The sequence below is a fragment of the Gorilla gorilla genome, chromosome 19 (genome assembly GCF_029281585.2).
Source record: "Gorilla gorilla gorilla isolate KB3781 chromosome 19, NHGRI_mGorGor1-v2.1_pri, whole genome shotgun sequence".
Taxonomy (NCBI): Eukaryota; Metazoa; Chordata; class Mammalia; order Primates; family Hominidae; genus Gorilla; species Gorilla gorilla.
This window is the reverse complement of record NC_073243.2, coordinates 23,944,770-24,066,957: the sequence shown is the minus strand read 5'-3', so window position 1 is coordinate 24,066,957 and position 122,188 is coordinate 23,944,770. Positions and strand designations below refer to the sequence as shown.

Sequence of the window (122,188 nt, the reverse complement as noted above, 5' to 3'; positions counted from 1 at the left end):
CTCCTCATCTGGTAGCTTCCTTCTACAATTGCTGACTGTCACTGAGACCAGAAGCCCTGCCACTTGGTGATGTTTGTGATGTGGAGCAAAGCAGAAGGCATGCTCAGCATCCAGTGGCTTTCCACAGCCGTGTTCATGAAACCTTTATCTTTTTGCTAGCCTGGCTGTGAAATGGCTTGGAGACATGAGGCTCCACTGGACTGAAGTTCTTTCCAATCCTGGGAGCCTGCGGTGCACGACAGAAACGTGACTGGTGAGGTGTTGCTGTGGTTTGAATATTTGTCCCCTCCAAAACTCATGTTGAAATTTAATCCTCTATGTGACAGTATTGAGACATGGGACCTTTAAGAGGTGATTGGTTCATGACGGTGCTGCCATCATGGATAAGTGAGTGGGTTAATGAGTTAATGGGTTATTATAGGAGTGGTGCAGGTGGCTTTATAGAGAGACCTGAGCTAGCATGCCTAGCCCCCTCGCCACGTGAGGCCCTGCAACACTTCGGGACTCTGCAGAGAGTCCTCAGCCTGAAGGCCCTCACCAGATGTGGCCCCTTCACCTTGGACTTCTCAGCCTCCATAACTTTAAGAACTAAATTCCTTTTCTTTCTAAATTACCCAGTTTCAGGTATTCCATTATAAGCAACAGAAAACGGACTAAGACAGTTGTCATCTGCTACAGAAGTAAAACTTAAAATATGACCCCTGGGCAAGTCACTTACCCCACTGGGTCTCAGCTCCCATGTCTGAAAAATGAGGGCCTTGGTCTCTGTGACCTTCTAAGTTTGTGCCTCTCGGCCTTGACGTGATTCCCTCCTTTGGGCCAAGGGCACACCAGCCCTTCTCACCCTGCAGAATAGCATAGCATTCTGGAACCCGAGAGATGCTGGGGCCTGGAATGAAGGTTCATCTCCTTCCCCAGAACCTGGCAGAAAGTTCCTGGTCTGTGTGCAGAAGGACCACATTGAGCCAAGACACCAGCCCTATAGGCCAATCGATCTGCCCTCAAAGCCAGGGTCTAGGGAGTGGGGGGATGAGCCAGAGGGGGCAATCTGTGGTGACTGGAACTTGGTGTCTGGTCGAGGCCTGCAGCATGGGGGGCTACTGCGGAAGGCAGAGGTCTGGGTAGGCACCTTCAGGGCAGGGGCACCTTCCTATTGGCACTCAACGTTCCCTTTAGCTTTGTTCATGTCGACCCCCATAGGCTGCAGTTTTGGACACTTGCATCCCCTCTGCCCTTTGCAAGGGGCGGGCCATGCTCTTGGGCCTGGAAAGCTATTTTCTGCCTCCACACGGGGGTGGAATGGCTGTAAGCGGGGACTGAAGAGGGCTGCTGAAAGCAAACCAGGACGGGAAGGGAGAGGATTCGACCAGGGGTTCCGAAGCTCTCCACCAGGGAGCGCCAAACACAAGGGAAAACTAGCGTCCCTCTTCATTGGGCAAACCCGGTCCCTATTCCCTTCCCAAAGCTGCAGCTCAGGATGAGGCCGGCAACCTGAAGGCCCTTTAGTTCTTGGAGCTTGGAATTACAGAAAACCCCGAGGATCAGGTGCCGCTGCTGAGCTGGCTTTGTGAGAGACAGGAGGCGAGGCCAGGGTCTGGGAAAAGGGAGCAGCTGCAAAGGCTTCCAGTGGAATTGGCAGATCAGCCTGGCCAGCCCAGACAGCTTCTGGCAGCCTTTCCTGAGGACATGGACGACCCTGATTCTACTTTTGTCTTGATCAGTGTAAATGTGAAGAAACACGATAAATAGTTGCATGTACTTTTTGAGTTTCCTAGGGCTGCCGAGGGACCACCTGAGGTCAGAGTCACAATAATAAAACCAATTTCACAGATCCTCACCTCCTGCTCCTCAGCCCCATCCCCTTCCAAGCCTGGCTGCCCAAATCTCATCAGTGTATATTCCAGTGCCTGCAGAGAGAGGCTCACAAGGATTTACAAATAAGTCCTATCTCACCAGGCACTCACTGGATCTCTGTCACCATGGAAGAGATGAGAAGATTCCAAGACCCTCCACTATCATATCAACATGTTACAATTTTCCTCTTTCAGGAAGCATGTGGCATCCAGAAACAGTGCTTCTTCCTATTGTTCTTGGGAAATTACATCAAAATCTGTGTGCTCTTAGCCCAGAAAAGAGATGACACTTCCAGGAAGGAGAGAATATAGCACCCGCTTTTGGCTAAAGCCCCTCTTCTCCAAGGTTGTACTGGCAGGTTTTCTAAATTTTGATTAGAGCGTAGTGAGAAGCTTGCCCTTGGAGAGGTGAGTTAGGTAAGAGAGCTATGATTGGATGTCACCACTGAACCTACCTGAAATGAGGTAAGAGAGTTGGGAATGGATCCCACCAGAGGCCCATCATTTTTATGGCAAGTCATAAGAGGGATCTGAATGTCTCCCCCCATGACAATAGCTGTCCCATCTTGCCTCGGAGCTTGGCTGTCAGCAGCAAATAAACCTCACTGTGTCTGTCCCTGGGACTAGCGAGTCAGACCAACTCAGGGGCTCAAGGTGTTTGGATATTTGAAGAAGTCTTGCCTTCCACAGAAGACCAGAGGTTGTGTGGTGATATCTGAATTTTGCTTAGCATTGTCTTGAACAGGGACTAAAGAAACATGTCAAGAAGAAAACAATTGCTTTTAAAAACTTAACTCTTCTTTGTCATTTGGTGCTCAGAAATCTTTGTCTCATTGCAAACAAAAGAAACTAAGTAAGGGCAGTCTTGGAAAGAAGACGCACCAGGTACCATTACTGCAGTCATACTGAGGCCCATCACCACCACGACTACCACCAATGGAAACGAGAGATGGGGTTCAGATGTGGATGACAAAGATGTGGATGACAAAGGTCTAGCATCAAAGGACAAAATCAACAGAAGTGAAGAGGCAACCTATGGAATGGGAGAAAATATTAGCAAATCGTACATCTGATAAGGTGTTAATATGCAGAATATATGAAGAACTCTTAAAACTCAACAACAAAAAAACAAACAACCTGATTTTTAAATGGGCAAAGTACTTAAATAGACATTTCTCTAAAGAAAATATACAAAAGACCAGCAAGCTCATGAAAAGATGCGCAACATCACTAATCATTAGGGACATGCAAACCAAAACCACAATGAGATACCATCTCTCACACTCATTAGGATGGCTGCTATGAAAAACAAACAAAAAACGAAAAACAACAACAAAAAAAACAGGCCAGGCACTGTGGCTGGCTTGTAATCCCAGCACTTTGGGAGGCCAAGTTGGGCTGATCCCTTGAGGTCAGGAGTTCACCTGGCCAACATGGTGAAACCCAGTCTTTACTAATAATACAAAAATTAGCTGGGCCTGATGGCACACACCTGTAATCCCAGCTACTCAGGAGGCTGAGGCAGGAGAATCACTTGAACCCAGGAGGCAGAGTTTGCAGTGAGCTGAGACTGGACCACTGCACTCCAGCCTGGGTGACGGAATGAAACTGTGTCTCAAAAAATAATAATAATAATAACAAGTGTTGACAAGGATGGAGAAATTAGAACACTATGAACTGTTGATGGGAAAGTAAAATAGTGCAACCACTACAGAAAACTGTAGGGTTCTTGCTAAAAAAAAATTAAAAATAGAATTACCATATGATCTAGCATTCCCATTCCTGAATATGTACCCAAAAGAATGGAAGGCAAGGTCTTGAAGAGATATTTGTACATGCGTGTTCATAGCAGGATTATTCACAGTAGCCAAAATGTGGAAGTAACCCAAGTGCCTGTCAACAGATGAATGGATAAAAAGTGTGGTATATACATACAAAGGAATATCATTCAGCCTTTAAAAGGTTTCAAATGTTTCCTCTGTTCTTTTCTTTTTTTCTTCTCCTCCTGTATTCTCATTACATGTATTTATATGAATAGCTTTTGTAGCTATCCCACAGTCCTAGGATGCTCTGTTTGGTTTTTCTTTTTTAGTCTCTTTGCACTTTGCTTTTTTTTTTTTTTTTTTTTGAGATGCAGTCTCACTCTTTCACCGAGGCTGGAGTGCAGTGGTGCAATCTTGGCTCACTGCAACCTCTGCTGCCCGGGTTCAAATGATTCTCCTGCCTCAAGCCTCCCAAGTAGCTGTGATTACAGGCACCTGCCACCACGCCCAGCTAATTTTTGTATTTTTAGTAGAGACAGGGTTTCACCATCTTGGCCAGGCTGGTCTGGAACTCCTGACCTCGTGATCCACGCACCTCAGCCTCCCAAAGTGCTGGGACTACAGGTGTGAGCCACTGCACCTGGCCTTGCACTTCGCTTTTTAGTTTTGGAAGTTTCTTTTGAGATAGCCTCAAGCTCAGAGTTTCTTTCCTCAGCTGTGTCCAGTATACTAATTATGGGCGGTCTTTATTTCTATTACAGTGTTTTTGTTCCCTAGTGTATGTTTTTGGTTCTGTCTTAGAATTTCTATCTCTTTGTTTAAATTGCCCATCTGTTCTTGCATGTTATCTGCTTTATCCATTAGAACCCTTAGCATATTAATTATATTTGGGTTAAATTCCTGATCTGATAATTCCAACATCCCTGTCACATGAGTCAGATTCTGATGCTTTCTCTGTCTCTATATTTTGTTTTTGCCTTTTAGTATGCCTTGTAATTTGTTTTCCCCAGACATAATGTACTGGGTAAAAGAAACTTCTGTTCATAAGCCTTTAGTAATGTGGTGGTAAGGTGTTGGGGAAGAAGAGCATTCTATAGTCCTATAAGTAGGCCTCAGTCTTTTAGTAAGCCTATGCCCCTAGACTGTGAACTTCACACGTGCTTCTCAGTTGTTCCCCTCTCCCCTTAGGTAAACTAGGATGGTTAGAGTGAACTGGAATTAGGGTTTTCCTTCTCCCACATGGAACGTTGGAGGAAATTAGAGTTGAGTATTTCCTTTCCTCCATGTGGAAGCTACAGCTGGCTGGAATTGGATATTTTCCTTCCCCTAAGTTAATTACGCTCTGATAAAAACCCAGCAGGTTAGACTGTTAAATAGTTTCTCCTAGAGGAAGGGTTTGTTGAAAAGAATGGAATGCATTGGTATTTCCAAATAGCTTCTTTTCCCATCCCCAGGATGGAAGCATGAGGGAAATTTTCTCAAATTATTCACTGTGAGAACCTGGTAGAGCTCCAGGAGGTAAAATTCACCAGAGTGTAGGGACCCCCTTATGCCTGGGTACCCCTGGAATATTTATCTCTCAGACTTGTCCATGCCAAGCCTCCAGCAGCTCATCAAGTACAATGCCGGTTTCTACTTGTGAGTTTCTGCTTCCGTTATGTTTTGATTCTCTGTATTCACCTCTCTGTCTCTCCAATCTTGGGAGCACTGGTTTATCCTGTGACATCACTTGTCTCACAGATCTAAGAAGAGTTGTGGATTTTCCAGTTTTTTCAGCTTTTTACTTGTTAGGACAGAGTGGTTACTTCCAAGTTTCTTAACATGCCAGACCACAAACTAAAAGTTCTGCATTTTCAAAAGTGTTAACCTCTGAGGGTTTTCTAGTTGTGATTGTGACCTTTGGTTCAAACTCAATTTTAACCAAAGTTAAATCAAAGTGTTTGAAGCTTAAAGCTCATATTTCCACGATATCCTTTGCCCAGTTTTTGTTCGGTTTCTTGTCTTTTTTTCATGTGGTTTTGCAGAAGTGTGTTGTATAATCTAGATATTAATCCTTTGCTGATTTTCATTTTGGAAATATCTTTGCCCAGTCTGTCACTCATTTGTTAACTTTGGTATATCTTTTTGAACAGAAAATCTTATTTTGATGTAATCAAAGTTTTTTATTTTCCCATTACAATTTATCTTGAGGATCTTAAGAATCTCTCTTGCTACAAGGATTCTAGGGAGAAAAATAAAATAAACTAAGAATCTCTCTTGCTACCCCCCCAGTTCCAAGTTAAAAAGATACTACATTTTCCATATTAGCTTTTAATTTTAAACTCTCATTTTAGGTCTTTAATTCATTTGGAATTTCTTTTGAATAGACTTAAGATAGGGACCCACCTTTATATTTCTCCACTTAGCCAGTTTTCAAAATGCTATAGACTAAATAATCCACTCTTCCTCTATGATTTCTGGCACTACATCTTTATACTTAAGTCTGCTTTTGAGTTCTCTAGTTAGTTTTATTAATCTATTTGTCCCCGCACTAATATCACACTAATATCACAGTTAGCACTTGGCTTTGTAATGTCTCAATATTTGGTAAGGTGAGTCTTTCCTCTTTACTCTTCTTTTTTAGGCTTTATTCTCCCTTATAAATTTTACAGTAAGTGTTTCACTTTCCCCCAAAAAAATTCTGGAAATTTTATTGGAACTGCATTGAATTCGTACATTAATTTGGAGGGATTTGGCATCTTTACATTGTTAAGCCATTTATCTATGAATATAGTATGTATTTCTATTTATTATTATTATTATTATTATTATTTTCTTTTTTGAGACGGAGTCTCGCTCTGTCACCCAGGCTGGAGTGCAGTGGCGCCATCTTGGCTCACTGCAAGCTCCACCTCCTGGGTTCACGCCATTCTCCTGCCTCAGCCTCTGGAGTAGCTGGAACTACAGGCACCTGCCACCACGCCCGGCTAATTTTTTGTATTTTTAGTAGAGACGGGGTTTCACCATGTTAGTCAGGATGGTCTCAATCTCCTGACCTTGTGATCCACCCGCCTTGGCCTCCCAAAGTGCTGGGATTACAGGCGTGAGCCACTGCGCCCGGCCTCAAAACTTCTTTATGTCCTTTAATAGTTTTAAATTTTGCTCCATAAAGATCTTATGTAGTTTCATTATATAAGGTCCTAAGTACTTGACAGTTTTTTATGCTATTGTAAAAGATCATTTTGTATATTTTTATATTTTCTAATTGGTCATTGACAGTGCAAACAAACCCTATCAGTTTCTGTATGCTGGGCATCATCTCCAGCCATCTTGCTGAACTCTGTTTTTAGTTCTGACTCTCTATCTCTTAATTCTGTTGTGCTTACTATGTAAATAAACATTTCATCTGCAAATAATCAATTTTGCCTTTACCCTGCTAGCACTTGACCCTCTTGTTGTTATTGGTGGTGGTGTTCATGGTCTTGGTGTGTTAGCGAGGAATTCCAATGCCATGTTGAATAGTAGTGGTAGAGTAACCATTTTTGTGTTCTCAACCTTAAAAAGAATCTGTCTAAAGTCTTTGTCTGTTTGTTTGTGTATTTGATTTTTAGAGACAGGGTCTCACTCTGTTGCCTAGGCAGGAGTGCAATGACATGATCATAGCTCATGGCGTCTTGAACTCCCAAGCTCAAGTGATCCTCCCACCTGAGTCTTCCAAGTAGCTGGAACTATAGGTGCCACCATGACCAGCTAATGTTTTTATTGTTTAATTTTTGTAGAAATTCCTGGCATCAAGCAATCCTCCTGCCTCAGCCTCCCAAAGTGCTCGGATTAAAAGCACCATGCCAGGCTACATCTAAAGCTTCAGTATGATGTTTGCTGAAGGCTTTATTAAATTAAAGAAGTTCCTTTTTATTCCTGGTTTTTCATAACACTCATCATAAACTTTATTAAGCATTTACTGGATCTGTTAAGATCATGTGGTTTTCTTCCTTCTCTAGTTTATTCCTGTGGTGATTGTATATTAATATACTTTCTGATTTTTTTTTTTTTTGAGACAGAGTTTTGCTCTTGTTGCCCAGGCTGGAGTACAATGGCACGATCTCGGCTCACTGCAACCTCTGCCTCCCAGGTTCAAGCAATTCTCCTGCCTCAGCCTCCCAAGTAGCTGGGATTACAGGCGCGCACCACCATGCCCGGCTAATTTTTTGCATTTTTAGTAGAAATGAGGATTCACCATGTTAGCCAGGCTGGTCTCAAACTCCTGACATCAGGTGATCCACCCGCCTCAGCCTCCCAAAGTGCTGGGATTACAGGCGTGAGCCACCATGCCCGGCCTACTTTCTGATTTTTAGGTAAACATGAATTATTAGATAACTCTAACTTGATCCTCATAAATTAGGTTTTAAAAAATACACCGTTGGATTGGGGTAGCCAATATTTTATTTAAAATTTTTTGCATTAATATTCACTCTGTTTTCTTTTCTTTCACTTTCCTTAACCTGTTTTCTCATTATGATTATACTAGCCTCATAAAATAAATCAAGCAGCTTTCCCTCCTTTTTCTATTTTCTATTTTATGGAACAACTTGTATAACATAAGGCTTCTCTGTTCAACATATGGTAAAACTTGGTGCCTGGAGTTCAGTAGAGCCACTTTTCTTGTATTCAAGAAAACTTTATATACAAATGTTTATGTAATTTTCTATTTCTTCATATGACATTTTACATTTTCTGGAAATTTATCCTTTTCTACCCAAGTTTTCAAATGTATTAGTGTATAGTTCTTGAGACTGTTGCTTGCCTACCTAATATCCATTTCCCCTCTTCTTTACCCAAATTATGTCCCTGGCAGCAATTGTGTTCAAGTAAAATGTTCACCTTACCAGACTCTGCACCTTAAAATGTTCACCTTACCAGAAATTCTGCGAAGGATGTCTGGTAAAGATTTCTGCTTTCCAGATGTAGCCTCTACCTCCTCCTCTTCCCTTTCCTTAGAGGAGAAACAGCCATCTTGCAACCATGAGGTGAAAAGCACGAGCGAGAAAGTGCTATACTCAGTTGAACACAGTCCTTTTTGCTTAGTTACTCTTATCAGAGGTTTGTGTTTAGTGTTCTCCCCCCAACCCCCCCCGAAAAAAGGCTAGTTTTGGTTTAGCTAATTTTATCCATTGTATTTGCTCTCTCTTTTCATTTCTTCCATGATCGTTATTAGTTCCTTCATTCTCATTTCTGTGGGTTCACTCCATTGCTCTTTTTTTTAACTTCTTGAGTTACACACTTACCTTTTTGTTCTGAGTATTTTTTATTTTCTAATAAGCATAGTCATAAATTTTAAATTCTTTTATGTACTGCTTTAGTATAAATGTTGACACTGTGATTCAGCACACACTTTGACATTATAATTTGGTTCTAAGTATTTCATAATTTCCCTTGTCATTTCCTCTTTAGCCCAAAGTTAATATTAATTCTTCCCAGAAATGTGATATTTTTAAGTGCCCTGTTTATAATGAATTCTAACTTTACTTCACTATAATTGGAGGATGTAATTTCCTCATAATTCATTTTTTGTAATTGATGGATATTTCCTTTGTTAAGTATAAAAGCATATGTTGTGTGTGTATGTTTTAGTTCAAAATTATTAAATATATTATTCAAATATTCTATCTTGCTTATCTTTGGCCTTCTTGATTCATATTCTGAAAGAGCTGTGCTAAAATCTCTGCATATAATTGTTCATATATCTATTTCCCCAGTATACATTTTGAGGCTACATTGTTGGATGCATATGTGTTTATGATTGTTATTTCTTCTTGATTTATTATCCCTTGTTAGTATATAACATCTCTATTTGTCCTGTATGTTATTTTTGCCCTAAATTAATTTTTCTTCTGATGTTAAAATTGCTACCTTGGAGTTCTTTCTTTTTTTAATGTGCCTAGATTTTTTTAATATTTTACTTTCTAACTTTGCATAAATTATCTTTTGCTAACAGTATTTTATTGAATTTTGTTTTTATATTCAATCAGAGTCTCTTTATTTTGATTTCTGGGTTGAATTAACCTATATTTATGTTAATTAATGTTATCTTGGAACTTATTTCTGCTATCTTGTTTTGTGTTTTCTATTTACTGTACTTTCTTTCTACTGCTTTCCATCCTCTTTGGGATAATTCAAAATTGTTTTCTTCCATTGAAATGTTTGGATTTTATACTTTCCATTGACTATGTCAAATTTATTTTTTAGAATATAATACATTCTATGTATACTTTTCTCATTGTTGACCCTAACTTATTATGACCCTTACTTATGTTTATTCTTTCCCTTGTCAACTTCTTAAGCTTAACAGTGTTTTAAGCTTAATAACTGTTCCTTAAACACAACAAGTGCGTTGGCATACTCCCATCACCCTCTAGACTTTCCTACTAGCAGTTTCCCACTCCTCTTCCCTACCATGCTTCTGGTTTCGGGTTATATTTCTGAATTATCTATGATATATAAATTTTTCAGGAGGAGGGATTGCTAATTTAGGTAACAATATACTTTTGTAAGATACGTTTCTCCCCTTTACCTTGCATATCTCATTACTTCATCTTGTATTCATTTCCCATCTTACTGGGGTACTTCTCTTTTTAAAATGCTATCAAGGGAGATTGCCTTCTAAAATGGTGAAATGAGGACCTTGGTGAGCCATTATCCCTTAGAAACAACAAAAATACTGGCAAAAACAACTCAAATCAACCATTTCAGAACTTTGGAAGTATACCAAAGCCACAGAAGGAACTGAAAATCATCCATCCAAGAGAAAAATACTGAACTTCAATAAGACAATGGTATCTGTGGCATTTTAACTTGAAGCTATTCCCATCCTCTCTCCCTCTCCAGCTTGGTGGCCCAGTAGCCATGAAAAGCCAGCAGACATGGAGCTAATGGAGATGACTGACCTCTTTTGGAGCTCCATTAAAAGCCCCATGCCTAGAGCACACTCAATATTTTGTCCAAATTAGCAGCTACCTGGAAAATCTCTGTTCCCAAGATGTTGTGGCTATTTCATTTGATTCACAACTCAGCTCATGGACAAAAACAACAACAACAACAAAAAAGCTGTCCCAGGGCATTGCCAAAAACAATAGCAATCTGATGGCAATATCTCAGCTGCCTAAGTCTGTGACTCTGGTTGCAGCAAACAAGAGCCTGGCCAACAACAATAAAAGTTTAAAAGGAAGCTCTTGGGAACTAGAAAACCACAGAGAACTTTAAAAAGCTCCAACATATTCCTGGGGATGTAGAAGGCTGTACTCATATGCATGCTTGGGAAAGACCTTGGAAAGAAGAAGGCCCCACTCATTCACCTCTGGCTGACCCTGAGTCCCTGTACAAGCAAAAAGTGAAAGCTAAGGCTGTCTTATAAACTGCCTGAAGTGTGAAGCTGTGCCTTCAGCTACAGATCCCCTTGGCAAATGGTGAAAGATATACAGACAAAGCATTTAGGGAAATCTTCAGACCAATCATTATTGGCTGACCACTAAATTATACTGACCTAGGACTGAACCCTAGGAAACCAGACTTAAAAATGAAAATAATAACTCTTCTTTAAAATGCTAACAGAGAACTCAGGACCTGCATATTGCAGGGAATATAGATTCTACAGAATTAGTTCAGGAAAGGCACTAAGCACATAAGAAGTAAACAGGAAAGCAATGACATAAAAAGCAGCAATAGCAACAAACCTGGGGGAGGGTATCTCATACCATGTTGTTACAATATACTATCTATCTTAGTCTGTCTTGTATTGCTATGACAGAATGCCTGAAACTGGGTGGGTAGCTTATTTTTAAAAAGATAGTGGGCCTAGTGGCTCACTCCTATAACCCCAGCACTTTGTGAGACTGAGGCAGGAGAAGTGCTTAAGCCCAGGAGTTCAAGACCAGTCTGGGAAACATAGTGAGACTCCATCTCTACAAAAAAAATAAAATACTAGCCAGGCATGGTGGTTCACATCTGTAGTCCCAGCTACTTAGAAGGCTGAGGTGGGAGGATTGCATGAGCCAAGGAGGTCAAGGCTACAATGAGTTGTGATTGCACCACTGCATTCCATCCTGGGTGACAGAGCAAGACCTTGTCTCAAAAAAGAGAAAGGAAAAAGAAAATAGGTTTATTTGGCTCATGATTTTGATGGCTAGAGAGTTCAAGATTGGGCATCTCTATTTGTTGAGACCTTGGGCTGCTTCAGCTCATGGCAGAAAGCCAGGGGGAAGTGAGCATGTGCAAAGAGATCACATGGCGAGAAGGGGAGCAAGAGAGAGGAATCGAGGAAATCAGACCATTTTAAACAACAGGCTTTCATGGGAACTAATTGATTCCCACAAGACGGAAAACTCACTAACCCCCATGGGAAAGCATGAATATATTCATGAGGAATCCACCCTCATGACCCAAACATCTCCCACTAGGCCCACTTCTCAACACTGCCACATTGGGGATCAAATTTCAGCAAGAGTTTGGACGAGGACAAAATATAACCAAGCCATAGCACTATCAAAAATGTTCAGTTTCGGCCGGGCGCAGTGGCTCACGCCTGTAATCCCAGCACTTTGGGAGGCCAAGGTGGGCAGATCACGAGGTCAGGAGATGGAAACCATCCTGGCTAACATGGTGAAACCCCATCTCTACTAAAACTACAAAAACTTAGCCGAGCGTGGTGGTGGGTGCCTCTAGTCCCACCTAGTCGGGAGGCTGAGGCAGGAGAATAGTGTGAACCCGGGAGGCAGAGGTTGCAGTGAGCCGAGATCATGCCACTGCACTCCAGCCTGGGTGACAGAACAAGACTCCATCTCAAAAAAAAAAAAAAAAGTTCATTTTCATCAGTAATTTATAAGACATGCAAAGAAACAGAAAAGTATACCACATACACAGTTAAATAAACAGCCGTCAGAAAATATCCCTTAGGGCACACAGATGTCAAGTTTAGTAGACAAAGACTTTAAATCAACTATTTAAAATATGTTCAAAGAATGAAAGAATACCATGCCTAAAGAATTCAAGAAAAAGATGACAACAATATCTCACCAAATAGAGAATATCAACAAAGAAATAGAAATTACCCCCAAAAAAGCCAAATAGAAATCCTAGAGTGGAGAAATACAGTAACTGAAATGAAAAATTCACTAAAGGGGATTGATAGCAAATTTGAGCTGTCAAAAGAAAGAATTGGCAAAGTCAAAGATAAGTCAGTAAAGATTATCTATCTGAGGAACAGAGTAAAAACAGAATGAAGAAAAATAAACACAGCCTCAGAGACCTGTGGGATATCATCAAGCATACCAACATATATTTAATGAGTGTTCCAGAAGAAGAAAAGATACATAAAGAGAAATAAAAAATATTTGGAGTAATGACTAAAAATTTCCCAAGTGTGGGGAAAACCGCTAGTGTACATACCTCAAGAAGCTTAACAAACCCCAACTAGAAAAACTCAAAGAGATCCACACTAGACACATCATAGTCAAGTGGGTGAAAGTCAAAGACAAAAAGAAAACCTTGAAAACAGCAAGAGGAAAACAACCTATTGTGTCCAAGAGATCTTCAGTGAGATTGACAGCTAACGTCTTATTAGAAATCATGAAGGCAGGAAGACTGGGAAGACAACTTCAATGTGTCAAAAGATTCTCAATCAAGAATTCTCTATACAACAAAACTCTACTTCAAAAATAAAGATGTTAAGATATTTCCAGATAAACAAAAACTGAGAGTACTCATCACTAGTAGAGCTTATCAGAAATACAAAAGGGAGCCCTTCAGGCTGAAATGAGAGGACATTAGACAGTAACTTGAATCCACATGAAAAAATAAAAAGCACCAGTAAAGGTTACTAAATGGATAAATATAAAAGGCAGTATAAACATATTTTTGTTTATAACTCTTCTCTCTTTCTGATTTAACTCTTTCTCTTTTTAAAATCAACTGCATAAAGCAATAATTATAAAACTGTACTGATAGCTGTATAAAGTATAAAGATGAAATTTGCATAACCATATTGGCACAAAGAAGCAGGGAGGGAACGGAGGTATATTGGAGCAAAGATTTTGTAGATTACTGAAATTAAGTTAGTATTAATTTGAAGTAGTTTTTTTGGAAATTAAAATGCTAATTGTAATCCCTAGAGCAGACACTAAGAAAGCAATTTGTTAAATGGTTTCAAAGAAGATCTTGATGTGGTAAATGTTTTGAGAATTTATGTGCCTGAAAATATTTTTAATTCATAATCACATTTTAATAGTAGTTAGAATGCATACAAAATACTAGGTTTTGAAAAGCTCTTGTCCTTCAGTCATTTGAAAATATTACTCAATTATTTTCAGTTTGATGTTGAGAAGTTTGATGTCAATGTGGTTATTGTTTCTTTTTCTCTGGGAGCTTTTAGAATTTTCTGTCTCAACAATGACTAAATAATAGCATATTTAGGAATGAACTTAACAGAAAACGTACAAGACCTATATAAAGAAAACTTTAAAATTCTATTGAAAGACAAAAAAAGAAGACTGAAACAAATGAAAAAGTTTAGTTGAAAAGAATGAATAAGACCTTGTATTTGATAGCACAATAGGATGACTATAGTCAATAATAATTTAATTATACTTTAAAAATGAGTATGATTGGATTATTTGTAACACAAAGGATAAATGCTTAATAGGCTAGACAGCCCATGTTACATGATGTGATTATTATACATCGCATGCCTATATCAAAGCATCTCGTGTACTTCATAAATATATACTCCTATTATGTACCCACAAAAATTAAAATTAAAAATTAAAACAGGCCTTGGCTAGGCACAGTGGCTCATGCTTGTAATCCCAGCACTTTGGGAGGCTGAGACGGGTGGATCACTTGAGGCCAGAAGTTCGAGACCAGCCTGGCCAACATGGCGAGACCCTGTCTCTACTAAAAATACAAAAAATTAGCTGGGCATGGTGACACATGCCTGTAATCCCAGCTACTCAGGAGGCCGAGGCATGAGACTCGCTTGAACCTGGGAAGTGGAGGTTGCAGTGAGCTGAGATTGTGCCACTGCACTCCAGCCTGGGTGATAGAGCAAGACTCTGTCTCAAAAAAAAAAAAAAAAAAAAAAAAATTAAGACAAAAGAAAAAGTTTACCATTTTCAATAGGCGATTCAGCATCACAAAGATGGTCTACATTCATTTGTACATTTAATGCAGTACTAATAAAAATATTAGCTGGCTTTTGTTGTTGCTGCTGTTTAGTTGATTGCTCTGTTTGGAACTAGAAAAACTGATTCTAAAGTTGATATGGAAAAATAAACAAGAATAGCTATGAAGACTAAAAGAGAAGTCCAGTGAGATTGGACCAGCCCTAAAAGATGTAAAACCACATGAATAGACATACTGACAGAACAGAAAATTTTCATGAAGAAAAGGACTAGTCAGTAAGTGATTTGGAGACAATTGGGCAACCATAGTATGGGAGGGAAAAAAATGGATTCCTATCTCACACCCTACATCAGGAAAAACTCCAACAGGCTCAAAAACAAAAAGTAAAAAGTGAAACTATAAAATGATATGAAACCAGGCCGGGTGCAGTGGCTCACGCCTGTAATCCCAACACTTTGCGAGGCCGAGGTGGGGAGGATCGCTTGAGCCCAGGAGTTCAAGACCAGCCTGGGCAACATAGTGAGACTCTGTCTCTACCAAAAATACAAAAATTAGCCAGGAGTAGTGGCATGCACCTGTAGTACCAGTTACTCAGGAGGCTGAGGTGGGAGGATCGCTTGAGCCCGGGAGGCAGAGGTTGCAGTGAGATGAGATCATGCCACTGCACTCCAGCCTGGGTGAGAAAGTGAGACCCTGTCAAAAAAAAAAAAAAAAAAGTATATGAAACCATGAAAGTATTTAAAGAAAACATGGAAGAATTCTTAATAGCTTTGCAATAGAGAAAGCTTCTCTGACTATGACTCAAAAATCCAGAAGCCATAAAAAATATTAATGCATTTGAATACATAAAAAGAAAAAATTATACTGGCCAGGTATAGTAGCTCATGCCTATAATCCCAGCACTTTGAGACGCTGAGGCAGGAGTATCACTTGAGCCCAGGAGTTTGAGACCACCAGCCTGGGCAACACAGTGACACCCCATACCTACAAAAAAATAGAAAAAAATAGGCAGGTGTGATGGCACATGCCTGTAGTTCTAGCTAGTTGGGAGACTGGGGTGGGAGAATCACTTGAGCCTGGGAGGTTGAGGCTGCAGTGAGCCATGATTATCAAACTGCACTCCAGCCTAGGTGACAGCAAGACCCTGTCCCCCCCCAAAAAAAAATTCTACCGGCCAGGCGCGGTGGCTCACGCCTGTAATCCCAGCACTTTGGGAGGCCGAGGCAGGCGGATCATGAGGTCAGGAGATCGAGACCATCCTGGCTAACACGGTGAAACCCCGTCTCTACTAAAAATACAAAAAATTGGCCGGGTGTGGCGGTGTGTGCCTGTAGTCCCAGCTGCTGGGGAGGTTGAGGCAGGAGAATGGCGTGAACCCAGAAGGCGGAGCTCGCAGTGAGCCAAGATCACGCCATTGCACTCCAGCCTGGACGACAGAGCAAGACTCCATCTCAAAAAAAAAAAAAAAAAAAAAAAAAAACACCTCAGCATAAGTCAAAACACAAACTGGGAAAAATATTTGCGACTCATTTCATGTCCAAGAGGCTATTCTTCCTGCAAATCTCCTACAAATCTATAAGGAAAAGGCATAGATTTGTAAATAAACTCAATAAACTCTTAGGCAAAGGATATCACAGGCAGTTCACAGAAACAGAAAAACAAGTGGGTAGACCCAGAAATCCTACTTTGTGAAATGTATCCTACAGATACACCTGCCGATTCATTAAATGGTATTTATACAAGGTTATCTATTACAAAAAAAACTGAAAATAGCCCAAATGTCCATCAGTAAGAGACCAATTACATAAATTAGGGTTTGGCCACACAATGAAAAAAAATTATGCAATTAAAAGCACCTTTTGTGTATTGATATGGAAAAATCCCTAATGTATATTAACAAAATAAAAAGTAATAAAAATATAGAACAGGATCTATATGCCACTTTTTGTATAGAAAGAAAGAAAACTAAGATTATATTCATGTCTGCTCATATTTGCATAAAGAAACTCTGCAAAATATGCCAAAAGTAATAAAAGTGGTTATCTATGGGGAAGGGGTGGGAAATGGATGGATAAAAGAAGAAATGAACGTTAGACTTTTCACTATATACTCCTTTTTTGAATCTTTTGAACCATGAGAATCAACTATCTGCCCAAAATTAAAAATTGAATTAAAAAGTAATTTTATATTTGTCTTTGCTATTCTTAAGTTTCACCGTAATATGTCTAGGTCTGGCTAGAATGTTTTGTTTTGTCTTCTTAGATATGAGCTTTTTTTGGTGAATCTGAAGTCTCTCTTGGAAATTCTTGGTCACTTTTTATTCAGATTATTTCATCCCTCTCCATTTTCTTTTTATGAGACTCATCTTACTACTTAAATCTTACATTTTTACCTCACTCCTGTTTCCTAGCTTTTATTCTTTATCTCTTCCTGATGTCTCTAGGAGAGTTGCTAACGTTGTCTTCCACTCTCTAATTGCTCTTTGTCTTTATCCATCCTGCCACTCAATGTATCCATTGAGTTCTTTAATTCATTCAGTCTTCACATTCAGGATGTCCATCTAATTTGTTCGACAATATTTGGGCTTGCTTCCGCTTCACATTTCTGATACCTTCCCTCATGTCTTCAAACACATTTGTTATGCTTATTTCAAATTTCGATTCTATTAATTGATTGGTTGTTTCCTTTGATACAGGTTGTTCCATTTATCTTTCTCATATAACCGTTGCCCTTCATATGACCGTTGCCCTCCTCAGACATCCCATTCTTTTTCCTTGTGAGTTCTTGTCCTTGGGACTACCAACTACATTGGCTGCCAGTGCATATGTGTCGACTGAGAGAGCCTCTGGTGTTGCAGTCTGAAACCAACCACTTCCCTTTTGTCTCCCCAAATCAGGTAATACTTTTCCTCAGCAAATCTTCCAGAGCCTCTTTCTCAGATATTATTCTTTTCCAAGGGCTGCCTCCCTCTGTTGCAACTGCCTGTTCCATTATATTCATCTGCTCAGGCTGCTATAACAAAATACCACAGACTGGGTGGCTTCCATAACAGACATTTATTTCTCACTGTTCTGGAGGCTGGGAAGTCCAAGATCAAGGTGCCGGCCGGAACGGTGTCTGGTGAGGGCTCTTCCTTGGGTTTCAGATGGCTGCCTTCTCACTGTGTGCTCACATGGCCTTTCCTCTGTGCGTGAACACGGAGAGAGGGAGCAAGCAAGCTCTCCAGTGTCTCATAAAGACACTGATCCTATGAGATCAGGGCCAACCCTTATGACCTCATATAGCCTTAATTACCTCCTAAAGACCCTGTCTCCAAATACAGTCATATTGGATTAGGATTTCAACATACAAATTTGGGAGCGGCGGTGGGGGATCACAATTCAGTCTATAGCACCTGTGGAAGAGGGCGTAGTCAGCCTTCTCCCCACTGGAGGGCCCTTGTACCTGCTGTAACACTGCTCCCTTCTCACCTCGCTGCTCCGAGTTGGCATTAAGTTGGCCCTGGACTAATGCTGTTTTTTTGCCATACAGTGGCAACAGGGTGTGCCGGGGTCTTGCCAGGGCAAAACGAAGGCGACAGATCAACAGTCTGACATCCCCTACTGTTAGGAATAATGCTCAAAATCCTAAGGAAATTGCACACATGAAAAAAGGATTCTTAGCAAAGCAATTTTACTTCTGTGCAGAGGGGTGCCTCCTTGGCCAGTTGCCGTGAGAGCACACCTGAACAAAGGGGCATGAGAGCCTTTATTCCTGACGCAAGTCCTGCCCTGTACCCTTTCCCCATTGGCCGGGGTCGGGTTGTACAATGTAAACTAATCCCAGTTGGCTAAACATTGTTTTTTTTTAGATAGGGTGGGCACGTAAAAGAAAGTGGAGGGAAAGGGGAAGAGGTGTCTGTAATGAGCCAGAAAGTTAGTCCTCTTCCCATATAAGGAAAGGAATGTGAGCTGGTACTGATAACACCTGGTACTGTGGCGTGCCTCGGCATCTAACAAAGGCAAGAAGGAAAAAAAACAGAAAAAGGGAGAAAAATGGGGGGGGGGGGTTACTATAAATTAAAGAATAAAAGATTGATCAGATTTTTTGAAGAGAAACCTCATCATATCCCACACTAGTCCCATCCATAATATCTGTTCCTCTTCTGGAGGAACCTCCAGAGATCAACCTCCCTCCCACTTCTGCAGCATCTCCAGGGACAGGACCCTTTCCTGGTTGCAATCTCATAGGAAGCCTGACGTTAGCCTCATTTCAGTTCCCAGCTTCGCCATTGCTGGAGATGAAGTTTAATCTCCAAGTCTCCACGGTTTTTCTTCTATTATCATGAAAAGCTTGGAGTCGATGATCTCAGATGTTTCTAGCTCCAAAATTCTGGGATTCTGTGTGGTAAGTGAAGAAGTGGCAGGTAAGGAACATTGAGATATTTTAAGACTACACAGTTTCCAAGGAGATAAAGAGACATAGTGGGGGAATACCCAACAAGAGAGAGTTATTAGCAAGAATGGATGTCACATTTAGAAGGTGGAATGTCAATCAAGTTTCAGGAAATAAGAAGGTGAAGGATGTTAGTCGAGGTTCACAAAAGAAAGGGAAAACGACTGATTGAAACGAGATTTGGAGGAGAATCTGCAAGACTGAAGAATGACAAAAATGATTAACCACCATATAAGCAATTGTAGTATTTTCTTTTTAATTTATTATTAAATATTGCAGATATAGCAAAAGGTACACATAATAATAATAAGCACCATGTCCCCAGAGCTCAATCTAAACTATTACTCATTACCAATATATAGTAAGCCTCCCCGGTGCCATGTCCTTCCCTCCACCATCACCGGGAGATGGTAACTATTATGCTAAATTTGTTATTCTGTACACTTCCACTACATAGAGATGTGTTCGGGGGCAACATTTTCTTTTTATAAATCAAATTAGGGCCGGGTGAGGTGGCTCACACCTGTAATCCTAGCATTTTGGGAGCCTGAGACAAGAGAATTCCTTGAGGCTGCAAATTCAAGACCAGTTTGGGCAATATGGCGAAACCCCACCTCTGCAAAAAACACAAAAAAAATTTGTAATTTTTTTGTGGTGGCGTATCCCAGTAGTTCCAGCTACTCGGGAGGCTGAGGTCGGAGGATCACCTGAACCCAGGGAGGTCGAGGCTGTAATGAGCCATGATTGCGTCACTGTACTTGTACTCCAGCCTGGGCAACAGTATGAGATGCTGTCTCAAAAAATAAATAAATAAATAAACAAATAAATAAAAGAGAATCAAATTTGAAGTCTGAAGACTGAGAAGTATGACTATTGAAATGCTTCAGATAAAAGAAAGTTGTCCTCGTTGAAGGGGTCTGGGCAAGGAGAAAAAGAAAATGGATGGAATAAGTTGGGGCAGAGCATAAGAAGCTTCCTTTTACCCACTTATATCTTTCTGGATGAAGAGGTCACTAGCAGTCACTTCCATATGTGGACCTAGAGCATCGGTCAGCTTCCTGGTGAAGGCAGAGAGCCACAGTCCCAGAACACTCAAGGTCAGAAGGAAAGGCGTTATTTCAGCTACTGCCTAGCAGAGCTGTTAGTTTGGACCAGTGGGAGTTCTCTTCTGAGTAATCCCAGCATTGGGAAATTGGTCATGAAAACAGAACAGGAGGCCATTTAACATATCAGGGACAAGCCACAGCACAGGCTGAGGTTTGAGGCTGGTCTCCAAGACCAGACTTAGGCATGACTGCCCAGTGAGATGAGTACAACCAGGTTCTGCCTCATCCTTTCCCTGAGAGTGGCCCTTGAAACTGCCTCTGAGGGGTACTGTCTTCCTCAGCCTCAGCAAACTGCCAAAATGGAATCATAGAATCATTCCATGAAAAGATGGTTGGGTTCAGGGAGGCCACCGGCCTTGCACCGTTGTATTATTGAAAACCCACTGGGGCCATCTTTAGACAGCCTAACCCTGCAGTAAACTTAACTAAGCCCTAAACGTTGCCATAACAAACAGATTAAAATTCACTTTCATCGACATTACAAATAATTTGGGAGGAAAAAAAGGCAAAAAGATTTTTCTAATTTTGCTTTTGAAATTATTTGTCTGAGTAACTCATTTAATTCACAATTTGCTTTGCTTTTTTCCCCAAAAAATCTGTGCATAATTGGGAATTCTCGGGAAGTGAGGAAATTAAATCCACAGATTACTTTCAAATGTGCGAAATGTTGTATGAATGCTAAAGTTAGCAATTCATGAAGCTGGTGTGTTAACATTTGTAAGCATCTAATTAAACATGTATTCTTTATTTTGTGGCTTCCTTTTTGCATTTTAGAGCCAGCGATTATTTTCAAGCTGGAAACACTGGTATAGGCTCCCAAGAAGCTCATAGGGCCTAGGCCCTGTGCCCACAGGCCTGGAGGATCAGCAACCCCGTGAGAAGGTTTTATGGGAGGTACTTGTGTCTGTGGGCACTGACTGGTTCCTTTATCTCAATTCCCCATACCTCCCCACCCATGGTCATTGTTCATTGATTGTTTCCTCCTCCCACTTCCATAACAGTGAAGAGCTTGTGTTGTTCACTGCTGCATCCCTAGCCCAGAAGAGCATCAGGCCCATCACAGATACTCGACATAAGTATTTGTTGAATGCACGGTCACCTCTGGGAACGGGATTCGGTGGTGGACAAATAGGGCTCCAGATGTATTTCTATTGTTCGAATGATGTATAATGAGAATGTAGTCACTTATTAGCTTTGTAATTAAAAAATAGCACAATTTTACAATGAGATGTCACCTTGCATCCATCAGGATGGCTACTATTTAAAAAAAAACAGAAATAACAAGTGTTGGTGAGAATGTGGAGAAACTGGAAGCCTTGTGCGTTGTTGGTGAAAATGTAAAATGGTGCAGCCACTGTGGAAAACAGTACGGTTTCTTCAAGAAATTAAAAATAGAATTACTATATGATCTAGCAATTCCACTTCTAAATATATACACTCCATAAAATGGAAGCCGAGTCTTAAAGAGATATTCGAACACCCACATTCATAGCAGCATTATTTGCAATAGCCAAAAAGTGGAATTAACCCAAATGTCCATCAATGGATGAATGGATAAACAAAATATAGTATTAATAGAAGGGGATATTATTCAAGCTTTAAAAGGAAGGGAATTCTGACATAGGCTACCCAATGATGAGCCCTGAAAACACTATGCTAAATGAAATAAGCCAGTCATAAAAAGACAAACACTGTATAATTTCATTTATATGAAGTACCTAGAGTAATCAAATTCATAGAGACAGAAAGTAGAAAGGTAGTTGTCAGAGGCCAGGGGAAGAGCAAAATGGAAAGTTATTCATTAGTGGGAATGGAATTTCAGTTTTACAAGATGAAAATGTTCCTTTATTTATTTATTTATTTTTTGAGACAGAGTCTTGCTCTGTTGCCCAGACTGGAGTGCAGTGGCACGATCTCTGCTCACTGCAACCTCCGCCTCCCGGGTTCACGCCATTCTCCTGCCTTAGCCTCCCAAGTAGCTGGGACTACAGGCACGCGCCACCACGCTCGGCTAATTTTTTTCTATTTTCAGTAGAGACAGGGTTTCACCGTGTTAGCCAAGATGGTCTTGATCTCCTGACCTCGTGATCCGCCCACCTCAGCCTCCCAAAGTGCTGGGATTACAGGCGTGAGCCACCGCACCCGGCTGAAAATGTTCTAAACATTGGTGGCACAATCATGTGAATAATACCTAACAATACTGAACAGTACAGTTAAAAATGCTTAAGAAGGCAAATTTGTTGTTATGTATATTTTACTACAATTAAAAATAAACAACATTTAAAAATACAATTCTAAACGTAAATATAATTTTAAGTGCAGGAGACTTTTTTAAAGAAAACACAAAACTCAGGAAGATAAAAAGAATGATCAACAGATTCAGCTAGATAAATATTTTACATTTCTGGCCAGGCGCGGTGGCTCATGCCTGTAATCCCAGCACTTTGGGAGGCCAAGGCGGGCAGATCACGAGGTCAGGAGATCGAGACTATCCTGGCTAACACAGTGAAACCCGGTCTCTACTAAAAAATACAAAAAAATTAGCTGGGCGTGGTGGCAGGCGACTGTAGTCCCAGCTACTTGGGAGGCTGAGGCAGGAGAAGGGCGTGAACTCGGGTGGCGGAGGTTGCAGTGAGCCGAGATTGTGCCACTGCACTCCGGCCTAGGTGACAGAGTGAGACTCTGTCTCAAAAACAAATATATATATATATATATATATATATATATATATATATATATATATATTTTACATTTCTATGATAAAAGATAACATAAAATTAAAAGACAAACAGCAGGCTGGCAGAAAATATCTGCATATATATGTTGCACATTGTTCATCATACAGGAAAATGTTTTTTTTTTCTTGAGACAGAGTCTCACTCTGTCGCCCAAGCTGGAGTGCAGTGGCACAATCTCGGCTCACTGCAACCTCCGCCTCCCAGATTCAAGTGATTCTTTGGCCCCAGCCTCCCAAGCAGTTGGGATTACAGGCACCTGCCACCATACCCAGCTAATTTTTTTGTATTTTTAGTAGAGATGGGATTTCACTATGTTGGCCAGGGTGGTCTCGAACTCCCTTCTGCAGGTGATCCACCAGCCTCGGCCTCCCAAAGTGCTGGGATTACAGGCATTAGCCACTGCATCTGGGCCATAGAGTAAAACTATTTATGGGAGGAGGTAAGTATATTTGGTTTAGTTAGTATAAATCAAATTACTGAAATCAGTGAACTCTGAGGACACACACTTGACAGACACACAAGATAAGGAGGAAGAGGTTGCAAAGTGTTGATGTTTGTGTAACCACAAGCATGGCTGAGTCTAGAACATGATTAGTATTCAAGCAAATGGAACCGTGCAGGTATTGTTACAGATTACCTTCATTCTAGGACCTTTCCTTCTGTCACTAATACCACAAACCACATACAAATGAGGCAAGTAAGATCTGGGAGGAATTTGAGAAGTGTTTGTGCAATGTCCAGGGGTAAACTTATAATGGGATGAACTTAGGGAGTTAACAAGAGTCTGCACTGACCCTGAACACTCCACACATTCTTGGAATGGCTGGGCACAGTGGCTCATGCCTGTCATCTCAGCACTTTGGGAGGCCCAGGTGGGCAGATGGTTTGAGCCCAGGAGTTCAAGACCAGCCTGGGCAACATGATGAAACCACACCTCTATAAAAATACAAAACTTAGCCAGTTGTGGGGGTGCACACCTGCAGTTCCAGCTGTTAAGGAGGCTGAGGTGGGAGGATTGCTTGGGCCTGGGAGGTCAAGGCTGCATGAGCTGTGATCATACCACTGCACTCCAGCCTGGGCAACAGAGCAAGACCCTGTCTCAAAAAAAAATGGGGAGGGGGGACTGAAGATATGTTGTATCTATCTCCCAATGATGTAGTCACAGGGTAAACAAACCAAATATTGCCCCACCTCTCCTGTTTAGTACCATCTCTGCTTTTAGAGAATCCCAAGCTTAGAAGGAGAGAAAGCTAATTCTTCTGTTGACTTGTTGAATCAGCCTGGGCACCTCGCTATTGGTCAGCCTTCCATGGATTGCTGCATTGATTGCCTTCCCTGTCACTTGCTGCATCCAATGATGGTCCAATCAATCCATTCAAAAGTATTAGGATGAATAGAAGGAGCATCAAAAATATAGGATTACATTCGAGAACACAGAAAGGTCTTCTATAAATCAATAAAAATGCAAAGCAACTTGATTTTTAAAATATGCATCAAACATGAACAAGATACAGAAGAAAAAACGGCTGTATACAGATGTATAAGTTCACCTAGCAGACTGGCAAAAGTTTAAGAGATTGATAACATACTATATTGGTGAGTGTCTTAGTCAGTCTGGGCTGCTCTAACAAATTACCATAGACTGGGAATCTTAAACATTTCTTTCTCACAGTTCTGGAGGCTGGGAAGTCCAAGATCAGGGTGCCTGGAGAGGCAGTGTCTGCTGAAGTTCAGCTTGCTGGTTTGCAGATGGCTGTCATCCTATTGCTCCCTCACATGGTAGACAGCAAAGAGAGAGAAAGCAAGCTCTTTCTTTTCTAAGAGAGAGGGCACTAAACCCATCATGAGGGCACCACCCTTAGGAGCTAATTACCTCCCAAAGGCTGAATATCCAAGTACCATTATATTGGAGATTACAGTTTGATATGGTTTTTCTGTGTTCCCATTCTAATCTCAACTTGAATTGTATCTCACAAAATTCCCACGTGTCATGGGAGGGACCCAGGGGGAGGTAACTGAGTCGTGGGGGCCGGTCTTTCCCATGCTATTCTCCTGATAGTGAATAAGTCTCAAGAGATCTGAAGGGTTTATCAGGGGTTTCCTCTTTTGCTTCCCTTTCATTTTCTCTTGCCGCCGCCATGTAAGAAGTGCCTGTCGCCTCCCGCCATGATTCTGAAACCTCCCCAGGCATGTGGAACTGTAGGTCCAATTTAAACCTCTTTCTCTTCCCAGTCTTGGGTATGTGTTTATCAGCAGCATGAAAACGGACTAATATAGGGTTTCAACATATGAATTTTGGGGGCACAGATTCAGTTCACAGCAGTGAGGAGCAGGGAAATGAAGACTCTACATTTTGGGTTGGAATTTAAACTTGTGAATTAGACTTGTAAAGTCTTCAGAGGCTCAGGTATGATGTGTGAGCCTTGTGACTTCTGAGGATGAAGGCTGTGTTCTGGCAGCTCTCTCACCAGTGGCAAAAAACAGAAAAGTATCCTTTCCATTGGATATCCTGCTACAGAATGAATTTTCACATTGAACATTTAATTTCCCATTTAAATAAATCCACCTGGAATTTGATTTGTATATGTCTGTTTTCCAAATAATGAGCTAGTTGTGATCGCATGATTTGTGGCTTAATCTCTACTTTCCCCACTGGGATATGCCATGACAGCGTTTAATGCATTCCTATAGAAACGTGGGTTTATTCTGAACTTTCTATTCTCTTGATTGTATCAAGGATCATAAACTGGGACCCTGTAACCCGTTTCAGGCCTCCAGATCCAGATTTGCGTTTGGTCTTGTTTTGGTTTTGGTCAGAAGTGTCTTTGAAAATTGTGGATTTTCATGCCTTTAGGCAGCTCACAAAGTCAGGGCTATCTTAGAGCAAGGTACTTGCCCAAGCTGTTAGAGCACTTGAAGATTTTGCCTGGAGTGGCACTAGCAACATGCTGTTTTAACACTTTCACCTTAGAACACATTTTGGTGTCTGGCAGTGGACATTCCCTCTCATTCTTCTTTTGTGATGGTTCCTTAAGTACTCAGTTCTCTAGATAAACTTTTACATTGTTCTGTCAACATCTTTGGGGGGAAAAACTCTCTGAGATTTTGATTGCAATCGCATTAAATTCCTAAATTCATTTGGATTGAATGTACAGTTTTACCATATTGAAACATCATTTAGACATTTTGTAAGTCTCTATTCAGTTCTTTTATATTCTCAGTGAAAATTTTTAGTGTTTCTTCTTTTAATTGAGATGTGGTCTCACTCTGTCACCCAGGCTTGAGTGCAGTGGCGTTAACTCGCCTCACTGCAGCCTTCGCCTCCCAGGCTCAAATGATCCTTCCACTTCAACCTCCCGAGTAGCTGGCAGTACAGGCAGGCGCCACCACACCCAGGCTAGTTTTTTATACTTTGGTGGAGACAGGGTTTCGCCAAGTTGCCCAGGCTGGTCTTGCACTCCCGCGCTCAAGCAATCCTCCTGCCTTGGCCTCCCAAAGTGCTGGAATTCCAGTTGTGAGCCAATGTTAGGGGGCTTGTCGACCAGCATACAGGGGCCTTGGAGGCTGCTTCAAAAGTTCCCACTAAGCCAAGGACACAAAGCCTGGTGACAGCCCTAACATGTGAGGCCCAGGTCTTACTTACCTCGCTCAAAAAATCTTTCCTGCTCATTTCATTTGAGAGTGATTTTGCTTTCTTTGGGATCTCTATTGCGCTGCCCCACCCAGAGAGTTCCAAATCTGAATGGACTCCAATGATGAAGTTAAATCAGCCCCCACCTCAGTCCTTTGGAATTCGAATCTGTGGGGCTGGGTCCTGGCATCTGTATCTTAATGTTCCTAGTTGAGATCCTTAGGCTGAAAGGCTGGTATTTGCAAAGCACTTCTTCTCCTCCAAACTCAGCCTCCGAACTAGCTGGGACTACAGGTGTGTGCCACCACACCAGGCTAATTTTAAATTGTTTTGGAGAGACGGAGTCTCACAACGTTACTCAGACTCGTCTCCAACTCCTGGGTTCAAGTGATTCTCCAGCCTTGGCCTCCCAAAGTGTAGGGATGACAGGCAGGAGCCACCATGCCAGCCAATAAAGCCCTTCTGTTTCACTCGAATGATATCTTTGGTGCATAGCTACAGCCATTGTTGTATTAACCTGCATCACTGAAGGAAAAGAGAAGGGGAGAAGTGATAGTTTTGCTTTTCCCTGAACATATCAGATGAAACCTGAACTGTTTAGCTCATTTTTGGACAATGTATTGACATAATTGAAGATGGCTGCCTTATTGTAGCCTGTCTACAGAAGGTGCCTAGAAGACAGAGGAATATGCAAAACTGGCTAGAAGAGTGATTAATCAGAACTTTACGTGGTACAGAAGAGAAATTTTAATGGTAACAGAATATTGATCTTCTAATGTTTGAAAGCCTATTAAATAGGAGAGAAAGATGATTTTCTGTTTTGTTGTCAAAGGATCCAACCAGTTCTGATGGTTGAAAGCATCGTGAATGCGAAGGTCCACTCAACGTAAGCAGAGTTTCCGAACAATTAGACTTCCACAGCGAGGGGATCTGCCTCCTCATTCAGTTGTGCCTTTCCCATCAGCGAGAGACTCCTAGGAGCCCATTAGGAAGCTGTGCCAGAACTCACATGTTCTTTGGATAGTATCTGAGATAGTATCCAGCTCTTACATTTTTATTTTTTCCGAAAAAAATATTTTTGAGACTGAGTCTCACTCTGTCCTCCAGGCTGGTGTGCAGTGGTGCAATCATAGCTCACTGCAGCCTCAAACACCTGGGCTGAAGCAATCCTCCTGCCTCAGCCTCCCAAGTACTGGGACCACAGGTGTGTGCCACGATTCCTGATTACTTTGTTTATATTTTGTAGAGATGATGTTTTGCTATGTTGCCCAGACTAATCTTGAACTCCTAACCTCAAGTGACGCTCCTGCTTTGGCCTCCCAAAGGAGGGGGATTATGAGCAGGAGCCCCTGGGCCTGGCTGAGATTTTTCCCCTTAGTCTTTTTATACACAGGATATTTTATTCATAAAATACATAAATAGTAGGAAAATTTTGGGGTCAAGTGAAATAGATATGTTGTAATAGTTGATATATAGACCAGAGTTCCTTAGCTGAACTGGAGGGGCAGGCTTTAGGTGATCCATGGATGCCCTGAACTTGTGGACACCATTGAAAATCTGCACGAATCCATGGACAGTCTCCTGTGATTTTCATTCCTCAAAATGTCTCTTGGACTCAAAGATGCCTGAGAGCAAAGGATGCGTGTTCCCCTACTATAGGATCCAGGATAGTGAATATCAGTAAACATTCAGCAAAAAAGCTTTGCCACATTGAGTACTTCCACGTAACGTCTCCATTCAACAAGTCAATTTACCCAGGATCTCCTGTATATGTTAATCTCACTCTTGGAAGGTCTCATCATTCTGCTTACCCTAAATTTCCTTCCACCTTCCTCCCTCTCTCACCAGACTAGACTCTGAAATGGGAAGGGGAAGCGGGGAGGAGAGCCCAACACCCCCTCAAGTTTAGAGTGGAGAGGACACAGCCTCTGCTGGGACAGGGAAAAGAGGAATGTGGAGACCCTGAGGATGCTTTTGGACAATGCTCAGAGGTTGGGACATTGCCAGGAGATACCGTTCACCCCGGATCTCCAAGAAAAGAGATCAGTCTGGCAGTTACATGTGTTTTTCTTCAAACTAGTTGCCAGCTTGGAACGACCGATGACATCAGAGATTCTGACTTTCCTGATTGGAGGGACCGGACTCTGGTTGCTTGGGAGTTCAGGTGGACAACAGCAACTTCTCAAAACTGCTCTTCACTCCTAACTTCTCCCGAGCCTCTAGAAGAGAAACGCACTCTTCTGGGTCCTAACGGAGTCTGGAAGAAGGCTTTGGACAGAACAGGGACTAGGTTTTGTGGACAGAAACAAAGTGTTTGGGAGAGATTATGGCCAGTGGTCAAGCGCGCCCCGCGTTTGAGGAGGAGAGCCCCCAGCCTAGCACAACGGTGCGGTCCCCCGAGGTGGTGGTGGATGATGAAGTGCCAGGACCATCAGGTGAGGTGACTGGAGGGAGCAGCGATGGGAGATGATTGACTGAGGAGAGGGAAGGGGGTCAGTTACTGGGAATCTGAAGCACCTGAGTAGGGTGTGTGGGAAAGAAACGACGGACTCAGGAAGCCAGGGATCGGGGAAGGAGGGTGCAGGGAATGGGGCCAAGCATGGCCACGTGGAAAGAAAGTCTGGGGAGCAATGAAGGGGGTCAGGACATGTGCTCAAAAGATGAGAGAGGAAGGCCGAGGCGGACGGATCACGAGGTCAGAAGATCGAGACCATCCTGGTTAACACGATGAAACCCTGTCTCTACCAAAAATACAAAAGTGAGTTGGGCATGGTGGTGCGTGCCTGTAGTCCCAGCTACTCAAGAGGCTGAGGCAGGAGAATCATTTGAACCCAGGAGGCGGAGGTTGCAGTGAACCAAGATTGTGCCACTGCACTCCAGTCTGGGCAACAAGAGGGAGACTCCATCTCAAAAAAAAAAAAAAAAAAAAGAGAGAGAGAGAGAGCAGACAGAGCTCAAGGGAAGGTTTCCATTTTTCTCCAATTGAAAGTTCTTATCTGTGATGAGGAAATGTTTTAAGGACAGAGAGCTGGAAGAATGGGGAGGTGAGGGAGAGGCAGATGGGGATCAGCAAAGGAGAAAGGTGGAAACATGGCTTGGAGAAGCTGACAGTCTGCGAGGCTTGGGAGGATGGAAGAGTAGTTTGAGGTTCCTGGGTCGGGGCCTTTAAGGTGATCAATGGCAGAAACATGACACCACGGCCTGGTTTCTTCACTCAGCCCCTTGGATAGATCCCAGCCCCCAGCCTCAATCCCTTGGCCTGAAAAGGAAGAGCGAATGGTCAGACGAATCCGAGGAGGAGCTGGAGGAGGAGCTGGAGTTGGAGCGCGCCCCTGAGCCCGAGGACACCTGGGTGGTGGAGACGCTGTGTGGGCTCAAGATGAAGCTGAAGCGAAAGCGAGCATCCTCCGTGCTCCCTGAGCACCACGAGGCCTTCAACAGGCTCCTTGGTAGGAGGATACCCCAAAAAGCACCTCCAACCCTGTTCTTTTAAAAAAGTGGAATCTTTCAATAATCACACTTTCCCAATAAGAAGAATATGCCCTCCTGGGGGGTGAGCGCTCCATGCAGGAGGAGGATGCTTAGGAGATAGAGGATTAGGCTAGTCTTAATAAAGGTCTGCACTGGAAATAAGAAAGCTTGGTTTCTGGCCAGGTGCAGTGGCTCATGCCTGAGATCTTGGTGCTTTGGGAGGCTGAGGCGGGAGGATCTCTTGAACTCAGGAGTTTGAAGTTGCAATGAGCTATGATTGCACCACTGCACTCCAGCCTGGTTGACAAGGAAAGACCCTGTCATAAAATAAATAAAATAAAACAAAATAAAAGATAAAAGAAAGCTTGGTTTCAGCTGTACCCTCTGAAACTCTATGTCTCTTGATGACTTTTCTAAACCTAAGTGTCTCCATCCGTGGAGGGGGATAACAAGGCCATGGGCACACCCAGCTGTGACTATCTCAGGAAGCAATGATGGGAATTCTATTATGACTTCTGCGGTGGTCCCTTCCTGTCTGATGGGAGGACATCATGGCTTATTCACAGCTCTTCATCCTGTAGACTCTGACACCAAAGGCCTCCTTCGGCCTCTCCTCAGGGGAATCTCAGAGCGGGAGCGTCCCTCCTTGCCCAGTGAAAGTCCTTCTCTCCTCTCCCATCCACCTAAGCCTTGGCCACAATCCTGAGACTTCCCCCAGAGGGACACAGTTCTCCTCTCTGCTCTGTTGCTCCCACGGCAACCCTGTTCCACTTCTCACCCTGACACAGGCTCTCTTTTCACAGGGGATCCTGTCGTTCAAAAATTCCTGGCCTGGGACAAAGACCTGAGGGTGTCAGACAAGGTAAGGTTGTTCTCCACTCAACTGTGTTCCTGCTTTAACACACGTCCTGGGGAAGGGTGCAGCGTCTAAACCCACAGTTTCTCTCCTCTCTCCGTCTACCATCTCCCACCTGCTGATTCCATACTCTTGGGCGCCCACGTTTTGATTTTTATTTTGTCAGAAACAGGGTCTCGTTCTGTTGCCCAGGCTGGAATGCAGTGTTGCCATCATAGCTCACTGCAGCCTCAGCCTCCTGGGCTCAAGTGATCCTCCCGCCTCGGCCTCTCCAATAGCTGGGACTCCAGGCGTGAGTCACCGCCCCCAGCTATTCTAGGTCTTCTCATAATTTGTCAGCATCTCCCTCGGGGCTCTGGTAGCCTGTTGCATAGTTGATGGGTGGCCCCTGCCTCTGCACAGGGTCCTTTGGAATCCAGGCCCTGGGCCAGTCTTGAAACTCCTGACCCCTATCCTCTCAGATCTTTGCGACAGTCCTTTGCCCCAGCTCACCAAGACCCTCCTGACATTAGCCGCCCTAGACACTCTCCCTCCAGTGATCCCATTGGAGCTCATCATCATGGGAGCATCACAGACCTCCCTCCCTCCGACTTCCCGGATTTGCAGCTGACTTTCAACACTCTCCACCCGCAAGCCCCCAGTGAGCATAGTCACCCAACACTGAGGTTCCTTCTGTGATAGACAACCGCGCCCCAGCCCCTGTTCCCTTCTCTCCACCATCTTCCTCTTCCAGGATGTGACCAACCTCTCTCTCTCTCTACTCCCTTCTCTCCATCAGCATCTCCTGGCTATGGTCATAGCGTATTTTAGCCGTGCCGGCCTCTTCTCATGGCAATACCAACGCATTCATTTCTTCCTGGCTCTGTGAGTAGTTTGCTTCTTCCCACCTGTCAATATCCAACACCCTGGGACAGTGGACAAAGTGGGATTCCAACCTTCCATCTATTTCTTTACCCTATTTCTCCTCTTTACTCTGTATATAAAAACGATAAGATTATACTATGGTGTTCTTAGTCTGTTCTTTCTAAAAACAAACACAAATGCAGTTGACAAATAGTAGAATCAAACAAAAGGAAACATAAACCCGTCCTAAGGGGAAAGGAAAGCCGTGGACACGACCCTGCTCCCCAAGCAAGCAGCCATTTCTGGTTCTCTCATCTCTCTCCTTCCCATATCAACACCAAATGCAATTTTCCATCCTCCTTCTCCAGGTTCCCATGACAGAGGCAGAAATTCAGGTCATCCTCACATAACACAGATCCATCATCAAATACTCCCTGCTGGGCCTTCCTGGGAGTCCTGCCCCAAGCCAGGGGGCTTCCTAGTGCTGCCTGAATAGCTTTCCAAAGCACAGCTCCCAGCCCCCCTTCCCTGCCCACCTGAACCACTTCCTTAGCTGATTTGTCTCTAAATGGAGGCCCGGGTCCACAGGGCGAATTCAACCCTCTCTGCAGTCCTTCTACCACCAAACCTGCCCACCATCTTCATGTTTCCTTGTTTGCTTTCGCCACTCCTTCCAAATGCGTTCCACTCCATTTTGATTTTGTGTTTTCTGTCTGGGTGTCCTGCACACATGTGGATCTGAAGGGAATGACCCATTCCTTAAAGTCAGTTCAACCCCACAGCCTTTGCGATGCCTCCCCTGATCTTCCAGCTTCTGCACGCCCACAGCACTTTAGCGACATCCTAGGATAATGTGACATTTTGGATTCGTTTATTTGCCCTCCTTTTCCCCAAACCCATCAGAGTAGACCCCTGTTGAAGGCAGGGTCTTGTCAAAATATCAAAGTTTTTGTTTTTATCTTTACCAGACAGAGACTTGCTCTGTCCCTCAGGCTGGACTGCAGTAGCCAGATCATAGCTCACCGCAGCCTCCATCTCCTAGGCTCTAGTGATGCTCCCACCTCAGCCTCCTGAGTAGCTGGGACTACAGGTGCATGCCACCACATCTAGCCAGTTTTTATGATTTTTAGTAGAGATGACGTTTTGCTATGGCACCCAGGCTGTTCTGGAACTCCTGGGTTCTCGCCTCAGCCTCTCAGAGTGCTGGTATTATAGACATGAGCCACCCAATCAGCCAAAATATCAAAGTATTCCTGAAACACTCAGCACAATTCTTTTCATTTTGCAAGTGCTCATGTTATATTGACTCTATGGAATAATTCATATGGCATTTGCCTATAAGATAAATCTTTCCTTCTTTCCTTCATTCATTCATGTATTCATTTATTCAACAAAACCTTATGAAGTTCATCATATGTGCCAGGGAATAGGAAGGATGGGAAGGGAGAGTTCACAGCAATGCTTGTTGAATTAATGCACCAAGATAAACAAAGCCCTCTAGTGGCCTTTTGGTAGGTGAGAGATGATTTACAGAAGCACACCAGTCAGTTCCTGTCCTTGGGGGCACTTATGATGCACGGGGGAACACAGGTGTGTGCATACATGACAAGGAAGGGGGGTGTGGGAGGAACAGGGGTGGGGACTAGGATGAGGTGACGCCATCTGTCTTGTATAAGGATGGCAGGACACATCCTTAGGATAAGACTTGGGTTGTTTTTAAATTCAGAGGGGGTCTTGCCATATTACCCAGACTGGTCCCTAACTCCTGGCCTCCAGTGATCCTCCTGCCTGGACTCCCAAAGTGCTGGGATTCCAAGCAAGAGCCACCACTCCCAGCCACCACTTGGATCATCTCCTTCCTGAAGGTGTGAGAGGCGCCCTTAGCAGGTCTCTGTCCAGCGGGGCCTCCTGAGGAAGGCAGGGCTCTCTGCAGGGCGGCTGTTGGTGCTGAGCTGAGGAAGGTCCCCTGCCCTCCTCTCTGAGAGGCTGCCCTCAGGCAGGGGTCCCTCCTGGTGGGGCCCCTGAGCAGCAACCTGATCTCTCTCCCCAGCTACCTGGCCAGTGACATGGAGGAGGACAACCAGGCCCCGAAACAAGACATCTTCTCCTTCCTCTACGGGAAGAACTACTCCCAGCGACCCTTGTTCCATAAGCTTCGATACCAGCTCCTCTGTTCCATGCGCTGGAGGACGTGGGTTTCCCCAGAGGAGATGGAGGAGGTAGGTGGGGCTATATGAGGAGGTGGGGGTGGGGAGGGATGGGGTGGATTGGAGGCTGGAGGAGGGCAGAGAGGGGTCTTCCTGGGGAATCCCTGGCTTCTCAAGTGGTGTGTGTTTTTCCAGATCCAGGCTTATGACCCAGAGCACTGGGTGTGGGCCCGAGATCGCACCCTCATTTCCTAGAGCTCCGGGGACATGGAGGCCTGAGGTCATCGGCCTGAGGGAAGGTACGTGTGTATCCTCCAGGGTAAAGGCAGAATATTCTCATCTATAAGAAAATCCAAGGAACTCAACTGCTTGATCCGGCTTCAAGCCTGGTCAACATGGCGACACCTCATCTCCACAAAAATACAAAACTGAGCCGGGCGTCCTGGTGGGCGCCTCTAGTCCCCACTACTCAGGAGCCTGAGGCGGAAGGAACAGCAGAGCCCCGGAGGTCGGGGCTGCAGTGAGCTGTGATTCTGCCACTGCACTCCAGCCGGGACGACAGAGTGACACTCTTTCTCAAAAATGAGAATACTACCTAGGTCCAGGGAGGTGCATTATGGTTGATACACTTGAGTTACTGATTTGGGGAAAGGATTCGGTGAAGATTTGGTTGACATCTTGTGCCGCTAACCACATTTAGGACCGAGCATTAGACTAAAACATGAGAGATTAAGGTTGGGGATTAGGAGTCTGGTCTGCTGGTTCCTGAGGTTGTCGCGTTAGACATGTTTGTAGCATGGTTAAAAGTTTAGATCTTAAGCAATATAAAGGGCCCCAAGTGTGATGAAGTCCAAAGCCACGTCCTCCAAGGGTGCTCTACTCCCTGGGTGGACCCACCCAAAGTCCTTGCTATGAAGCAGATCACTGGGGCTAACCTGGGGTATATTAAGTGATTTTTGGAGTCAAGCTCACCAAAGCGTGAGTACCAGAATCAAAAATGATGGTTCAGAATCAGGGTTGACAATAAACGGTTAGAGATAAAATCGGATTTATATATTGCTCTGAACTCTAGTTAGGATTGACGTGGGATGGGAATAACCTTCCTATCTAGAGATCTCCCTCCTTGAAGTGTGACATCCTCTCTCTCACTTCCAGAACACTGGGCCCAGGGGAGATGGGAATTTTCAGCAGGAAGTTTATCGCGACGCTAATGCCAGACACCAGGAAGGGAGAGAGGAGCCTCCTGTGCAGATCATCTACAAGAAGCTGGACTCTTCTAGAAGGGGCAAAATAGAGTGACCAGGTTTTCCTCCTAGGAGCCATGGAGGTATTTCTAGGAGGCAGTGGAGGGAAAGTGAGAAACCAGGGGTGTTTCTGGTTCCACCCCTTCCTGCGGCAAAACCTCCCTTTTCACGTTGCTGAATCCCAGCCTCCCCTGGGCTGGAAGCTGGAGTTCCTGTTTCCTATGGACTTGGTTGCCACAGTCCAGAGCATTTGAAGGCACAGCGCGGGCACTCAGATTGTCACGGAATTCTTTGTAAAATATGAAATTACTGCCATAGGATTTTAAGAGATAGTTTAATAGATACTGTACATTTTATTGGTTTATTTTTCAAATGTTGGCCATAGAATTATTACTAGGTTGATTTAAAATAGTTTGGGGTTTTTGTAGTTTTGAAAACATGCTGTTCCTATAGAGTTCTCTGACGGTTGTTATATACACATAAATATCATTTAGTTTTCATTTTTAAGAGAGGATTCTTTTTATCGTCAATGTTTTCTCTTTAAATCGTTTCATCTATTATTAAATGTGCTCCTGAAGCGAGCACTCTTGTTATCTATGATACTGACCTAATATATCCATTATATTTATAGCTAGGTGGTAGTTCCCCTACATTCTTGTAAATAGAAATGTTTATTTTCTGTTTACTGTTGGTTACTGAATTGTGAGAATTCAGTTGTGATTTTTAACATGCCTTCCATATATACTAACATGTCAAATATATACTATACAGTTTATTTGTTTATTTTGAAAATGATGGGCATGGCATTATTACTACATTTATTTAACTAGTTTAGAAATACAAGTATTTTTTAAAAGACACTGTTCTTATGAAGTTGTGTGATGGGTGTTACACCTGTTATATACACATAGATATAATTCTGTTTTCATTTGTAAGAGAGGATTCTTTTTATCCTAAATGTTTTATTTTTAAATCTTTTTATCTGTTATTACATGTGCTGCTGAAGGGAGCACTGTTATGACCTAGAGTAGTTACATAATATATCTATTATATTTATAGCTAGGTGGCATTTCCCCGAAAGTCTTGTAGAAATAAATTTTTATTTGATGTTGAGTGTTTGTTATTGAACTGTGAGAATTCAGACGTATTTTTTTAGCTTGTATTGAAAGGTTTCTATGTTACTTTAAAGAGGACATGTGTTTGAAAGGAGGACAGGAGCTGTGTGTTTCAAAGAGGACAGTGAGTGCACTGCGCTACCTGGGAAATTGCAATAAAGATGAAGTTTTCTCATCTTCACAACGACTGTGACCATATTGGTCTGGATTGCTTATTTGTTGTCCAATGACATTTTTATTTAATGCGGTTTTAGTTATTCGAACAAATCTATTAACCCTGGAAAATAATGCTGAATCTTTGTGTTTCTTTGTTTGTTTTTGAGATGGAGTCTTGCTCTGTCACCCAGGCTGGAGTGCAGTGGCGCAATCTCGGCTCACTGCAAGCTCCACCTCCTGTGTTCATGCCATTCTCCTGCCTCAGCCTCCCAAGTAGCTGGGACTACAGGCACAGGCCACCATGCTCGGCTAATTTTTTGTATTTTTAGCAGAAACGGGGTTTCACCATGTTAGTCAGGATGGTCTTGATCTCCCGACCTCGTGATCCATCCGCCTCGGCCTCCCAAAGTGCTGGGATTACAGGCGTGAGCCACCTCCCCTGGCCCTTTATTTTATTTTATTTTATTTTATTTGTTTATTTATTTGAGACAAGGATCTTGTCCCATTCCCCAGGCTGAAATGCAGTGGCTCAATCTCGGCTCACTGCAACCTCCACCTCCCAAGTTCAAGCAATTCTCTTGTCTCAGCCTCCGGAGAAGCTCGGATTAAAGGCGCCTGCCACCACGCCCAGCTAATTTCTGTATTTTTCGTAGAGGCACCATTTCACCATGTTGGCCGGGCTGGTCTCCAACTCTTGACCTCAGGTGGTCCGTCCCCCTCGGCCACCCAAAGTGCTAGGATTACAGGTGTGAGACACTGCACTGCATTCGGCCCATACAGTAAAACTATTTATGAGAGGAGGGAAGCATCTCGGGTTAGTTAGTAGACATCAAATCACTGAAGTCAATGAACTCTGAGGAGATGCTTGACAGACACACAAGATAAGGAGGAGGAGGTTGCAAAGTGTTGATGTTTGTGTAACCACAAGCATGGCTGAGCCTAGAATGCAATTACTATTCCAGCACATGGAACCGTGAAGCTATTGTTACAGATTACCTTCATTCTAGGACCCTGGTGTCGCCAATACCATAAACCACATGCAAATGAGGCAAGTAAGATCTGGGAGGAATTTGAGAAGCGTTTGTGCAATGTCCAGGGGTGAACTTATAATGGGATGAACTTAGGGAGTTAACAAGAGTCTGCACTGACCCTGAACACTCCAAACATTCTTGGGATGGCCAGGCACAGTGGCTCATGCCTGTCATTTCAGCACTTTGGGAGGCCCAGGTGGGCAGATGGTTTGAGCCCAGAAGTTCAAGAGCAGCCTGGGCAACATGGCGAAACACACCTCTATAAAAATACAAAACTGGGCCTGGCACGGTGGCTCAAGCCTGTAATCCCAGCACTTTGGGAGGCCGAGGTGGGCAGATCACGAGATCAGGAGATCGAAACCATCCTGGCTGACATGGTGAAACCCTGTCTCTACAAAAAAAAATACAAAAAATTAGCCGGGCGTAGTGGCATGCGCCTGTAGTCCCAGCTACTCAGGAGGCTGAGGCAGGAGAATCACTTGAACCTGGGAGGTAGAGGTGGCAGTGAGCCTAGATCATGCCACTGCACTCCAGCCTGGGTGTGACAGAGCGAGACTCCATCTCAAAAAGAAAAAATACGAAACTTAGCCAGGTGTGGTGGTGCACACCTGCAGTCCCAGCTACCCAGGAGGCTGAGGTGGGAGGATTGCTTGGGCCTGGGAGGTTGAGGCTGCATGAGCCGTGATCATACCACTGCACTCCAGCCTGGGCAACAGAGCAGGACCCTGTCTCAAAAAAAAAAAATTTCAAAACATTCTTGGGGACTGCAGGTCTGTTGTATCTATCTGCCAATGATGTAGTCACAGGGTAAACAGACCAAATATTGCCCACATCTCCTGTTTAGTGCCATCTCTGCTGTTGGAGAATCCCAAGCCTAGAAGGAGGGAAAGCTCATTCTTCTGCTGACTTGGTGAATCTGCCTGTGTGACTGGCTATTGGTCAGCCTGCCATGGATTGCTGCCTGAGTTGCCTTCCTGTCCCTTGCTGCATCCAATCAGGGTCCAACCAATCCACTCAAAAGTATCAGGATGAGTAGCAGTAAGCATGAAAAATACAGGATTACTTTCCAGAATACATAAAGACCTTCTATAAATCAATAAAAATGCAAAGCAACTTGATGTTTAAAATGCGCATGAAACATGAACAGGAGACTCACAGAAGAAGAAATGGCTGTACACAGATGAGTAACTTCACCTATCAGACTGGCAAAATTTAAGAGATTGGTAATATAGCATGTTAGTGAGTGTCTTAGTCAGTTTGTTCTGTTCTAACCAATTCTCATAGACTGGGAAACTTAAAACATTTCTTTCTCACATTTCTGGAGGCTGAGAAGTCCAAGATCAAGGTGCCAGGACAGGCAGTGTCTGGTGAGGGCCCATTTGCTGGTTTGCAGACTGGAAATCTTAAACATTTCTTTCTCATAGTTCTAGAGGCCAGGAAGTCCAAGATCAAGGTGCCAGGAGAAGCAGCATCTGCTGAAAGTCAGCTTGCTGGTTTGCAGATGGCTGTCTTCCTGTTGCTCCCTCACATGGCAGAGAGCAAAGAGAGAGAAAGCAAGCTGTCTCTTTTGTTAAAAGGGCACTAAAGCTATCATGAGGGTACCACCCTTAGGAGCTAATACATCCCAAAGGCTCTATATCCAAGTACAATTATATTGGAGATTAGGGTTTGATATGGTTTGTCTGTGTCCCCATTCAAATCTCAACTTGAATTGTATCTCCCAGAATTCCCACATGTCATGAGAGGGACCCAGGCAGAGGTAATTGAATTGTGGCGGCCGGTCTTTCCTGTGCTATTCTCCTGATAGTGAATAAGTCTCAGCAGATCTGATGGGTTTATCAGGAGTTTCCACTCTTGCTTCCCTTTCATTTTCTCCTGCCACCACCATGTAAGAAGTGCCTGTCGCCTCCCGCCATGACTCAGGCCTCCCAGCCATGTGGAACTGTAAGTCCAATTAAACCTCTTTTTCTTTTCAGACTTGGATATGTCTTTATCAGCAGCACGAAAACGGACTAAGACAGGGTTTCAACATATGAATTTTGAGGTGGGGCACAGATTCAGTTCACAGCAGTGAGGATGCAAGGAAATGAAGACTCTCTACACTTTGGGTTGGAATTTAAACTTGCAAATTAGACTTGTAAAGTCTTCAGAGACTCACATATGACTTGCGAGATCAAGGCTGTGTTCTGGCAGGTCTCTCACCGCTGGCAAAAAAAACAGAAAAGTATCATTCCCATTGAATATCCTGCTACATAATGAATTTTCACATTGAACATTTAATTTCCCATTTAAATAAACCCATCTGGAATTTGATTTCTATATGTGTTTCTTTTTTCCAAATAATTAGCTAGTTATCCCAGCACCATTTGTGGCATAATCTACACTTTCCCCACTAGGATATGCCATAATAGCATATAATGCATTCCTATAGAAACTTGAGACTCTTTCTGGATTTTCTATTCTGTTTATTGTATCAAGGATCATAAACTGGGTCCCTCTACCCCATTTCAGGGCTCCAGATGTGTTTTTGATCTTGTTTTGGTTTTTGTCAGAAGTGTGTTTGAATATTGTGAATTTTCATGCCTTTAGGCAGCTCACAAAGTCAGGCCTATCTTAGAGCAAGGTACTTGCCCAAGCCCTTAGAGCACTTGAGGATTTTGCCTGGAGTGGCACTAGCAACATGCTGTTTTAACACTTTCACCTTAGAACACATTTTGGTGTCTGGCAGTGGACATTCCCTCTCATTCTTCTTTTGTGATGGTTCCTTAAGTACTCAATTCTCTAGATAAACTTTTACATTGTTTTGTCAACATCTGCGGGGGGAAAAACTCTTTGAGATTTTGATTGCAATCGCATTAAATTCCTAAATTCATTTGGATTGAATGTACAGTTTTACCATATTGAAACATCATTTAGACATTTTGTAAGTCTCTATTCAGTTCTTTTATATTCTCAGTGAAAATTTTTAGTGTTTCTTCTTTTAATTGAGATGCGGTCTCACTCTGTCACCCAGGCTTGAGTGCAGTGGCGTTAACTCACCTCACTGCAGCCTTCGCCTCCCAGGCTCAAATGATCCTTCCACTTCAACCTCCCGAGTAGCTGGCAGTACAGGCAGGCGCCACCACACCCAGGCTAGCTTTTTATACTTTGGTGGAGACAGGGTTTTGCCAAGTTGCCCAGGCTGGTCTTGCACTCCCGCGCTCAAGCAATCCTCCTGCCTTGGCCTCCCAAAGTGCTGGAATTCCAGTTGTGAGCCAATGTTAGGGGGCTTGTCGACCAGCATACAGGGGCCTTGGAGGCTGCTTCAAAAGTTCCCACTAAGCCAAGGATACAAAGCCTGGTGACAGCCCTCCCATGTGAGGCCCAGGTCTTACTTACCTCGCTCAAAAAATCTTTCCTGCTCATTTCATTTGAGAGTGATTTTGCTTTCTTTGGGATCTCTATTGCGCTGCCCCACCCAGAGAGTTCCAAATCTGAATGGACTCCAATGATGAAGTTAAATCAGCCCCCACCTCAGTCCTTTGGAATTCGAATCTGTGGGGCTGGGTCCTGGCATCTGTATCATAATGTTCCTAGTTGAGATCCTTAGGCTGAAAGGCTGGTATTTGCAAAGCACTTCTTCTCCTCCAAACTCAGCCTCCGAACTAGCTGGGACTGCAGGTGTGTGCCACCACACCAGGCTAATTTTAAATTGTTTTGGAGAGACGGAGTCTCACAGCGTTACTCAGACTCGTCTCCAACTCCTGGGTTCAAGTGATTCTCCAGCCTTGGCCTCCCAAAGTGTAGGGATGACAGGCAGGAGCCACCATGCCAGCCAATAAAGCCCTTCTGTTTCACTCGAATGATATCTTTGGTGCATAGCTACAGCCATTGTTGTATTAACCTGCATCACTGAAGGTAAAGAGAAGGGGAGAAGTGATAGTTTTGCTTTTCCCTGAACATATCAGATGAAACCTGAACTGTTTAGCTCATTTTTGGACAATGTATTGACGTAATTGAAGATGGCTGCCTTATTGTAGCCTGTCTACAGAAGGTGCCTAGAAGACAGAGGAATATGCAAAACTGGCTTGAAGAGTGATTAATCAGAACTTTACGTGGTACAGAAGAGAAATTTTAAAGGCAACAGAATATTGATCTTCTAATGTTTGAAAGCCTATTAAATAGGAGAGAAAGATGATTTTCTCTTTTGTTGTCAAAGGATCCAACCAGTTCTGATGGTTGAAAGCATCGTGAATGCGAAGGTCCACTCAACATAAGCAGAGTTTCCTAACAATTGGACTTCCACAGCGACGGGATCTGCCTCCTCATTCAATTGTGCCTTTCCCATCAGCGAGAGACTCCTAGGAGCCCATTAGGAAGCTGCGCCAGAACTCATAGGTTCTTTGGATGGTATCTGAGATAGTATCCAGCTCTTACATTTTTATTTTTTCTGAAAAAAATATTTTTGAGACTGAGTCTCACTCTGTCCTCCAGGCTGGTGTGCAGTGGTGCAATCATAGCTCACTGCAGCCTCAAACACCTGGGCTGAAGCAATCCTCCTGCCTCAGCCTCCCAAGTACTGGGACCACAGGTGTGTGCCACGATTCCTGATTACTTTGTTTATATTTTGTAGAGATGATGTTTTGCTATGTTGCCCAGACTAATCTTGAACTCCTAACCTCAAGTGACGCTCCTGCCTTGGCCTCCCAAAGGAGGGAGATTATGAGCAGGAGCCCCTGGGCCTGGCTGAGATTTTTCCCCTTAGTCTTTTTATACACAGGATATTTTATTCATAAAATACATAAACAGTAGGAAAATTCTGGGGTCAAGTGAAATAGATATGTTGTAATAGTTGATATATAGACCAGAGTTCCTTAGCTGAACTGGAGGGGCAGGCTTTAGGTGATCCATGGATGCCCTGAACTTGTGGACACCATTGAAAATCTGTACGAACCCATGGACAGTCTCCTGTGATTTTCATTCCTCAAAATGTCTCTTGGACTCAAAGATGCCTGAGAGCAAAGGATGCGTGTTCCCCTACTATAGGATCCAGGATAGTGAATATCAGTAAACATTCAGCAAAAAAGCTTTGCCACATTGAGTACTTCCACGTAACGTCTCCATTCAACAAGTCAATTTACCCAGGATCTCCTGTATATGTTAATCTCACTCTTGGGAGGTCTCATCATTCTGCTTACCCTAAATTTCCTTCCACCTTCCTCCCTCTCTCACCAGACTAGACTCTGAAATGGGAAGGAGAAGCGGGGAGGAGAGCCCAACACCCCCTCAAGTTTAGAGTGGAGAGGACACAGCCTCTGCTGGGACAGGGAAAAGAGGAATGTGGAGACCCTGAGGATGCTTTTGGACAATGCTCAGAGGTTGGGACATTGCCAGGAGATACCGTTCACCCCGGATCTCCAAGAAAAGAGATCAGTCTGGCAGTTACATGTGTTTTTCTTCAAACTAGTTGCCAGCTTGGAACGACCGATGACATCAGAGATTCCGACTTTCCTGATTGGAGGGACCGGACTCTGGTTGCTTGGGAGTTCAGGTGGACAACAGCAACTTCTCAAAACTGCTCTTCACTCCTAACTTCTCCCGAGCCTCTAGAAGAGAAACGCACTCTTCTGGGTCCTGACGGAGTCTGGAAGAAGGCTTTGGACAGAACAGGGACTAGGTTTTGTGGACAGAAACAAAGTGTTTGGGAGAGATTATGGCCAGTGGTCAAGCGCGCCCCCCGTTTGAGGAGGAGAGCCCCCAGCCTAGCACAACGGTGCGGTCCCCCGAGGTGGTGGTGGATGATGAAGTGCCAGGACCATCAGGTGAGGTGACTGGAGGGAGCAGCGATGGGAGATGATTGACTGAGGAGAGGGAAGGGGGCCAGTTACTGGGAATCTGAAGCACCTGAGTAGGGTGTGTGGGAAAGAAACGACGGACTCAGGAAGCCAGGGATCGGGGAAGGAGGGTGCAGGGAATGGGGCCAAGCATGGCCACGTGGAAAGAAAGTCTGGGGAGCAATGAAGGGGGTCAGGAGATGTGCTCAAAAGATGAGAGAGGAAGGCCGAGGCGGACGGATCACGAGGTCAGAAGATCGAGACCATCCTGGTTAACACGATGAAACCCTGTCTCTACCAAAAATACAAAAGTGAGTTGGGCATGGTGGTGCGTGCCTGTAGTCCCAGCTACTCAAGAGGCTGAGGCAGGAGAATCATTTGAACCCAGGAGGCGGAGGTTGCAGTGAACCAAGATTGTGCCACTGCACTCCAGTCTGGGCAACAAGAGGGAGACTCCATCTCAAAAAAAAAAAAACAAGAGAGAGAGAGAGAGAGAGAGCAGACAGAGCTCAAGGGAAGGTTTCCATTTTTCTCCAATTGAAAGTTCTTATCTGTGATGAGGAAATGTTTTAAGGACAGAGAGCTGGAAGAATGGGGAGGTGAGGGAGAGGCAGATGGGGATCAGCAAAGGAGAAAGGTGGAAACATGGCTTGGAGAAGCTGACAGTCTGCGAGGCTTGGGAGGATGGAAGAGTAGTTTGAGGTTCCTGGGTCGGGGCCTCTAAGGTGATCAATGGCAGAAACATGACACCACGGCCTGGTTTCTTCACTCAGCCCCTTGGATAGATCCCAGCCCCCAGCCTCAATCCCTTGGCCTGAAAAGGAAGAGCGAATGGTCAGACGAATCCGAGGAGGAGCTGGAGGAGGAGCTGGAGTTGGAGCGCGCCCCTGAGCCCGAGGACACCTGGGTGGTGGAGACGCTGTGTGGGCTCAAGATGAAGCTGAAGCGAAAGCGAGCATCCTCCGTGCTCCCTGAGCACCACGAGGCCTTCAACAGGCTCCTTGGTAGGAGGATACCCCAAAAAGCACCTCCAACCCCGTTCTTTTAAAAAAGTGGAATCTTTCAATAATCACGCTTTCCCAATAAGAAGAATATGCCCTCCTGGGGGGTGAGCGCTCCATGCAGGAGGAGGATGCTTAGGAGATAGAGGATTAGGCTAGTCTTAATAAAGGTCTGCACTGGAAATAAGAAAGCTTGGTTTCTGGCCAGGTGCAGTGGCTCATGCCTGAGATCTTGGTGCTTTGGGAGGCTGAGGCGGGAGGATCTCTTGAACTCAGGAGTTTGAAGTTGCAATGAGCTATGATTGCACCACTGCACTCCAGCCTGGTTGACAAGGAAAGACCCTGTCATAAAATAAATAAAATAAAACAAAATAAGAGATAAAAGAAAGCTTGGTTTCAGCTGTACCCGCTGAAACTCTATGTCTCTTGATGACTTTTCTAAACCTAAGTGTCTCCATCCGTGGAGGGGGATAACAAGGCCATGGGCACACCCAGCTGTGACTATCTCAGGAAGCAATGATGGGAATTCTATTATGACTTCTGCGGTGGTCCCTTCCTGTCTGATGGGAGGACATCATGGCTTATTCACAGCTCTTCATCCTGTAGACTCTGACACCAAAGGCCTCCTTCGGCCTCTCCTCAGGGGAATCTCAGAGTGGGAGCGTCCCTCCGTGCCCAGTGAAAGTCCTTCTCTCCTCTCCCATCCACCTAAGCCTTGGCCACAATCCTGAGACTTCCCCCAGAGGGACACAGTTCTCCTCTCTGCTCTGTTGCTCCCACGGCAACCCTGTTCCACTTCTCACCCTGACACAGGCTCTCTTTTCACAGGGGATCCTGTCGTTCAAAAATTCCTGGCCTGGGACAAAGACCTGAGGGTGTCAGACAAGGTAAGGTTGTTCTCCACTCAACTGTGTTCCTGCTTTAACACACGTCCTGGGGAAGGGTGCAGCGTCTAAACCCACAGTTTCTCTCCTCTCTCCCTCTACCATCTCCCACCTGCTGATTCCATACTCTTGGGCGCCCACGTTTTGATTTTTATTTTTTCAGAAACAGGGTCTCGTTCTGTTGCCCAGGCTGGAATGCAGTGTTGCCATCATAGCTCACTGCAGCCTCAGCCTGCTGGGCTCAAGTGATCCTCCCGCCTCGGCCTCTCCAATAGCTGGGACTCCAGGCGTGAGTCACCGCCCCCAGCTATTCTAGGTCTTCTCATAATTTGTCAGCATCTCCCTCGGGGCTCTGGTAGCCTGTTGCATAGTTGATGGGTGGCCCCTGCCTCTGCACAGGGTCCTTTGGAATCCAGGCCCTGGGCCAGTCTTGAAACTCCTGACCCCTATCCTCTCAGATCTTTGGGACAGTCCTTTGCCCCAGCTCACCAAGACCCTCCTGACATTAGCAGCCCTAGACACTCTCCCTCCAGTGATCCCATTGGAGCTCATCATCATGGGAGCATCACAGACCTCCCTCCCTCCGACTTCCCGGATTTGCAGCTGACTTTCAACACTCTCCACCCGCAAGCCCCCAATGAGCATAGTCACCCAACACTGAGGTTCCTTCTGTGATAGACAACCGCGCCCCAGCCCCTGTTCCCTTCTCTCCACCATCTTCCTCTTCCAGGATGTGACCAACCTTTCTCTCTCTCTACTCCCTTCTCTCCATCAGTATCTCCTGGCTATGGTCATAGCGTATTTTAGCCGTGCCGGCCTCTTCTCATGGCAATACCAACGCATTCATTTCTTCCTGGCTCTGTGAGTAGTTGCTTCTTCCCACCTGTCAATATCCAACACCCTGGGACAGTGGACAAAGTGGGATTCCAACCTTCCATCTATTTCTTTACCCTATTTCTCCTCTTTACTCTGTATATAAAAACGATAAGATTATACTATGGTGTTCTTAGTCTGTTCTTTCTAAAAACAAACACAAATGCAGTTGACAAATAGTAGAATCAAACAAAAGGAAACATAAACCCGTCCTAAGGGGAAAGGAAAGCCGTGGACACGACCCTGCTCCCCAAGCAAGCAGCCATTTCTGGTTCTCTCGTCTCTCTCCTTCCCATATCAACACCAAATGCAATTTTCCATCCTCCTTCTCCAGGTTCCCATGACAGAGGCAGAAATTCAGGTTGTCCTCGCATAACACAGATCCATCATCAAATACTCCCTGCTGGGCCTTCCTGGGAGTCCTGCCCCAAGCCAGGGGGCTTCCTAGTGCTGCCTGAATAGCTTTCCAAAGCACAGCTCCCAGCCCCCCTTCACTGCCCACCTGAACAACTTCCTTAGCTGATTTGTCTCTAAATGGAGGCCCGGGTCCACAGGGCGAATTCAACCCTCTCTGCAGTCCTTCTACCACCAAACCTGCCCACCATCTTCATGTTTCCTTGTTTGCTTTCGCCACTCCTTCCAAATGCCCTCCACTCCATTTTGATTTTGTGTTTTCTGTCTGGGTGTCCTGCACACATGTGGATCTGAAGGGAATGACCCATTCCTTAAAGTCAGTTCAACCCCACAGCCTTTGCGATGCCTCCCCTGATCTTCCAGCTTCTGCACGCCCACAGCACTTTAGCGACATCCTAGGATAATGTGACATTTTGGATTCGTTTATCTGCCCTCCTTTTCCCCAAACCCATCAGAGTAGACCCCTGTTGAAGGCAGGGTCTTGTCAAAATATCAAAGTTTTTGTTTTTATCTTTACCGGACAGAGACTTGCTCTGTCCCTCAGGCTGGACTGCAGTAGCCAGATCATAGCTCACCGCAGCCTCCATCTCCTAGGCTCTAGTGATGCTCCCACCTCAGCCTCCTGAGTAGCTGGGACTACCGGTGCATGCCACCACATCTAGCCAGTTTTTATGATTTTTAGTAGAGATGACGTTTTGCTATGTCACCCAGGCTGTTCTGGAACTCCTGGGTTCTCACCTCAGCCTCTCAGAGTGCTGGTATTATAGACATGAGCCACCCAATCAGCCAAAATATCAAAGTATTCCTGAAACACTCAGCACAATTCTTTTCATTTTGCAAGTGCTCATGTTATATTGACTCTATGGAATAATTCATATGGCATTTGCCTATAAGATAAATCTTTCCTTCTTTCCTTCATTCATTCATGTATTCATTTATTCAACAAAACCTTATGAAGTTCATCATATGTGCCAGGGAATAGGAAGGATGGGAAGGGAGAGTTCACAGCAATGCTTGTTGAATTAATGCACCAAGATAAACAAAGCCCTCTAGTGGCCTTTTGGTAGGTGAGAGATGATTTACAGAAACACACCAGTCAGTTCCTGTCCTTGGGGGCACTTATGATGCACGGGGGAAGACAGGTGTGTGCACACATGACAAGCAAGGAGGGTGTGGGAGGAACAGGGGTGGGGACTAGGATGAGGTGACGCCATCTGTCTTGTATAAGGATGGCAGGACACGTCCTTAGGATAAGACTTGGGTTGTTTTTAAATTCAGAGGGGGTCTTGCCATATTACCCAGACTGGTCCCTAACTCCTGGCCTCCAGTGATCCTCCTGCCTGGACTCCCAAAGTGCTGGGATTCCAAGCAAGAGCCACCACTCCCAGCCACCACTTGGATCATCTCCTTCCTGAAGGTGTGAGAGGCGCCCTTAGCAGGTCTCTGTCCAGCGGGGCCTCCTGAGGAAGGCAGGGCTCTCTGCAGGGCGGCTGTTGGTGCTGAGCTGAGGAAGGTCCCCTGCCCTCCTCTCTGAGAGGCTGCCCTCAGGAGGGGGTCCCTCCTGGTGGGGCCCCTGAGCAGCAACCTGATCTCTCTCCCCAGCTACCTGGCCAGTGACATGGAGGAGGACAACCAGGCCCCGAAACAAGACATCTTCTCCTTCCTCTACGGGAAGAACTACTCCCAGCGACCCTTGTTCCATAAGCTTCGATACCAGCTCCTCTGTTCCATGCGCTGGAGGACGTGGGTTTCCCCAGAGGAGATGGAGGAGGTAGGTGGGGCCATATGAGGAGGTGGGGGTGGGGAGGGATGGGGTGGATTGGAGGCTGGAGGAGGGCAGAGAGGGGTCTTCCTGGGGAATCCCTGGCTTCTCAAGTGGTGTGTGTTTTTCCAGATCCAGGCTTATGACCCAGAGCACTGGGTGTGGGCCCGAGATCGCACCCTCATTTCCTAGAGCTCCGGGGACATGGAGGCCTGAGGTCATCGGCCTGAGGGAAGGTACGTGTGTATCCTCCAGGGTAAAGGCAGAATATTCTCATCTATAAGAAAATCCAAGGAACTCAACTGCTTGATCCGGCTTCAAGCCTGGTCAACATGGCGACACCCCATCTCCACAAAAATACAAAACTGAGCCGGGCGTCCTGGTGGGCGCCTCTAGTCCCCACTACTCAGGAGCCTGAGGCGGAAGGAACAGCAGAGCCCCGGAGGTCGGGGCTGCAGTGAGCTGTGATTCTGCCACTGCACTCCAGCCGGGATGACAGAGTGACACTCTTTCTCAAAAATGAGAATACTACCTAGGTCCAGGGAGGTGCATTATGGTTGATACACTTGAGTTACTGATTTGGGGAAAGGATTCGGTGAAGATTTGGTTGACATCTTGTGCCGCTAACCACATTTAGGACCGAGCATTAGACTAAAACATGAGAGATTAAGGTTGGGGATTAGGAGTCTGGTCTGCTGGTTCCTGAGGTTGTCGCGTTAGACATGTTTGTAGCATGGTTAAAAGTTTAGATCTTAAGCAATATAAAGGGCACCAAGTGTGATGAAGTCCAAAGCCATGTCCTCCAAGGGTGCTCTACTCCCTGGGTGGACCCACCCAAAGTCCTTGCTATGAAGCAGATCACTGGGGCTAACCTGGGGTAAATTAAGTGATTTTTGGAGTCAAGCTCACCAAAGTGTGAGTACCAGAATCAAAAATGATGGTTCAGAATCAGGGTTGACAATAAAGGGTTAGAGATAAAATCGGATTTATATATTGCTCTGAACTCTAGTTAGGATTGACGTGGGATGGGAATAACCTTCCTATCTAGAGATCTCCCTCCTTGAAGTGTGACATCCTCTCTCTCACTTCCAGAACACTGGGCCCAGGGGAGATGGGAATTTTCAGCAGGAAGTTTATCGCGACGCTAATGCCAGACACCAGGAAGGGAGAGAGGAGCCTCCTGTGCAGATCATCTACAAGAAGCTGGACTCTTCTAGAAGGGGCAAAATAGAGTGACCAGGTTTTCCTCCTAGGAGCCATGGAGGTATTTCTAGGAGGCAGTGGAGGGAAAGTGAGAAACCAGGGGTGTTTCTGGTTCCACCCCTTCCTGCGGCAAAACCTCCCTTTTCACGTTGCTGAATCCCAGCCTCCCCTGGGCTGGAAGCTGGAGTTCCTGTTTCCTATGGACTTGGTTGCCACAGTCCAGAGCATTTGAAGGCACAGCGCGGGCACTCAGATTGTCACGGAATTCTTTGTAAAATATGAAATTACTGCCATAGGATTTTAAGAGATAGTTTAATAGATACTGTACATTTTATTGGTTTATTTTTCAAATGTTGGCCATAGAATTATTACTAGGTTGATTTAAAACAGTTTGGGGTTTTTGTAGTTTTGAAAACATGCTGTTCCTATAGAGTTCTCTGACGGTTGTTATATACACATAAATATAATTTAGTTTTCATTTTTAAGAGAGGATTCTTTTTATCGTCAATGTTTTCTCTTTAAATCGTTTTATCTATTATTAAATGTGCTCCTGAAGCGAGCACTCTTGTTATCTATGATACTGACCTAATATATCCATTATATTTATAGCTAGGTGGTAGTTCCCCTACATTCTTGTAAATAGAAATGTTTATTTTCTGTTTACTGTTGGTTACTGAATTGTGAGAATTCAGTTGTGATTTTTAACACGCCTTCCATATATACTAACATGTCCAATATATACTATACAGTTTATTTGTTTATTTTGAAAATGATGGGCATGGCATTATTACTACATTTATTTAACTAGTTTAGAAATACAAGTATTTTTTAAAAGACACTGTTCTTATGAAGTTGTGTGATGGGTGTTACACCTATTATATACACATAGATATAATTCTGTTTTCATTTGTAAGAGAGGATTCTTTTTATCCTAAATGTTTTATTTTTAAATCTTTTTATCTGTTATTACATGTGCTGCTGAAGGGAGCACTGTTATGACCTAGAGTAGTTACATAATATATCTATTATATTTATAGCTAGGTGGCATTTCCCCGAAAGTCTTGTACAAATAAATTTTTATTTGATGTTGAGTGTTTGCTTGTTATTGAACTGTGAGAATTCAGACGTAATTTTTTAGCTTGTATTGAAAGGTTTGTATGTTACTTTAAAGAGGACATGTGTTTGAAAGGAGGACAGGAGCTGTGTGTTTCAAAGAGGACAGTGAGTGCACTGCGCTACCTGGGAAAATGCAATAAAGATGAAGTTTTCTCATCTTCACAACGACTGTGACCATATTGGTCTGGATTGCTTATTTGTTGTCCAATGACATTTTTGTTTAATGCGGTTTTAGTTATTTGAACAAATCTATTAACCCTGGAAAATAATGCTGAATCTTTGTGTTTGTTTGTTTGTTTGTTTTTGAGATGGAGTCTTGCTCTGTCACCCAGGCTGGAGTGCAGTGGCGCAATCTCGGCTCACTGCAAGCTCCACCTCCTGTGTTCACGCCATTCTCCTGCCTCAGCCTCCCAAGTAGCTGGGACTACAGGCACAGGCCACCATGCTCGGCTAATTTTTTGTATTTTTAGCAGAAACGGGGTTTCACCGTGTTAGTCAGGATGGTCTTGATCTCCCGACCTCGTGATCCATCCGCCTCGGCCTCCCAAAGTGCTGGGATTACAGGCGTGAGCCACCTCCCCTGGCACTTTATTTTATTTTATTTTATTTTATTTTATTTTATTTTATTTTATTTATTTATTTATTTGAGACAAGGATCTTGTCCCATTCCCCAGGCTGAAATGCAGTGGCTCAATCTCGGCTCACTGCAACCTCCACCTCCCAAGTTCAAGCAATTCTCTGGTCTCAGCCTCCTGAGAAGCTGGGATTAAAGGCGCCTGCCACCACGCCCAGCTAATTTCTGTATTTTTCGTAGAGGCACCATTTCACCATGTTGGCCGGGCTGGTCTCCAACTCTTGACCTCAGGTGGTCCGTCCCCCTCGGCCACCCAAAGTGCTAGGATTACAGGTGTGAGACACTGCATTGCATTCGGCCCATACAGTAAAACTCTTTATGAGAGGAGGGAAGTATCTCGGGTTAGTTAGTAGACATCAAATCACTGAAGTCAATGAACTCTGAGGAGATGCTTGACAGACACACAAGATAAGGAGGAGGAGGTTGCAAAGTGTTGATGTTTGTGTAACCACAAGCATGGCTGAGCCTAGAATGCAATTACTATTCCAGCACATGGAACCGTGAAGCTATTGTTACAGATTACCTTCATTCTAGGACCCTGGTGTCGCCAATACCATAAACCACATGCAAATGAGGCAAGTAAGATCTGGGAGGAATTTGAGAAGCGTTTGTGCAATGTCCAGGGGTGAACTTATAATGGGATGAACTTAGGGAGTTAACAAGAGTCTGCACTGACCCTGAACACTCCAAACATTCTTGGGATGGCCAGGCACAGTGGCTCATGCCTGTCATTTCAGCACTTTGGGAGGCCCAGGTGGGCAGATGGTTTGAGCCCAGAAGTTCAAGAGCAGCCTGGGCAACATGGCGAAACACACCTCTATAAAAATACAAAACTGGGCCTGGCACGGTGGCTCAAGCCTGTAATCCCAGCACTTTGGGAGGCCGAGGTGGGCAGCTCACGAGATCAGGAGATCGAAACCATCCTGGTTGACATGGTGAAACCCTGTCTCTACAAAAAAAAATACAAAAAATTAGCCGGGCGTAGTGGCATGCGCCTGTAGTCCCAGCTACTCAGGAGGCTGAGGCAGGAGAATCACTTGAACCTGGGAGGTAGAGGTGGCAGTGAGCCTAGATCACGCCACTGCACTCCAGCCTGGGTGTGACAGAGCGAGACTCCATCTCAAAAAGAAAAAATACGAAACTTAGCCAGGTGTGGTGGTGCACACCTGCAGTCGCAGCTACCCAGGAGGCTGAGGTGGGAGGATTGCTTGGGCCTGGGAGGTTGAGGCTGCATGAGCCGTGATCATACCGCTGCACTCCAGCCTGGGCAACAGAGCAGGACCCTGTCTCAAAAAAAAAAAAATTTCAAAACATTCTTGGGGACTGCAGGTCTGTTGTATCTATCTGCCAATGATGTAGTCACAGGGTAAACAGACCAAATATTGCCCACATCTCCTGTTTAGTGCCATCTCTGCTGTTAGAGAATCCCAAGCCTAGAAGGAGGGAAAGCTAATTCTTCTGCTGACTTGGTGAATCTGCCTGTGTGACTGGCTATTGGTCAGCCTGCCATGGATTGCTGCCTGAGTTGCCTTCCTGTCCCTTGCTGCATCCAATCAGGGTCCAACCAATCCACTCAAAAGTATTAGGATGAGTAGCAGTAAGCATGAAAAATACAGGATTACTTTCCAGAATACATAAAGACCTTCTATAAATCAATAAAAATGCAAAGCAACTTGATGTTTAAAATGTGCATGAAACATGAACAGGAGACTCACAGAAGAAGAAATGGCTGTATACAGATGAGTAACTTCACCTATCAGACTGGCAAAATTTAAGAGATTGGTAATATAGCATGTTAGTGAGTGTCTTAGTCAGTTTGTTCTGTTCTAACCAATTCTCATAGACTGGGAAACTTAAAACATTTCTTTCTCACATTTCTGGAGGCTGAGAAGTCCAAGATCAAGGTGCCAGGACAGGCAGTGTCTGGTGAGGGCCCATTTGCTGGTTTGCAGACTGGAAATCTTAAACATTTCTTTCTCATAGTTCTAGAGGCCAGGAAGTCCAAGATCAAGGTGCCAGGAGAAGCAGCATCTGCTGAAAGTCAGCTTGCTGGTTTGCCGATGGCTGTCTTCCTGTTGCTCCCTCACATGGCAGAGAGCAAAGAGAGAGAAAGCAAGCTGTCTCTTTTGTTAAAAGGGCACTAAAGCTATCATGAGGGTACCACCCTTAGGAGCTAATACATCCCAAAGGCTCTATATCCAAGTACAATTATATTGGAGATTAGGGTTTGATATGGTTTGTCTGTGTCCCCATTCAAATCTCAACTTGAATTGTATCTCCCAGAATTCCCACATGTCATGAGAGGGACCCAGGCAGAGGTAATTGAATTGTGGTGGCCGGTCTTTCCTGTGCTATTCTCCTGATAGTGAATAAGTCTCAGCAGATCTGATGGGTTTATCAGGAGTTTCCACTCTTGCTTCCCTTGCATTTTCTCCTGCCACCACCATGTAAGAAGTGCCTGTCGCCTCCCGCCATGACTCAGGCCTCCCAGCCATGTGGAACTGTAAGTCCAATTAAACCTCTTTTTCTTTTCAGACTTGGATATGTCTTTATCAGCAGCACGAAAACGGACTAAGACAGGGTTTCAACATATGAAGTTTGAGGTGGGGCACGGATTCAGTTCACAGCAGTGAGGATGCAGGGAAATGAAGACTCTCTACACTTTGGGTTGGAATTTAAACTTGCAAATTAGACTTGTAAAGTCTTCAGAGACTCACATATGACTTGCGAGATCAAGGCTGTGTTCTGGCAGGTCTCTCACCGCTGGCAAAAAAAACAGAAAAGTATCATTCCCATTGAATATCCTGCTACATAATGAATTTTCACATTGAACATTTAATTTCCCATTTAAATAAACCCATCTGGAATTTGATTTCTATATGTGTTTCTTTTTTCCAAATAATTAGCTAGTTATCCCAGCACCATTTGTGGCATAATCTACACTTTCCCCACTAGGATATGCCATAATAGCATATAATGCATTCCTATAGAAACTTGAGACTCTTTCTGGATTTTCTATTCTGTTTATTGTATCAAGGATCATAAACTGGGTCCCTCTACCCCATTTCAGGGCTCCAGATGTGTTTTTGATCTTGTTTTCATTTTTGTCAGAAGTGTGTTTGAATATTGTCAATTTTCATGCCTTTAGGCAGCTCACAAAGTCAGGCCTATCTTAGAGCAAGGTACTTGCCCAAGCCCTTAGAGCACTTGAGGATTTTGCCTGGAGTGGCACTAGCAACATGCTGTTTTAACACTTTCACCTTAGAGCACATTTTGGTGTCTGGCAGTGGACATTCCCTCTCATTCTTCTTTTGTGATGGTTCCTTAAGTACTCAATTCTCTAGATAAACTTTTACATTGTTTTGTCAACATCTGCGGGGGGAAAAACTCTCTGAGATTTTGATTGCAATCGCATTAAATTCCTAAATTCATTTGGATTGAATGTACAGTTTTACCATATTGAAACATCATTTAGACATTTTGTAAGTCTCTATTCAGTTCTTTTATATTCTCAGTGAAAATTTTTAGTGTTTCTTCTTTTAATTGAGATGTGGTCTCACTCTGTCACCCAGGCTTGAGTGCAGTGGCGTTAACTCGCCTCACTGCAGCCTTCGCCTCCCAGGCTCAAATGATCCTCCCACTTCAACCTCCCGAGTAGCTGGCAGTACAGGCAGGCGCCACCACACCCAGGCTAGTTTTTTATACTTTGGTGGAGACAGGGTTTCGCCAAGTTGCCCAGGCTGGTCTTGCACTCCTGCGCTCAAGCAATCCTCCTGCCTTGGCCTCCCAAAGTGCTGGAATTCCAGTTGTGAGCCAATGTTAGGGGGCTTGTCGACCAGCATACAGGGGCCTTGGAGGCTGCTTCAAACGTTCCCACTAAGCCAAGGATACAAAGCCTGGTGACAGCCCTCCCATGGGAGGCCCGGGTCTTACTTACCTCGCTCAAAAAATCTTTCCTGCTCATTTCATTTGAGAGTGATTTTGCTTTCTTTGGGATCTCTATTGCGCTGCCCCACCCAGAGAGTTCCAAATCTGAATGGACTCCAATGATGAAGTTAAATCAGCCCCCACCTCAGTCCTTTGGAATTCGAATCTGTGGGGCTGAGTCCTGGCATCTCTATCTTAATGTTCCTAGTTGAGATCCTTAGGCTGAAAGGCTGGTATTTGCAAAGCACTTCTTCTCCTCCAAACTCAGCCTCCGAACTAGCTGGGACTACAGGTGTGTGCCACCACACCAGGCTAATTTTAAATTGTTTTGGAGAGACGGAGTCTCACAACGTTACTCAGACTCGTCTCCAACTCCTGGGTTCAAGTGATTCTCCAGCCTTGGCCTCCCAAAGTGTAGGGATGACAGGCAGGAGCCACCATGCCAGCCAATAAAGCCCTTCTGTTTCACTCGAATGATATCTTTGGTGCATAGCTACAGCCATTGTTGTATTAACCTGCATCACTGAAGGAAAAGAGAAGGGGAGAAGTGATAGTTTTGCTTTTCCCTGAACATATCAGATGAAACCTGAACTGTTTAGCTCATTTTTGGACAATGTATTGACATAATTGAAGATGGCTGCCTTATTGTAGCCTGTCTACAGAAGGTGCCTAGAAGACAGAGGAATATGCAAAACTGGCTTGAAGAGTGATTAATCAGAACTTTACGTGGTACAGAAGAGAAATTTTAAAGGCAACAGAATATTGATCTTCTAATGTTTGAAAGCCTATTAAATAGGAGAGAAAGATGATTTTCTGCTTTGTTGTCAAAGGATCCAACCAGTTCTGATGGTTGAAAGCATCATGAATGCGAAGGTGCACTCAACGTAAGCAGAGTTTCCGAACAATTGGACTTCCACAGCGATGGGATCTGCCTCCTCATTCAGTTGTGCCTTTCCCATCAGCGAGAGACTCCTAGGAGCCCATTAGGAAGCTGTGCCAGAACTCACAGGTTCTTTGGATGGTATCTGAGATAGTATCCAGCTCTTACATTTTTATTTTTTCCGAAAAAAATATTTTTGAGACTGAGTCTCACTCTGTCCTCCAGGCTGGTGTGCAGTGGTGCAATCATAGCTCACTGCAGCCTCAAATACCTGGGCTGAAGCAATCCTCCTGCCTCAGCCTCCCAAGTACTGGGACCACAGGTGTGTGCCACGATTCCTGATTACTTTGTTTATATTTTGTAGAGATGACGTTTTGCTATGTTGCCCAGACTAATCTTGAACTCCTAACCTCAAGTGACGCTCCTGCCTTGGCCTCCCAAAGGAGGGGGATTATGAGCAGGAGCCCCTGGGCCTGGCTGAGATTTTTCCCCTTAGTCTTTTTATACACAGGATATTTTATTCATAAAATACATAAATAGTAGGAAAATTTTGGGGTCAAGTGAAATGGATATGTTGTAATAGTTGATATATAGACCAGAGTTCCTTAGCTGAACTGGAGGGGCAGGCTTTAGGTGATCCATGGATGCCCTGAACTTGTGGACACCATTGAAAATCTGTACGAACCCACGGACAGTCTCCTGTGATTTTCATTCCTCAAAATGTCTCTTGGACTCAAAGATGCCTGAGAGCAAAGGATGCGTGTTCCCCTACTATAGGATCCAGGATAGTGAATATCAGTAAACATTCAGCAAAAAAGCTTTGCCACATTGAGTACTTCCACTTAACATCTCCATTCAACAAGTCAATTTACCCAGGATCTCCTGTATATGTTAATCTCACTCTTGGAAGGTCTCATCATTCTGCTTACCCTAAATTTCCTTCCACCTTCCTCCCTCTCTCACCAGACTAGACTCTGAAATGGGAAGGAGAGGCGGGGAAGAGAGCCCAACACCCCCTCAAGTTTAGAGTGGAGAGGACACAGCCTCTGCTGGGACAGGGAAAAGAGGAATGTGGAGACCCTGAGGATGCTTTTGGACAATGCTCAGAGGTTGGGACATTGCCAGGAGATACCATTCACCCCGGATCTCCAAGAAAAGAGATCAGTCTGGCAGTTACATGTGTTTTTCTTCAAACTAGTTGCCAGCTTGGAACGACCGATGACATCAGAGATTCCGACTTTCCTGATTGGAGGGAGCGGACTCTGGTTGCTTGGGAGTTCAGGTGGACAACAGCAACTTCTCAAAACTGCTCTTCACTCCTAACTTCTCTCGAGCCTCTAGAAGAGAAACGGACTCTTCTGGGCCCTAACGGAGTCTGGAAGAAGGCTTTGGACAGAACAGGGACTAGGTTTTGTGGACAGAAACAAAGTGTTTGGGAGAGATTATGGCCAGTGGTCAAGCGCGCCCCCCGTTTGAGGAGGAGAGCCCCCAGCCTAGCACAACGGTGCGGTCCCCCGAGGTGGTGGTGGATGATGAAGTGCCAGGACCATCAGGTGAGGTGACTGGAGGGAGCAGCGATAGGAGATGATTGACTGAGGAGAGGGAAGGGGGCCAGTTACTGGGAATCTGAAGCACCTGAGTAGGGTGTGTGGGAAAGAAACGACGGACTCAGGAAGCCAGGGATCGGGGAAGGAGGGTGCAGGGAATGGGGCCAAGCATGGCCACGTGGAAAGAAAGTCTGGGGAGCAATGAAGGGGGTCAGGACATGTGCTCAAAAGATGAGAGAGGAAGGCCGAGGCGGACGGATCACGAGGTCAGAAGATCGAGACCATCCTGGTTAACACGATGAAACCCTGTCTCTACCAAAAATACAAAAGTGAGTTGGGCATGGTGGTGCGTGCCTGTAGTCCCAGCTACTCAAGAGGCTGAGGCAGGAGAATCATTTGAACCCAGAAGGCGGAGGTTGCAGTGAACCAAGATTGTGCCACTGCACTCCAGTCTGGGCAACAAGAGGGAGACTCCATCTCAAAAAAAAAAAAGAGAGAGAGAGACAGAGAGCAGACAGAGCTCAAGGGAAGGTTTCCATTTTTCTCCAATTGAAAGTTCTTATCTGTAATGAGGAAATGTTTTGAGGACAGAGAGCTGGAAGAATGGGGAGGTGAGGGAGAGGCAGATGGGGATCAGCAAAGGAGAAAGGTGGAAACATGGCTTGGAGAAGCTGACAGTCTGCGAGGCTTGGGAGGATGGAAGAGTAGTTTGAGGTTCCTGGGTCGGGGCCTCTAAGGTGATCAATGGCGGAAACATGACACCACGGCCTGGTTTCTTCACTCAGCCCCTTGGATAGATCCCAGCCCCCAGCCTCAATCCCTTGGCCTGAAAAGGAAGAGCGAATGGTCAGACGAATCCGAGGAGGAGCTGGAGGAGGAGCTGGAGTTGGAGCGCGCCCCTGAGCCCGAGGACACCTGGGTGGTGGAGACGCTGTGTGGGCTCAAGATGAAGCTGAAGCGAAAGCGAGCATCCTCCGTGCTCCCTGAGCACCACGAGGCCTTCAACAGGCTCCTTGGTAGGAGGATACCCCAAAAAGCACCTCCAACCCTGTTCTTTTAAAAAAGTGGAATCTTTCAATAATCACACTTTCCCAATAAGAAGAATATGCCCTCCTGGGGGGTGAGCGCTCCATGCAGGAGGAGGAGGCTCAGGACATAGAGGATTAGGCTAGTCTTAATAAAGGTCTGCACTGGAAATAAGAAAGCTTGGTTTCTGGCCAGGTGCAGTGGCTCATGCCTGAGACCTTGGTGCTTTGGGAGGCTGAGGCGGGAGGATCTCTTGAACTCAGGAGTTTGAAGTTGCAATGAGCTATGATTGCACCACTGCACTCCAGCCTGGTTGACAAGGAAAGACCCTGTCATAAAATAAATAAAATAAAATAAAATAAAATAAAAGATAAAAGAGAGCTTGGTTTCAGCTGTACCCTCTGAAACTCTATGTCTCTTGATGACTTTTCTAAACTTAAGTGTCTCCATCCGTGGAGGGGGATAACAAGGCCATGGGCACACCCAGCTGTGACTGTCTCAGGAAGCAATGATGGGAATTCTATTATGACTTCTGCGGTGGTCCCTTCCTGTCTGATGGGAGGACATCATGGCTTATTCACAGCTCTTCATCCTGTAGACTCTGACACCAAAGGCCTCCTTCGGCCTCTCCTCAGGGGAATCTCAGAGCGGGAGCGTCCCTCCTTGCCCAGTGAAAGTCCTTCTCTCCTCTCCCATCCACCTAAGCCTTGGCCACAATCCTGAGACTTCCCCCAGAGGGACACAGTTCTCCTCTCTGCTCTGTTGCTCCCACGGCAACCCTGTTCCACTTCTCACCCTGACACAGGCTCTCTTTTCACAGGGGATCCTGTCGTTCAAAAATTCCTGGCCTGGGACAAAGACCTGAGGGTGTCAGACAAGGTAAGGTTGTTCTCCACTCAACTGTGTTCCTGCTTTAACACACGTCCTGGGGAAGGGTGCAGCGTCTAAACCCACAGTTTCTCTCCTCTCTCCCTCTACCATCTCCCACCTGCTGATTCCATACTCTTGGGCGCCCATGTTTTGATTTTTATTTTGTCAGAAACAGGGTCTCGTTCTGTTGCCCAGGCTGGAATGCAGTGTTGCCATCATAGCTCACTGCAGCCTCAGCCTCCTGGGCTCAAGTGATCCTCCCGCCTCGGCCTCTCCAATAGCTGGGACTCCAGGCGTGAGTCACCGCCCCCAGCTATTCTAGGTCTTCTCATAATTTGTCAGCATCTCCCTCGGGGCTCTGGTAGCCTGTTGCATAGTTGATGGGTGGCCCCTGCCTCTGCACAGGGTCCTTTGGAATCCAGGCCCTGGGCCAGTCTTGAAACTCCTGACCCCTATCCTCTCAGATCTTTGGGACAGTCCTTTGCCCCAGCTCACCAAGACCCTCCTGACATTAGCAGCCCTAGACACTCTCCCTCCAGTGATCCCATTGGAGCTCATCATCATGGGAGCATCACAGACCTCCCTCCCTCCGACTTCCCGGATTTGCAGCTGACTTTCAACACTCTCCACCCGCAAGCCCCCAATGAGCATAGTCACCCAACACTGAGGTTCCTTCTGTGATAGACAACCGCGCCCCAGCCCCTGTTCCCTTCTCTCCACCATCTTCCTCTTCCAGGATGTGACCAACCTTTCTCTCTCTCTACTCCCTTCTCTCCATCAGCATCTCCTGGCTATGGTCATAGCGTATTTTAGCCGTGCCGGCCTCTTCTCATGGCAATACCAACGCATTCATTTCTTCCTGGCTCTGTGAGTAGTTTGCTTCTTCCCACCTGTCAATATCCAACACCCTGGGACAGTGGACAAAGTGGGATTCCAACCTTCCATCTATTTTTTTACCCTATTTCTCCTCTTTACTCTGTATATAAAAACGATAAGATTATACTATGGTGTTCTTAGTCTGTTCTTTCTAAAAACAAACACAAATGCAGTTGACAAATAGTAGAATCAAACAAAAGGAAACATAAACCCATCCTAAGGGGAAAGGAAAGCTGTGGACATGACCCTGCTCCCCAAGCAAGCAGCCATTTCTGGTTCTCTCGTCTCTCTCCTTCCCATATCAACACCAAATGCAATTTTCCATCCTCCTTCTCCAGGTTCCCATGACAGAGGCAGAAATTCAGGTCATCCTCACATAACACAGATCCATCATCAAATACTCCCTGCTGGGCCTTCCTGCGAGTCCTGCCCCAAGCCAGGGGGCTTCCTAGTGCTGCCTGAATAGCTTTCCAAAGCACAGCTCCCACCCCCCCCCTTTCACTGCCCACCTGAACAACCTCCTTAGCTGATTTGTCTCTAAATGGAGGCCCGGGTCCACCAGGCGAATTCAACCCTCTCTGCAGTCCTTCTACCACCAAACCTGCCCACCATCTTCATGTTTCCTTGTTTGCTTTCGCCACTCCTTCCAAATGCCCTCCACTCCATTTTGATTTTGTGTTTTCTGTCTGGGTGTCCTGCACACATGTGGATCTGAAGGGAATGACCCATTCCTTAAAGTCAGTTCAACCCCACAGCCTTTGCGATGCCTCCCCTGATCTTCCAGCTTCTGCACGCCCACAGCACTTTAGCGACATCCTAGGATAATGTGACATTTTGGATTCGTTTATCTGCCCTCCTTTTCCCCAAACCCATCAGAGTAGACCCCTGTTGAAGGCAGGGTCTTGTCAAAATATCAAAGTTTTTGTTTTTATCTTTACCGGACAGAGACTTGCTCTGTCCCTCAGGCTGGACTGCAGTAGCCAGATCATAGCTCACCGCAGCCTCCATCTCCTAGGCTCTAGTGATGCTCCCACCTCAGCCTCCTGAGTAGCTGGGACTACCGGTGCATGCCACCACATCTAGCCAGTTTTTATGATTTTTAGTAGAGATGACGTTTTGCTATGTCACCCAGGCTGTTCTGGAACTCCTGGGTTCTCACCTCAGCCTCTCAGAGTGCTGGTATTATAGACATGAGCCACCCAATCAGCCAAAATATCAAAGTATTCCTGAAACACTCAGCACAATTCTTTTCATTTTGCAAGTGCTCATGTTATATTGACTCTATGGAATAATTCATATGGCATTTGCCTATAAGATAAATCCTTCTTTCCTTCATTCATTCATGTATTCATTTATTCAACAAAACCTTATGAAGTTCATCATATGTGCCAGGGAATAGGAAGGATGGGAAGGGAGAGTTCACAGCAATGCTTGTTGAATTAATGCACCAAGATAAACAAAGCCCTCTAGTGGCCTTTTGGTAGGTGAGAGATGATTTACAGAAGCACACCAGTCAGTTCCTGTCCTTGGGGGCACTTATGATGCACGGGGGAAGACAGGTGTGTGCATACATGACAAGGAAGGAGGGTGTGGGAGGAACAGGGGTGGGGACCAGGATGAGGTGACGCCATCTGTCTTGTATAAGGATGGCAGGACACATCCTTAGGATAAGACTTGGGTTGTTTTTAAATTCAGAGGGGGTCTTGCCATATTACCCAGACTGGTCCCTAACTCCTGGCCTCCAGTGATTCTCCTGCCTGGACTCCCAAAGTGCTGGGATTCCAAGCAAGAGCCACCACTCCCAGCCACCACTTGGATCATCTCCTTCCTGAAGGTGTGAGAGGCGCCCTTAGCAGGTCTCTGTCCAGCGGGGCCTCCTGAGGAAGGCAGGGCTCTCTGCAGGGCGGCTGTTGGTGCTGAGCTGAGGAAGGTCCCCTGCCCTCCTCTCTGAGAGGCTGCCCTCAGGCAGGGGTCCCTCCTGGTGGGGCCCCTGAGCAGCAACCTGATCTCTCTCCCCAGCTACCTGGCCAGTGACATGGAGGAGGACAACCAGGCCCCGAAACAAGACATCTTCTCCTTCCTCTACGGGAAGAACTACTCCCAGCGACCCTTGTTCCATAAGCTTCGATACCAGCTCCTCTGTTCCATGCGCTGGAGGACGTGGGTTTCCCCAGAGGAGATGGAGGAGGTAGGTGGGGCCATATGAGGAGGTGGGGGTGGGGAGGGATGGGGTGGATTGGAGGCTGGAGGAGGGCAGAGAGGGGTCTTCCTGGGGAATCCCTGGCTTCTCAAGTGGTGTGTGTTTTTCCAGATCCAGGCTTATGACCCAGAGCACTGGGTGTGGGCCCGAGATCGCACCCTCATTTCCTAGAGCTCCGGGGACATGGAGGCCTGAGGTCATCGGCCTGAGGGAAGGTACGTGTGTATCCTCCAGGGTAAAGGCAGAATATTCTCATCTATAAGAAAATCCAAGGAACTCAACTGCTTGATCCGGCTTCAAGCCTGGTCAACATGGCGACACCCCATCTCCACAAAAATACAAAACTGAGCCGGGCGTCCTGGTGGGCGCCTCTAGTCCCCACTACTCAGGAGCCTGAGGCGGAAGGAACAGCAGAGCCCCGGAGGTCGGGGCTGCAGTGAGCTGTGATTCTGCCACTGCACTCCAGCCGGGACGACAGAGTGACACTCTTTCTCAAAAATGAGAATACTACCTAGGTCCAGGGAGGTGCATTATGGTTGATACACTTGAGTTACTGATTTGGGGAAAGGATTCGGTGAAGATTTGGTTGACATCTTGTGCCGCTAACCACATTTAGGACCGAGCATTAGACTAAAACATGAGAGATTAAGGTTGGGGATTAGGAGTCTGGTCTGCTGGTTCCTGAGGTTGTCGCGTTAGACATGTTTGTAGCATGGTTAAAAGTTTAGATCTTAAGCAATATAAAGGGCACCAAGTGTGATGAAGTCCAAAGCCATGTCCTCCAAGGGTGCTCTACTCCCTGGGTGGACCCACCCAAAGTCCTTGCTATGAAGCAGATCACTGGGGCTAACCTGGGGTATATTAAGTGATTTTTGGAGTCAAGCTCACCAAAGTGTGAGTACCAGAATCAAAACTGATGGTTCAGAATCAGGGTTGACAATAAAGGGTTAGAGATAAAATCGGATTTATATATTGCTCTGAACTCTAGTTAGGATTGACGTGGGATGGGAATAACCTTCCTATCTAGAGATCTCCCTCCTTGAAGTGTGACATCCTCTCTCTCACTTCCAGAACACTGGGCCCAGGGGAGATGGGAATTTTCAGCAGGAAGTTTATCGCGACGCTAATGCCAGACGCCAGGAAGGGAGAGAGGAGCCTCCTGTGCAGATCATCTACAAGAAGCTGGACTCTTCTAGAAGGGGCAAAATAGAGTGACCAGGTTTTCCTCCTAGGAGCCATGGAGGTATTTCTAGGAGGCAGTGGAGGGAAAGTGAGAAACCAGGGGTGTTTCTGGTTCCACCCCTTCCTGCGGCAAAACCTCCCTTTTCACGTTGCTGAATCCCAGCCTCCCCTGGGCTGGAAGCTGGAGTTCCTGTTTCCTATGGACTTGGTTGCCACAGTCCAGAGCATTTGAAGGCACAGCGTGGGCACTCAGATTGTCACGGAATTCTTTGTAAAATATGAAATTACTGCCATAGGATTTTAAGAGATAGTTTAATAGATACTGTACATTTTATTGGTTTATTTTTCAAATGTTGGCCATAGAATTATTACTAGGTTGATTTAAAATAGTTTGGGGTTTTTGTAGTTTTGAAAACATGCTGTTCCTATAGAGTTCTCTGACGGTTGTTATATACACATAAATATAATTTAGTTTTCATTTTTAAGAGAGGATTCTTTTTATCGTCAATGTTTTCTCTTTAAATCGTTTCATCTATTATTAAATGTGCTCCTGAAGCGAGCACTCTTGTTATCTATGATACTGACCTAATATATCCATTATATTTATAGCTAGGTGGTAGTTCCCCTACATTCTTGTAAATAGAAATGTTTATTTTCTGTTTACTGTTGGTTACTGAATTGTGAGAATTCAGTTGTGATTTTTAACACGCCTTCCATATATACTAACATGTCCAATATATACTATACAGTTTATTTGTTTATTTTGAAAATGATGGGCATGGCATTATTACTACATTTATTTAACTAGTTTAGAAATACAAGTATTTTTTAAAAGACACTGTTCTTATGAAGTTGTGTGATGGGTGTTACACCTATTATATACACATAGATATAATTCTGTTTTCATTTGTAAGAGAGGATTCTTTTTATCCTAAATGTTTTATTTTTAAATCTTTTTATCTGTTATTACATGTGCTGCTGAAGGGAGCACTGTTATGACCTAGAGTAGTTACATAATATATCTATTATATTTATAGCTAGGTGGCATTTCCCCGAAAGTCTTGTAGAAATAAATTTTTATTTGATGTTGAGTGTTTGCTTGTTATTGAACTGTGAGAATTCAGACGTAATTTTTTAGCTTGTATTGAAAGGTTTGTATGTTACTTTAAAGAGGACATGTGTTTGAAAGGAGGACAGGAGCTGTGTGTTTCAAAGAGGACAGTGAGTGCACTGCGCTACCTGGGAAAATGCAATAAAGATGAAGTTTTCTCATCTTCACAACGACTGTGACCATATTGGTCTGGATTGCTTATTTGTTGTCCAATGACATTTTTATTTAATGCGGTTTTAGTTATTTGAACAAATCTATTAACCCTGGAAAATAATGCTGAATCTTTGTGTTTCTTTGTTTGTTTTTGAGATGGAGTCTTGCTCTGTCACCCAGGCTGGAGTGCAGTGGCGCAATCTCGGCTCACTGCAAGCTCCACCTCCTGTGTTCATGCCATTCTCCTGCCTCAGCCTCCCAAGTAGCTGGGACTACAGGCACAGGCCACCATGCTCGGCTAATTTTTTGTATTTTTAGCAGAAACGGGGTTTCACCATGTTAGTCAGGATGGTCTTGATCTCCCGACCTCGTGATCCATCCGCCTCGGCCTCCCAAAGTGCTGGGATTACAGGCGTGAGCCACCTCCCCTGGCACTTTATTTTATTTTATTTTATTTTATTTTATTTTATTTTATTTTATTTTATTTTATTTATTTATTTATTTGAGACAAGGATCTTGTCCCATTCCCCAGGCTGAAATGCAGTGGCTCAATCTCGGCTCACTGCAACCTCCACCTCCCAAGTTCAAGCAATTCTCTTGTCTCAGCCTCCGGAGAAGCTCGGATTAAAGGCGCCTGCCACCACGCACAGCTAATTTCTGTATTTTTCGTAGAGGCACCATTTCACCATGTTGGCCGGGCTGGTCTCCAACTCTTGACCTCAGGTGGTCCGTCCCCCTCGGCCACCCAAAGTGCTAGGATTACAGGTGTGAGACACTGCACTGCATTCGGCCCATACAGTAAAACTATTTATGAGAGGAGGGAAGCATCTCGGGTTAGTTAGTAGACATCAAATCACTGAAGTCAATGAACTCTGAGGAGATGCTTGACAGACACACAAGATAAGGAGCAGGAGGTTGCAAAGTGTTGATGTTTGTGTAACCACAAGCATGGCTGAGCCTAGAATGCAATTACTATTCCAGCACATGGAACCGTGAAGCTATTGTTACAGATTACCTTCATTCTAGGACCCTGGTGTCGCCAATACCATAAACCACATGCAAATGAGGCAAGTAAGATCTGGGAGGAATTTGAGAAGCGTTTGTGCAATGTCCAGGGGTGAACTTATAATGGGATGAACTTAGGGAGTTAACAAGAGTCTGCACTGACCCTGAACACTCCAAACATTCTTGGGATGGCCAGGCACAGTGGCTCATGCCTGTCATTTCAGCACTTTGGGAGGCCCAGGTGGGCAGATGGTTTGAGCCCAGAAGTTCAAGAGCAGCCTGGGCAACATGGCGAAACACACCTCTATAAAAATACAAAACTGGGCCTGGCACGGTGGCTCAAGCCTGTAATCCCAGCACTTTGGGAGGCCGAGGTGGGCAGATCACGAGATCAGGAGATCGAAACCATCCTGGCTGACATGGTGAAACCCTGTCTCTACAAAAAAAAATACAAAAAATTAGCCGGGCGTAGTGGCATGCGCCTGTAGTCCCAGCTACTCAGGAGGCTGAGGCAGGAGAATCACTTGAACCTGGGAGGTAGAGGTGGCAGTGAGCCTAGATCATGCCACTGCACTCCAGCCTGGGTGTGACAGAGCGAGACTCCATCTCAAAAAGAAAAAATACGAAACTTAGCCAGGTGTGGTGGTGCACACCTGCAGTCCCAGCTACCCAGGAGGCTGAGGTGGGAGGATTGCTTGGGCCTGGGAGGTTGAGGCTGCATGAGCCGTGATCATACCACTGCACTCCAGCCTGGGCAACAGAGCAGGACCCTGTCTCAAAAAAAAAAAATTTCAAAACATTCTTGGGGACTGCAGGTCTGTTGTATCTATCTGCCAATGATGTAGTCACAGGGTAAACAGACCAAATATTGCCCACATCTCCTGTTTAGTGCCATCTCTGCTGTTGGAGAATCCCAAGCCTAGAAGGAGGGAAAGCTCATTCTTCTGCTGACTTGGTGAATCTGCCTGTGTGACTGGCTATTGGTCAGCCTGCCATGGATTGCTGCCTGAGTTGCCTTCCTGTCCCTTGCTGCATCCAATCAGGGTCCAACCAATCCACTCAAAAGTATCAGGATGAGTAGCAGTAAGCATGAAAAATACAGGATTACTTTCCAGAATACATAAAGACCTTCTATAAATCAATAAAAATGCAAAGCAACTTGATGTTTAAAATGTGCATGAAACATGAACAGGAGACTCACAGAAGAAGAAATGGCTGTATACAGATGAGTAACTTCACCTATCAGACTGGCAAAATTTAAGAGATTGGTAATATAGCATGTTAGTGAGTGTCTTAGTCAGTTTGTTCTGTTCTAACCAATTCTCATAGACTGGGAAACTTAAAACATTTCTTTCTCACATTTCTGGAGGCTGAGAAGTCCAAGATCAAGGTGCCAGGACAGGCAGTGTCTGGTGAGGGCCCATTTGCTGGTTTGCAGACTGGAAATCTTAAACATTTCTTTCTCATAGTTCTAGAGGCCAGGAAGTCCAAGATCAAGGTGCCAGGAGAAGCAGCATCTGCTGAAAGTCAGCTTGCTGGTTTGCAGATGGCTGTCTTCCTGTTGCTCCCTCACATGGCAGAGAGCAAAGAGAGAGAAAGCAAGCTGTCTCTTTTGTTAAAAGGGCACTAAAGCTATCATGAGGGTACCACCCTTAGGAGCTAATACATCCCAAAGGCTCTATATCCAAGTACAATTATATTGGAGATTAGGGTTTGATATGGTTTGTCTGTGTCCCCATTCAAATCTCAACTTGAATTGTATCTCCCAGAATTCCCACATGTCATGAGAGGGACCCAGGCAGAGGTAATTGAATTGTGGCGGCCGGTCTTTCCTGTGCTATTCTCCTGATAGTGAATAAGTCTCAGCAGATCTGATGGGTTTATCAGGAGTTTCCACTCTTGCTTCCCTTTCATTTTCTCCTGCCGCCACCATGTAAGAAGTGCCTGTCGCCTCCCGCCATGACTCAGGCCTCCCAGCCATGTGGAACTGTAAGTCCAATTAAACCTCTTTTTCTTTTCAGACTTGGATATGTCTTTATCAGCAGCACGAAAACGGACTAAGACAGGGTTTCAACATATGAATTTTGAGGTGGGGCACAGATTCAGTTCACAGCAGTGAGGATGCAAGGAAATGAAGACTCTCTACACTTTGGGTTGGAATTTAAACTTGCAAATTAGACTTGTAAAGTCTTCAGAGACTCACATATGACTTGCGAGATCAAGGCTGTGTTCTGGCAGGTCTCTCACCGCTGGCAAAAAAAACAGAAAAGTATCATTCCCATTGAATATCCTGCTACATAATGAATTTTCACATTGAACATTTAATTTCCCATTTAAATAAACCCATCTGGAATTTGATTTCTATATGTGTTTCTTTTTTCCAAATAATTAGCTAGTTATCCCAGCACCATTTGTGGCATAATCTACACTTTCCCCACTAGGATATGCCATAATAGCATATAATGCATTCCTATAGAAACTTGAGACTCTTTCTGGATTTTCTATTCTGTTTATTGTATCAAGGATCATAAACTGGGTCCCTCTACCCCATTTCAGGGCTCCAGATGTGTTTTTGATCTTGTTTTGGTTTTTGTCAGAAGTGTGTTTGAATATTGTGAATTTTCATGCCTTTAGGCAGCTCACAAAGTCAGGCCTATCTTAGAGCAAGGTACTTGCCCAAGCCCTTAGAGCACTTGAGGATTTTGCCTGGAGTGGCACTAGCAACATGCTGTTTTAACACTTTCACCTTAGAACACATTTTGGTGTCTGGCAGTGGACATTCCCTCTCATTCTTCTTTTGTGATGGTTCCTTAAGTACTCAATTCTCTAGATAAACTTTTACATTGTTTTGTCAACATCTGCGGGGGGAAAAACTCTTTGAGATTTTGATTGCAATCGCATTAAATTCCTAAATTCATTTGGATTGAATGTACAGTTTTACCATATTGAAACATCATTTAGACATTTTGTAAGTCTCTATTCAGTTCTTTTATATTCTCAGTGAAAATTTTTAGTGTTTCTTCTTTTAATTGAGATGCGGTCTCACTCTGTCACCCAGGCTTGAGTGCAGTGGCGTTAACTCACCTCACTGCAGCCTTCGCCTCCCAGGCTCAAATGATCCTTCCACTTCAACCTCCCGAGTAGCTGGCAGTACAGGCAGGCGCCACCACACCCAGGCTAGCTTTTTATACTTTGGTGGAGACAGGGTTTTGCCAAGTTGCCCAGGCTGGTCTTGCACTCCCGCGCTCAAGCAATCCTCCTGCCTTGGCCTCCCAAAGTGCTGGAATTCCAGTTGTGAGCCAATGTTAGGGGGCTTGTCGACCAGCATACAGGGGCCTTGGAGGCTGCTTCAAAAGTTCCCACTAAGCCAAGGATACAAAGCCTGGTGACAGCCCTCCCATGTGAGGCCCAGGTCTTACTTACCTCGCTCAAAAAATCTTTCCTGCTCATTTCATTTGAGAGTGATTTTGCTTTCTTTGGGATCTCTATTGCGCTGCCCCACCCAGAGAGTTCCAAATCTGAATGGACTCCAATGATGAAGTTAAATCAGCCCCCACCTCAGTCCTTTGGAATTCGAATCTGTGGGGCTGGGTCCTGGCATCTGTATCTTAATGTTCCTAGTTGAGATCCTTAGGCTGAAAGGCTGGTATTTGCAAAGCACTTCTTCTCCTCCAAACTCAGCCTCCGAACTAGCTGGGACTGCAGGTGTGTGCCACCACACCAGGCTAATTTTAAATTGTTTTGGAGAGACGGAGTCTCACAGCGTTACTCAGACTCATCTCCAACTCCTGGGTTCAAGTGATTCTCCAGCCTTGGCCTCCCAAAGTGTAGGGATGACAGGCAGGAGCCACCATGCCAGCCAATAAAGCCCTTCTGTTTCACTCGAATGATATCTTTGGTGCATAGCTACAGCCATTGTTGTATTAACCTGCATCACTGAAGGTAAAGAGAAGGGGAGAAGTGATAGTTTTGCTTTTCCCTGAACATATCAGATGAAACCTGAACTGTTTAGCTCATTTTTGGACAATGTATTGACGTAATTGAAGATGGCTGCCTTATTGTAGCCTGTCTACAGAAGGTGCCTAGAAGACAGAGGAATATGCAAAACTGGCTTGAAGAGTGATTAATCAGAACTTTACGTGGTACAGAAGAGAAATTTTAAAGGCAACAGAATATTGATCTTCTAATGTTTGAAAGCCTATTAAATAGGAGAGAAAGATGATTTTCTGTTTTGTTGTCAAAGGATCCAACCAGTTCTGATGGTTGAAAGCATCGTGAATGCGAAGGTCCACTCAACATAAGCAGAGTTTCCTAACAATTGGACTTCCACAGCGACGGGATCTGCCTCCTCATTCAATTGTGCCTTTCCCATCAGCGAGAGACTCCTAGGAGCCCATTAGGAAGCTGTGCCAGAACTCATAGGTTCTTTGGATGGTATCTGAGATAGTATCCAGCTCTTACATTTTTATTTTTTCTGAAAAAAATATTTTTGAGACTGAGTCTCACTCTGTCCTCCAGGCTGGTGTGCAGTGGTGCAATCATAGCTCACTGCAGCCTCAAACACCTGGGCTGAAGCAATCCTCCTGCCTCAGCCTCCCAAGTACTGGGACCACAGGTGTGTGCCACGATTCCTGATTACTTTGTTTATATTTTGTAGAGATGATGTTTTGCTATGTTGCCCAGACTAATCTTGAACTCCTAACCTCAAGTGACGCTCCTGCCTTGGCCTCCCAAAGGAGGGAGATTATGAGCAGGAGCCCCTGGGCCTGGCTGAGATTTTTCCCCTTAGTCTTTTTATACACAGGATATTTTATTCATAAAATACATAAACAGTAGGAAAATTCTGGGGTCAAGTGAAATAGATATGTTGTAATAGTTGATATATAGACCAGAGTTCCTTAGCTGAACTGGAGGGGCAGGCTTTAGGTGATCCATGGATGCCCTGAACTTGTGGACACCATTGAAAATCTGTACGAACCCATGGACAGTCTCCTGTGATTTTCATTCCTCAAAATGTCTCTTGGACTCAAAGATGCCTGAGAGCAAAGGATGCGTGTTCCCCTACTATAGGATCCAGGATAGTGAATATCAGTAAACATTCAGCAAAAAAGCTTTGCCACATTGAGTACTTCCACGTAACGTCTCCATTCAACAAGTCAATTTACCCAGGATCTCCTGTATATGTTAATCTCACTCTTGGGAGGTCTCATCATTCTGCTTACCCTAAATTTCCTTCCACCTTCCTCCCTCTCTCACCAGACTAGACTCTGAAATGGGAAGGAGAAGCGGGGAGGAGAGCCCAACACCCCCTCAAGTTTAGAGTGGAGAGGACACAGCCTCTGCAGGGACAGGGAAAAGAGGAATGTGGAGACCCTGAGGATGCTTTTGGACAATGCTCAGAGGTTGGGACATTGCCAGGAGATACCGTTCACCCCGGATCTCCAAGAAAAGAGATCAGTCTGGCAGTTACATGTGTTTTTCTTCAAACTAGTTGCCAGCTTGGAATGACCGATGACATCAGAGATTCCGACTTTCCTGATTGGAGGGACCGGACTCTGGTTGCTTGGGAGTTCAGGTGGACAACAGCAACTTCTCAAAACTGCTCTTCACTCCTAACTTCTCCCGAGCCTCTAGAAGAGAAACGCACTCTTCTGGGTCCTGACGGAGTCTGGAAGAAGGCTTTGGACAGAACAGGGACTAGGTTTTGTGGACAGAAACAAAGTGTTTGGGAGAGATTATGGCCAGTGGTCAAGCGCGCCCCCCGTTTGAGGAGGAGAGCCCCCAGCCTAGCACAACGGTGCGGTCCCCCGAGGTGGTGGTGGATGATGAAGTGCCAGGACCATCAGGTGAGGTGACTGGAGGGAGCAGCGATGGGAGATGATTGACTGAGGAGAGGGAAGGGGGCCAGTTACTGGGAATCTGAAGCACCTGAGTAGGGTGTGTGGGAAAGAAACGACGGACTCAGGAAGCCAGGGATCGGGGAAGGAGGGTGCAGGGAATGGGGCCAAGCATGGCCACGTGGAAAGAAAGTCTGGGGAGCAATGAAGGGGGTCAGGAGATGTGCTCAAAAGATGAGAGAGGAAGGCCGAGGCGGACGGATCACGAGGTCAGAAGATCGAGACCATCCTGGTTAACACGATGAAACCCTGTCTCTACCAAAAATACAAAAGTGAGTTGGGCATGGTGGTGCGTGCCTGTAGTCCCAGCTACTCAAGAGGCTGAGGCAGGAGAATCATTTGAACCCAGGAGGCGGAGGTTGCAGTGAACCAAGATTGTGCCACTGCACTCCAGTCTGGGCAACAAGAGGGAGACTCCATCTCAAAAAAAAAAAAACAAGAGAGAGAGAGAGAGAGAGAGCAGACAGAGCTCAAGGGAAGGTTTCCATTTTTCTCCAATTGAAAGTTCTTATCTGTGATGAGGAAATGTTTTAAGGACAGAGAGCTGGAAGAATGGGGAGGTGAGGGAGAGGCAGATGGGGATCAGCAAAGGAGAAAGGTGGAAACATGGCTTGGAGAAGCTGACAGTCTGCGAGGCTTGGGAGGATGGAAGAGTAGTTTGAGGTTCCTGGGTCGGGGCCTCTAAGGTGATCAATGGCAGAAACATGACACCACGGCCTGGTTTCTTCACTCAGCCCCTTGGATAGATCCCAGCCCCCAGCCTCAATCCCTTGGCCTGAAAAGGAAGAGCGAATGGTCAGACGAATCCGAGGAGGAGCTAGAGGAGGAGCTGGAGTTGGAGCGCGCCCCTGAGCCCGAGGACACCTGGGTGGTGGAGACGCTGTGTGGGCTCAAGATGAAGCTGAAGCGAAAGCGAGCATCCTCCGTGCTCCCTGAGCACCACGAGGCCTTCAACAGGCTCCTTGGTAGGAGGATACCCCAAAAAGCACCTCCAACCCTGTTCTTTTAAAAAAGTGGAATCTTTCAATAATCACGCTTTCCCAATAAGAAGAATATGCCCTCCTGGGGGGTGAGCGCTCCATGCAGGAGGAGGATGCTTAGGAGATAGAGGATTAGGCTAGTCTTAATAAAGGTCTGCACTGGAAATAAGAAAGCTTGGTTTCTGGCCAGGTGCAGTGGCTCATGCCTGAGACCTTGGTGCTTTGGGAGGCTGAGGCGGGAGGATCTCTTGAACTCAGGAGTTTGAAGTTGCAATGAGCTATGATTGCACCACTGCACTCCAGCCTGGTTGACAAGGAAAGACCCTGTCATAAAATAAATAAAATAAAACAAAATAAAAGATAAAAGAAAGCTTGGTTTCAGCTGTACCCTCTGAAACTCTATGTCTCTTGATGACTTTTCTAAACCTAAGTGTCTCCATCCGTGGAGGGGGATAACAAGGCCATGGGCACACCCAGCTGTGACTATCTCAGGAAGCAATGATGGGAATTCTATTATGACTTCTGCGGTGGTCCCTTCCTGTCTGATGGGAGGACATCATGGCTTATTCACAGCTCTTCATCCTGTAGACTCTGACACCAAAGGCCTCCTTCGGCCTCTCCTCAGGGGAATCTCAGAGCGGGAGCGTCCCTCCTTGCCCAGTGAAAGTCCTTCTCTCCTCTCCCATCCACCTAAGCCTTGGCCACAATCCTGAGACTTCCCCCAGAGGGACACAGTTCTCCTCTCTGCTCTGTTGCTCCCACGGCAACCCTGTTCCACTTCTCACCCTGACACAGGCTCTCTTTTCACAGGGGATCCTGTCGTTCAAAAATTCCTGGCCTGGGACAAAGACCTGAGGGTGTCAGACAAGGTAAGGTTGTTCTCCACTCAACTGTGTTCCTGCTTTAACACACGTCCTGGGGAAGGGTGCAGCGTCTAAACCCACAGTTTCTCTCCTCTCTCCCTCTACCATCTCCCACCTGCTGATTCCATACTCTTGGGCGCCCACGTTTTGATTTTTATTTTTTCAGAAACAGGGTCTCGTTCTGTTGCCCAGGCTGGAATGCAGTGTTGCCATCATAGCTCACTGCAGCCTCAGCCTCCTGGGCTCAAGTGATCCTCCCGCCTCGGCCTCTCCAATAGCTGGGACTCCAGGCGTGAGTCACCGCCCCCAGCTATTCTAGGTCTTCTCATAATTTGTCAGCATCTCCCTCGGGGCTCTGGTAGCCTGTTGCATAGTTGATGGGTGGCCCCTGCCTCTGCACAGGGTCCTTTGGAATCCAGGCCCTGGGCCAGTCTTGAAACTCCTGACCCCTATCCTCTCAGATCTTTGGGACAGTCCTTTGCCCCAGCTCACCAAGACCCTCCTGACATTAGCAGCCCTAGACACTCTCCCTCCAGTGATCCCATTGGAGCTCATCATCATGGGAGCATCACAGACCTCCCTCCCTCCGACTTCCCGGATTTGCAGCTGACTTTCAACACTCTCCACCCGCAAGCCCCCAATGAGCATAGTCACCCAACACTGAGGTTCCTTCTGTGATAGACAACCGCGCCCCAGCCCCTGTTCCCTTCTCTCCACCATCTTCCTCTTCCAGGATGTGACCAACCTTTCTCTCTCTCTACTCCCTTCTCTCCATCAGTATCTCCTGGCTATGGTCATAGCGTATTTTAGCCGTGCCGGCCTCTTCTCATGGCAATACCAACGCATTCATTTCTTCCTGGCTCTGTGAGTAGTTGCTTCTTCCCACCTGTCAATATCCAACACCCTGGGACAGTGGACAAAGTGGGATTCCAACCTTCCATCTATTTCTTTACCCTATTTCTCCTCTTTACTCTGTATATAAAAACGATAAGATCATACTATGGTGTTCTTAGTCTGTTCTTTCTAAAAACAAACACAAATGCAGTTGACAAATAGTAGAATCAAACAAAAGGAAACATAAACCCGTCCTAAGGGGAAAGGAAAGCCGTGGACACGACCCTGCTCCCCAAGCAAGCAGCCATTTCTGGTTCTCTCGTCTCTCTCCTTCCCATATCAACACCAAATGCAATTTTCCATCCTCCTTCTCCAGGTTCCCATGACAGAGGCAGAAATTCAGGTTGTCCTCGCATAACACAGATCCATCATCAAATACTCCCTGCTGGGCCTTCCTGGGAGTCCTGCCCCAAGCCAGGGGGCTTCCTAGTGCTGCCTGAATAGCTTTCCAAAGCACAGCTCCCAGCCCCCCTTCACTGCCCACCTGAACAACTTCCTTAGCTGATTTGTCTCTAAATGGAGGCCCGGGTCCACAGGGCGAATTCAACCCTCTCTGCAGTCCTTCTACCACCAAACCTGCCCACCATCTTCATGTTTCCTTGTTTGCTTTCGCCACTCCTTCCAAATGCCCTCCACTCCATTTTGATTTTGTGTTTTCTGTCTGGGTGTCCTGCACACATGTGGATCTGAAGGGAATGACCCATTCCTTAAAGTCAGTTCAACCCCACAGCCTTTGCGATGCCTCCCCTGATCTTCCAGCTTCTGCACGCCCACAGCACTTTAGCGACATCCTAGGATAATGTGACATTTTGGATTCGTTTATCTGCCCTCCTTTTCCCCAAACCCATCAGAGTAGACCCCTGTTGAAGGCAGGGTCTTGTCAAAATATCAAAGTTTTTGTTTTTATCTTTACCGGACAGAGACTTGCTCTGTCCCTCAGGCTGGACTGCAGTAGCCAGATCATAGCTCACCGCAGCCTCCATCTCCTAGGCTCTAGTGATGCTCCCACCTCAGCCTCCTGAGTAGCTGGGACTACCGGTGCATGCCACCACATCTAGCCAGTTTTTATGATTTTTAGTAGAGATGACGTTTTGCTATGTCACCCAGGCTGTTCTGGAACTCCTGGGTTCTCACCTCAGCCTCTCAGAGTGCTGGTATTATAGACATGAGCCACCCAATCAGCCAAAATATCAAAGTATTCCTGAAACACTCAGCACAATTCTTTTCATTTTGCAAGTGCTCATGTTATATTGACTCTATGGAATAATTCATATGGCATTTGCCTATAAGATAAATCTTTCCTTCTTTCCTTCATTCATTCATGTATTCATTTATTCAACAAAACCTTATGAAGTTCATCATATGTGCCAGGGAATAGGAAGGATGGGAAGGGAGAGTTCACAGCAATGCTTGTTGAATTAATGCACCAAGATAAACAAAGCCCTCTAGTGGCCTTTTGGTAGGTGAGAGATGATTTACAGAAACACACCAGTCAGTTCCTGTCCTTGGGGGCACTTATGATGCACGGGGGAAGACAGGTGTGTGCACACATGACAAGCAAGGAGGGTGTGGGAGGAACAGGGGTGGGGACTAGGATGAGGTGACGCCATCTGTCTTGTATAAGGATGGCAGGACACGTCCTTAGGATAAGACTTGGGTTGTTTTTAAATTCAGAGGGGGTCTTGCCATATTACCCAGACTGGTCCCTAACTCCTGGCCTCCAGTGATCCTCCTGCCTGGACTCCCAAAGTGCTGGGATTCCAAGCAAGAGCCACCACTCCCAGCCACCACTTGGATCATCTCCTTCCTGAAGGTGTGAGAGGCGCCCTTAGCAGGTCTCTGTCCAGCGGGGCCTCCTGAGGAAGGCAGGGCTCTCTGCAGGGCGGCTGTTGGTGCTGAGCTGAGGAAGGTCCCCTGCCCTCCTCTCTGAGAGGCTGCCCTCAGGAGGGGGTCCCTCCTGGTGGGGCCCCTGAGCAGCAACCTGATCTCTCTCCCCAGCTACCTGGCCAGTGACATGGAGGAGGACAACCAGGCCCCGAAACAAGACATCTTCTCCTTCCTCTACGGGAAGAACTACTCCCAGCGACCCTTGTTCCATAAGCTTCGATACCAGCTCCTCTGTTCCATGCGCTGGAGGACGTGGGTTTCCCCAGAGGAGATGGAGGAGGTAGGTGGGGCCATATGAGGAGGTGGGGGTGGGGAGGGATGGGGTGGATTGGAGGCTGGAGGAGGGCAGAGAGGGGTCTTCCTGGGGAATCCCTGGCTTCTCAAGTGGTGTGTGTTTTTCCAGATCCAGGCTTATGACCCAGAGCACTGGGTGTGGGCCCGAGATCGCACCCTCATTTCCTAGAGCTCCGGGGACATGGAGGCCTGAGGTCATCGGCCTGAGGGAAGGTACGTGTGTATCCTCCAGGGTAAAGGCAGAATATTCTCATCTATAAGAAAATCCAAGGAACTCAACTGCTTGATCCGGCTTCAAGCCTGGTCAACATGGCGACACCCCATCTCCACAAAAATACAAAACTGAGCCGGGCGTCCTGGTGGGCGCCTCTAGTCCCCACTACTCAGGAGCCTGAGGCGGAAGGAACAGCAGAGCCCCGGAGGTCGGGGCTGCAGTGAGCTGTGATTCTGCCACTGCACTCCAGCCGGGATGACAGAGTGACACTCTTTCTCAAAAATGAGAATACTACCTAGGTCCAGGGAGGTGCATTATGGTTGATACACTTGAGTTACTGATTTGGGGAAAGGATTCGGTGAAGATTTGGTTGACATCTTGTGCCGCTAACCACATTTAGGACCGAGCATTAGACTAAAACATGAGAGATTAAGGTTGGGGATTAGGAGTCTGGTCTGCTGGTTCCTGAGGTTGTCGCGTTAGACATGTTTGTAGCATGGTTAAAAGTTTAGATCTTAAGCAATATAAAGGGCACCAAGTGTGATGAAGTCCAAAGCCATGTCCTCCAAGGGTGCTCTACTCCCTGGGTGGACCCACCCAAAGTCCTTGCTATGAAGCAGATCACTGGGGCTAACCTGGGGTAAATTAAGTGATTTTTGGAGTCAAGCTCACCAAAGTGTGAGTACCAGAATCAAAAATGATGGTTCAGAATCAGGGTTGACAATAAAGGGTTAGAGATAAAATCGGATTTATATATTGCTCTGAACTCTAGTTAGGATTGACGTGGGATGGGAATAACCTTCCTATCTAGAGATCTCCCTCCTTGAAGTGTGACATCCTCTCTCTCACTTCCAGAACACTGGGCCCAGGGGAGATGGGAATTTTCAGCAGGAAGTTTATCGCGACGCTAATGCCAGACACCAGGAAGGGAGAGAGGAGCCTCCTGTGCAGATCATCTACAAGAAGCTGGACTCTTCTAGAAGGGGCAAAATAGAGTGACCAGGTTTTCCTCCTAGGAGCCATGGAGGTATTTCTAGGAGGCAGTGGAGGGAAAGTGAGAAACCAGGGGTGTTTCTGGTTCCACCCCTTCCTGCGGCAAAACCTCCCTTTTCACGTTGCTGAATCCCAGCCTCCCCTGGGCTGGAAGCTGGAGTTCCTGTTTCCTATGGACTTGGTTGCCACAGTCCAGAGCATTTGAAGGCACAGCGCGGGCACTCAGATTGTCACGGAATTCTTTGTAAAATATGAAATTACTGCCATAGGATTTTAAGAGATAGTTTAATAGATACTGTACATTTTATTGGTTTATTTTTCAAATGTTGGCCATAGAATTATTACTAGGTTGATTTAAAACAGTTTGGGGCTTTTGTAGTTTTGAAAACATGCTGTTCCTATAGAGTTCTCTGACGGTTGTTATATACACATAAATATAATTTAGTTTTCATTTTTAAGAGAGGATTCTTTTTATCGTCAATGTTTTCTCTTTAAATCGTTTTATCTATTATTAAATGTGCTCCTGAAGCGAGCACTCTTGTTATCTATGATACTGACCTAATATATCCATTATATTTATAGCTAGGTGGTAGTTCCCCTACATTCTTGTAAATAGAAATGTTTATTTTCTGTTTACTGTTGGTTACTGAATTGTGAGAATTCAGTTGTGATTTTTAACATGCCTTCCATATATACTAACATGTCCAAGATATACTATACAGTTTATTTGTTTATTTTGAAAATGATGGGCATGGCATTATTACTACATTTATTTAACTAGTTTAGAAATACAAGTATTTTTTAAAAGACACTGTTCTTATGAAGTTGTGTGATGGGTGTTACACCTATTATATACACATAGATATAATTCTGTTTTCATTTGTAAGAGAGGATTCTTTTTATCCTAAATGTTTTATTTTTAAATCTTTTTATCTGTTATTACATGTGCTGCTGAAGGGAGCACTGTTATGACCTAGAGTAGTTACATAATATATCTATTATATTTATAGCTAGGTGGCATTTCCCCGAAAGTCTTGTACAAATAAATTTTTATTTGATGTTGAGTGTTTGCTTGTTATTGAACTGTGAGAATTCAGACGTAATTTTTTAGCTTGTATTGAAAGGTTTGTATGTTACTTTAAAGAGGACATGTGTTTGAAAGGAGGACAGGAGCTGTGTGTTTCAAAGAGGACAGTGAGTGCACTGCGCTACCTGGGAAAATGCAATAAAGATGAAGTTTTCTCATCTTCACAACGACTGTGACCATATTGGTCTGGATTGCTTATTTGTTGTCCAATGACATTTTTGTTTAATGCGGTTTTAGTTATTTGAACAAATCTATTAACCCTGGAAAATAATGCTGAATCTTTGTGTTTGTTTGTTTGTTTGTTTTTGAGATGGAGTCTTGCTCTGTCACCCAGGCTGGAGTGCAGTGGCGCAATCTCGGCTCACTGCAAGCTCCACCTCCTGTGTTCACGCCATTCTCCTGCCTCAGCCTCCCAAGTAGCTGGGACTACAGGCACAGGCCACCATGCTCGGCTAATTTTTTGTATTTTTAGCAGAAACGGGGTTTCACCGTGTTAGTCAGGATGGTCTTGATCTCCCGACCTCGTGATCCATCCGCCTCGGCCTCCCAAAGTGCTGGGATTACAGGCGTGAGCCACCTCCCCTGGCACTTTATTTTATTTTATTTTATTTTATTTTATTTTATTTTATTTATTTATTTATTTATTTGAGACAAGGATCTTGTCCCATTCCCCAGGCTGAAATGCAGTGGCTCAATCTCGGCTCACTGCAACCTCCACCTCCCAAGTTCAAGCAATTCTCTGGTCTCAGCCTCCTGAGAAGCTGGGATTAAAGGCGCCTGCCACCACGCCCAGCTAATTTCTGTATTTTTCGTAGAGGCACCATTTCACCATGTTGGCCGGGCTGGTCTCCAACTCTTGACCTCAGGTGGTCCGTCCCCCTCGGCCACCCAAAGTGCTAGGATTACAGGTGTGAGACACTGCATTGCATTCGGCCCATACAGTAAAACTCTTTATGAGAGGAGGGAAGTATCTCGGGTTAGTTAGTAGACATCAAATCACTGAAGTCAATGAACTCTGAGGAGATGCTTGACAGACACACAAGATAAGGAGGAGGAGGTTGCAAAGTGTTGATGTTTGTGTAACCACAAGCATGGCTGAGCCTAGAATGCAATTACTATTCCAGCACATGGAACCGTGAAGCTATTGTTACAGATTACCTTCATTCTAGGACCCTGGTGTCGCCAATACCATAAACCACATGCAAATGAGGCAAGTAAGATCTGGGAGGAATTTGAGAAGCGTTTGTGCAATGTCCAGGGGTGAACTTATAATGGGATGAACTTAGGGAGTTAACAAGAGTCTGCACTGACCCTGAACACTCCAAACATTCTTGGGATGGCCAGGCACAGTGGCTCATGCCTGTCATTTCAGCACTTTGGGAGGCCCAGGTGGGCAGATGGTTTGAGCCCAGAAGTTCAAGAGCAGCCTGGGCAACATGGCGAAACACACCTCTATAAAAATACAAAACTGGGCCTGGCACGGTGGCTCAAGCCTGTAATCCCAGCACTTTGGGAGGCCGAGGTGGGCAGCTCACGAGATCAGGAGATCGAAACCATCCTGGTTGACATGGTGAAACCCTGTCTCTACAAAAAAAAATACAAAAAATTAGCCGGGCGTAGTGGCATGCGCCTGTAGTCCCAGCTACTCAGGAGGCTGAGGCAGGAGAATCACTTGAACCTGGGAGGTAGAGGTGGCAGTGAGCCTAGATCACGCCACTGCACTCCAGCCTGGGTGTGACAGAGCGAGACTCCATCTCAAAAAGAAAAAATACGAAACTTAGCCAGGTGTGGTGGTGCACACCTGCAGTCGCAGCTACCCAGGAGGCTGAGGTGGGAGGATTGCTTGGGCCTGGGAGGTTGAGGCTGCATGAGCCGTGATCATACCGCTGCACTCCAGCCTGGGCAACAGAGCAGGACCCTGTCTCAAAAAAAAAAAAATTTCAAAACATTCTTGGGGACTGCAGGTCTGTTGTATCTATCTGCCAATGATGTAGTCACAGGGTAAACAGACCAAATATTGCCCACATCTCCTGTTTAGTGCCATCTCTGCTGTTAGAGAATCCCAAGCCTAGAAGGAGGGAAAGCTAATTCTTCTGCTGACTTGGTGAATCTGCCTGTGTGACTGGCTATTGGTCAGCCTGCCATGGATTGCTGCCTGAGTTGCCTTCCTGTCCCTTGCTGCATCCAATCAGGGTCCAACCAATCCACTCAAAAGTATTAGGATGAGTAGCAGTAAGCATGAAAAATACAGGATTACTTTCCAGAATACATAAAGACCTTCTATAAATCAATAAAAATGCAAAGCAACTTGATGTTTAAAATGCGCATGAAACATGAACAGGAGACTCACAGAAGAAGAAATGGCTGTATACAGATGAGTAACTTCACCTATCAGACTGGCAAAATTTAAGAGATTGGTAATATAGCATGTTAGTGAGTGTCTTAGTCAGTTTGTTCTGTTCTAACCAATTCTCATAGACTGGGAAACTTAAAACATTTCTTTCTCACATTTCTGGAGGCTGAGAAGTCCAAGATCAAGGTGCCAGGACAGGCAGTGTCTGGTGAGGGCCCATTTGCTGGTTTGCAGACTGGAAATCTTAAACATTTCTTTCTCATAGTTCTAGAGGCCAGGAAGTCCAAGATCAAGGTGCCAGGAGAAGCAGCATCTGCTGAAAGTCAGCTTGCTGGTTTGCCGATGGCTGTCTTCCTGTTGCTCCCTCACATGGCAGAGAGCAAAGAGAGAGAAAGCAAGCTGTCTCTTTTGTTAAAAGGGCACTAAAGCTATCATGAGGGTACCACCCTTAGGAGCTAATACATCCCAAAGGCTCTATATCCAAGTACAATTATATTGGAGATTAGGGTTTGATATGGTTTGTCTGTGTCCCCATTCAAATCTCAACTTGAATTGTATCTCCCAGAATTCCCACATGTCATGAGAGGGACCCAGGCAGAGGTAATTGAATTGTGGTGGCCGGTCTTTCCTGTGCTATTCTCCTGATAGTGAATAAGTCTCAGCAGATCTGATGGGTTTATCAGGAGTTTCCACTCTTGCTTCCCTTGCATTTTCTCCTGCCACCACCATGTAAGAAGTGCCTGTCGCCTCCCGCCATGACTCAGGCCTCCCAGCCATGTGGAACTGTAAGTCCAATTAAACCTCTTTTTCTTTTCAGACTTGGATATGTCTTTATCAGCAGCACGAAAACGGACTAAGACAGGGTTTCAACATATGAAGTTTGAGGTGGGGCACGGATTCAGTTCACAGCAGTGAGGATGCAGGGAAATGAAGACTCTCTACACTTTGGGTTGGAATTTAAACTTGCAAATTAGACTTGTAAAGTCTTCAGAGACTCACATATGACTTGCGAGATCAAGGCTGTGTTCTGGCAGGTCTCTCACCGCTGGCAAAAAAAACAGAAAAGTATCATTCCCATTGAATATCCTGCTACATAATGAATTTTCACATTGAACATTTAATTTCCCATTTAAATAAACCCATCTGGAATTTGATTTCTATATGTGTTTCTTTTTTCCAAATAATTAGCTAGTTATCCCAGCACCATTTGTGGCATAATCTACACTTTCCCCACTAGGATATGCCATAATAGCATATAATGCATTCCTATAGAAACTTGAGACTCTTTCTGGATTTTCTATTCTGTTTATTGTATCAAGGATCATAAACTGGGTCCCTCTACCCCATTTCAGGGCTCCAGATGTGTTTTTGATCTTGTTTTCATTTTTGTCAGAAGTGTGTTTGAATATTGTCAATTTTCATGCCTTTAGGCAGCTCACAAAGTCAGGCCTATCTTAGAGCAAGGTACTTGCCCAAGCCCTTAGAGCACTTGAGGATTTTGCCTGGAGTGGCACTAGCAACATGCTGTTTTAACACTTTCACCTTAGAGCACATTTTGGTGTCTGGCAGTGGACATTCCCTCTCATTCTTCTTTTGTGATGGTTCCTTAAGTACTCAATTCTCTAGATAAACTTTTACATTGTTTTGTCAACATCTGCGGGGGGAAAAACTCTCTGAGATTTTGATTGCAATCGCATTAAATTCCTAAATTCATTTGGATTGAATGTACAGTTTTACCATATTGAAACATCATTTAGACATTTTGTAAGTCTCTATTCAGTTCTTTTATATTCTCAGTGAAAATTTTTAGTGTTTCTTCTTTTAATTGAGATGTGGTCTCACTCTGTCACCCAGGCTTGAGTGCAGTGGCGTTAACTCGCCTCACTGCAGCCTTCGCCTCCCAGGCTCAAATGATCCTCCCACTTCAACCTCCCGAGTAGCTGGCAGTACAGGCAGGCGCCACCACACCCAGGCTAGTTTTTTATACTTTGGTGGAGACAGGGTTTCGCCAAGTTGCCCAGGCTGGTCTTGCACTCCTGCGCTCAAGCAATCCTCCTGCCTTGGCCTCCCAAAGTGCTGGAATTCCAGTTGTGAGCCAATGTTAGGGGGCTTGTCGACCAGCATACAGGGGCCTTGGAGGCTGCTTCAAACGTTCCCACTAAGCCAAGGATACAAAGCCTGGTGACAGCCCTCCCATGGGAGGCCCGGGTCTTACTTACCTCGCTCAAAAAATCTTTCCTGCTCATTTCATTTGAGAGTGATTTTGCTTTCTTTGGGATCTCTATTGCGCTGCCCCACCCAGAGAGTTCCAAATCTGAATGGACTCCAATGATGAAGTTAAATCAGCCCCCACCTCAGTCCTTTGGAATTCGAATCTGTGGGGCTGAGTCCTGGCATCTCTATCTTAATGTTCCTAGTTGAGATCCTTAGGCTGAAAGGCTGGTATTTGCAAAGCACTTCTTCTCCTCCAAACTCAGCCTCCGAACTAGCTGGGACTACAGGTGTGTGCCACCACACCAGGCTAATTTTAAATTGTTTTGGAGAGACGGAGTCTCACAACGTTACTCAGACTCGTCTCCAACTCCTGGGTTCAAGTGATTCTCCAGCCTTGGCCTCCCAAAGTGTAGGGATGACAGGCAGGAGCCACCATGCCAGCCAATAAAGCCCTTCTGTTTCACTCGAATGATATCTTTGGTGCATAGCTACAGCCATTGTTGTATTAACCTGCATCACTGAAGGAAAAGAGAAGGGGAGAAGTGATAGTTTTGCTTTTCCCTGAACATATCAGATGAAACCTGAACTGTTTAGCTCATTTTTGGACAATGTATTGACATAATTGAAGATGGCTGCCTTATTGTAGCCTGTCTACAGAAGGTGCCTAGAAGACAGAGGAATATGCAAAACTGGCTTGAAGAGTGATTAATCAGAACTTTACGTGGTACAGAAGAGAAATTTTAAAGGCAACAGAATATTGATCTTCTAATGTTTGAAAGCCTATTAAATAGGAGAGAAAGATGATTTTCTGCTTTGTTGTCAAAGGATCCAACCAGTTCTGATGGTTGAAAGCATCATGAATGCGAAGGTGCACTCAACGTAAGCAGAGTTTCCGAACAATTGGACTTCCACAGCGATGGGATCTGCCTCCTCATTCAGTTGTGCCTTTCCCATCAGCGAGAGACTCCTAGGAGCCCATTAGGAAGCTGTGCCAGAACTCACAGGTTCTTTGGATGGTATCTGAGATAGTATCCAGCTCTTACATTTTTATTTTTTCCGAAAAAAATATTTTTGAGACTGAGTCTCACTCTGTCCTCCAGGCTGGTGTGCAGTGGTGCAATCATAGCTCACTGCAGCCTCAAATACCTGGGCTGAAGCAATCCTCCTGCCTCAGCCTCCCAAGTACTGGGACCACAGGTGTGTGCCACGATTCCTGATTACTTTGTTTATATTTTGTAGAGATGACGTTTTGCTATGTTGCCCAGACTAATCTTGAACTCCTAACCTCAAGTGACGCTCCTGCCTTGGCCTCCCAAAGGAGGGGGATTATGAGCAGGAGCCCCTGGGCCTGGCTGAGATTTTTCCCCTTAGTCTTTTTATACACAGGATATTTTATTCATAAAATACATAAATAGTAGGAAAATTTTGGGGTCAAGTGAAATGGATATGTTGTAATAGTTGATATATAGACCAGAGTTCCTTAGCTGAACTGGAGGGGCAGGCTTTAGGTGATCCATGGATGCCCTGAACTTGTGGACACCATTGAAAATCTGTACGAACCCACGGACAGTCTCCTGTGATTTTCATTCCTCAAAATGTCTCTTGGACTCAAAGATGCCTGAGAGCAAAGGATGCGTGTTCCCCTACTATAGGATCCAGGATAGTGAATATCAGTAAACATTCAGCAAAAAAGCTTTGCCACATTGAGTACTTCCACTTAACATCTCCATTCAACAAGTCAATTTACCCAGGATCTCCTGTATATGTTAATCTCACTCTTGGAAGGTCTCATCATTCTGCTTACCCTAAATTTCCTTCCACCTTCCTCCCTCTCTCACCAGACTAGACTCTGAAATGGGAAGGAGAGGCGGGGAAGAGAGCCCAACACCCCCTCAAGTTTAGAGTGGAGAGGACACAGCCTCTGCTGGGACAGGGAAAAGAGGAATGTGGAGACCCTGAGGATGCTTTTGGACAATGCTCAGAGGTTGGGACATTGCCAGGAGATACCATTCACCCCGGATCTCCAAGAAAAGAGATCAGTCTGGCAGTTACATGTGTTTTTCTTCAAACTAGTTGCCAGCTTGGAACGACCGATGACATCAGAGATTCCGACTTTCCTGATTGGAGGGAGCGGACTCTGGTTGCTTGGGAGTTCAGGTGGACAACAGCAACTTCTCAAAACTGCTCTTCACTCCTAACTTCTCTCGAGCCTCTAGAAGAGAAACGGACTCTTCTGGGCCCTAACGGAGTCTGGAAGAAGGCTTTGGACAGAACAGGGACTAGGTTTTGTGGACAGAAACAAAGTGTTTGGGAGAGATTATGGCCAGTGGTCAAGCGCGCCCCCCGTTTGAGGAGGAGAGCCCCCAGCCTAGCACAACGGTGCGGTCCCCCGAGGTGGTGGTGGATGATGAAGTGCCAGGACCATCAGGTGAGGTGACTGGAGGGAGCAGCGATAGGAGATGATTGACTGAGGAGAGGGAAGGGGGCCAGTTACTGGGAATCTGAAGCACCTGAGTAGGGTGTGTGGGAAAGAAACGACGGACTCAGGAAGCCAGGGATCGGGGAAGGAGGGTGCAGGGAATGGGGCCAAGCATGGCCACGTGGAAAGAAAGTCTGGGGAGCAATGAAGGGGGTCAGGACATGTGCTCAAAAGATGAGAGAGGAAGGCCGAGGCGGACGGATCACGAGGTCAGAAGATCGAGACCATCCTGGTTAACACGATGAAACCCTGTCTCTACCAAAAATACAAAAGTGAGTTGGGCATGGTGGTGCGTGCCTGTAGTCCCAGCTACTCAAGAGGCTGAGGCAGGAGAATCATTTGAACCCAGAAGGCGGAGGTTGCAGTGAACCAAGATTGTGCCACTGCACTCCAGTCTGGGCAACAAGAGGGAGACTCCATCTCAAAAAAAAAAAAGAGAGAGAGAGACAGAGAGCAGACAGAGCTCAAGGGAAGGTTTCCATTTTTCTCCAATTGAAAGTTCTTATCTGTAATGAGGAAATGTTTTGAGGACAGAGAGCTGGAAGAATGGGGAGGTGAGGGAGAGGCAGATGGGGATCAGCAAAGGAGAAAGGTGGAAACATGGCTTGGAGAAGCTGACAGTCTGCGAGGCTTGGGAGGATGGAAGAGTAGTTTGAGGTTCCTGGGTCGGGGCCTCTAAGGTGATCAATGGCGGAAACATGACACCACGGCCTGGTTTCTTCACTCAGCCCCTTGGATAGATCCCAGCCCCCAGCCTCAATCCCTTGGCCTGAAAAGGAAGAGCGAATGGTCAGACGAATCCGAGGAGGAGCTGGAGGAGGAGCTGGAGTTGGAGCGCGCCCCTGAGCCCGAGGACACCTGGGTGGTGGAGACGCTGTGTGGGCTCAAGATGAAGCTGAAGCGAAAGCGAGCATCCTCCGTGCTCCCTGAGCACCACGAGGCCTTCAACAGGCTCCTTGGTAGGAGGATACCCCAAAAAGCACCTCCAACCCTGTTCTTTTAAAAAAGTGGAATCTTTCAATAATCACACTTTCCCAATAAGAAGAATATGCCCTCCTGGGGGGTGAGCGCTCCATGCAGGAGGAGGAGGCTCAGGACATAGAGGATTAGGCTAGTCTTAATAAAGGTCTGCACTGGAAATAAGAAAGCTTGGTTTCTGGCCAGGTGCAGTGGCTCATGCCTGAGACCTTGGTGCTTTGGGAGGCTGAGGCGGGAGGATCTCTTGAACTCAGGAGTTTGAAGTTGCAATGAGCTATGATTGCACCACTGCACTCCAGCCTGGTTGACAAGGAAAGACCCTGTCATAAAATAAATAAAATAAAATAAAATAAAATAAAAGATAAAAGAGAGCTTGGTTTCAGCTGTACCCTCTGAAACTCTATGTCTCTTGATGACTTTTCTAAACTTAAGTGTCTCCATCCGTGGAGGGGGATAACAAGGCCATGGGCACACCCAGCTGTGACTGTCTCAGGAAGCAATGATGGGAATTCTATTATGACTTCTGCGGTGGTCCCTTCCTGTCTGATGGGAGGACATCATGGCTTATTCACAGCTCTTCATCCTGTAGACTCTGACACCAAAGGCCTCCTTCGGCCTCTCCTCAGGGGAATCTCAGAGCGGGAGCGTCCCTCCTTGCCCAGTGAAAGTCCTTCTCTCCTCTCCCATCCACCTAAGCCTTGGCCACAATCCTGAGACTTCCCCCAGAGGGACACAGTTCTCCTCTCTGCTCTGTTGCTCCCACGGCAACCCTGTTCCACTTCTCACCCTGACACAGGCTCTCTTTTCACAGGGGATCCTGTCGTTCAAAAATTCCTGGCCTGGGACAAAGACCTGAGGGTGTCAGACAAGGTAAGGTTGTTCTCCACTCAACTGTGTTCCTGCTTTAACACACGTCCTGGGGAAGGGTGCAGCGTCTAAACCCACAGTTTCTCTCCTCTCTCCCTCTACCATCTCCCACCTGCTGATTCCATACTCTTGGGCGCCCATGTTTTGATTTTTATTTTGTCAGAAACAGGGTCTCGTTCTGTTGCCCAGGCTGGAATGCAGTGTTGCCATCATAGCTCACTGCAGCCTCAGCCTCCTGGGCTCAAGTGATCCTCCCGCCTCGGCCTCTCCAATAGCTGGGACTCCAGGCGTGAGTCACCGCCCCCAGCTATTCTAGGTCTTCTCATAATTTGTCAGCATCTCCCTCGGGGCTCTGGTAGCCTGTTGCATAGTTGATGGGTGGCCCCTGCCTCTGCACAGGGTCCTTTGGAATCCAGGCCCTGGGCCAGTCTTGAAACTCCTGACCCCTATCCTCTCAGATCTTTGGGACAGTCCTTTGCCCCAGCTCACCAAGACCCTCCTGACATTAGCAGCCCTAGACACTCTCCCTCCAGTGATCCCATTGGAGCTCATCATCATGGGAGCATCACAGACCTCCCTCCCTCCGACTTCCCGGATTTGCAGCTGACTTTCAACACTCTCCACCCGCAAGCCCCCAATGAGCATAGTCACCCAACACTGAGGTTCCTTCTGTGATAGACAACCGCGCCCCAGCCCCTGTTCCCTTCTCTCCACCATCTTCCTCTTCCAGGATGTGACCAACCTTTCTCTCTCTCTACTCCCTTCTCTCCATCAGCATCTCCTGGCTATGGTCATAGCGTATTTTAGCCGTGCCGGCCTCTTCTCATGGCAATACCAACGCATTCATTTCTTCCTGGCTCTGTGAGTAGTTTGCTTCTTCCCACCTGTCAATATCCAACACCCTGGGACAGTGGACAAAGTGGGATTCCAACCTTCCATCTATTTTTTTACCCTATTTCTCCTCTTTACTCTGTATATAAAAACGATAAGATTATACTATGGTGTTCTTAGTCTGTTCTTTCTAAAAACAAACACAAATGCAGTTGACAAATAGTAGAATCAAACAAAAGGAAACATAAACCCGTCCTAAGGGGAAAGGAAAGCTGTGGACATGACCCTGCTCCCCAAGCAAGCAGCCATTTCTGGTTCTCTCGTCTCTCTCCTTCCCATATCAACACCAAATGCAATTTTCCATCCTCCTTCTCCAGGTTCCCATGACAGAGGCAGAAATTCAGGTCATCCTCACATAACACAGATCCATCATCAAATACTCCCTGCTGGGCCTTCCTGCGAGTCCTGCCCCAAGCCAGGGGGCTTCCTAGTGCTGCCTGAATAGCTTTCCAAAGCACAGCTCCCACCCCCCCCCTTTCACTGCCCACCTGAACAACCTCCTTAGCTGATTTGTCTCTAAATGGAGGCCCGGGTCCACCAGGCGAATTCAACCCTCTCTGCAGTCCTTCTACCACCAAACCTGCCCACCATCTTCATGTTTCCTTGTTTGCTTTCGCCACTCCTTCCAAATGCCCTCCACTCCATTTTGATTTTGTGTTTTCTGTCTGGGTGTCCTGCACACATGTGGATCTGAAGGGAATGACCCATTCCTTAAAGTCAGTTCAACCCCACAGCCTTTGCGATGCCTCCCCTGATCTTCCAGCTTCTGCACGCCCACAGCACTTTAGCGACATCCTAGGATAATGTGACATTTTGGATTCGTTTATCTGCCCTCCTTTTCCCCAAACCCATCAGAGTAGACCCCTGTTGAAGGCAGGGTCTTGTCAAAATATCAAAGTTTTTGTTTTTATCTTTACCGGACAGAGACTTGCTCTGTCCCTCAGGCTGGACTGCAGTAGCCAGATCATAGCTCACCGCAGCCTCCATCTCCTAGGCTCTAGTGATGCTCCCACCTCAGCCTCCTGAGTAGCTGGGACTACCGGTGCATGCCACCACATCTAGCCAGTTTTTATGATTTTTAGTAGAGATGACGTTTTGCTATGTCACCCAGGCTGTTCTGGAACTCCTGGGTTCTCACCTCAGCCTCTCAGAGTGCTGGTATTATAGACATGAGCCACCCAATCAGCCAAAATATCAAAGTATTCCTGAAACACTCAGCACAATTCTTTTCATTTTGCAAGTGCTCATGTTATATTGACTCTATGGAATAATTCATATGGCATTTGCCTATAAGATAAATCCTTCTTTCCTTCATTCATTCATGTATTCATTTATTCAACAAAACCTTATGAAGTTCATCATATGTGCCAGGGAATAGGAAGGATGGGAAGGGAGAGTTCACAGCAATGCTTGTTGAATTAATGCACCAAGATAAACAAAGCCCTCTAGTGGCCTTTTGGTAGGTGAGAGATGATTTACAGAAGCACACCAGTCAGTTCCTGTCCTTGGGGGCACTTATGATGCACGGGGGAAGACAGGTGTGTGCATACATGACAAGGAAGGAGGGTGTGGGAGGAACAGGGGTGGGGACCAGGATGAGGTGACGCCATCTGTCTTGTATAAGGATGGCAGGACACATCCTTAGGATAAGACTTGGGTTGTTTTTAAATTCAGAGGGGGTCTTGCCATATTACCCAGACTGGTCCCTAACTCCTGGCCTCCAGTGATTCTCCTGCCTGGACTCCCAAAGTGCTGGGATTCCAAGCAAGAGCCACCACTCCCAGCCACCACTTGGATCATCTCCTTCCTGAAGGTGTGAGAGGCGCCCTTAGCAGGTCTCTGTCCAGCGGGGCCTCCTGAGGAAGGCAGGGCTCTCTGCAGGGCGGCTGTTGGTGCTGAGCTGAGGAAGGTCCCCTGCCCTCCTCTCTGAGAGGCTGCCCTCAGGCAGGGGTCCCTCCTGGTGGGGCCCCTGAGCAGCAACCTGATCTCTCTCCCCAGCTACCTGGCCAGTGACATGGAGGAGGACAACCAGGCCCCGAAACAAGACATCTTCTCCTTCCTCTACGGGAAGAACTACTCCCAGCGACCCTTGTTCCATAAGCTTCGATACCAGCTCCTCTGTTCCATGCGCTGGAGGACGTGGGTTTCCCCAGAGGAGATGGAGGAGGTAGGTGGGGCCATATGAGGAGGTGGGGGTGGGGAGGGATGGGGTGGATTGGAGGCTGGAGGAGGGCAGAGAGGGGTCTTCCTGGGGAATCCCTGGCTTCTCAAGTGGTGTGTGTTTTTCCAGATCCAGGCTTATGACCCAGAGCACTGGGTGTGGGCCCGAGATCGCACCCTCATTTCCTAGAGCTCCGGGGACATGGAGGCCTGAGGTCATCGGCCTGAGGGAAGGTACGTGTGTATCCTCCAGGGTAAAGGCAGAATATTCTCATCTATAAGAAAATCCAAGGAACTCAACTGCTTGATCCGGCTTCAAGCCTGGTCAACATGGCGACACCCCATCTCCACAAAAATACAAAACTGAGCCGGGCGTCCTGGTGGGCGCCTCTAGTCCCCACTACTCAGGAGCCTGAGGCGGAAGGAACAGCAGAGCCCCGGAGGTCGGGGCTGCAGTGAGCTGTGATTCTGCCACTGCACTCCAGCCGGGACGACAGAGTGACACTCTTTCTCAAAAATGAGAATACTACCTAGGTCCAGGGAGGTGCATTATGGTTGATACACTTGAGTTACTGATTTGGGGAAAGGATTCGGTGAAGATTTGGTTGACATCTTGTGCCGCTAACCACATTTAGGACCGAGCATTAGACTAAAACATGAGAGATTAAGGTTGGGGATTAGGAGTCTGGTCTGCTGGTTCCTGAGGTTGTCGCGTTAGACATGTTTGTAGCATGGTTAAAAGTTTAGATCTTAAGCAATATAAAGGGCACCAAGTGTGATGAAGTCCAAAGCCATGTCCTCCAAGGGTGCTCTACTCCCTGGGTGGACCCACCCAAAGTCCTTGCTATGAAGCAGATCACTGGGGCTAACCTGGGGTATATTAAGTGATTTTTGGAGTCAAGCTCACCAAAGTGTGAGTACCAGAATCAAAACTGATGGTTCAGAATCAGGGTTGACAATAAAGGGTTAGAGATAAAATCGGATTTATATATTGCTCTGAACTCTAGTTAGGATTGACGTGGGATGGGAATAACCTTCCTATCTAGAGATCTCCCTCCTTGAAGTGTGACATCCTCTCTCTCACTTCCAGAACACTGGGCCCAGGGGAGATGGGAATTTTCAGCAGGAAGTTTATCGCGACGCTAATGCCAGACGCCAGGAAGGGAGAGAGGAGCCTCCTGTGCAGATCATCTACAAGAAGCTGGACTCTTCTAGAAGGGGCAAAATAGAGTGACCAGGTTTTCCTCCTAGGAGCCATGGAGGTATTTCTAGGAGGCAGTGGAGGGAAAGTGAGAAACCAGGGGTGTTTCTGGTTCCACCCCTTCCTGCGGCAAAACCTCCCTTTTCACGTTGCTGAATCCCAGCCTCCCCTGGGCTGGAAGCTGGAGTTCCTGTTTCCTATGGACTTGGTTGCCACAGTCCAGAGCATTTGAAGGCACAGCGTGGGCACTCAGATTGTCACGGAATTCTTTGTAAAATATGAAATTACTGCCATAGGATTTTAAGAGATAGTTTAATAGATACTGTACATTTTATTGGTTTATTTTTCAAATGTTGGCCATAGAATTATTACTAGGTTGATTTAAAATAGTTTGGGGTTTTTGTAGTTTTGAAAACATGCTGTTCCTATAGAGTTCTCTGACGGTTGTTATATACACATAAATATAATTTAGTTTTCATTTTTAAGAGAGGATTCTTTTTATCGTCAATGTTTTCTCTTTAAATCGTTTCATCTATTATTAAATGTGCTCCTGAAGCGAGCACTCTTGTTATCTATGATACTGACCTAATATATCCATTATATTTATAGCTAGGTGGTAGTTCCCCTACATTCTTGTAAATAGAAATGTTTATTTTCTGTTTACTGTTGGTTACTGAATTGTGAGAATTCAGTTGTGATTTTTAACACGCCTTCCATATATACTAACATGTCCAATATATACTATACAGTTTATTTGTTTATTTTGAAAATGATGGGCATGGCATTATTACTACATTTATTTAACTAGTTTAGAAATACAAGTATTTTTTAAAAGACACTGTTCTTATGAAGTTGTGTGATGGGTGTTACACCTATTATATACACATAGATATAATTCTGTTTTCATTTGTAAGAGAGGATTCTTTTTATCCTAAATGTTTTATTTTTAAATCTTTTTATCTGTTATTACATGTGCTGCTGAAGGGAGCACTGTTATGACCTAGAGTAGTTACATAATATATCTATTATATTTATAGCTAGGTGGCATTTCCCCGAAAGTCTTGTAGAAATAAATTTTTATTTGATGTTGAGTGTTTGCTTGTTATTGAACTGTGAGAATTCAGACGTAATTTTTTAGCTTGTATTGAAAGGTTTGTATGTTACTTTAAAGAGGACATGTGTTTGAAAGGAGGACAGGAGCTGTGTGTTTCAAAGAGGACAGTGAGTGCACTGCGCTACCTGGGAAAATGCAATAAAGATGAAGTTTTCTCATCTTCACAACGACTGTGACCATATTGGTCTGGATTGCTTATTTGTTGTCCAATGACATTTTTATTTAATGCGGTTTTAGTTATTTGAACAAATCTATTAACCCTGGAAAATAATGCTGAATCTTTGTGTTTCTTTGTTTGTTTTTGAGATGGAGTCTTGCTCTGTCACCCAGGCTGGAGTGCAGTGGCGCAATCTCGGCTCACTGCAAGCTCCACCTCCTGTGTTCATGCCATTCTCCTGCCTCAGCCTCCCAAGTAGCTGGGACTACAGGCACAGGCCACCATGCTCGGCTAATTTTTTGTATTTTTAGCAGAAACGGGGTTTCACCATGTTAGTCAGGATGGTCTTGATCTCCCGACCTCGTGATCCATCCGCCTCGGCCTCCCAAAGTGCTGGGATTACAGGCGTGAGCCACCTCCCCTGGCACTTTATTTTATTTTATTTTATTTTATTTTATTTTATTTTATTTTATTTTATTTTATTTATTTATTTATTTGAGACAAGGATCTTGTCCCATTCCCCAGGCTGAAATGCAGTGGCTCAATCTCGGCTCACTGCAACCTCCACCTCCCAAGTTCAAGCAATTCTCTTGTCTCAGCCTCCGGAGAAGCTCGGATTAAAGGCGCCTGCCACCACGCACAGCTAATTTCTGTATTTTTCGTAGAGGCACCATTTCACCATGTTGGCCGGGCTGGTCTCCAACTCTTGACCTCAGGTGGTCCGTCCCCCTCGGCCACCCAAAGTGCTAGGATTACAGGTGTGAGACACTGCACTGCATTCGGCCCATACAGTAAAACTATTTATGAGAGGAGGGAAGCATCTCGGGTTAGTTAGTAGACATCAAATCACTGAAGTCAATGAACTCTGAGGAGATGCTTGACAGACACACAAGATAAGGAGCAGGAGGTTGCAAAGTGTTGATGTTTGTGTAACCACAAGCATGGCTGAGCCTAGAATGCAATTACTATTCCAGCACATGGAACCGTGAAGCTATTGTTACAGATTACCTTCATTCTAGGACCCTGGTGTCGCCAATACCATAAACCACATGCAAATGAGGCAAGTAAGATCTGGGAGGAATTTGAGAAGCGTTTGTGCAATGTCCAGGGGTGAACTTATAATGGGATGAACTTAGGGAGTTAACAAGAGTCTGCACTGACCCTGAACACTCCAAACATTCTTGGGATGGCCAGGCACAGTGGCTCATGCCTGTCATTTCAGCACTTTGGGAGGCCCAGGTGGGCAGATGGTTTGAGCCCAGAAGTTCAAGAGCAGCCTGGGCAACATGGCGAAACACACCTCTATAAAAATACAAAACTGGGCCTGGCACGGTGGCTCAAGCCTGTAATCCCAGCACTTTGGGAGGCCGAGGTGGGCAGATCACGAGATCAGGAGATCGAAACCATCCTGGCTGACATGGTGAAACCCTGTCTCTACAAAAAAAAATACAAAAAATTAGCCGGGCGTAGTGGCATGCGCCTGTAGTCCCAGCTACTCAGGAGGCTGAGGCAGGAGAATCACTTGAACCTGGGAGGTAGAGGTGGCAGTGAGCCTAGATCATGCCACTGCACTCCAGCCTGGGTGTGACAGAGCGAGACTCCATCTCAAAAAGAAAAAATACGAAACTTAGCCAGGTGTGGTGGTGCACACCTGCAGTCCCAGCTACCCAGGAGGCTGAGGTGGGAGGATTGCTTGGGCCTGGGAGGTTGAGGCTGCATGAGCCGTGATCATACCACTGCACTCCAGCCTGGGCAACAGAGCAGGACCCTGTCTCAAAAAAAAAAAATTTCAAAACATTCTTGGGGACTGCAGGTCTGTTGTATCTATCTGCCAATGATGTAGTCACAGGGTAAACAGACCAAATATTGCCCACATCTCCTGTTTAGTGCCATCTCTGCTGTTGGAGAATCCCAAGCCTAGAAGGAGGGAAAGCTCATTCTTCTGCTGACTTGGTGAATCTGCCTGTGTGACTGGCTATTGGTCAGCCTGCCATGGATTGCTGCCTGAGTTGCCTTCCTGTCCCTTGCTGCATCCAATCAGGGTCCAACCAATCCACTCAAAAGTATCAGGATGAGTAGCAGTAAGCATGAAAAATACAGGATTACTTTCCAGAATACATAAAGACCTTCTATAAATCAATAAAAATGCAAAGCAACTTGATGTTTAAAATGTGCATGAAACATGAACAGGAGACTCACAGAAGAAGAAATGGCTGTATACAGATGAGTAACTTCACCTATCAGACTGGCAAAATTTAAGAGATTGGTAATATAGCATGTTAGTGAGTGTCTTAGTCAGTTTGTTCTGTTCTAACCAATTCTCATAGACTGGGAAACTTAAAACATTTCTTTCTCACATTTCTGGAGGCTGAGAAGTCCAAGATCAAGGTGCCAGGACAGGCAGTGTCTGGTGAGGGCCCATTTGCTGGTTTGCAGACTGGAAATCTTAAACATTTCTTTCTCATAGTTCTAGAGGCCAGGAAGTCCAAGATCAAGGTGCCAGGAGAAGCAGCATCTGCTGAAAGTCAGCTTGCTGGTTTGCAGATGGCTGTCTTCCTGTTGCTCCCTCACATGGCAGAGAGCAAAGAGAGAGAAAGCAAGCTGTCTCTTTTGTTAAAAGGGCACTAAAGCTATCATGAGGGTACCACCCTTAGGAGCTAATACATCCCAAAGGCTCTATATCCAAGTACAATTATATTGGAGATTAGGGTTTGATATGGTTTGTCTGTGTCCCCATTCAAATCTCAACTTGAATTGTATCTCCCAGAATTCCCACATGTCATGAGAGGGACCCAGGCAGAGGTAATTGAATTGTGGCGGCCGGTCTTTCCTGTGCTATTCTCCTGATAGTGAATAAGTCTCAGCAGATCTGATGGGTTTATCAGGAGTTTCCACTCTTGCTTCCCTTTCATTTTCTCCTGCCGCCACCATGTAAGAAGTGCCTGTCGCCTCCCGCCATGACTCAGGCCTCCCAGCCATGTGGAACTGTAAGTCCAATTAAACCTCTTTTTCTTTTCAGACTTGGATATGTCTTTATCAGCAGCACGAAAACGGACTAAGACAGGGTTTCAACATATGAATTTTGAGGTGGGGCACAGATTCAGTTCACAGCAGTGAGGATGCAAGGAAATGAAGACTCTCTACACTTTGGGTTGGAATTTAAACTTGCAAATTAGACTTGTAAAGTCTTCAGAGACTCACATATGACTTGCGAGATCAAGGCTGTGTTCTGGCAGGTCTCTCACCGCTGGCAAAAAAAACAGAAAAGTATCATTCCCATTGAATATCCTGCTACATAATGAATTTTCACATTGAACATTTAATTTCCCATTTAAATAAACCCATCTGGAATTTGATTTCTATATGTGTTTCTTTTTTCCAAATAATTAGCTAGTTATCCCAGCACCATTTGTGGCATAATCTACACTTTCCCCACTAGGATATGCCATAATAGCATATAATGCATTCCTATAGAAACTTGAGACTCTTTCTGGATTTTCTATTCTGTTTATTGTATCAAGGATCATAAACTGGGTCCCTCTACCCCATTTCAGGGCTCCAGATGTGTTTTTGATCTTGTTTTGGTTTTTGTCAGAAGTGTGTTTGAATATTGTGAATTTTCATGCCTTTAGGCAGCTCACAAAGTCAGGCCTATCTTAGAGCAAGGTACTTGCCCAAGCCCTTAGAGCACTTGAGGATTTTGCCTGGAGTGGCACTAGCAACATGCTGTTTTAACACTTTCACCTTAGAACACATTTTGGTGTCTGGCAGTGGACATTCCCTCTCATTCTTCTTTTGTGATGGTTCCTTAAGTACTCAATTCTCTAGATAAACTTTTACATTGTTTTGTCAACATCTGCGGGGGGAAAAACTCTTTGAGATTTTGATTGCAATCGCATTAAATTCCTAAATTCATTTGGATTGAATGTACAGTTTTACCATATTGAAACATCATTTAGACATTTTGTAAGTCTCTATTCAGTTCTTTTATATTCTCAGTGAAAATTTTTAGTGTTTCTTCTTTTAATTGAGATGCGGTCTCACTCTGTCACCCAGGCTTGAGTGCAGTGGCGTTAACTCACCTCACTGCAGCCTTCGCCTCCCAGGCTCAAATGATCCTTCCACTTCAACCTCCCGAGTAGCTGGCAGTACAGGCAGGCGCCACCACACCCAGGCTAGCTTTTTATACTTTGGTGGAGACAGGGTTTTGCCAAGTTGCCCAGGCTGGTCTTGCACTCCCGCGCTCAAGCAATCCTCCTGCCTTGGCCTCCCAAAGTGCTGGAATTCCAGTTGTGAGCCAATGTTAGGGGGCTTGTCGACCAGCATACAGGGGCCTTGGAGGCTGCTTCAAAAGTTCCCACTAAGCCAAGGATACAAAGCCTGGTGACAGCCCTCCCATGTGAGGCCCAGGTCTTACTTACCTCGCTCAAAAAATCTTTCCTGCTCATTTCATTTGAGAGTGATTTTGCTTTCTTTGGGATCTCTATTGCGCTGCCCCACCCAGAGAGTTCCAAATCTGAATGGACTCCAATGATGAAGTTAAATCAGCCCCCACCTCAGTCCTTTGGAATTCGAATCTGTGGGGCTGGGTCCTGGCATCTGTATCTTAATGTTCCTAGTTGAGATCCTTAGGCTGAAAGGCTGGTATTTGCAAAGCACTTCTTCTCCTCCAAACTCAGCCTCCGAACTAGCTGGGACTGCAGGTGTGTGCCACCACACCAGGCTAATTTTAAATTGTTTTGGAGAGACGGAGTCTCACAGCGTTACTCAGACTCATCTCCAACTCCTGGGTTCAAGTGATTCTCCAGCCTTGGCCTCCCAAAGTGTAGGGATGACAGGCAGGAGCCACCATGCCAGCCAATAAAGCCCTTCTGTTTCACTCGAATGATATCTTTGGTGCATAGCTACAGCCATTGTTGTATTAACCTGCATCACTGAAGGAAAAGAGAAGGGGAGAAGTGATAGTTTTGCTTTTCCCTGAACATATCAGATGAAACCTGAACTGTTTAGCTCATTTTTGGACAATGTATTGACGTAATTGAAGATGGCTGCCTTATTGTAGCCTGTCTACAGAAGGTGCCTAGAAGACAGAGGAATATGCAAAACTGGCTTGAAGAGTGATTAATCAGAACTTTACGTGGTACAGAAGAGAAATTTTAAAGGCAACAGAATATTGATCTTCTAATGTTTGAAAGCCTATTAAATAGGAGAGAAAGATGATTTTCTGTTTTGTTGTCAAAGGATCCAACCAGTTCTGATGGTTGAAAGCATCGTGAATGCGAAGGTCCACTCAACATAAGCAGAGTTTCCTAACAATTGGACTTCCACAGCGACGGGATCTGCCTCCTCATTCAATTGTGCCTTTCCCATCAGCGAGAGACTCCTAGGAGCCCATTAGGAAGCTGTGCCAGAACTCATAGGTTCTTTGGATGGTATCTGAGATAGTATCCAGCTCTTACATTTTTATTTTTTCTGAAAAAAATATTTTTGAGACTGAGTCTCACTCTGTCCTCCAGGCTGGTGTGCAGTGGTGCAATCATAGCTCACTGCAGCCTCAAACACCTGGGCTGAAGCAATCCTCCTGCCTCAGCCTCCCAAGTACTGGGACCACAGGTGTGTGCCACGATTCCTGATTACTTTGTTTATATTTTGTAGAGATGATGTTTTGCTATGTTGCCCAGACTAATCTTGAACTCCTAACCTCAAGTGACGCTCCTGCCTTGGCCTCCCAAAGGAGGGAGATTATGAGCAGGAGCCCCTGGGCCTGGCTGAGATTTTTCCCCTTAGTCTTTTTATACACAGGATATTTTATTCATAAAATACATAAACAGTAGGAAAATTCTGGGGTCAAGTGAAATAGATATGTTGTAATAGTTGATATATAGACCAGAGTTCCTTAGCTGAACTGGAGGGGCAGGCTTTAGGTGATCCATGGATGCCCTGAACTTGTGGACACCATTGAAAATCTGTACGAACCCATGGACAGTCTCCTGTGATTTTCATTCCTCAAAATGTCTCTTGGACTCAAAGATGCCTGAGAGCAAAGGATGCGTGTTCCCCTACTATAGGATCCAGGATAGTGAATATCAGTAAACATTCAGCAAAAAAGCTTTGCCACATTGAGTACTTCCACGTAACGTCTCCATTCAACAAGTCAATTTACCCAGGATCTCCTGTATATGTTAATCTCACTCTTGGGAGGTCTCATCATTCTGCTTACCCTAAATTTCCTTCCACCTTCCTCCCTCTCTCACCAGACTAGACTCTGAAATGGGAAGGAGAAGCGGGGAGGAGAGCCCAACACCCCCTCAAGTTTAGAGTGGAGAGGACACAGCCTCTGCAGGGACAGGGAAAAGAGGAATGTGGAGACCCTGAGGATGCTTTTGGACAATGCTCAGAGGTTGGGACATTGCCAGGAGATACCGTTCACCCCGGATCTCCAAGAAAAGAGATCAGTCTGGCAGTTACATGTGTTTTTCTTCAAACTAGTTGCCAGCTTGGAATGACCGATGACATCAGAGATTCCGACTTTCCTGATTGGAGGGACCGGACTCTGGTTGCTTGGGAGTTCAGGTGGACAACAGCAACTTCTCAAAACTGCTCTTCACTCCTAACTTCTCCCGAGCCTCTAGAAGAGAAACGCACTCTTCTGGGTCCTGACGGAGTCTGGAAGAAGGCTTTGGACAGAACAGGGACTAGGTTTTGTGGACAGAAACAAAGTGTTTGGGAGAGATTATGGCCAGTGGTCAAGCGCGCCCCCCGTTTGAGGAGGAGAGCCCCCAGCCTAGCACAACGGTGCGGTCCCCCGAGGTGGTGGTGGATGATGAAGTGCCAGGACCATCAGGTGAGGTGACTGGAGGGAGCAGCGATGGGAGATGATTGACTGAGGAGAGGGAAGGGGGCCAGTTACTGGGAATCTGAAGCACCTGAGTAGGGTGTGTGGGAAAGAAACGACGGACTCAGGAAGCCAGGGATCGGGGAAGGAGGGTGCAGGGAATGGGGCCAAGCATGGCCACGTGGAAAGAAAGTCTGGGGAGCAATGAAGGGGGTCAGGAGATGTGCTCAAAAGATGAGAGAGGAAGGCCGAGGCGGACGGATCACGAGGTCAGAAGATCGAGACCATCCTGGTTAACACGATGAAACCCTGTCTCTACCAAAAATACAAAAGTGAGTTGGGCATGGTGGTGCGTGCCTGTAGTCCCAGCTACTCAAGAGGCTGAGGCAGGAGAATCATTTGAACCCAGGAGGCGGAGGTTGCAGTGAACCAAGATTGTGCCACTGCACTCCAGTCTGGGCAACAAGAGGGAGACTCCATCTCAAAAAAAAAAAAACAAGAGAGAGAGAGAGAGAGAGAGCAGACAGAGCTCAAGGGAAGGTTTCCATTTTTCTCCAATTGAAAGTTCTTATCTGTGATGAGGAAATGTTTTAAGGACAGAGAGCTGGAAGAATGGGGAGGTGAGGGAGAGGCAGATGGGGATCAGCAAAGGAGAAAGGTGGAAACATGGCTTGGAGAAGCTGACAGTCTGCGAGGCTTGGGAGGATGGAAGAGTAGTTTGAGGTTCCTGGGTCGGGGCCTCTAAGGTGATCAATGGCAGAAACATGACACCACGGCCTGGTTTCTTCACTCAGCCCCTTGGATAGATCCCAGCCCCCAGCCTCAATCCCTTGGCCTGAAAAGGAAGAGCGAATGGTCAGACGAATCCGAGGAGGAGCTAGAGGAGGAGCTGGAGTTGGAGCGCGCCCCTGAGCCCGAGGACACCTGGGTGGTGGAGACGCTGTGTGGGCTCAAGATGAAGCTGAAGCGAAAGCGAGCATCCTCCGTGCTCCCTGAGCACCACGAGGCCTTCAACAGGCTCCTTGGTAGGAGGATACCCCAAAAAGCACCTCCAACCCTGTTCTTTTAAAAAAGTGGAATCTTTCAATAATCACGCTTTCCCAATAAGAAGAATATGCCCTCCTGGGGGGTGAGCGCTCCATGCAGGAGGAGGATGCTTAGGAGATAGAGGATTAGGCTAGTCTTAATAAAGGTCTGCACTGGAAATAAGAAAGCTTGGTTTCTGGCCAGGTGCAGTGGCTCATGCCTGAGACCTTGGTGCTTTGGGAGGCTGAGGCGGGAGGATCTCTTGAACTCAGGAGTTTGAAGTTGCAATGAGCTATGATTGCACCACTGCACTCCAGCCTGGTTGACAAGGAAAGACCCTGTCATAAAATAAATAAAATAAAACAAAATAAAAGATAAAAGAAAGCTTGGTTTCAGCTGTACCCTCTGAAACTCTATGTCTCTTGATGACTTTTCTAAACCTAAGTGTCTCCATCCGTGGAGGGGGATAACAAGGCCATGGGCACACCCAGCTGTGACTATCTCAGGAAGCAATGATGGGAATTCTATTATGACTTCTGCGGTGGTCCCTTCCTGTCTGATGGGAGGACATCATGGCTTATTCACAGCTCTTCATCCTGTAGACTCTGACACCAAAGGCCTCCTTCGGCCTCTCCTCAGGGGAATCTCAGAGCGGGAGCGTCCCTCCTTGCCCAGTGAAAGTCCTTCTCTCCTCTCCCATCCACCTAAGCCTTGGCCACAATCCTGAGACTTCCCCCAGAGGGACACAGTTCTCCTCTCTGCTCTGTTGCTCCCACGGCAACCCTGTTCCACTTCTCACCCTGACACAGGCTCTCTTTTCACAGGGGATCCTGTCGTTCAAAAATTCCTGGCCTGGGACAAAGACCTGAGGGTGTCAGACAAGGTAAGGTTGTTCTCCACTCAACTGTGTTCCTGCTTTAACACACGTCCTGGGGAAGGGTGCAGCGTCTAAACCCACAGTTTCTCTCCTCTCTCCCTCTACCATCTCCCACCTGCTGATTCCATACTCTTGGGCGCCCACGTTTTGATTTTTATTTTTTCAGAAACAGGGTCTCGTTCTGTTGCCCAGGCTGGAATGCAGTGTTGCCATCATAGCTCACTGCAGCCTCAGCCTCCTGGGCTCAAGTGATCCTCCCGCCTCGGCCTCTCCAATAGCTGGGACTCCAGGCGTGAGTCACCGCCCCCAGCTATTCTAGGTCTTCTCATAATTTGTCAGCATCTCCCTCGGGGCTCTGGTAGCCTGTTGCATAGTTGATGGGTGGCCCCTGCCTCTGCACAGGGTCCTTTGGAATCCAGGCCCTGGGCCAGTCTTGAAACTCCTGACCCCTATCCTCTCAGATCTTTGGGACAGTCCTTTGCCCCAGCTCACCAAGACCCTCCTGACATTAGCAGCCCTAGACACTCTCCCTCCAGTGATCCCATTGGAGCTCATCATCATGGGAGCATCACAGACCTCCCTCCCTCCGACTTCCCGGATTTGCAGCTGACTTTCAACACTCTCCACCCGCAAGCCCCCAATGAGCATAGTCACCCAACACTGAGGTTCCTTCTGTGATAGACAACCGCGCCCCAGCCCCTGTTCCCTTCTCTCCACCATCTTCCTCTTCCAGGATGTGACCAACCTTTCTCTCTCTCTACTCCCTTCTCTCCATCAGTATCTCCTGGCTATGGTCATAGCGTATTTTAGCCGTGCCGGCCTCTTCTCATGGCAATACCAACGCATTCATTTCTTCCTGGCTCTGTGAGTAGTTGCTTCTTCCCACCTGTCAATATCCAACACCCTGGGACAGTGGACAAAGTGGGATTCCAACCTTCCATCTATTTCTTTACCCTATTTCTCCTCTTTACTCTGTATATAAAAACGATAAGATCATACTATGGTGTTCTTAGTCTGTTCTTTCTAAAAACAAACACAAATGCAGTTGACAAATAGTAGAATCAAACAAAAGGAAACATAAACCCGTCCTAAGGGGAAAGGAAAGCCGTGGACACGACCCTGCTCCCCAAGCAAGCAGCCATTTCTGGTTCTCTCGTCTCTCTCCTTCCCATATCAACACCAAATGCAATTTTCCATCCTCCTTCTCCAGGTTCCCATGACAGAGGCAGAAATTCAGGTTGTCCTCGCATAACACAGATCCATCATCAAATACTCCCTGCTGGGCCTTCCTGGGAGTCCTGCCCCAAGCCAGGGGGCTTCCTAGTGCTGCCTGAATAGCTTTCCAAAGCACAGCTCCCAGCCCCCCTTCACTGCCCACCTGAACAACTTCCTTAGCTGATTTGTCTCTAAATGGAGGCCCGGGTCCACAGGGCGAATTCAACCCTCTCTGCAGTCCTTCTACCACCAAACCTGCCCACCATCTTCATGTTTCCTTGTTTGCTTTCGCCACTCCTTCCAAATGCCCTCCACTCCATTTTGATTTTGTGTTTTCTGTCTGGGTGTCCTGCACACATGTGGATCTGAAGGGAATGACCCATTCCTTAAAGTCAGTTCAACCCCACAGCCTTTGCGATGCCTCCCCTGATCTTCCAGCTTCTGCACGCCCACAGCACTTTAGCGACATCCTAGGATAATGTGACATTTTGGATTCGTTTATCTGCCCTCCTTTTCCCCAAACCCATCAGAGTAGACCCCTGTTGAAGGCAGGGTCTTGTCAAAATATCAAAGTTTTTGTTTTTATCTTTACCGGACAGAGACTTGCTCTGTCCCTCAGGCTGGACTGCAGTAGCCAGATCATAGCTCACCGCAGCCTCCATCTCCTAGGCTCTAGTGATGCTCCCACCTCAGCCTCCTGAGTAGCTGGGACTACCGGTGCATGCCACCACATCTAGCCAGTTTTTATGATTTTTAGTAGAGATGACGTTTTGCTATGTCACCCAGGCTGTTCTGGAACTCCTGGGTTCTCACCTCAGCCTCTCAGAGTGCTGGTATTATAGACATGAGCCACCCAATCAGCCAAAATATCAAAGTATTCCTGAAACACTCAGCACAATTCTTTTCATTTTGCAAGTGCTCATGTTATATTGACTCTATGGAATAATTCATATGGCATTTGCCTATAAGATAAATCTTTCCTTCTTTCCTTCATTCATTCATGTATTCATTTATTCAACAAAACCTTATGAAGTTCATCATATGTGCCAGGGAATAGGAAGGATGGGAAGGGAGAGTTCACAGCAATGCTTGTTGAATTAATGCACCAAGATAAACAAAGCCCTCTAGTGGCCTTTTGGTAGGTGAGAGATGATTTACAGAAACACACCAGTCAGTTCCTGTCCTTGGGGGCACTTATGATGCACGGGGGAAGACAGGTGTGTGCACACATGACAAGCAAGGAGGGTGTGGGAGGAACAGGGGTGGGGACTAGGATGAGGTGACGCCATCTGTCTTGTATAAGGATGGCAGGACACGTCCTTAGGATAAGACTTGGGTTGTTTTTAAATTCAGAGGGGGTCTTGCCATATTACCCAGACTGGTCCCTAACTCCTGGCCTCCAGTGATCCTCCTGCCTGGACTCCCAAAGTGCTGGGATTCCAAGCAAGAGCCACCACTCCCAGCCACCACTTGGATCATCTCCTTCCTGAAGGTGTGAGAGGCGCCCTTAGCAGGTCTCTGTCCAGCGGGGCCTCCTGAGGAAGGCAGGGCTCTCTGCAGGGCGGCTGTTGGTGCTGAGCTGAGGAAGGTCCCCTGCCCTCCTCTCTGAGAGGCTGCCCTCAGGAGGGGGTCCCTCCTGGTGGGGCCCCTGAGCAGCAACCTGATCTCTCTCCCCAGCTACCTGGCCAGTGACATGGAGGAGGACAACCAGGCCCCGAAACAAGACATCTTCTCCTTCCTCTACGGGAAGAACTACTCCCAGCGACCCTTGTTCCATAAGCTTCGATACCAGCTCCTCTGTTCCATGCGCTGGAGGACGTGGGTTTCCCCAGAGGAGATGGAGGAGGTAGGTGGGGCCATATGAGGAGGTGGGGGTGGGGAGGGATGGGGTGGATTGGAGGCTGGAGGAGGGCAGAGAGGGGTCTTCCTGGGGAATCCCTGGCTTCTCAAGTGGTGTGTGTTTTTCCAGATCCAGGCTTATGACCCAGAGCACTGGGTGTGGGCCCGAGATCGCACCCTCATTTCCTAGAGCTCCGGGGACATGGAGGCCTGAGGTCATCGGCCTGAGGGAAGGTACGTGTGTATCCTCCAGGGTAAAGGCAGAATATTCTCATCTATAAGAAAATCCAAGGAACTCAACTGCTTGATCCGGCTTCAAGCCTGGTCAACATGGCGACACCCCATCTCCACAAAAATACAAAACTGAGCCGGGCGTCCTGGTGGGCGCCTCTAGTCCCCACTACTCAGGAGCCTGAGGCGGAAGGAACAGCAGAGCCCCGGAGGTCGGGGCTGCAGTGAGCTGTGATTCTGCCACTGCACTCCAGCCGGGATGACAGAGTGACACTCTTTCTCAAAAATGAGAATACTACCTAGGTCCAGGGAGGTGCATTATGGTTGATACACTTGAGTTACTGATTTGGGGAAAGGATTCGGTGAAGATTTGGTTGACATCTTGTGCCGCTAACCACATTTAGGACCGAGCATTAGACTAAAACATGAGAGATTAAGGTTGGGGATTAGGAGTCTGGTCTGCTGGTTCCTGAGGTTGTCGCGTTAGACATGTTTGTAGCATGGTTAAAAGTTTAGATCTTAAGCAATATAAAGGGCACCAAGTGTGATGAAGTCCAAAGCCATGTCCTCCAAGGGTGCTCTACTCCCTGGGTGGACCCACCCAAAGTCCTTGCTATGAAGCAGATCACTGGGGCTAACCTGGGGTAAATTAAGTGATTTTTGGAGTCAAGCTCACCAAAGTGTGAGTACCAGAATCAAAAATGATGGTTCAGAATCAGGGTTGACAATAAAGGGTTAGAGATAAAATCGGATTTATATATTGCTCTGAACTCTAGTTAGGATTGACGTGGGATGGGAATAACCTTCCTATCTAGAGATCTCCCTCCTTGAAGTGTGACATCCTCTCTCTCACTTCCAGAACACTGGGCCCAGGGGAGATGGGAATTTTCAGCAGGAAGTTTATCGCGACGCTAATGCCAGACACCAGGAAGGGAGAGAGGAGCCTCCTGTGCAGATCATCTACAAGAAGCTGGACTCTTCTAGAAGGGGCAAAATAGAGTGACCAGGTTTTCCTCCTAGGAGCCATGGAGGTATTTCTAGGAGGCAGTGGAGGGAAAGTGAGAAACCAGGGGTGTTTCTGGTTCCACCCCTTCCTGCGGCAAAACCTCCCTTTTCACGTTGCTGAATCCCAGCCTCCCCTGGGCTGGAAGCTGGAGTTCCTGTTTCCTATGGACTTGGTTGCCACAGTCCAGAGCATTTGAAGGCACAGCGCGGGCACTCAGATTGTCACGGAATTCTTTGTAAAATATGAAATTACTGCCATAGGATTTTAAGAGATAGTTTAATAGATACTGTACATTTTATTGGTTTATTTTTCAAATGTTGGCCATAGAATTATTACTAGGTTGATTTAAAACAGTTTGGGGCTTTTGTAGTTTTGAAAACATGCTGTTCCTATAGAGTTCTCTGACGGTTGTTATATACACATAAATATAATTTAGTTTTCATTTTTAAGAGAGGATTCTTTTTATCGTCAATGTTTTCTCTTTAAATCGTTTTATCTATTATTAAATGTGCTCCTGAAGCGAGCACTCTTGTTATCTATGATACTGACCTAATATATCCATTATATTTATAGCTAGGTGGTAGTTCCCCTACATTCTTGTAAATAGAAATGTTTATTTTCTGTTTACTGTTGGTTACTGAATTGTGAGAATTCAGTTGTGATTTTTAACATGCCTTCCATATATACTAACATGTCCAAGATATACTATACAGTTTATTTGTTTATTTTGAAAATGATGGGCATGGCATTATTACTACATTTATTTAACTAGTTTAGAAATACAAGTATTTTTTAAAAGACACTGTTCTTATGAAGTTGTGTGATGGGTGTTACACCTATTATATACACATAGATATAATTCTGTTTTCATTTGTAAGAGAGGATTCTTTTTATCCTAAATGTTTTATTTTTAAATCTTTTTATCTGTTATTACATGTGCTGCTGAAGGGAGCACTGTTATGACCTAGAGTAGTTACATAATATATCTATTATATTTATAGCTAGGTGGCATTTCCCCGAAAGTCTTGTACAAATAAATTTTTATTTGATGTTGAGTGTTTGCTTGTTATTGAACTGTGAGAATTCAGACGTAATTTTTTAGCTTGTATTGAAAGGTTTGTATGTTACTTTAAAGAGGACATGTGTTTGAAAGGAGGACAGGAGCTGTGTGTTTCAAAGAGGACAGTGAGTGCACTGCGCTACCTGGGAAAATGCAATAAAGATGAAGTTTTCTCATCTTCACAACGACTGTGACCATATTGGTCTGGATTGCTTATTTGTTGTCCAATGACATTTTTGTTTAATGCGGTTTTAGTTATTTGAACAAATCTATTAACCCTGGAAAATAATGCTGAATCTTTGTGTTTGTTTGTTTGTTTGTTTTTGAGATGGAGTCTTGCTCTGTCACCCAGGCTGGAGTGCAGTGGCGCAATCTCGGCTCACTGCAAGCTCCACCTCCTGTGTTCACGCCATTCTCCTGCCTCAGCCTCCCAAGTAGCTGGGACTACAGGCACAGGCCACCATGCTCGGCTAATTTTTTGTATTTTTAGCAGAAACGGGGTTTCACCGTGTTAGTCAGGATGGTCTTGATCTCCCGACCTCGTGATCCATCCGCCTCGGCCTCCCAAAGTGCTGGGATTACAGGCGTGAGCCACCTCCCCTGGCACTTTATTTTATTTTATTTTATTTTATTTTATTTTATTTTATTTATTTATTTATTTATTTGAGACAAGGATCTTGTCCCATTCCCCAGGCTGAAATGCAGTGGCTCAATCTCGGCTCACTGCAACCTCCACCTCCCAAGTTCAAGCAATTCTCTGGTCTCAGCCTCCTGAGAAGCTGGGATTAAAGGCGCCTGCCACCACGCCCAGCTAATTTCTGTATTTTTCGTAGAGGCACCATTTCACCATGTTGGCCGGGCTGGTCTCCAACTCTTGACCTCAGGTGGTCCGTCCCCCTCGGCCACCCAAAGTGCTAGGATTACAGGTGTGAGACACTGCATTGCATTCGGCCCATACAGTAAAACTCTTTATGAGAGGAGGGAAGTATCTCGGGTTAGTTAGTAGACATCAAATCACTGAAGTCAATGAACTCTGAGGAGATGCTTGACAGACACACAAGATAAGGAGGAGGAGGTTGCAAAGTGTTGATGTTTGTGTAACCACAAGCATGGCTGAGCCTAGAATGCAATTACTATTCCAGCACATGGAACCGTGAAGCTATTGTTACAGATTACCTTCATTCTAGGACCCTGGTGTCGCCAATACCATAAACCACATGCAAATGAGGCAAGTAAGATCTGGGAGGAATTTGAGAAGCGTTTGTGCAATGTCCAGGGGTGAACTTATAATGGGATGAACTTAGGGAGTTAACAAGAGTCTGCACTGACCCTGAACACTCCAAACATTCTTGGGATGGCCAGGCACAGTGGCTCATGCCTGTCATTTCAGCACTTTGGGAGGCCCAGGTGGGCAGATGGTTTGAGCCCAGAAGTTCAAGAGCAGCCTGGGCAACATGGCGAAACACACCTCTATAAAAATACAAAACTGGGCCTGGCACGGTGGCTCAAGCCTGTAATCCCAGCACTTTGGGAGGCCGAGGTGGGCAGCTCACGAGATCAGGAGATCGAAACCATCCTGGTTGACATGGTGAAACCCTGTCTCTACAAAAAAAAATACAAAAAATTAGCCGGGCGTAGTGGCATGCGCCTGTAGTCCCAGCTACTCAGGAGGCTGAGGCAGGAGAATCACTTGAACCTGGGAGGTAGAGGTGGCAGTGAGCCTAGATCACGCCACTGCACTCCAGCCTGGGTGTGACAGAGCGAGACTCCATCTCAAAAAGAAAAAATACGAAACTTAGCCAGGTGTGGTGGTGCACACCTGCAGTCGCAGCTACCCAGGAGGCTGAGGTGGGAGGATTGCTTGGGCCTGGGAGGTTGAGGCTGCATGAGCCGTGATCATACCGCTGCACTCCAGCCTGGGCAACAGAGCAGGACCCTGTCTCAAAAAAAAAAAAATTTCAAAACATTCTTGGGGACTGCAGGTCTGTTGTATCTATCTGCCAATGATGTAGTCACAGGGTAAACAGACCAAATATTGCCCACATCTCCTGTTTAGTGCCATCTCTGCTGTTAGAGAATCCCAAGCCTAGAAGGAGGGAAAGCTAATTCTTCTGCTGACTTGGTGAATCTGCCTGTGTGACTGGCTATTGGTCAGCCTGCCATGGATTGCTGCCTGAGTTGCCTTCCTGTCCCTTGCTGCATCCAATCAGGGTCCAACCAATCCACTCAAAAGTATTAGGATGAGTAGCAGTAAGCATGAAAAATACAGGATTACTTTCCAGAATACATAAAGACCTTCTATAAATCAATAAAAATGCAAAGCAACTTGATGTTTAAAATGCGCATGAAACATGAACAGGAGACTCACAGAAGAAGAAATGGCTGTATACAGATGAGTAACTTCACCTATCAGACTGGCAAAATTTAAGAGATTGGTAATATAGCATGTTAGTGAGTGTCTTAGTCAGTTTGTTCTGTTCTAACCAATTCTCATAGACTGGGAAACTTAAAACATTTCTTTCTCACATTTCTGGAGGCTGAGAAGTCCAAGATCAAGGTGCCAGGACAGGCAGTGTCTGGTGAGGGCCCATTTGCTGGTTTGCAGACTGGAAATCTTAAACATTTCTTTCTCATAGTTCTAGAGGCCAGGAAGTCCAAGATCAAGGTGCCAGGAGAAGCAGCATCTGCTGAAAGTCAGCTTGCTGGTTTGCCGATGGCTGTCTTCCTGTTGCTCCCTCACATGGCAGAGAGCAAAGAGAGAGAAAGCAAGCTGTCTCTTTTGTTAAAAGGGCACTAAAGCTATCATGAGGGTACCACCCTTAGGAGCTAATACATCCCAAAGGCTCTATATCCAAGTACAATTATATTGGAGATTAGGGTTTGATATGGTTTGTCTGTGTCCCCATTCAAATCTCAACTTGAATTGTATCTCCCAGAATTCCCACATGTCATGAGAGGGACCCAGGCAGAGGTAATTGAATTGTGGTGGCCGGTCTTTCCTGTGCTATTCTCCTGATAGTGAATAAGTCTCAGCAGATCTGATGGGTTTATCAGGAGTTTCCACTCTTGCTTCCCTTGCATTTTCTCCTGCCACCACCATGTAAGAAGTGCCTGTCGCCTCCCGCCATGACTCAGGCCTCCCAGCCATGTGGAACTGTAAGTCCAATTAAACCTCTTTTTCTTTTCAGACTTGGATATGTCTTTATCAGCAGCACGAAAACGGACTAAGACAGGGTTTCAACATATGAAGTTTGAGGTGGGGCACGGATTCAGTTCACAGCAGTGAGGATGCAGGGAAATGAAGACTCTCTACACTTTGGGTTGGAATTTAAACTTGCAAATTAGACTTGTAAAGTCTTCAGAGACTCACATATGACTTGCGAGATCAAGGCTGTGTTCTGGCAGGTCTCTCACCGCTGGCAAAAAAAACAGAAAAGTATCATTCCCATTGAATATCCTGCTACATAATGAATTTTCACATTGAACATTTAATTTCCCATTTAAATAAACCCATCTGGAATTTGATTTCTATATGTGTTTCTTTTTTCCAAATAATTAGCTAGTTATCCCAGCACCATTTGTGGCATAATCTACACTTTCCCCACTAGGATATGCCATAATAGCATATAATGCATTCCTATAGAAACTTGAGACTCTTTCTGGATTTTCTATTCTGTTTATTGTATCAAGGATCATAAACTGGGTCCCTCTACCCCATTTCAGGGCTCCAGATGTGTTTTTGATCTTGTTTTCATTTTTGTCAGAAGTGTGTTTGAATATTGTCAATTTTCATGCCTTTAGGCAGCTCACAAAGTCAGGCCTATCTTAGAGCAAGGTACTTGCCCAAGCCCTTAGAGCACTTGAGGATTTTGCCTGGAGTGGCACTAGCAACATGCTGTTTTAACACTTTCACCTTAGAGCACATTTTGGTGTCTGGCAGTGGACATTCCCTCTCATTCTTCTTTTGTGATGGTTCCTTAAGTACTCAATTCTCTAGATAAACTTTTACATTGTTTTGTCAACATCTGCGGGGGGAAAAACTCTCTGAGATTTTGATTGCAATCGCATTAAATTCCTAAATTCATTTGGATTGAATGTACAGTTTTACCATATTGAAACATCATTTAGACATTTTGTAAGTCTCTATTCAGTTCTTTTATATTCTCAGTGAAAATTTTTAGTGTTTCTTCTTTTAATTGAGATGTGGTCTCACTCTGTCACCCAGGCTTGAGTGCAGTGGCGTTAACTCGCCTCACTGCAGCCTTTGCCTCCCAGGCTCAAATGATCCTCCCACTTCAACCTCCCGAGTAGCTGGCAGTACAGGCAGGCGCCACCACACCCAGGCTAGTTTTTTATACTTTGGTGGAGACAGGGTTTCGCCAAGTTGCCCAGGCTGGTCTTGCACTCCTGCGCTCAAGCAATCCTCCTGCCTTGGCCTCCCAAAGTGCTGGAATTCCAGTTGTGAGCCAATGTTAGGGGGCTTGTCGACCAGCATACAGGGGCCTTGGAGGCTGCTTCAAACGTTCCCACTAAGCCAAGGATACAAAGCCTGGTGACAGCCCTCCCATGGGAGGCCCGGGTCTTACTTACCTCGCTCAAAAAATCTTTCCTGCTCATTTCATTTGAGAGTGATTTTGCTTTCTTTGGGATCTCTATTGCGCTGCCCCACCCAGAGAGTTCCAAATCTGAATGGACTCCAATGATGAAGTTAAATCAGCCCCCACCTCAGTCCTTTGGAATTCGAATCTGTGGGGCTGAGTCCTGGCATCTCTATCTTAATGTTCCTAGTTGAGATCCTTAGGCTGAAAGGCTGGTATTTGCAAAGCACTTCTTCTCCTCCAAACTCAGCCTCCGAACTAGCTGGGACTACAGGTGTGTGCCACCACACCAGGCTAATTTTAAATTGTTTTGGAGAGACGGAGTCTCACAACGTTACTCAGACTCGTCTCCAACTCCTGGGTTCAAGTGATTCTCCAGCCTTGGCCTCCCAAAGTGTAGGGATGACAGGCAGGAGCCACCATGCCAGCCAATAAAGCCCTTCTGTTTCACTCGAATGATATCTTTGGTGCATAGCTACAGCCATTGTTGTATTAACCTGCATCACTGAAGGAAAAGAGAAGGGGAGAAGTGATAGTTTTGCTTTTCCCTGAACATATCAGATGAAACCTGAACTGTTTAGCTCATTTTTGGACAATGTATTGACATAATTGAAGATGGCTGCCTTATTGTAGCCTGTCTACAGAAGGTGCCTAGAAGACAGAGGAATATGCAAAACTGGCTTGAAGAGTGATTAATCAGAACTTTACGTGGTACAGAAGAGAAATTTTAAAGGCAACAGAATATTGATCTTCTAATGTTTGAAAGCCTATTAAATAGGAGAGAAAGATGATTTTCTGCTTTGTTGTCAAAGGATCCAACCAGTTCTGATGGTTGAAAGCATCATGAATGCGAAGGTGCACTCAACGTAAGCAGAGTTTCCGAACAATTGGACTTCCACAGCGATGGGATCTGCCTCCTCATTCAGTTGTGCCTTTCCCATCAGCGAGAGACTCCTAGGAGCCCATTAGGAAGCTGTGCCAGAACTCACAGGTTCTTTGGATGGTATCTGAGATAGTATCCAGCTCTTACATTTTTATTTTTTCCGAAAAAAATATTTTTGAGACTGAGTCTCACTCTGTCCTCCAGGCTGGTGTGCAGTGGTGCAATCATAGCTCACTGCAGCCTCAAATACCTGGGCTGAAGCAATCCTCCTGCCTCAGCCTCCCAAGTACTGGGACCACAGGTGTGTGCCACGATTCCTGATTACTTTGTTTATATTTTGTAGAGATGACGTTTTGCTATGTTGCCCAGACTAATCTTGAACTCCTAACCTCAAGTGACGCTCCTGCCTTGGCCTCCCAAAGGAGGGGGATTATGAGCAGGAGCCCCTGGGCCTGGCTGAGATTTTTCCCCTTAGTCTTTTTATACACAGGATATTTTATTCATAAAATACATAAATAGTAGGAAAATTTTGGGGTCAAGTGAAATGGATATGTTGTAATAGTTGATATATAGACCAGAGTTCCTTAGCTGAACTGGAGGGGCAGGCTTTAGGTGATCCATGGATGCCCTGAACTTGTGGACACCATTGAAAATCTGTACGAACCCACGGACAGTCTCCTGTGATTTTCATTCCTCAAAATGTCTCTTGGACTCAAAGATGCCTGAGAGCAAAGGATGCGTGTTCCCCTACTATAGGATCCAGGATAGTGAATATCAGTAAACATTCAGCAAAAAAGCTTTGCCACATTGAGTACTTCCACTTAACATCTCCATTCAACAAGTCAATTTACCCAGGATCTCCTGTATATGTTAATCTCACTCTTGGAAGGTCTCATCATTCTGCTTACCCTAAATTTCCTTCCACCTTCCTCCCTCTCTCACCAGACTAGACTCTGAAATGGGAAGGAGAGGCGGGGAAGAGAGCCCAACACCCCCTCAAGTTTAGAGTGGAGAGGACACAGCCTCTGCTGGGACAGGGAAAAGAGGAATGTGGAGACCCTGAGGATGCTTTTGGACAATGCTCAGAGGTTGGGACATTGCCAGGAGATACCATTCACCCCGGATCTCCAAGAAAAGAGATCAGTCTGGCAGTTACATGTGTTTTTCTTCAAACTAGTTGCCAGCTTGGAACGACCGATGACATCAGAGATTCCGACTTTCCTGATTGGAGGGAGCGGACTCTGGTTGCTTGGGAGTTCAGGTGGACAACAGCAACTTCTCAAAACTGCTCTTCACTCCTAACTTCTCTCGAGCCTCTAGAAGAGAAACGGACTCTTCTGGGCCCTAACGGAGTCTGGAAGAAGGCTTTGGACAGAACAGGGACTAGGTTTTGTGGACAGAAACAAAGTGTTTGGGAGAGATTATGGCCAGTGGTCAAGCGCGCCCCCCGTTTGAGGAGGAGAGCCCCCAGCCTAGCACAACGGTGCGGTCCCCCGAGGTGGTGGTGGATGATGAAGTGCCAGGACCATCAGGTGAGGTGACTGGAGGGAGCAGCGATAGGAGATGATTGACTGAGGAGAGGGAAGGGGGCCAGTTACTGGGAATCTGAAGCACCTGAGTAGGGTGTGTGGGAAAGAAACGACGGACTCAGGAAGCCAGGGATCGGGGAAGGAGGGTGCAGGGAATGGGGCCAAGCATGGCCACGTGGAAAGAAAGTCTGGGGAGCAATGAAGGGGGTCAGGAGATGTGCTCAAAAGATGAGAGAGGAAGGCCGAGGCGGACGGATCACGAGGTCAGAAGATCGAGACCATCCTGGTTAACACGATGAAACCCTGTCTCTACCAAAAATACAAAAGTGAGTTGGGCATGGTGGTGCGTGCCTGTAGTCCCAGCTACTCAAGAGGCTGAGGCAGGAGAATCATTTGAACCCAGAAGGCGGAGGTTGCAGTGAACCAAGATTGTGCCACTGCACTCCAGTCTGGGCAACAAGAGGGAGACTCCATCTCAAAAAAAAAAAAAGAGAGAGAGAGACAGAGAGCAGACAGAGCTCAAGGGAAGGTTTCCATTTTTCTCCAATTGAAAGTTCTTATCTGTAATGAGGAAATGTTTTGAGGACAGAGAGCTGGAAGAATGGGGAGGTGAGGGAGAGGCAGATGGGGATCAGCAAAGGAGAAAGGTGGAAACATGGCTTGGAGAAGCTGACAGTCTGCGAGGCTTGGGAGGATGGAAGAGTAGTTTGAGGTTCCTGGGTCGGGGCCTCTAAGGTGATCAATGGCAGAAACATGACACCACGGCCTGGTTTCTTCACTCAGCCCCTTGGATAGATCCCAGCCCCCAGCCTCAATCCCTTGGCCTGAAAAGGAAGAGCGAATGGTCAGACGAATCCGAGGAGGAGCTGGAGGAGGAGCTGGAGTTGGAGCGCGCCCCTGAGCCCGAGGACACCTGGGTGGTGGAGACGCTGTGTGGGCTCAAGATGAAGCTGAAGCGAAAGCGAGCATCCTCCGTGCTCCCTGAGCACCACGAGGCCTTCAACAGGCTCCTTGGTAGGAGGATACCCCAAAAAGCACCTCCAATCCTGTTCTTTTAAAAAAGTGGAATCTTTCAATAATCACACTTTCCCAATAAGAAGAATATGACCTCCTGGGGGGTGAGCGCTCCATGCAGGAGGAGGATGCTTAGGAGATAGAGGATTAGGCTAGTCTTAATAAAGGTCTGCACTGGAAATAAGAAAGCTTGGTTTCTGGCCAGGTGCAGTGGCTCATGCCTGAGATCTTGGTGCTTTGGGAGGCTGAGGCGGGAGGATCTCTTGAACTCAGGAGTTTGAAGTTGCAATGAGCTATGATTGCACCACTGCACTCCAGCCTGGTTGACAAGGAAAGACCCTGTCATAAAATAAATAAAATAAAACAAAATAAAAGATAAAAGAAAGCTTGGTTTCAGCTGTACCCTCTGAAACTCTATGTCTCTTGATGACTTTTCTAAACCTAAGTGTCTCCATCCGTGGAGGGGGATAACAAGGCCATGGGCACACCCAGCTGTGACTATCTCAGGAAGCAATGATGGGAATTCTATTATGACTTCTGCGGTGGTCCCTTCCTGTCTGATGGGAGGACATCATGGCTTATTCACAGCTCTTCATCCTGTAGACTCTGACACCAAAGGCCTCCTTCGGCCTCTCCTCAGGGGAATCTCAGAGCGGGAGCGTCCCTCCTTGCCCAGTGAAAGTCCTTCTCTCCTCTCCCATCCACCTAAGCCTTGGCCACAATCCTGAGACTTCCCCCAGAGGGACACAGTTCTCCTCTCTGCTCTGTTGCTCCCACGGCAACCCTGTTCCACTTCTCACCCTGACACAGGCTCTCTTTTCACAGGGGATCCTGTCGTTCAAAAATTCCTGGCCTGGGACAAAGACCTGAGGGTGTCAGACAAGGTAAGGTTGTTCTCCACTCAACTGTGTTCCTGCTTTAACACACGTCCTGGGGAAGGGTGCAGCGTCTAAACCCACAGTTTCTCTCCTCTCTCCCTCTACCATCTCCCACCTGCTGATTCCATACTCTTGGGCGCCCACGTTTTGATTTTTATTTTGTCAGAAACAGGGTCTCGTTCTGTTGCCCAGGCTGGAATGCAGTGTTGCCATCATAGCTCACTGCAGCCTCAGCCTCCTGGGCTCAAGTGATCCTCCCGCCTCGGCCTCTCCAATAGCTGGGACTCCAGGCGTGAGTCACCGCCCCCAGCTATTCTAGGTCTTCTCATAATTTGTCAGCATCTCCCTCGGGGCTCTGGTAGCCTGTTGCATAGTTGATGGGTGGCCCCTGCCTCTGCACAGGGTCCTTTGGAATCCAGGCCCTGGGCCAGTCTTGAAACTCCTGACCCCTATCCTCTCAGATCTTTGGGACAGTCCTTTGCCCCAGCTCACCAAGACCCTCCTGACATTAGCAGCCCTAGACACTCTCCCTCCAGTGATCCCATTGGAGCTCATCATCATGGGAGCATCACAGACCTCCCTCCCTCCGACTTCCCGGATTTGCAGCTGACTTTCAACACTCTCCACCCGCAAGCCCCCAATGAGCATAGTCACCCAACACTGAGGTTCCTTCTGTGATAGACAACCGCGCCCCAGCCCCTGTTCCCTTCTCTCCACCATCTTCCTCTTCCAGGATGTGACCAACCTTTCTCTCTCTCTACTCCCTTCTCTCCATCAGTATCTCCTGGCTATGGTCATAGCGTATTTTAGCCGTGCCGGCCTCTTCTCATGGCAATACCAACGCATTCATTTCTTCCTGGCTCTGTGAGTAGTTGCTTCTTCCCACCTGTCAATATCCAACACCCTGGGACAGTGGACAAAGTGGGATTCCAACCTTCCATCTATTTCTTTACCCTATTTCTCCTCTTTACTCTGTATATAAAAACGATAAGATCATACTATGGTGTTCTTAGTCTGTTCTTTCTAAAAACAAACACAAATGCAGTTGACAAATAGTAGAATCAAACAAAAGGAAACATAAACCCGTCCTAAGGGGAAAGGAAAGCCGTGGACACGACCCTGCTCCCCAAGCAAGCAGCCATTTCTGGTTCTCTCGTCTCTCTCCTTCCCATATCAACACCAAATGCAATTTTCCATCCTCCTTCTCCAGGTTCCCATGACAGAGGCAGAAATTCAGGTTGTCCTCGCATAACACAGATCCATCATCAAATACTCCCTGCTGGGCCTTCCTGCGAGTCCTGCCCCAAGCCAGGGGGCTTCCTAGTGCTGCCTGAATAGCTTTCCAAAGCACAGCTCCCACCCCCCGCCCCTTCACTGCCCACCTGAACAACCTCCTTAGCTGATTTGTCTCTAAATGGAGGCCCGGGTCCACAGGGCGAATTCAACCCTCTCTGCAGTCCTTCTACCACCAAACCTGCCCACCATCTTCATGTTTCCTTGTTTGCTTTCGCCACTCCTTCCAAATGCCCTCCACTCCATTTTGATTTTGTGTTTTCTGTCTGGGTGTCCTGCACACATGTGGATCTGAAGGGAATGACCCATTCCTTAAAGTCAGTTCAACCCCACAGCCTTTGCGATGCCTCCCCTGATCTTCCAGCTTCTGCACGCCCACAGCACTTTAGCGACATCCTAGGATAATGTGACATTTTGGATTCGTTTATCTGCCCTCCTTTTCCCCAAACCCATCAGAGTAGACCCCTGTTGAAGGCAGGGTCTTGTCAAAATATCAAAGTTTTTGTTTTTATCTTTACCGGACAGAGACTTGCTCTGTCCCTCAGGCTGGACTGCAGTAGCCAGATCATAGCTCACCGCAGCCTCCATCTCCTAGGCTCTAGTGATGCTCCCACCTCAGCCTCCTGAGTAGCTGGGACTACCGGTGCATGCCACCACATCTAGCCAGTTTTTATGATTTTTAGTAGAGATGACGTTTTGCTATGTCACCCAGGCTGTTCTGGAACTCCTGGGTTCTCACCTCAGCCTCTCAGAGTGCTGGTATTATAGACATGAGCCACCCAATCAGCCAAAATATCAAAGTATTCCTGAAACACTCAGCACAATTCTTTTCATTTTGCAAGTGCTCATGTTATATTGACTCTATGGAATAATTCATATGGCATTTGCCTATAAGATAAATCTTTCCTTCTTTCCTTCATTCATTCATGTATTCATTTATTCAACAAAACCTTATGAAGTTCATCATATGTGCCAGGGAATAGGAAGGATGGGAAGGGAGAGTTCACAGCAATGCTTGTTGAATTAATGCACCAAGATAAACAAAGCCCTCTAGTGGCCTTTTGGTAGGTGAGAGATGATTTACAGAAACACACCAGTCAGTTCCTGTCCTTGGGGGCACTTATGATGCACGGGGGAAGACAGGTGTGTGCACACATGACAAGCAAGGAGGGTGTGGGAGGAACAGGGGTGGGGACTAGGATGAGGTGACGCCATCTGTCTTGTATAAGGATGGCAGGACACGTCCTTAGGATAAGACTTGGGTTGTTTTTAAATTCAGAGGGGGTCTTGCCATATTACCCAGACTGGTCCCTAACTCCTGGCCTCCAGTGATCCTCCTGCCTGGACTCCCAAAGTGCTGGGATTCCAAGCAAGAGCCACCACTCCCAGCCACCACTTGGATCATCTCCTTCCTGAAGGTGTGAGAGGCGCCCTTAGCAGGTCTCTGTCCAGCGGGGCCTCCTGAGGAAGGCAGGGCTCTCTGCAGGGCGGCTGTTGGTGCTGAGCTGAGGAAGGTCCCCTGCCCTCCTCTCTGAGAGGCTGCCCTCAGGAGGGGGTCCCTCCTGGTGGGGCCCCTGAGCAGCAACCTGATCTCTCTCCCCAGCTACCTGGCCAGTGACATGGAGGAGGACAACCAGGCCCCGAAACAAGACATCTTCTCCTTCCTCTACGGGAAGAACTACTCCCAGCGACCCTTGTTCCATAAGCTTCGATACCAGCTCCTCTGTTCCATGCGCTGGAGGACGTGGGTTTCCCCAGAGGAGATGGAGGAGGTAGGTGGGGCCATATGAGGAGGTGGGGGTGGGGAGGGATGGGGTGGATTGGAGGCTGGAGGAGGGCAGAGAGGGGTCTTCCTGGGGAATCCCTGGCTTCTCAAGTGGTGTGTGTTTTTCCAGATCCAGGCTTATGACCCAGAGCACTGGGTGTGGGCCCGAGATCGCACCCTCATTTCCTAGAGCTCCGGGGACATGGAGGCCTGAGGTCATCGGCCTGAGGGAAGGTACGTGTGTATCCTCCAGGGTAAAGGCAGAATATTCTCATCTATAAGAAAATCCAAGGAACTCAACTGCTTGATCCGGCTTCAAGCCTGGTCAACATGGCGACACCCCATCTCCACAAAAATACAAAACTGAGCCGGGCGTCCTGGTGGGCGCCTCTAGTCCCCACTACTCAGGAGCCTGAGGCGGAAGGAACAGCAGAGCCCCGGAGGTCGGGGCTGCAGTGAGCTGTGATTCTGCCACTGCACTCCAGCCGGGATGACAGAGTGACACTCTTTCTCAAAAATGAGAATACTACCTAGGTCCAGGGAGGTGCATTATGGTTGATACACTTGAGTTACTGATTTGGGGAAAGGATTCGGTGAAGATTTGGTTGACATCTTGTGCCGCTAACCACATTTAGGACCGAGCATTAGACTAAAACATGAGAGATTAAGGTTGGGGATTAGGAGTCTGGTCTGCTGGTTCCTGAGGTTGTCGCGTTAGACATGTTTGTAGCATGGTTAAAAGTTTAGATCTTAAGCAATATAAAGGGCACCAAGTGTGATGAAGTCCAAAGCCATGTCCTCCAAGGGTGCTCTACTCCCTGGGTGGACCCACCCAAAGTCCTTGCTATGAAGCAGATCACTGGGGCTAACCTGGGGTAAATTAAGTGATTTTTGGAGTCAAGCTCACCAAAGTGTGAGTACCAGAATCAAAAATGATGGTTCAGAATCAGGGTTGACAATAAAGGGTTAGAGATAAAATCGGATTTATATATTGCTCTGAACTCTAGTTAGGATTGACGTGGGATGGGAATAACCTTCCTATCTAGAGATCTCCCTCCTTGAAGTGTGACATCCTCTCTCTCACTTCCAGAACACTGGGCCCAGGGGAGATGGGAATTTTCAGCAGGAAGTTTATCGCGACGCTAATGCCAGACACCAGGAAGGGAGAGAGGAGCCTCCTGTGCAGATCATCTACAAGAAGCTGGACTCTTCTAGAAGGGGCAAAATAGAGTGACCAGGTTTTCCTCCTAGGAGCCATGGAGGTATTTCTAGGAGGCAGTGGAGGGAAAGTGAGAAACCAGGGGTGTTTCTGGTTCCACCCCTTCCTGCGGCAAAACCTCCCTTTTCACGTTGCTGAATCCCAGCCTCCCCTGGGCTGGAAGCTGGAGTTCCTGTTTCCTATGGACTTGGTTGCCACAGTCCAGAGCATTTGAAGGCACAGCGCGGGCACTCAGATTGTCACGGAATTCTTTGTAAAATATGAAATTACTGCCATAGGATTTTAAGAGATAGTTTAATAGATACTGTACATTTTATTGGTTTATTTTTCAAATGTTGGCCATAGAATTATTACTAGGTTGATTTAAAACAGTTTGGGGTTTTTGTAGTTTTGAAAACATGCTGTTCCTATAGAGTTCTCTGACGGTTGTTATATACACATAAATATCATTTAGTTTTCATTTTTAAGAGAGGATTCTTTTTATCGTCAATGTTTTCTCTTTAAATCGTTTTATCTATTATTAAATGTGCTCCTGAAGCGAGCACTCTTGTTATCTATGATACTGACCTAATATATCCATTATATTTATAGCTAGGTGGTAGTTCCCCTACATTCTTGTAAATAGAAATGTTTATTTTCTGTTTACTGTTGGTTACTGAATTGTGAGAATTCAGTTGTGATTTTTAACATGCCTTCCATATATACTAACATGTCCAAGATATACTATACAGTTTATTTGTTTATTTTGAAAATGATGGGCATGGCATTATTACTACATTTATTTAACTAGTTTAGAAATACAAGTATTTTTTAAAAGACACTGTTCTTATGAAGTTGTGTGATGGGTGTTACACCTATTATATACACATAGATATAATTCTGTTTTCATTTGTAAGAGAGGATTCTTTTTATCCTAAATGTTTTATTTTTAAATCTTTTTATCTGTTATTACATGTGCTGCTGAAGGGAGCACTGTTATGACCTAGAGTAGTTACATAATATATCTATTATATTTATAGCTAGGTGGCATTTCCCCGAAAGTCTTGTACAAATAAATTTTTATTTGATGTTGAGTGTTTGCTTGTTATTGAACTGTGAGAATTCAGACGTAATTTTTTAGCTTGTATTGAAAGGTTTGTATGTTACTTTAAAGAGGACATGTGTTTGAAAGGAGGACAGGAGCTGTGTGTTTCAAAGAGGACAGTGAGTGCACTGCGCTACCTGGGAAAATGCAATAAAGATGAAGTTTTCTCATCTTCACAACGACTGTGACCATATTGGTCTGGATTGCTTATTTGTTGTCCAATGACATTTTTGTTTAATGCGGTTTTAGTTATTTGAACAAATCTATTAACCCTGGAAAATAATGCTGAATCTTTGT

The 122,188-nt window shown here is 45.8% G+C and overlaps 7 protein-coding genes across 16 annotated transcripts; all 7 read left to right on the top strand.

The window, feature by feature from the left end:
- The first annotated feature begins 26,934 nt into the window (after nt 1-26,934).
- On the top strand, nt 26,935-39,593 carry LOC115931293 (speedy protein E4-like). 3 transcript variants are annotated; one of them, XR_008673157.2, is made up of 8 exons: nt 28,727-29,111; nt 29,895-30,125; nt 30,951-31,009; nt 31,782-31,867; nt 33,897-34,065; nt 34,189-34,292; nt 35,149-35,320; nt 39,516-39,593. XR_008673157.2 is itself a non-coding variant. In XM_031003526.3 (7 exons), exons 1-6 carry the CDS (start codon nt 29,003-29,005, stop codon nt 34,246-34,248), a joined length of 714 nt encoding a protein of 237 aa, XP_030859386.1. In that variant the 5' UTR covers nt 26,935-29,002; the 3' UTR covers nt 34,249-34,292; nt 35,149-36,350. The 3 variants fall into 3 exon arrangements, 2 of the variants coding, with proteins under 2 accessions (XP_030859386.1, XP_055223444.1); XM_031003526.3 differs by lacking the exon at nt 39,516-39,593 and having other exon boundaries at nt 26,935-29,111; nt 35,149-36,350; XM_055367469.2 differs by lacking the exon at nt 35,149-35,320 and having other exon boundaries at nt 39,516-39,590.
- A 3,466-nt stretch (nt 39,594-43,059) lies between these two features.
- Nucleotides 43,060-53,849, top strand: LOC115931291 (speedy protein E4). Of its 2 annotated transcripts, XR_008673156.2 has the most exons (8): nt 43,069-43,340; nt 44,126-44,356; nt 45,182-45,240; nt 46,013-46,098; nt 48,127-48,295; nt 48,419-48,522; nt 49,379-49,550; nt 53,775-53,849. XR_008673156.2 is itself a non-coding variant. In XM_031003522.3 (7 exons), the coding sequence occupies exons 1-6, from the start codon at nt 43,232-43,234 to the stop codon at nt 48,476-48,478; spliced, it is 714 nt and encodes a 237-aa protein (XP_030859382.2). In that variant the 5' UTR covers nt 43,060-43,231; the 3' UTR covers nt 48,479-48,522; nt 49,379-50,777. The 2 variants fall into 2 exon arrangements, 1 of the variants encoding a protein (XP_030859382.2); XM_031003522.3 differs by lacking the exon at nt 53,775-53,849 and having other exon boundaries at nt 43,060-43,340; nt 49,379-50,777.
- Nucleotides 53,850-57,313: 3,464 nt separating this feature from the next.
- LOC134757582 (speedy protein E4-like) lies at nt 57,314-68,115 on the top strand. Of its 3 annotated transcripts, XR_010131707.1 has the most exons (8): nt 57,314-57,599; nt 58,379-58,609; nt 59,440-59,498; nt 60,271-60,356; nt 62,385-62,553; nt 62,677-62,780; nt 63,637-63,808; nt 68,038-68,115. XR_010131707.1 is itself a non-coding variant. In XM_063700618.1 (7 exons), exons 1-6 carry the CDS (start codon nt 57,491-57,493, stop codon nt 62,734-62,736), a joined length of 714 nt encoding a protein of 237 aa, XP_063556688.1. In that variant the 5' UTR covers nt 57,314-57,490; the 3' UTR covers nt 62,737-62,780; nt 68,038-68,112. The 3 variants fall into 3 exon arrangements, 2 of the variants coding, with proteins under 2 accessions (XP_063556688.1, XP_063556687.1); XM_063700618.1 differs by lacking the exon at nt 63,637-63,808 and having other exon boundaries at nt 68,038-68,112; XM_063700617.1 differs by lacking the exon at nt 68,038-68,115 and having other exon boundaries at nt 63,637-64,452.
- Nucleotides 68,116-71,599: 3,484 nt separating this feature from the next.
- Nucleotides 71,600-82,370, top strand: LOC101125919 (speedy protein E4). Of its 2 annotated transcripts, XR_010131709.1 has the most exons (8): nt 71,606-71,862; nt 72,648-72,878; nt 73,704-73,762; nt 74,535-74,620; nt 76,649-76,817; nt 76,941-77,044; nt 77,901-78,072; nt 82,296-82,370. XR_010131709.1 is itself a non-coding variant. In XM_004058567.5 (7 exons), the coding sequence occupies exons 1-6, from the start codon at nt 71,754-71,756 to the stop codon at nt 76,998-77,000; spliced, it is 714 nt and encodes a 237-aa protein (XP_004058615.3). In that variant the 5' UTR covers nt 71,600-71,753; the 3' UTR covers nt 77,001-77,044; nt 77,901-79,299. The 2 variants fall into 2 exon arrangements, 1 of the variants encoding a protein (XP_004058615.3); XM_004058567.5 differs by lacking the exon at nt 82,296-82,370 and having other exon boundaries at nt 71,600-71,862; nt 77,901-79,299.
- A 3,472-nt stretch (nt 82,371-85,842) lies between these two features.
- LOC134757583 (speedy protein E4-like) lies at nt 85,843-96,636 on the top strand. Of its 3 annotated transcripts, XR_010131708.1 has the most exons (8): nt 85,843-86,120; nt 86,900-87,130; nt 87,961-88,019; nt 88,792-88,877; nt 90,906-91,074; nt 91,198-91,301; nt 92,158-92,329; nt 96,559-96,636. XR_010131708.1 is itself a non-coding variant. In XM_063700620.1 (7 exons), the coding sequence occupies exons 1-6, from the start codon at nt 86,012-86,014 to the stop codon at nt 91,255-91,257; spliced, it is 714 nt and encodes a 237-aa protein (XP_063556690.1). In that variant the 5' UTR covers nt 85,843-86,011; the 3' UTR covers nt 91,258-91,301; nt 96,559-96,633. The 3 variants fall into 3 exon arrangements, 2 of the variants coding, with proteins under 2 accessions (XP_063556690.1, XP_063556689.1); XM_063700620.1 differs by lacking the exon at nt 92,158-92,329 and having other exon boundaries at nt 96,559-96,633; XM_063700619.1 differs by lacking the exon at nt 96,559-96,636 and having other exon boundaries at nt 92,158-92,973.
- A 3,484-nt stretch (nt 96,637-100,120) lies between these two features.
- LOC134757580 (speedy protein E4) lies at nt 100,121-110,891 on the top strand. 2 transcript variants are annotated; one of them, XR_010131705.1, is made up of 8 exons: nt 100,127-100,383; nt 101,169-101,399; nt 102,225-102,283; nt 103,056-103,141; nt 105,170-105,338; nt 105,462-105,565; nt 106,422-106,593; nt 110,817-110,891. XR_010131705.1 is itself a non-coding variant. In XM_063700615.1 (7 exons), exons 1-6 carry the CDS (start codon nt 100,275-100,277, stop codon nt 105,519-105,521), a joined length of 714 nt encoding a protein of 237 aa, XP_063556685.1. In that variant the 5' UTR covers nt 100,121-100,274; the 3' UTR covers nt 105,522-105,565; nt 106,422-107,820. The 2 variants fall into 2 exon arrangements, 1 of the variants encoding a protein (XP_063556685.1); XM_063700615.1 differs by lacking the exon at nt 110,817-110,891 and having other exon boundaries at nt 100,121-100,383; nt 106,422-107,820.
- Nucleotides 110,892-114,363: 3,472 nt separating this feature from the next.
- LOC134757578 (speedy protein E4) lies at nt 114,364-121,180 on the top strand. The gene is made up of 7 exons (XM_063700613.1): nt 114,364-114,641; nt 115,422-115,652; nt 116,478-116,536; nt 117,309-117,394; nt 119,427-119,595; nt 119,719-119,822; nt 120,679-121,180. Exons 1-6 carry the CDS (start codon nt 114,533-114,535, stop codon nt 119,776-119,778), a joined length of 714 nt encoding a protein of 237 aa, XP_063556683.1. The 5' UTR covers nt 114,364-114,532; the 3' UTR covers nt 119,779-119,822; nt 120,679-121,180.
- The last annotated feature ends 1,008 nt before the right edge of the window (nt 121,181-122,188 follow it).

Excerpts from the sequence above, each read along its gene's own strand:
- LOC115931291 (XM_031003522.3), top strand. The coding sequence starts at position 43,232 with ATGGCCAGTGGTCAAGCGCGCCCCCCGTTTGAGGAGGAGAGCCCCCAG. Across the intron at positions 45,241-46,012 it reads ACCTGAGGGTGTCAGACAAG|TATCTCCTGGCTATGGTCAT; the intron begins GTAAGGTTGTTC and ends TCTCTCCATCAG. Across the intron at positions 46,099-48,126 it reads ATTCATTTCTTCCTGGCTCT|CTACCTGGCCAGTGACATGG; the intron begins GTGAGTAGTTGC and ends CTCTCTCCCCAG.
- LOC115931293 (XM_055367469.2), top strand. The coding sequence starts at position 29,003 with ATGGCCAGTGGTCAAGCGCGCCCCGCGTTTGAGGAGGAGAGCCCCCAG. Across the intron at positions 29,112-29,894 it reads TGAAGTGCCAGGACCATCAG|CCCCTTGGATAGATCCCAGC; the intron begins GTGAGGTGACTG and ends TTCTTCACTCAG. Across the intron at positions 34,066-34,188 it reads CCCCAGAGGAGATGGAGGAG|ATCCAGGCTTATGACCCAGA; the intron begins GTAGGTGGGGCT and ends GTGTTTTTCCAG.
- LOC101125919 (XM_004058567.5), top strand. The coding sequence starts at position 71,754 with ATGGCCAGTGGTCAAGCGCGCCCCCCGTTTGAGGAGGAGAGCCCCCAG. Across the intron at positions 71,863-72,647 it reads TGAAGTGCCAGGACCATCAG|CCCCTTGGATAGATCCCAGC; the intron begins GTGAGGTGACTG and ends TTCTTCACTCAG. Across the intron at positions 76,818-76,940 it reads CCCCAGAGGAGATGGAGGAG|ATCCAGGCTTATGACCCAGA; the intron begins GTAGGTGGGGCC and ends GTGTTTTTCCAG.
- LOC134757580 (XM_063700615.1), top strand. The coding sequence starts at position 100,275 with ATGGCCAGTGGTCAAGCGCGCCCCCCGTTTGAGGAGGAGAGCCCCCAG. Across the intron at positions 100,384-101,168 it reads TGAAGTGCCAGGACCATCAG|CCCCTTGGATAGATCCCAGC; the intron begins GTGAGGTGACTG and ends TTCTTCACTCAG. Across the intron at positions 101,400-102,224 it reads GGCCTTCAACAGGCTCCTTG|GGGATCCTGTCGTTCAAAAA; the intron begins GTAGGAGGATAC and ends CTCTTTTCACAG.
- LOC134757582 (XM_063700618.1), top strand. The coding sequence starts at position 57,491 with ATGGCCAGTGGTCAAGCGCGCCCCCCGTTTGAGGAGGAGAGCCCCCAG. Across the intron at positions 57,600-58,378 it reads TGAAGTGCCAGGACCATCAG|CCCCTTGGATAGATCCCAGC; the intron begins GTGAGGTGACTG and ends TTCTTCACTCAG. Across the intron at positions 62,554-62,676 it reads CCCCAGAGGAGATGGAGGAG|ATCCAGGCTTATGACCCAGA; the intron begins GTAGGTGGGGCC and ends GTGTTTTTCCAG.
- LOC134757578 (XM_063700613.1), top strand. The coding sequence starts at position 114,533 with ATGGCCAGTGGTCAAGCGCGCCCCCCGTTTGAGGAGGAGAGCCCCCAG. Across the intron at positions 116,537-117,308 it reads ACCTGAGGGTGTCAGACAAG|TATCTCCTGGCTATGGTCAT; the intron begins GTAAGGTTGTTC and ends TCTCTCCATCAG. Across the intron at positions 119,596-119,718 it reads CCCCAGAGGAGATGGAGGAG|ATCCAGGCTTATGACCCAGA; the intron begins GTAGGTGGGGCC and ends GTGTTTTTCCAG.
- LOC134757583 (XM_063700620.1), top strand. The coding sequence starts at position 86,012 with ATGGCCAGTGGTCAAGCGCGCCCCCCGTTTGAGGAGGAGAGCCCCCAG. Across the intron at positions 87,131-87,960 it reads GGCCTTCAACAGGCTCCTTG|GGGATCCTGTCGTTCAAAAA; the intron begins GTAGGAGGATAC and ends CTCTTTTCACAG. Across the intron at positions 88,878-90,905 it reads ATTCATTTCTTCCTGGCTCT|CTACCTGGCCAGTGACATGG; the intron begins GTGAGTAGTTTG and ends CTCTCTCCCCAG.